Genomic DNA, 143,474 nt, shown 5'->3' with positions numbered 1-143,474 from the left:
TTCTCCAATTTCTCTCTCTCTTTCATTGCAGCACCCAGTCTCACCCTACTTTGGTGTTAATTTGTTTGTCTATATGTTATTCACTAGTTCACTAATTCTTCTTGTTTCCACTTATTTCCGCTTTTATGTTGTACATACACAATAAATGAAAATAAGGAGAAATAGTGAACATGTGAATAACATCTAGACAAAGAAATTAAGACAAAAGGAGGGTGAAAAACACATAGATAGAGACTTTTAATAGTTCATTCTTATAACCACTATAAGACTTACTTTTTAACACTTCATTTTGGTACCCAAGGTGAAAGACACATATAAGAGGCACTGAAATGCGACATCTCTTGTGATAATAAAAGATAATTTTGAAGAAATATTCAAAGAACCCATGACATTGCCTAGAGCAACCATAAATAAACAACAGAGAAAATGGAAATGAACACATACTGTAGCTTCATCCAAAGTAGTCAAAATATGAAGAAGGAGTAATTTTCGATTCAGTAAAAGCCATGGAAGTGTGAACTGTCACAACAAACAGGGTAAAGGAGATTGGTTGACCATATCAACTTGGTCAACAGCAACAGATCCTTATGTGTTGAAGAAGTCTTCATCAAGTTTCTCAAGAAATATTAAGTCAATGAAATGGAAGACATTTGAATTCTGATTCTAAGTCTATGTGGGCAACCTGACTTCCAGGAGCAACTTCGCAGCAGCCAACTGAAGCAACAGCAGCACAGTTTTGCTTTGCAGGGTGTCAACTGGTCAGTGGACTATGGCAATGACTACATAGCGCCTCATCAAGACACTGCTGCACACACACAAGACATCAGCAGTGGTGCAGTTAGCAGTGTAACTCATTAGGTGAGCTGTACAAGCACCCAGAGAATTTTTGTTTTTTGCAGTGATTTGTTCATTAAGTGTTGCACATACATGTCTGACTGACTCTTTGTATGTGTTTCAAAACAAAATCACAGACTAATAAGGCCCTAAGAACAGAGGTTGTTATTGTTATTAGATGCTGCTTACCAGAAGTGACATGGAAAACACTTTGGCCAAAATTTTAGAAAAACTGATATAGTTGGCACAGCTAGATAAGCTGTTGAACAATATTAAAAATTTTAAAAACACAAGGAGAGGAGTTAGGTGCAAAAATAGACTCTTCAAATAGCAAAATTTCCCATATAGACATGACCCTAGGCAAATTACCTATTGAGCTATGAACTGAACCAGACAAAATTCAACTGCGTAAGTAAGGAGGTTTGATAGCGATTTCAAGAGTTAAATGATTAGAGGAAACATATAGACGAACTGTCTGCCCAGGAAATTGAAAGTATTAGTAATCTAATTTCAGATATGAATGATATGCAGAGAAAGTCAAACAAAGTAAAGGGTTTATTTAAGTAGACAGTGAGCCCAATATTTTAACTAGTTTGAATGCATGGAAACCCACATTAGTGGAACAGAAAGTACAGTCTACAGTTGAATCTGTAGTTGCTACACCAAGTTTGCTGAGCAGTGCCATGGAAAACTAAATAGCAGTTATGTATCATAGTGAAATACATAAGTACACAATTATCATAAACTTGCCTATGAACAATATTTATACTGTAGCAACAATATAAATACAGAACTGATAAATCATTTCTCCACTTCCAACAAAATGGGTGTAGTAGTAAAAATATCCATAGGTACAATACACTTAAGCTTCATGTTAATAAGTGTGGGAAGGTGAATGAATCCTCAAAGAAATTTTTAAGCTACAGTGAATTTTCACAGGAAGATTTCAACTTTCAATGTAGCATAGCTAATAAAAGTAGAATATGATAAAGATACTCAATATACTCTAGTTTTAAGTTTTACTGCAGCAAGCATATGACTTGGAAAGATTTCTTTTTGCTTCAGAGTAGCACTCGCCACGTATGCCCTCAATTATTTGCTAGATGTATTCCAATATTTGTCTTCCTCTACAGTTTTTATCCTTTACTACCATGAAAATTACTCCCTTGTGTCTTAACAGACTTCCTATCATCCCATCTCTTCTTCTTGTCAGTGTTTTACATACAGACATCAAAAAAAGTTTTGCATCACCCCGGTTCCCAGAACTCCTGAAGAGAGACGTCGATTGTGGATACTGTATCACAGACACAGTCCCTTTGACTGTTGAGAAATGTCATTAATCCTTCCCAAAGATGTAAACATCCATGCATGAGCAGTGCCTATTAGACATAGGAGGTCCAACAGCTGATCAATTCCAGACGTTGCACCAGAAACGATGTACGCGGCTCAAGTTCTCTGTCGTTCAACCATGCCTAGATGATCAATACCACAGTTCAGTTGGGTCTGCATTGTTACTTTGTGCCAGGAAGGGCTCTCAACAAGGGAAGTGTTCAGGCATCTCATAGTCAACCAAAGCGATGTTATTTGGACGTGGAGGCGAAACAGACAGACAGAAACTGTCGATGACATGCCTCCCTCAGGCCACCAAAGGGCTACTACCGCAGTGGATGACTGCTACATATGGATTATGGCTTGGAGAATCCCTGACAGCAATGCCACCATGTTGAATAATGCCATAGGACATCGTGTTACGACTCAAATTGCGTGCAATACGCTGCATGATGCACAACTTCACTCCCAAAATCCATGGCTAGGTCTGTCTTTGAAACCACAACAACATGCAGTGCAGTACATGTGGGCCCAACAACATGCCAAATGGACTACTCAGGATTGGCATCACGTACTCTTTACCGATGAGTGTCACATGTCTTCAACTGGACAATCATTGGAGACGTGTTTGGAGGCAACCTGGACAGGCTGAACGCCTGAGGCACACTGTCCAGTGAGTGCAGTAAGGTGGAGGATCCCTGCTGTTTTGGTGTGGCATCATGTGTGGCCAACGTACACCACTGGTGGTCATGGAAGGTGCCATAACGACTGTACGATACATGAATGCCATCCTCCGACCGACAGTGCAACCATATTGGATGTTTATGGATGACATGACCCATGAACCACTTTCAGGGATCTACACCAAACTGCATTGAGGAGTGGGAAAATCTGGACCAACAGTTCCTTGATGAACCTGAGAATAGTATGCCATGAAGAATACAGGCATGCATCAATGCAAGAGGACATGCTGTTGGGTATTAGAGGTACCGGTGTTTGCAACAACCTGGACCACCTCCTGTGAAGGTCTCATTGTATGCTAGTACAACATGTAATGTGTGGTTTCAGGAGAAATAAAAAGAGTGAAAATTATGTTTTCTGTACAGGCTCCAGAACTCTTGGAACCGAGGTGATGGAAACCTTTTTTTGATGTGTATGTATTCCTTTCCTCATTGATTCTGGGGAGAACCCCCTCACTCTGCACCTCAGGAATCCACTTAATTTTCAACATTCTTCTGTACCACCACATCTTCAATGTTTTGCCTCTTTCCAGTTCTTGTTTTACCACTGCCCCTGTTCATTATCATATAATGCTGCACTCCAAACATACATAACAGAAATTTCTTCTTCAGGTTAAGACCTATGTTTGATACCAGTAGACTTCTCTTGGCCAGAAATGCCCTTTTTACCAGTGCTAGTCTGCTTTTTATGTCTTTGTTGCTCTGTCCCTCATGGGTTATGTTGCTTCCTAGGCAGCAGAATTCCGTAACTTCATCTACTTCATGATCCCTAGTTCTGATGTTAAATTTCTAGCTCTTCTCATTTCTGCTTCTTCTCATTACTTTTGTTTTACTTTGTCTTACTCTCAATTCATATTCAGCACTCACTGGACTATTTATTTCTTTCAACATATCCTGTAATTCTTCTTCATTTTCACTGAGGATGGCAAAATCATCAATGAATCTTATCATTGATATCCTTTAGCTTCAATTTTAATGCCACTCTTGGACCTTTATTATATTTACATCATTGCTTCTTCGAATATATGGACAGATTATTGACCTATAAATGCATGTTATGTAAATTAACCACATTATTTACAGTTTGTTGGAAGAGCAACGTATATGAATAGTGGATCCTGTATAACAACTTGCATTATAGTTGCTTTAATTAGTTCCCAGAGGAGAAGCTAGCTTTGAAATTTGTTTTATATATATATATATAGTTTCATATATCAAAAGTAATATACCTTCATTTAAAAATGGACCTGTTACAATACACTACCTCCAAAAGCAGTCTTTTTGGTAGACCCCAAAACAGGGCAAGAAAATGGACTTTACAACACTGACACTATAACTAAATTTAAACTTTCTGGAGAATCTGCTACCTTTGCAGATTAAGTGGTTGACAACCACCAGGTGCCGAGCTGGTTGCTTCCCTACTACATACCTAGTTTTCTGCGAAGCAGTTTTGTCCTCCTAAACTATCCTGCTGTCTATAATTTACATCCCTCTCTTACTGCCCTATCTCACAGCATGAAAAAGAGAGGGAAAACCTGTTATCAGAGTATAAGGAATAAACATTATGGCAATTACAGCATGTATTCAGAGGTAATGGTGATAGATGGTAAGGGGTAAAATGCAAAAGACAGATTGTCAGCGACATTTATTTTCTTTGAAGCGTGGATGGATGGGTAGGTCATAGGTATTATGTTGTGTCACATTTATTAATAATGTCAGTTTAATATTGAGAGGAGGAAGTATGCCGACAATACGACAGAGAGCAGGGAGCAACGTATCAACAACAAGGTGAGAATGAAACAGCAGGTAGCACAAACTGTTTTGGTGAGGCCTCAGTATATGGCATTAGCATTATCAGCACCAACAAAATGTGGATTACTTGTTTAACAGGTGAGGAAAAAAATTAATGTAAAAAATCTTACATTTCTTAGAAGTATGTGCCAGTACCCAAATAGTTTGCGTAAGTATAAGAAAACCACAATACTTAGGGATGTATTATGTCTTTTAATGTAAGACAGAAAAACTGAAGAACTATTAAGTAAATGTTAGTTGTTTCCTATGTTGCAATAAGAAAACATTAAATATAAACTGACAGCCAATGAAGAAGATTATGTCTTTTAATGTAAGACAGAAAAACTGAAGAACTATTAAGTAAATGTTAAATTTTACCTATGTTGCAATAACAAAAGATTAAACAGAAACTGACAGCCAATGAAGAAGTGTTCTTACCAGGATCTAGGTATCTATACTTTAACATATGTAGCAAGTATTTGTCCATGTAATTGAAAGTAAAAAAATAATGAAATTGAAAGTACACTTGTCTGAATATCTCATTGTTTTCTTTTTTAAGTGACTGGGATGTAACCATGTGAATGATAAAGAACGAAGAACAATATCATAACCTAGTAAGAAGAAATGAGTTTTTGATTAACAGCCCTTAAAGACAATTGCATGTGAGTGAAGGCTTTTTATAAAATACTCCAATGACATGCTGTTATATGTAAGTTATGGCATTGTGAAAAGCATAAAGAAAAGACATAAGGAAAGGAGGCAGAAAAAATATGTTTTAATTAGACAGGTAAAAGTCACTTGGCTACAGAGGAGCTTGATGTTGGAAGTTGTAGAAGTAAGGGCCATAAGCTGTGTGTACAATTTCAAATTTGAAGATGGATGGACCCAATGGGAGGGAGGAAAGATAGATGGGCATGTTAGAGTGATGGTTTAGTCCTTGGTCAGGCGAACCCACAGAATGAATTACCTGTATCATTTTATGGATGTATTGGATAGTAAAAACCAACAGCGTTAATACAAATGAAAACTGTAAAAGAAGCGATCGACCAGTGCCGCAAAAAATGATACGCAGTGAAAACAAGAGACAGAATGTATTAATTCTTTCTGACAGTTGTGGTCATCACTGTGCAATAATTTACTAAGAAGCACGATGTTATAGCAGATATTTAATTCATTAATTAGTTAATTTAAATGATATCTTTCATCTCATTGGGGGTTCTGTGATGGTACACGTTATTCATCTTGAAAAAAAACATGTTTCACCCCTTCATCACAATCAGATGAAAGCCATCTATGTAAAAACATTGTTTAGGTAGTTAATATCTAGAAACTCTCCACTGTGATCACAAGGAAACTACAAGAAGGTGACCATATGAAAACAGTCAAGGCAAAAGTTCATGAACAATGTAAGATGACAAATCATTAGTGAAGTTGTTGGTTCAGTTATAACACATGCCAGAGCATTTTACCATTTCAGTGGTGCATAGACACACTTTGAACATAAGAAAATCACAGTACCTTTTGAGCTTCTACTCTTACACACTCACACACACACACACACACACACACACAATATGAAATTTGAAAGAGTCTGTCCTGTATACAGAAGGTGTGGATACTGAAGAAGCTATTGCAGTTATTGGTGGAACTTGTTCAGCTGTTGCTGGTGTGAGAAGAAATCTCATAAAAAATCAATTTCTGAATCTACTGGTCAAGATACACATTTGGGGATAATTACTGCGTTCCACTCTGACTGTGACGTCCACAAGTCCAAAGGCCATAAAGAAGGTGCTTTTTTTATAGGAAAACGGTGACAACTGTCAAAAGGAATATTTTATGTTGGTAGTTAGTGCTTTATACATCAACAAGGAATATAATTGACTCATGAGAAAGGTGGAGATCAATAATGAACAATGAGTTGAGAAGTATATAGGTGATGCAGATTTGGAAGCCTTTCGCGGGCAAGTGCTCTACCAACTGAGCTACCCAAGCACGATTCATACCCCAAACTCTCAGCTTTACTTCTGCCAGTATCTCGTCTCCTACCTCCCAAACTTTACAGAAGCTCTCATGCGAACCTAAAGTTCACCTGATGTTGAAAAGGGGCAGTCTCCATCTCTTTGGTCATTTTTCTTGTGTGGTCATTGTTGAGATGATTTCTGTTTTTGCTGCAAGGACTGCTACTGGAGGTGGTGTTGATAGGAGCACTTGTTATCCTAATTTGGTCTTGAGGCTTTTTGGGAATAAAAAATCTTGTAAATGATATGGTTGCCTTACATTTCTTCTCACTGGAATTGCTAAACTTCCTCCTGTTGCTGGGATGGTAGTAGCTGATTGTTGGTGTCCACTGATACATGTAAAATTAGATGTCCTTGGTGATACTTTTGAGACTGGTTCTGCTGATGTCCTTAGTGGGTCTCCTGTGGGTACTGATTCTGGTTTCCAGTGCCCTGTTCTTCTTGTTGTATCTTGAATATCTTCAGGTGTGGAACTTGGTTCAGTTGCTTTTCTTGGGTTAGATGTTCTTGCCAGTGCCACAGCCTGGTTTAGTCAATGATAGTTTTGTTTCGCTGTGCCTTCTTTGAGTGAAGAAGGTGTAGTACAGTTTTTTTTTTTTGCGGCTCCTCATTTATCTTTCATAACTATCGAGTTGGATAAGTCCATTTTTGCTGCTGTAAATGTCTACATAATTTCTCTTTGCTTTCCAGTTACAAATTAAGTCCATGCTTTGTATAATCTCTTCTGCTGAGGAATGTATTGACATCCATTACCATTACATGCTCATAATTTTATGCAGTGCTAATTGAGAATTCGTTTGCAGCATAGATTCTGTTGTTCAGTTTTGGTACATCGTATCTGTACGTAATTGTGCACAAGATAGCTTTTGTGTGGATTATCTTATGAAGAGAATCTGTTAAGGCACATTTGAAATCCTGAAATTTATTTAGGATGTCGTTTGTCCCACCTAGAATGATGACACTGTCATTTTTCATATATTCTTTCATCTTACCATCTATGTTACAAACCACGTCCTTTAACTGTGCATTAGATTTTATAAAAAAAGAGATGTGGTGTTTTTGATTTTGAGTACTGATCATAATTTTTGCACAGTGATGACCATGACTGTCAGAAAGAATTAATACATTCTGTCTCTTGTTTTCACTGTGTATCATTCTTTGGGGCACTGGTCGATTGCTTTTTTCACAGCTTTCATTTGTATTAACGCTGTTGGTTTTACTATCCAATACATCCATGATACAGGTAATTCCTTCTCTGGGTTCACCTGACCAAGGACTAAACCATCACTCTAGCATAACCCATCTATCTTTCTTCCCTCCCATTGGGTCCATCCATCTTCAAATTTGAAATTGTACACACAGCTTATGGCCCTTACTTCTACGACTTCCAACATCAAGTTCCTCTGTAGCCAAGTGACTTTTACCTGTATAATTAAAACATTTTTTTTCTGCCTCCTTTCCTTACATCTTTTCTTTATGCTTTTCACAATGCCATAACTCACATATAACAGTATGTCATTGGAGCATTTTATAAAAAGCCTTCACTCACATGCAATTGTCTTTAAGGACTGTTAACCAAAAACTCATTCCTTCTTACTAGGTAATGATATTGTTCTTTGTTCTGTATTATTCACATGGTTACACCCCAGTCACTTAAAAAAGGAAAAAATGAGATATTCTGACAAGTTATTTATTTTCTTTCAATTATATGGACAAATACTAGCTACACATGTTAAATTATAGATACCTAGATCCTGGTAAGAACACTTCTTCACTTGCTGTCAGTTTCTATTTAATCTTTTTTTTATTGCTACATAGGTAACATTTAACATTTACTTAATAGTTCTTCAGTTTTTCTGTCTTCCATTAAAAGACATAATCTTCTTCATTGGCTGTCAGTTTATATTTAATCTTTTTTTATTGCAACATAGGAAACAACTAACATTTACTTAATAGTTCTTCAGTTTTTCTGTCTTACATTAAAAGACATAATCTTCTTCATTGGCTGTCAGTTTATATTTAATCTTTTTTTATTGCAACATAGGAAACAACTAACATTTACTTAATAGTTCTTCAGTTTTTCTGTCTTACATTAAAAGACATAATACATCCCTAAGTATTGTGGTTTTCTTATACTTACACAAACCATTTGGGCACAGGCACATACTTCTGAGATAATGCAAGATTTTTTGCATTAATTTTTTTCCTCACCTGTTAAACAAGTAATCCACATTTTGTTGGTGCTGATAATGCTAATGCCATATACTGAGGCCTCACCAAAACAGTTTGTGCTACCTGCTGTTTCATTCTCACCTTGTTGTTAATACGTTGCTCCCTGCTCTCTGTCGTATTGTCGGCATACTTCCTCCTCTCAATATTAAACTGACATTATTAATAAATGTGTCACAACGTAATACCCATGACCTTCTCATCCATCCATGTTTCAAAGAAAATAAATGTCGCTGACAATCTGTCTTTTGCATTTTACCCCTTATCACCTATCACCGTTACCTCTGAATACATGCTGTAATTGCCATAATGTTTATTCTTTATACTCTGATAACAGGTTTTCCCTCTCTATTTCATGCTGTGAGATAGGGCAGTAAGAGAGGGATGTAAAGTCCTTTTTCTTGCCCTGTTTCGGGGTCTACCAAAAAGACTGCTTTTGGAGGTACTGTATTGTAAAAGGTCCACGGTGTCTTGGATTAAACTTACTCATTTCTTTCTTTATACTTGAACTCTCATGGTAATCATTAACCAGTACTAATTTACCATTTTTAAATGAAGGTCTATTACTTTTGATATATGAAACAATATATATATATATATATATATATATATATATAACAAATTTCTAAGCTAGCTTCTCCTCTGGGAACTAATTAAAGCAACTATAATGCAAGTTGTTATACAGGATCCACTATTCATATACGTTGCTCTTCCAACAAACTGTAAATAATGTGGTAATTTACATAACATGCATTTATAGGTCAATAATCTGTCCATATATTCGAAGAAGCAATGATGTAAATATAATAAAGGTCCAAGAGTGGCATTAAAATTGAAGCTAAAGGATATCAATGATAAGATTCATTGATGATTTTGCCATCCTCAGTGAAAATGAAGAAGAATTACAGGATATGTTGAAAGAAATAAATAGTCCAGTGAGTGCTGAATATGAATTGAGAGTAAGACAGAGTAAAACAAAAGTAATGAGAAGAAGCAGAAATGAGAAGAGCTAGAAATTTAACATCAGAACTAGGGATCATGAAGTAGATGAAGTTACGGAATTCTGCTGCCTAGGAAGCAACATAACCCATGAGGGACAGAGCAACAAAGACATAAAAAGCAGACTAGCACTGGTAAAAAGGGCATTTCTGGCCAAGAGAAGTCTACTGGTATCAAACATAGGTCTTAACCTGAAGAAGAAATTTCTGTTATGTATGTTTGGAGTGCAGCATTATATGATAATGAACAGGGGCAGTGGTAAAACAAGAACTGGAAAGAGGCAAAACATTGAAGATGTGGTGGTACAGAAGAATGTTGAAAATTAAGTGGATTCCTGAGGTGCAGAGTGAGGGGGTTCTCCCCAGAATCAATGAGGAAAGGAATACATACACATCAAAAAAAGGTTTCCATCACCTCGGTTCCAAGAGTTCTGGAGCCTGTACAGAAAACTGGAATAGAGATCAACATAAACATAATTTTCACTATTTTTATTTCTCCTGGAACCACACATTACATGTTGTACTAGCATACAATGAGACCTTCACAGGAGGTGGTCCAGGTTGTTGCAAACACCGGTACCTCTAATACCCAACAGCATGTCCTCTTGCATTGATGCATGCCTGTATTCTTCATGGCATACTATTCTCAGGTTCATCAAGGAACTGTTGGTCCAGATTTTCCCACTCCTCAATGCAGTTTGGTGTAGATCCCTGAGAGTGGTTCATGGGTCATGTCATCCATAAACATCCAATATGGTTGCACTGTCGGTCGGAGGATGGCATTCAAGTATCGTACAGCCATTACAGCACCATCCATGACCACCAGTGGTGTACGTTGGCCACACATGATGCCACACCATAACAGCAGGGATCCTCCACCTTACTGCACTCACTGGACAGTGTGCCTCAGGCGTTCAGCTTGTCCGGGTTGCCTCCAAACACATCTCCAATGATCGTCCAGTTGAAGACATATGTGACACTCATCGGTAAAGAGTACGTGATGCCAATCCTGAGTAGTCCATTTGGCATGTTGTTGGGCCCACATGTACTGCACTGCATGGTGTTGTGGTTTCAAAGACAGACATAGCCATGGATTTTGGGAGTGAAGTTGTGCATCATGCAGCCTATTGCACGCAATTTGAGTCGTAACACGATGTCCTATGGCATTATTCAACATGGTGGCATTGCTGTCAGGGTTTCTCCAAGCCATAATCCATATGTAGCAGTCATCCACTGCGGTAGTAGCCCTTTGGTGGCCTGAGGGAGGCATGTCATCGACAGTTTCTGTCTGTCTGTTTCGCCTCCACGTCCAAATAACATCGCTTTGGTTGACTCTGAGATGCCTGAACACTTCCCTTGTTGAGAGCCCTTCCTGGCACAAAGTAACAATGCAGATCCAACTGAACTGTGATATTGATCATCTAGGCATGGTTGAACGACAGAGAACTTGAGCCGTGTACATCCTTCCTGGTGGAACGACTGGAATTGATCGGCTGTCGGACCCCCTAAGTCTAATAGGCACTGCTCATGCATGGTTGTTTACATCTTTGGCAGGGATTAGTGACATCTCTCAACAGTCAAAGGGACTGTGTCTGTGATACAGTATCCACAATCGACGTCTCTCTTCAGGAGTTCTGGGAACCGGGGTGATGCAAAACTTTTTTTGGTGTCTGTATGCAAAACACTGACAAGAAGAAGAGATGGGATGATAGGAAGTCTGTTAAGACATGAGGGGGTAATTTTCATAGTGTTAAAGGATAAAAACTGTAGAGGAAGACAAATATTGGAATACATCCAGCAAATAATTGAGGACATAGGTAGCGAGTGCTACTCTGAAGCAAAAAGAAATCTTTCCAAGTCATACGCTTGCTGCAGTAAAACTTAAAACTAGAATATATTGAGTATCTTTATCGTATTCTACTTTTATTAGCTATGCTACATTGAAAGTTGAAATCTTCCTGTGAAAATTCACTGTAGCTTAAAAATTTCTTTGAGGATCCATTCACCTTCCCACACTTATTAACATGAAGCTTAAGTGTATTGTACCTATGGATATTTTTACTACTAAGCCCAATTCGTTGGAAGTGGAGAAATGATTTATCAGTTCTGTATTTATATTGTGGGTACAGTATAAATATTTTTCATGGGCAGGTTTATGATAATTGTATACTTATGTATTTCATTATGATACATAATTGCTATTTAGTTTTCCATGGCACTGCACAACAAGCCTGGTGTAGCAACTACAGATTCAACTGCAGATTGTACTTTCTGTTCCACTAATGTGGGTTTCCATGCATTCAAACTAATTAAAATATTGGGGTCACTGTCTACTTAAATAAATCCTTTACTTTGTTTCACTTTCTCTGCATATCATTCATATCTGAAGTTTGGTTACTAATACTTTCAATTTCCTCGGCAGACAGGAAGGTATTTTAGTTGAATGCTTTCTTCCTCCTTAACTTCAGTGGCTTTGTTTTGACATTGTTACCACAGTTCTGTATCTTCTCATAGAGAAATGCGTCCTCATCTAGATGTTGCGACCAAATCTCGTTTTGTAATAATGGACGTGTTGGGTGTAGTTGTAATACACTGAAATCGCATTCGGGGGGGAGGGGGCTAAATTTACCATTCATACAAGCACATTTAGATTTATGAGGACTACGTATAAAACATTAATGTAAATTCTGGGATGGTTGCCCTAGTAAGACGTCAGCCAGTTTCCACTCTCAACTTTCCCCAGTTGGAGCACGTTCTTGATCTGTAATGGCTCTGTCATCAACAGGACCTTAAACACTGATGTTACTTCCTGTGGTAGCGCTGTATCTACAGCTGTCACGCTTAAGTGTTGTAAACATTTCTTTCATGTTTTTGTAACATGACACATACGTTTAAAACTAACATGCGAAACAGTGCTACATCAGTAGTTTCAGTGGCTAAATAACAGTCATGAAATGCGGATGTCAGGAGTTCAACCCTAGGCCAGTACTAGGAACTTTTTTCTGCGACTTCCCGCTTCTTACATCTCTGGAAATTATTTGCTAATTTGAAAAATGACAAGGTGCACTGCCGTTCGAAGTTCTCGTTGTAGGTACATCCCCTCTCACCCCTCCCCAAACACCACCACCAAGGAGCCGGCCGAAGTGGCCGTGCGGTTAAAGGCGCTGCAGTCTGGAACCGCAAGACCGCTATGGTCGCAGGTTCGAATCCTGCCTCGGGCATGGATGTCTGTGATGTCCTTAGGTTAGTTAGGTTTAACTAGTTCTAAGTTCTAGGGGACTAATGACGTCAGCAGTTGAGTCCCATAGTGCTCAGAGCCATTTGAGCCACCACCAAGGACAACAACACCAATCTCGGATCGAGCCAGTTAAAAGTCAGAGGGAGGCAATGGCGTGCTGCTGTATCCACCGTGTCAGACGATGGCAATGGAATACGGCTAGCACGCTCAGCAGAGCAGCGCTGAATGCTGTGTTCAACGGTGAGAGAGGAACGCTGCAAGCCGCTCCACGCCTCTCGCCGGTGACCAATCACCAGCGACCAGCCGCCTGTATCTGCGCTGCCTCAGCCTTTGGCAGGCGGTTTAGTCGTGCCTGTCCGCCTTCAGCTTCGCCTGCCTTCAACCTCCAGTCTTGAATGTAGCTACACAGTGATTATATGGTTCTGTTTTGGATTGCAGTTTCGACTTGTTTTCCCAGCCATTGACGTCTGTTCTCTATTTTGAATTCTCGACCGTACATTGTCATTTCGTGCACTACCCTGGCGGCACTAGCCGAGTACTTAGTTGTATTGCATCTACTGCGTTCAATGAATTCGGCATGCACCGATATGGTACATACCATTTCTGACAGATCCATGAGCCTAGGAAAGTACCGTGTTGAGTGTACTGCCGACTTTCTTATCTTCCAAGACAACAGCTGTGTTCATAGGGCTGAATGTGTGCGGTACTGCCCTGTTTTGATGAACTCTCAGATACCCCACTACTCCTCAACTGGTCCGCTAAATAACGCGATATCAACACCATTGAAATGTCTGGGACTATTTGGATTAACAGATTAAGCGTACTAATCAACATTCCTGCATTTTGGTACCTGTACGGAATCTGATCAATGAGAGTTTTCAGCAGGACAAGACGTAACTGCGGACACTTGTTGATCCTCTTCCACACTGTTTTGAGGGCATTTCTAAGAGTAGAGGCGGAGTCACACGGTTTTAGCGTGACGTTTCCTGCAGTGACTAGTTATCTACCTGATGTTCTCAAGCTCTGCTGAGCTGCACAGAGCACAAGTGCGTGGCCGTCAGCAGGACGTCACGAAAGGCCTGTGCCAATGCATGGCTTCGTAGGAAGGAACGTTATATCATTACTATATCAAATTGATTCCAATAAAAATGTTTCGATTCATTACTGATTTCAGAGTTTAATGCCCTATATGAAGCTGCTACTGTCACATCGCTGACAGTTCCGTCCACGTCACGATTTTTACAGAGTGAGTGATTTCCTGTAAGTTTTTTCGATACTCCTCCTAATAAGTATTTACAAATATGCAGTTCTGGAATATGTTCAACTTAATTCTATAGGTTTTCTCGTCCTTAATCTTGACTCTCTAAAATGACCATTCATGAATTTCCTAGGCTCAGCACCTCATAAAGGCTGCACTAAAGGCTAACTTCGCTCCCGTGTCTCCTCTATCAATTGATACGACCAGTGCATCGACTTTTGTTCCTGTGATAATTTTACTTGCTGGGGTTCTACATTCTCCAGCAGCTCCGTTGCGACGCACATGGGTAGTAAATACAACTATCAGACAACCACGCCCGCGAAATGCATCTTTCAATAAATGCGTATTCTATTTATAGAAATGTTTAGATGTATTTTTTCTGTAAGTCTGGAATGATTGTAGTACTCTTCCTGCGTAATATTTCATGTAATATTATTTCCTCTTCAAGTTTACTGAAAAGCGTATATTAGGCGTTTCATTCACTTCAGCACATTATATGGCATTACCTCCAGTCAATTCTGTAGTGTCAAGTGTAGGGGTAGGTTAATCTTCTGATCGCTCAACGAATAAAGAAGCGATTCGTATTGATAGTCTATCCTCACTTTTCAGATATCCACGTTACTTCATACTCTTATGTAATATAACAGAGTGGTCTAATGCAATACCTATTCATGATCTACTGAATGTGAGTGACCTGACGCAAGAAAATAGTCAAAAGCTTGGGAAAGCCAAACCACGTTACAGAACAAATGTAGATATATACTGTGTTATATTTAATGTCATAATGAGATCTATTAACTATATCTATAGTACACTTCCATCGTCCACGAGGCATGATTACAGAAATACGAAATAGCTGAACGGAGATACCCAAACGCAGGTGGGAAACATGCGGTTCACGGATACAAATGTCGTGTCTTATCTCTCCAGCATACCTTACAGTGATGGGAGGAAACTGCGTACAATCATCTATTTGAGTCAGAGAACGCGAGCGAGCCTGCTAATTTTTGCAATATTGCACTCCTGAGTCTACGTCCTCATCTGGACCTGACATGACTTCTTGCAAGAGAAGGTGAGAGACTTCCCACGTGTCTGAACAATTTGAGTGCGTTAGAATGAAAATCCGAAACTGTATTAGTGACGCGAGTATAATTTATAATTTTAATAATTTTCGTTTGAACAGTTTCACAGGCTGTCATCCTTTATTTATGACGCTGCAGAAAAGCTAGTAGTGAAAAGGTCGCAACCATTTTGGGTCAGTTTCCGTTATGTTCTTTTGTGCATTCATCAATATAGCCATTTCGTGCTCGAATGGACTACCTAACGAATACCACATCCTATTACATTTATTCATAGCTACTGATTCACAATGTGGTATTAATACGGTACGTAGCGGAGAGATAAGCTTATTATTCAGTGTCAACAATAGCTTCTTTCGAAGAGGTGCAACCGAGGAAACGTCATAGTTGGTACAGAATCGCCGAAATGGAGATTGCCAGCGCGGTCGCGATTGCTCTTTTCGTGATGTATAACGTGATTGGGTGGTAAGTTGCTTCAGCGCTATGCTTGAGACGCCAGTAGCTCAGTTCTTAAACTTAACTTGACAATTTCGGCATCAGCGACAGATGAACAGTAGAAGTAGGCTCCACAAAGCATCTTCCACATTTTGGAGTAGATTTCTTAACGACGGTTGCTGCTATGGATACGTTCCTGGTTTTCTAGACACGTGAAATTAGTAATAAATCGAATATGTAAGAAACTTCAAAGATGATTTGTGTAGTAATAAGTCGGGTGTGTAAGAAACTTCAAAGATGATTTGTGTATGTGCGTCGAAATTAACAAGGATTCGAAACGATTAGAAGTGAAGTCTCGCAGTTTTCTAGCCACACGTTTCCATATTTAGCGCTATTCCTTCTACAATCCGTGTAACGTATTTTCCGCATCTGGTTAGAATGTTTGTTGCATAACAGCTTCACAATGCATCATGCGAAGAGTATATCTGCAGTACTATATTTTCTTCGATGTTTACATTCCAGTTTCGTGCACATCGAGTTTTAAAGATGATTTAGTCGCAGGTAGCCATAGAGTTTTAATGGTCGTTTCGAAAAAATAAAAGTAGATAATTAATTTATTCTGCGAAAGTAGAGGAGAGTGTTGTGTCTGGATGACAGAGCATCTACGAACACACATTGTTTCCTGGTCGGCGTTTTAGTTTACCGAGTGATTTTAGAATCGCATGAAGGAATACGCAATAGAAAGCGCCGTAAGCAACTTCCGCCATTCCATTTTCTGCAGTTTTTGTTGTTAAAGAGACATGAGATTTTCTGTTGTGCGGCGTTAGTATTATGAGTTCAGAATATTTAAACGCCGTGTAACACTTTGAATCAATATGCAGCATATTGTTAATTATTTAGTTACAGAATTTTATTGCAAGTAAAATTCAGTATATTTTTTATACTAGTTGCATAACACGTGGACGATTGAGCCACATTTCGTTGGTCTTGAAATGGCAGGAAGTTTTCTCCCATGACACAAGTGTTATTTTTAATTGTGCCTATTTAATATCTTAACAATTTTCCCTGTCTTCAGAACGGAAATTTGCTTTTATTTCCAGTAGGTTCTGCTTCAAAATGTTTTTCACTTGTAAGTAGTTTTTGAAATCACTTCTCATATCACTTACTGATTCTTGGTATGTAGAAGAGCAACAATCGAACACACAGACTATTACACACAGTACTGACAGGATTTTCTCGAGTGCAAGACTTTTAAATTTGTCTATAATGTTTGTTCCTAGATAGATAACCGTGTTTTATCATGGAACAGTTTTTCGCATTTGGTTTTTCAATTTTGGAAAACCGTTACTTTCCCTGAGCAGTTTTTGTAGCTTCAGAAACAGACTGCAGCAAGCATAAGGTGAATGCGAACGTTTCAAAATGAGTACGAAAATACATTAAACTCCTATTACAGGGCTGCCTACAGGTCTGGTTCACACTGATAGCCACGCGCCGCAGTACCGTGTCACGCCGCTACGTGAGCGAAATCAACATCTACATCTACATCTGTACTCTGCAAACCACCGTGAGGTGGATGGCAGAGGGTACGTCCCACTGTAACTCGTAATTAAGAGTTGTTCCTGTTTCTTTCACGTATGGAGCGCAGAAAGAATGGCTGTTTGAATGCCTCTCAGTATGCAGTAATTATTCTAATCTTATCCTCACCACCCATATGCATACGTAAGGAGTTGCAGTATACCCCAGAGAAATCATTTAAAGCCGGGTCTTGAAACTTTGTTAATAGACTTTCTCGGGATAGTTTGCGTCTGTCTTCAAGAATCTTCCAGGTCTACGACATGCTTTACCCACGACTGAACCTATGTGATAATTCGAGTTCATATCCCTTCCAAGTATTACACTCAGGTATTTGTATGAGTTGGACGATTCCAACGGTGACTCATTGATATTATAGTCATAGGGCAATACTTTTTTCGTTTTGTGAAGTGCAAACTTTTCCATTTCTGAACATTTAGAGCAACTAGTTAATCTGTGCACAACGTTGAAATCTTATCTTACATTTCCGAACATTTAGAGCAAGTTGCCAATTAATATTGCGCAGCCTACTGATAAAAGTGGAAATGGGTGCCATTTTCTTTTGGTTATTCTAGTTAAGTGCTACGGTACTGCAGTTTCTACCAGGATGGCAGACAAGTCGTTGTAAATAATCAAAAAGCTGAGTACGTAACTTTATTTGTTCTAAATGAACTTTTAATTTCATGACTAAACTTCGAATTCAGTGTTGCAGAACTCTTTGTTGTTCCGACTGAAATAGTGCTTATTTTTTCATATAGTATTGAATGCCATCAAAACTTTTTACTTTCTTAAAACTTGCACCATTGCGCTAAAAAATTCCAAGAAACACATGTTATCACCACAAGTACAGTTTTCAAGTTGAAGTAAAAACACGTTGCAATAAACAGATCTTGATAGATTACAGTTGTTTTGGTGAAGAAAATTAACATCAAAACTTTCTCTACTGCTGTTATGCAGGGGGTGCACAAAAATATGGAAACACCAAAAACACAACATTGCCATGACAGCTATGGCGTAGAAAACCGTTGGCATTCAAAACAAATTCGAATAGTCTCGGATTGGACAAATACAGGTCCTGCGTGGTTTGCAAGGAAAAGTTATACCATACTTTCTGGAAAATTGTGCCAATTTCAGGTAATGACGATGGAGGTGGCTAGCGTTCACGCACTGTTCTCTCCAAAACAGACTACAAAGACCCAATAATACTGAGACCTGATGTCTGTTGTGGCCAGAGGAGATACGAAAATTCATCCTCGTGCTCACAAAACTAGTCGTGGACGATGCGGGCTGTGTGAACAGATCCCTATCCTCTTGAAACGCAACATCACCTCTGGGGTACAAACATCGTACTACTGGATGGACCTGATCAGCCACAGTAGTCACACAATCCCTGGCAGTAATACGATCTTGCAGAGTACCAATTGGGCCCTTGGAATACCACCGAACCTCGGGCATGAACTGCCGTTGCGATGTTAACTCGACTAGAAGTTGGAAACAGTGTGAAACAAGACTCAACCGACCAAACGGCACACTTCACTTGCTCTATACACCAGGTATTATGCCTTTAGCACCACATTTACTTGTTACGGACATTTGAATCTCTGGTGAGTGGTTTTGGAATTATATCTCGCCCTGCAATTCCGAACTTTTAGAGTTCCCTTCGTGATGTTTTGTTGCTGACAGGGTTCGCGAATACGACATTCAGTTCTGTAGTGACTTTGGCGTCTGTCGTCCTCTTAATTTTCGTTGAAATCACCTTCAATGACCCTCCTTCACGATCACTCTATACACACACATACTTTTGTCCTTGTTATGGCTTAGCGGCTGATGTTTTACGCTTTCCCTTTATGCGGTATAAATTTTCGATACGGTGCCTCTTGAAACACCAAAAATCTCGGTTACGAATGACCGAACCATTCAAGCACCAACAATTTGCCCATGTTCGAATTCACTTAGCCCTCACGTAACGTACTCACAACTACATCGAACACTGTTCTGGCCACGTCTGACACATTGACGAAAAATGTTGAGGAAATTGCGCTGGCGCCGTTCGTGGCCAAATACAACATGGCAAATCTCCAGGCTTTACTAGCATCTGCGTTTACTTTCAAACAGTTATTTCTCGATCTCTTCAGATATTTTTGTCCAACCCCTGTATATTACACACATCGCACAACAACACAGGCCTGTCAGGTTGTACGACGTACATCCATAGAAGACATGGACGATGATAAGACTTAGTCGTATGACATGCTCAGGGATCAGACATAATACATGCTGAGCATGAGAATGAATACTGATGTAACAGTCTCACGTAGCAATATCTCACAATTGGACTGCACTGAAATGTTACCAAGGACTTGATTCATCAAAAACTATATCTCACACTCGTGGCAATGGTTTTCACCGTCTGTCGAAGAGACGACAGAACGTCGTCTGCTTTTCCATTTTTCACTCATACCATTACGCTGATCTGTAGCATAAGACATGATGATGTAAATATTTTCGATTTTCTAATGCGATACATCCTTGAAAAACACATTAACCGAAATGACAGAGTCGCCTCGTCGAACAATCAAGATAGATAATTCCAAAACAAGACCCTGAAGCGAAGAATTTATGAAATAAAATTTAATTCCAGACTATTTTCGTTGCCATCAAAGTAAATATTTGTCCTAACAAATGTAACGTCCTTGGGTATTAGAAAACGGAAGGGAGAACGTGGAGGAATAATGATAAAACGGTTCGGTAGGCTGCATCCGCTCAGTATTTCCAGCTGTCGTCCTCTAGGTACAAAAAAAAACTTTTACTTAATAACGTTTTCCACACTCATTTCACACCGCGTCAGTGTAAAATACGCTACGGTCGCAGGTTCGAATCCTGCCTCGGGCATGGATGTGTGTGATGTTCTTAGGTTAGTTAGGTTTACGTAGTTCTAAGTTCTAGGGGACTGATGACCTCAGTAGTTAAGTCCCATAGTGCTCAGAGCCATTTTTTGAGTGTAAAATATCACAAGCACAAGACATGGAATTTTTTCGCATCATATCTCAGACGGAACATGGGCAGTCTCTCGATAGATTTCGAAGTGTGAGAAGCATCTATTCTAACACCTGTATCGTACCGCCAAACGATTTGCTAACGCTGCTGAATTCGGAACAGTCGTAGTGGACATTTGGATCGGCAGCGCTGAACGGTAGTAACTCGTTCGTCATTGTTCGCCCGCACTGCCCAGATAATTCAGAACTTTCTGCAGGGAAAATCAGCACTAGAAGTGCATGGGGGACAACAGTAATAACAGAAAAATGTACATAACATGTGTAAGATCTTTACATTTTATGTGTTTTTTTTCTAGTCAGTTCGCCTTAACTTTTGAAAATAAACTCAGATCAACGTACTCGCTTCTAACGATTTCGGGAATCAAATCTTTAATAGTCGAAAAGGAACTAAATATAAAACATCGTGGTCACTGAACATTATGTTAGAATCTACTGCTGGTGCACTGTCACAAAGAGGTCAGTGTGAGAGTACACTCGAGTATAATATGACACAGCTGTCACCGAAAGTGTCATCTGTAGGCAGCAAGAAAAACTGTGTTAATCGTTATTTCGAAATTCGATAAAAATTGTAGCAGAAATCATTTCATGGCAATGGTCTTAACACCATACTCTTTTTCAGGCTTTATAAAACAATAAATAACAGAAAGCTCTCATTTATGTTCTCCGAATATCGCTGTATAGTTGTGGACGACTGCACGATCTTCTCGTTTGTCTCCGGTCTCTCGGGAATTACCCATAAAACGTAACTGAAACTGAGTAGAGGAAAAACTTTGGCGTCGAATGCCACAGGGCTTTCATTCTCCAGTGAGAAGAGTGTAGGTGTTAATTTTAATTTTGTGTCATCTTGTTAATTTACTTACATTGGTACTTGGGAGACACCATTCTCAGCTGTAAAGTATCATTGCGACTGCTCAGACTCTGATCTGACGAGAAATCTAGTTAGTTATCGCTCCAAACACCATGAAAACGAAAACGTTAAAGGTTCCAAATATTTCGTAGTGCCTCCGTTACAGGACAACGGGTAAGACAGGTCTTCCCTCTTTTCGTTTTACAAAGCCTTTCCTCGGTCCCAGTTGGACCTCCGGTACGTGATCTATCGACCAGCAATATTTTATCTAACAGTGTTATAAACACCCCGCTATGAGACATTAGGCGCCTGTAAAACAAGCCAGGCACAGCATTAGCTGCCGAAGCTTGTGAGCCATCACTCTACAACATACGAGAGATCCTGAGGGTGCAGTCAATACTTACTATAAAAACAGATGCACGTATATGTGTACGAACGTATATTCAATATACTCTTCCTATACCACTGGTCGGATTAAAACGAAACTTGTTACACATATCACTTTCTCTCTGGAAAGATTTTCTGTGGAGGTAAGTACCTCCTACGTATAAAAGGGGTGGGGGTGCAAAACCAGAGGAACCCATCTCAACTCAATGCCAGTTACTTTTGTCATCCAGAATTTGAGAATGAGAACACTTACAGACTTGCAACAAACTTTATTTATAATTTCATATCTTTACGAAATATTTTCTTGCTGACGATGAAGTGAAAAACGTTTGTCTCTTACTACATTTTCGCTGTTCGTGCAATAAGACTGCTGCATGAAGCATTACATTTTAATTTATCGCATCTTTATTACTAACTGTATCCACATGTACCACAGGTCGTACCATCAAAATTGTGTCATTTAGTTCAGGAGATATGACGTCGAATACTGAGACGCACGAAAAACTGGCGCGTCATGCGCGACGTTTTATTTTTTTTATTTCTGGCTTCTAACTACATTCAAACTATTCCGATAGTGAAGGGAGACGAAAATTTAATAGTCTTGGGGGACTGAAATTCGATAGTAGGAAAAGGAAGAGAAGGAAAAGTAGTAGGTGAATATGGAATGGGGGTAAGGAATGAAAGAGGAAGCCGCCTGTAGAATTTTGCAGAGAACATAACCTAATCATAGCTAACACTTCTTTCAAGTGTCATGAAAGAAGGTTCTATACGTGCAAGAGGCCTAGAGACACAGAAAGGTTTCAAATAGATTATATAATGGTAAGACAGAGATTTAGGAAACAGATTTTAAATTGCGAGACATTTGCAGGTGCAGACGTGGATTCTGACCACAATTTATTGGTTATGAACTGTAGATTGAAACTGAAGAAACTGCAAAAAGGTAGGAGTTCAAGAAGATGAGAGCTGGATAAACTGAAAGAATCAGAGGTTGGAGAGAGTTTCAGAGATAGCGTTAGGGAACGATTGACAAGAACACTAGGTAAAAGGACGAGAGCTACTCGAATTCCTTGGGTAAAAGAAGAGATACTGAATTTAATTGATGAAAAGAGAAAATAGAAAAATGCAGTAAATGAAGCAGGCGAAAAGAAGTACAAACGTCTCAAAACTGAAATATACAGGAAGTGCAAAATGGCTAAACAGGGATGGCTAGAGGACAAATGTAAAATGTAGAGGCATATATCACTAGGGGTAAGATAGATACTGGCTGCAGGAAAATTAAAAAGACCTTTAAAAAAAAAGAGAACCACCTGTATTAATATCAAGAGTTCAGATGTAAAACCAGTTCCTAGCAAAGAAGGGAAATCAGAAAGATGGAAGGAGTATACAAAGGGTCTATACAAGGGCGATGTACTTGAGGACAATATTATGAAAGTGGAAGAGGACGTAGATGAAGATGAAATGGGAGATATGGTATTGCGTGATGAGTTTGACAGAGCACTGGAACAGCTAAGTCGAAGCAAGGTCCCGGGAGTAGACAACATTCGATTAGAACTACTGAGAGCCTTGGGAGAACCAGCACTGACAAAACTCTACCATCTGGTGAGCAAGATGTATGAAACAGGCGAAATATCCTCAGACTTCAAGTCACGGCTACAAAATACTAACACAAATTCTTTACAGACGAATGGAAGAACTGGTAGAAGCCGACGTCGGGGAATATCAGTTTGGGTTCCGTAGAAACGTTGGAATATTTGAGGCAATACTGACCCTACGACTTATCTTACAAGATAGATTAAGGAAAGGCAAACCTACGTTTCTAGCATTTGTAGACTTAGAGAAAGCTTTTGACGATGTTGACTGGAATTCCCTCTTTAAAATTCTGAAGGTGGCAGGAGTCAAACATGGGGAGCGAAAGGCTACTTACAATTTGTACAGAAACCAGATGGCAGTTGTAACAGTCAAGGGGCATGAAAGGGAAGCAGTGGTTGGGAACGGAATGAGACAGGGTTATAGCCTATCCCCAATGCTATTCAGTCTGTATAGTGAGCAAGTAGTAAAGGAAACAAAAGAAAAATTCGGAGTAGGAATTAAAATCCATGAAGAAGAAATAAAAACCTTAAGGTTTCCTGATGACATTGTAATTCTGTCAGAGACAACAAAGGATCTGGAAGAGCAGTTGAACGGAGCGCACTGTGTCTAACATCAACAAAAGCGAAACGAGGATAATGGAATGTAGTTGAATTAAATCGGGTGCTGCTGAGGAAATTAGATTAGGAAATGAGACACTTAAAGTAGTAAAGGAGTTTTGCTGCTTGGGGATCAGAATAAGTTATGATGGTCGAAGTAGACAGGATATGAAATGTAGACTGGCAATGACAAGGAAACTGTTTCTGAAGAAGAGAAATTGATTAACATCAAGTATAGATCTAAGTGTCAGTAATCCGTTTCTGAAAGTATTTCTGTGGAGTGTAGCCATGTATGGAAGTGAAACGTGGACAATAAATAGTTTGTATAAGACGAGAATAGAAGCTTTCGAAATGTGGTGCTACAGAAGAATGCTGAAGATTAGATGGGTAGATCATGTAACTAATGAGGAGATACTGAATAGAATTGGGGAGAAGCGAAATTTGGGGCACAACTTGACTACAAGAAGGGATCGGTTGGTAGGACACGTCCCGAGGCTTCAAGGGATCACCAATTTAGTATTAGAGGGAAGCGTGGAGGGTAAAAATCGTAGAGGGAGACCAAGAGATGAATACATGAAGTAGATTCAGAAGGATGTAGGTTGCAGTAGGTACTTGGAGATGAAGCCCGCACAGGATAGAGTAGCGTGGAGACTGCATCAAACCAGTCTGTGGACTGAAGACCACAAAAACAGCTCTGTTCACATTACATTTCACAGACTGTAGCCACATACACCGCTGAATGTACCTGCAATATTTTATTACTGTACAGGACCTAGTTCAGGGGATACGACATCGTAAGTATTGAACTGAGTGAAAATGAAACTGCAGAGCGAAATTAGCTAGAGGTAGAGGCGAAAAATGTGTACAAACACGTGTGATATATGTTAAATATCTATCTGTGAAATACTTTTGACATGTGTGTGCGTGGTTAAATCCAATGGTAAAAATTTCATTCTAAAGACCTGAAACTACATCAACTAGTTTGTTACATATGTCAGTTACGATCTACATGCAAAAACTGTGTATGTGTGTGTGTGTGTGTGTGTGTGTGTGTGTGTGTGTGTGGCGGGGGGTTGAGATGGATGACGTGGAGAGAGAATGGAGCAGGAGAAGATGGACAGACAGCATGGTGCAAAGAGATGATGGAAACAGATATGGAGGAGGAGGAGATGGACAGTGATTGGGTGACGGGGGGGGGGGGGGGGTGGACAAAGAGAGGGGTGGAGGTGATGGACAGAGGGAGGGGAAAGGAGGGGATGGACTAAAGGAAGAGAGGGGAAAAAAATACATACCCAGGACACGCTGGGTACTCAGCTTATAATATAAATTCCTTCAGTCATTAGAATTTAATCTAGTTTCCAAACATCATCTTGACATGTCTTCATGGATTATGGAGTGGCAATGAGACATTTTGGGATCCAGCATCACTGGAAACAAGTATCAGTTATTTCTGAGAACCCAGACAGTGCAGTCAGGAATACCTGTGAGGGTAATGTGGTGCTGCAGTGTTTCACTACGTTACATGCTACCATCTCACACCCTTAAAAGAGCTTCTATATGCCAAGGCGTGAATGAGTGCTTGGGGATAGAAATAAAAGAGTTACGACAGGTAAAGCTTTATTACGAGGAAATGGTGGACACCATTCCAATTACTCTGAGGGAAAGGAATGGAACTAACAAGACTGTGAAAAAGGCCTGCTGCATATCGCATGGTCGTCTTCGTTATGGATAGGATTCACTGGTTTGATTGATTCCGTTGTGTATCCAGAAGAAGAGCACAAATTTGTCTCGATAGTATACTACCCTCTGTTCTGGGAAGCAATGAATTTAATGTGCAAAACCTGTTAAATTTTTATGTGTGTCCTGTCCTCCCACCTAAACTGATAAGAAGAACTAGAATTCTGTAACGTTCTTCGGAGTAGCTGATTAATAGGTACACCTCCTTAGCGAACGAACCATATTTCTTAGCTTTTTTGTACACTTCCGATTCTTTTTTACGTTTCTTTTGCAACCCTTTCAATCCCTACCTTCATGTCTACATACCTGTTTGTCAAGATAGCCACCCTAGTGACTAACATATTCCTTCCAACGAGAGACCATGTTGTTAACAGTGTCAGCAAAGCGGGAAAGTTGACACGTAATACCTCAATGGATACTGAGACATAATAAAATATTCGGAGGCATTACTTTTCAACACGCCGTCGCTTTTATCATCTGCATGTCAGATTGTACGTACGCGTCTCCTATCGTATCATGTTATTAAACCATAAGTGTCCGACAGCATCGAACACGGTGGCGTAGTTATTAACGGACTGGATTCGCACCCAGAAGAACGACAACTCAAATACACGTCCCGCCATCCAGGTTTAGGTTTTTCGTGATTTTTCTAAATCTCTACAATCGCTACAGACAAATGCCGGGGCTGTTCCTTTGCAAACGGTACGGCCGATTTCCTTTTCGCACCTAAGCGTGTGCTCCTTTCCCAGCGACCTCATTGTTAGCGGGACGTTAAATTCTAACATTCCTTCCTTTTCTTATGACACCAAAAACATCCATCATCAATGTAACAGATGGTTCCAAGAAACAACACACGGACTTCTTAAAAGAACACTGCAAAAATTCTCGAAGACAGAAAACCGTAGATGCTGCTAAATTTTGCAGACTAGCCTTGAGTATAATGTAGTCGGCAAGTGCCATAGTTACTCTATGGGCTGTCGATCCACTTTCTGACGGTGCCTTGCGCTATCTGGTGACAGAAACGCCCTTGCACTTTTTTTTAAGAATTCTGAAAGCGAAAGTTGTTTCGTTGTGTTTATATATGTTGTAGATGGCTTGTGCATTCTTGGATGCAGTTAGAAACATAAAAGAAAGAACTGGATATGGCCCACTTCAAAATTCTTCTTCCACTTTCTAGATTACATAAATTAAAAACAAGCTATACATAACTAACATTAGTTTGGTTATCAACCAGCAAGAAATTTCAGCTTTACTGGTTACTGAATTTGTATGACGTCCTATTCAATGATGTGGTGTAATAGTTACGGATTTGTACAGTCGATTTGAGGTAATTCAAATGACAGGTCTTGTTACACACTAAGGCAGTTAGACAGTAATGGCGATAATTTATACACCGAAGAAGCAATGACAGTAGTAAGAGAAAGTTTCAAGAGTTGGATTAAAATTCAGGTTGAGAGAATATCAGTGGCGAGATTCGCTTATGGCGTTGTTATACTCAGTGAAAGCGACAAAGAATTAAGGGATCTGTTTAATTTGAGACACAGTCAATTGATTACAGAATGCAGATTGAGTGTGAAACGAAGAAAGACGAACGTAATGTGGAGTGGCAGAAATGAGTTTAGTGACTAATCTAACATCAAAATTGAGACCACGTAGTAAACTAAGTTAAGGATTTCTTCTACCTTGGAAGCAAAACCACACGTAATGGACGAAGCAAACAAAGCATGGAAAGCAGGCCAGCACAGGCGAAGAGGGTAATCCTGTCCAAGAGAAGCCTGTTCGTATCAAACATCAGCGTTATTGTGGGGAAGGCATTTCTGAGACTGTACGAATGATAACTAGGAATTCGGCTGGGAAGATTTGGGATCGGATCACCGTAATGGAAGGATGGGGACCCCATATAACTGCTTCAGCGTTCATCATCTTTAATACATAACTTTATTTTATTAAAGTCAAACAAGTTTAAAAACACAATCAACAACGAAATTGACTGAGGAGGCTTTAGAAAAATGCCACCAATTACGAGCCACCAGTCATTAACTATACGCCAAAAGTACAGAATTTTAAAACAACTAACTACAAAAAAATGGCTCTGAGCACTATGCGACTTCACTTCTACGGTCATCAGTCGCCTAGAACTTAGAACTAATTAAACCTAACTAACCTAAGGACATCACACACATCCATGTCCGAGGCAGGATTCGAACCTGCGACCGTAGCGGTCGCCCGGTTCCAGACTGTAGCGCCCAGAACCGCACGGACACTCCGGCCGGCAAAACTAACTACAGTTATCAAAATTCACTCAGCAGTTTTTTTAAGTACAGCAGCAAATATGTACCCCCTGTCGCTCAGTAGACAGCAAGGATACAGAATTTTATACACAATTAACAGTCAATGAATAGTTACATACAGTTAACTATAATTTTCTGATCAGATTTTAAGCAAATGATTTTTAATCAGCAGTTATTAATTATGAATCCACTATCATTCAGCAGACAGCAAATGCAGAATTTTAAAAATAGTTAAAAAAAATGGTTCAAATGGCTCTGAGCACTATGGGACTCACCTGCTGTGGTCATAATTCCCCTGGAACTTAGAACTACTTAAACCTAACTAACCTAAGGACAGCACACAACACCCAGCCATCACGAGGTAGAGAAAATCCCTGACCCCGCCGGGAATCGAACCCGGGAACCCGGGCGTGGGAAGCGAGAACGCTACCGCACGACCACGAGATGCGGGCTTAAAAATAGTTAACAGTCACTGGATAAACAGCTACAGTTGGCCAAAATTCACTGATCAGATCTTAAGCAAATGACTTATAAACAGCTGTTATTAATTATAACCCACTGTCTTTCTGAACACACACAAGGAACAGGATTTTAAACCAGTTAACAATCACTGAATAGGCAGCTACTGTTAACGAAAATTCACTGATCATATTTTAAGTAAATGATTATTAAACAACTACTATAAATTATGAACTCACTGTCGTTTAATAGACAACAAAACACATAATTTTAAAAAAATTAACGGACGCTCAGTAGGCATCTACGATAAGCCAAAATTCACTGAGCAGTTTTGGACCAAATTACTTTTATACAGCTGTTATTAATTATGAGTGGTGGTAGCATAAAGTCCACAGGACAGGGAAAGTGGGGGGGGGGGGGAAGGGGAGGAGTCAGAGGTAAGGACAAATATGGAAGTTACTTATCTTGAACGAGATGGTTGCCGTCCTTCCACCCCTTTAGCGTCCAAGACACCGGACCGCCTTCACTAGCGTCGAACCGCTCAGAAACCGCTTCGCAGGGCAGTTGATAAACGACAGTCAAAATAAGACTCGGTGCTTTCACAGGAGCCGATACGTTCTCTCGTGCTCCATCCAGAACTCCAAACCTCTCGCGATCCCGGCCAACTCGCTCCACACACCACACATACACACTGCCCAAAACCTTCCTGCTTCGCAGCTTCTGTCCCCACCGATGGCGCAAGCCGCGTATCTCCAAAGTTATCCAGACAAAGATAATCGACGAGGGGCTAATCGACTGAAGATCGTGCCCATACGGCTCATTATATAACGGTGTTGAAAATTAAATGAACTGACTAGATACGGAATGAACTGATTTTCTCCAGAATCAGTGAAGAAAACAACACATGGAAAACACTGACACCATCAAGGGACCAAATGACAGGACATGTGTTGAGGCATCAGGGAGTAACTTCCCTGTTACCAGGGCGAGGTGTAGAGGGTAAAACGTAGAGGAAGACAGAGAGTGTAATAAATCCAGCAAATAATTGAGGAGATATGGTGCAAGTGCTATTCTGAGATGAAGAGGCTGGAAGAGAAGAGGAATTCATGGGGGGACGCCACAAGAAACCATGACTTTCGTTTGACGAAAAAAAAAAATAACAAAGAAAAAAATAGGAAATTGGAATAGTGTATAGCTGTGACGAAAAACAAAATTATTTGATGGTTATATTTTTTAGACTAGCTTTCAAACCGAGGTTTCAATTGTATTGATAACAGCATAACGGAAACTCCTGATTAACGAAGATCAGACAGTATCTTTCCCAGGATAGCTACTGTGGCACAGTGTGAAGTTCGTCTACATTCTCTGCAGAAATGCAAGTCATGCCTCTCTGGCAAGAGGAGTAGCTGGCACTGAGGGGCTAGTCAGCCATCAGTTATATAATCTTCTAGTGCGGCTGTTTGCATACACTCAGACAAAACCACGTCATTGTCTGTCACCTCTGTATAGGGCACTCACTATCCTCTGCGAGTGGGATCCTTTTTCGGTGCCAAGGCACACCAGCACGCGGAGCTTGTGATGTACGACCCTCAGTAGTCCACGCTTGGGAAGAGAGAACCCGATTTGCTCAAGAGCGAGGGTCATAATTTGACATCAGGCAAGCCATCTACATTAGCTAAGTACATAGCTTGTATCAACGTTTTCGTTCATCATCCCGTCTTGTTTCCAGAATTGGGAGGGAACACTTAACTTCAATATTAAGCTCTTTTTTCGAAACACACATTCTTATTTTAGAAGTTGTCAAACGTTTCTAAGTGGTTACAATTTTTCATTCCCTTCTATTCATGATTAATTTTCTACGCGTAATTTAATTTAACCATACACAGATTCAGATAAGCAACTAATGATGCCAGTTCACATACACAGTCTCAGTTTTCCATAAAATAGAGAAGAATCGATTACACTACCTGTCGTTCGTGTTTAGGGAGACGAGCATTGGAAACCGTGTCTCGCTATGCAGACTTGAGTTTCATTAACCGAAAAATCCTCGAGCTTGACGAAATTTTACTGAAGCTCGGAATTTATCGCGGACTTGGAGACGATATTAATAGTTTTCACAGCGAAACTCTGCTTCAAAATATGGCAAAAAATCCAAAGAGATTCTGGTCATACGTTAAGCACACCAGCTTAAAGACACAATCAATACTTCCACTTCGCCATAGCGATTGTAATGTTACCGGCGACAGCGCCACTAAAGCGGAGTTACTATACATGGTTCCCCGATATTCCTTCCCCAAAGAAGACAAAGTAAAAATTCCAGAATTTCACTCAAGACCTGCTGCCAACATGAGTAGCGAACAAGTGGCGTAGCTACTGAATTCATTTAATAAAGGCAAGCCTTCCGGTCCAGATTATGTACTATTTAGATTACCTCCAGGATATGCTGATACACTACTGGCCATTAAAATAGCTACACCACGAAGATGACGTGCTACAGACGCGAAATTTAACCGACACGAAGAAGATGCTGTGATATGCAAATGATTAGCTTCTCAGAGCATTCACACAAGGTTTGCGCCGGTGGCGACACCTACAACGTGCTGACATGAGGAAAGTTTCAAACCGATTTCTCATACACAAACAGCAGCTGACCGGCGTTGCCTGGTGAAACGTTGCTGTGATGCCTCGTGTAAGGAGGAGAAATGCGTACCATCACGTTTCCGACTTTGATAAAGGTCGGATAGTAGCCTATCGCGATTGCGGTTTATCGTACCGCGACATTGCTGCTTGCGTTGCTCGAGATCCAATGACTATTAGCAGAATATGGAATCGGTGGGTTCAGCAGGGTAATACGGAACGCCGTGCTGGATCCCAACGGCCTCGTATCACTAGATCACTAGCAGCCGAGATGACAGGCATCTTATACGAATGGCTGTAACGGATCGTGCAGCCACGTCTCGATCCCTGAGTCAACAGATGGGGACGTTTGCAAGACAACAACCATCTGCAACAAACAGTTCGACGACTTTTGCAGCAGCAAGGACTATCAGCTCGGAGACCATGACTGCGGTTACCCTTGACGCTGCATCACAGACAGGAGCGTCTGCGATGGTGTACTCAACTACGAACCTGGGAGCACGAATGGCAAAACGTCATTTTTTCGGATGAATCTAAGTTCTGTTTACAACCTCATGATGGTGGCATCCGCGTTTGGCGACATCGCGGTGAACGCACATTGGAAGCTTGTATTTGTCATCGCCATACTGGCGTATCACCCAGCGTGATGGTATGGGGTGCTATTGGTTACACGTCTCGGTCACCTCTTGTTCGCATTTACGGCACTTTCAACAGTGGACGTTACATTTCAGATGTGCTACGACCCTTGGCTCTACTCTTCATTCGATCCCTGAGAAACCCAACATTTCAGCAGGATAATGCACGACCGCATGTTGCAGGTCCTGTACGGGCCTTTCTGGATACAGGAAATGTTCGACTGCTGCCCTCGCCAGCACATTCTGCAGATCTCTCACCATTTGAAAACGGCTGGTCAATGGTGGCCGAGCAAATGGCTCGCCACAATACGCCAGTCACTACTCTTGATGAACTGTGGTATCGTGTTGAAGCTGCATGGGCAGCTGTACCTGTACACGCCATCCAAGCTCTGATTGACTCAATCCCCAGACGTATCAAGGCCGTTATTACTGCCAGAGGTGGTTGTTCTGGGTACTGATTTCTCAGGATCTATGCACCCAAATTGCGTGAAAATGTAATCACATGTCAGTTCTAGTATAATATATGTGTCCAATGAATACCCGTTTATCATCTGCATTTCTTCTTGGTGTAGCAATTTTAATGGCCAGTAGTGTATAAAAGCTCCGTACTTCACTATCATATACATCCGCTCGCTGCACGAAAGATCCGTGCCTAAAAGATGGAAAGTTGCTCAGGTCACAGGAAAGAAGTAGGAGTAATCCGACGAACTACAGATCTGTATCACTGACGTTGATTTGAAGTAGGATTTTATAACATGTACTGCATTCGAAAATCCGCCTCGGTAGCTGAGTGGACGCCGGTATGGTAGCTCAGCATGTTCGGTCAGAGCGTTTACCTACCCTCTGTAATAAAAAAACTGAGTGAACGGATCAACGAACAAGCTGAACGAGTGTCATCGTACGTCCGCCACGAACAAATTCAACGAACAATACAGAACAAAATAAGATAACGAAAAAAAATAGTGGCCAGCGCGGCCGAATGCTGTGCAAAGGGGCCCGGGCTCGATTCCCTGCTGGGTACGAGATTTTCTCCACTCAGGGCCTGGGTGTTGTGTTGTCTTCATCATCACATCATCCCTATCGACGCACAAGTCGCTGAAGTGGCGTCAAATCAAAATACTTGCACCAGGCGACCAGTCTTCCCGACAGGAGGCCCTAGCCACACGATATTTCACTTAATTTTCGTTCCAACATTATGAATTACCTCGAGTAAAACGATCTGTCAGAACAGATGCAGGAAATACCATTCTTGACAAGCACAACTAGATCTTTATTCTCGCGAAATAGTGAGTGCTATTGACAGGGAGCCTCAAGTTGTTTCTACACTCCTGGAAATGGAAAAAAGAACACATTGACACCGGTGTGTCAGACCCACCATACTTGCTCGGGACACTGCGAGAGGGCTGTACAAGCAATGATCACACGCACGGCACAGCGGACACACCAGGAACCGCGGTGTTGGCCGTCGAATGGCGCTAGCTGCGCAGCATTTGTGCACCGCCGCCGTCAGTGTCAGCCAGTTTGCCGTGGCATACGGAGCTCCATCGCAGTCTTTAACACTGGTAGCATGCCGCGACAGCGTGGACGTGAACCGTATGTGCAGTTGACGGACTTTGAGCGAGGGCGTATAGTGGGCATGCGGGAGGCCGGGTGGACGTACCGCCGAATTGCTCAACACGTGGGGCGTGAGGTCTCCACAGTACATCGATGTTGTCGCCAGTGGTCGGCGGAAGGTGCACGTGCCCGTCGACCCGGGACCGGACCGCAGCGACGCACGGATGCACGCCAAGACCGTAGGATCCTACGCAGTGCCGTAGGGGACCGCACCGCCACTTCGCAGCAAATTAGGGACACTGTTGCTCCTGGGGTATCGGCGAGGACCATTCGCAACCGTCTCCATGAAGCTGGGCTACGGTCCCGCACTCCGTTAGGCCGTCTTCCGCTCACGCCCCAACATCGTGCAGCCCGCCTCCAGTGGTGTTGCGACAGGCGTGAATGGAGGGACGAATGGAGACGTGTCGTCTTCAGCGATGAGAGTCGCTTCTGCCTTGGTGTCAATGATGGTCGTATGCGTGTTTGGCGCCGTGCAGGTGAGCGCCACAATCAGGACTGCATACGACCGAGGCACACAGGGCCAACACCCGGCATCGTGGTGTGGGGAGCGATCTCCTACACTGGCCGTACACCACTGGTGATCGTCGAGGGGACACTGAATAGTGCACGGTACATCCAAACCGTCATCGAACCCATCGTTCTACCATTCCTAGACCGGCAAGGGAACTTGCTGTTCCAACAGGACAATGCACGTCCGCATGTATCCCGTGCCACCCAACGTGCTCTAGAAGGTGTACGTCAACTACCCTGGCCAGCAAGATCTCCGGATCTGTCCCCCATTGAGCATGTTTGGGACTGGATGAAGCGTCGTCTCACGCTGTCTGCACGTCCAGCACGAACGCTGGTCCAAGTGAGGCGCCAGGTGGAAATGGCATGGCAAGCCGTTCCACAGGACTACATCCAGCATCTCTACGATCGTCTCCATGGGAGAATAGCAGCCTGCATTGCTGCGAAAGGTGGATATACACTGTACTAGTGCCGACGTTGTGCATGCTCTGTTGCCTGTGTCTATGTGCCTGTGGTTCTGTCGGTGTGATCATGTGATGTATCTGACCCCAGGAATGTGTCAATAAAGTTTCCCCTTCCTGGGACAATGAATTCACGGTGTTCTTATTTCAATTTCCAGGAGTGTATATTCCTAGATTCCCAAATGGCTTTTGACACAGTTCCTCACAAGCTGTTTTTAAACAAATTGCGTGCCTGTAGAGTATCGTATCTGTTCTGTGACTGGATTCATCATTTACTATCACAAATATCACAATTCGTAGTAATTGATGGAAAGTGATCGAGTAAAACAGAAGTGATATCTGGGATCACCCAAGGAGGTCTTACAGGCCATCTGCTGTTCCCTATCTATATAAAAGGATTAAGAGACGATCTCAGCAGCCCTCTTAGATTGTTTGCAGATTGTGCTTCATTTAACGTCAAGTAAAGTAATCAAAGGAACAAAACTATTTGCAAAGTGATTTATACAAGATATCTGTATGCTGAAAAAAGTGGCAATTGATCCTAAATAAAGAAAAGTGTGAGGTCATCCACATGACTACCAAAATGAATCTGTTAAATTTTGGATGCACGATGTTACTGTGAATTCAACTACGGGTCTAGGAAATGCAATTATGAAAAACTTAAATTGGAATGATCATATAGACAATGTAGTGGGGAAGGCAAACCAAAAACTGTGTTTTCTGGGCAGAACACTTAGAAGACGAAACAGGTCTAGTAAAGAGGCTGCATACACTCCACCTGTCCACCCCTGTACGAATATTGCTTTGCAGTATTGGATTCGTACTAGATAGCACTGATGGAGGATATTGGAAAAGTCAAAACAAGGGAACCTCATTTCGTACTATCGCAAAGTAGGGGAGAGAGTGTCATGGATATGATATTCGAGAATAGTAGGAGAAGGGTGGCGTCAGTGCATTTGGTTAATGCGGTTTGTCTAAATCAGGGGCAAGGATGCACTCAGGGGCAAACTGATTGTTCTCCTATGACTAACAGGTCACTAACCTACTGTTCTGCTAACAGGATCCTTCCTTTTGATTCACAGGCCCTTAACCTATTGTTTCCCGGCACCTCCACCGAGTCCTCCCCAAAAACCCTCAGGAAACCCCCAACCCATCCCCTCCCCCTCGGCCGGCCAGAGTGGCCGTGCAGTTCTAGGCGCTACAGTCTTGAGCCGAGCGACCGCTACGGTCGCAGGTTCGAATCCTGCCTCGGGCATGGATTGTGTGCTGTCCTTAGGTTAGTTAGGTTTAATTCGTTCTAAGTTCTAGGCGACTGATGACCTCAGAAGTTAAGTCGCATAGTGCTCAGAGCCATTTGAACCTCGCTGATGCAGGTACACTTTTAGCTCCCAGTTATTCGAATAGCCTCCTCTCATTCTTATCAATTGACTGACTACTTAATTAAATTGATCAATTAATTAACCTCTCCCCCTCTGGTAAACCCCCACATCCCTCCTTCCCCCTCTCCCTGCTCCACCCACAGCTGGAAATTGATGGCTCTGCGGCAGAGAGAAACGATCTCATAACAGGAAATTCAAGGGTATATTCTTTATTTATAAGAAATTCTGTTTGCGGGGTTGGATTTCTCTTGCTCATTGTTCTCTGCTGTTTGGGAACATGCAGGTCTTGTAGGAAGTATTTCATCAAATGCTTTCCTCATTTTTTTTCCAATCATGCAAGGAATACTGTCATGAAACACTTACGACATGTAATTACACTGGTAAAAATTTTTCAATCGCGAAGCATGAAGCATCCACTGGACCACGCAGAATGCCACCGCACGCACTGCCAGCAGTCAGGGTTCACTGGCAGCCCCTGCAAACGCGGCCATCAGCTGCCGAGCCACGTGCAGGAGTCCATTCATGATCCGTAAGCGTGAGGCTGTGGCATCCCTTTCACACTTGACACCTGAGAAATTCCTGTCGAAACAAGTGTTTTCCTAGCCACCAAAGCTGATGCATGGCTTTCATAGCTGCAGGTCCAGTACCGATCGAGATGTTTGCATAGAGGCTCACCCTCACAGATGCAGCTAACAGGTTGTCAGTGTTACACTGACGTCACACGCCTATGTAAATAACACCCAAGTCTCCCTCTGGATATACTCTAGAAATCTGATGCAATGTATTCAGAAAACTTTTACGAAAATATCCCAGAACAACACAGGTTGCATTGTTCCTAGAGATCCTTACAGGATAGCCCATTCGTCACGTGTTACGATGTACTGCCTTCAACAAATATCTCAGAAATGGTAAACATTCTCACCGCTGAAAGCCTTCATCATGTCTGTGCATGGTTGCGAAAAAATCATTTATCATAAAAGCATTCTTGTTATTTGGGAAGAGAGCACTGTCAAAGAACAGATGGGAAATTCAGATGTGGATTTAACTTAATAATTAAAAATCAAATTGGACACCATTAAAACTACATCTAATAAAAATAAGGAAAGAGTTGTTTTCTGTATCTAAAAGTGTATGCTAAAGTGAATGAAGATTTGGTACAAGAATATCTGCTTCTCTTGTTCGCTAATCTACCAAAAATCCAAAGATATCTCCTAAATACAATAATCCATGGGCATGTATTTCAGATGTGGAAAGTGGGTAGCTGATGACCTTGAAAAGTAGTTGAAACTAGGTAGCTGAAAGTATAGTGAGCCCCTTTTCGTACCTATATGAAGAATTTAGCTGTCAATGCAATATGGCGCCCTGTACAAAACAGGTTTGCCACTGAAAGTCTCGTCTCCAGAAGAGAATGGCAAACAGTGCTGCCACACCGGCAGTAATTTGGCGGTTGAATTCAGGAAGAGCTAACCAGAATGCTCCATTCATTCACAAGAATTCCTTTGTGCTGGGACACACTAGCCTCTACAGACTGGTTCAAACGAGATGGGGGCAAGGTATCTACTTAAAGTTCTGAGAGTAATGTGATGTCTTGTTTGTTCAAGTGTTCAAAGACAGGATGAAGCATACCATCCATCCCTGGCAGGATTGTGGCGTTAGGACAACTCCACTGTAGGTCAGAGCTTCGAATTCTGTTTGTGAAATTGTTCTGAATTTCCCATCTTTGCTTAGACAGTGCTCTCTTCCCAAACAACAAGAATGCGTTTATAATAAACGGAGTTTTCGCAACTACGCACAGCCGTAATGAAGGCTTTTAGTGGTGAGAACGTTTACCATGTCTGAGACGTATTTTGAAGGCAGGGCAGCGTAACACATGATGAACAGGCTGTCCCATTAGGATCGGTAGAAAGAATGCAACTTGTGTTATTCTGGGATATTTTCATAAACAGAGGGAGACTTGGCTGTTATTTACATAGACATGTGACGTCAGTATAACACTGTCAGCCTTTTAGCTGCACCTGCAAGGGTGAGCCGCACCTATGAGAGCTATGCGTCAGCCGTGGTGGGTAGGAAAGCAATTGCTTCGACAGGGATTTCTCATGTGTCAAGTATAAAAGGGCTGCCACCATCTCATGCTTGTGGGACCTAAACAGACACCTGCACATGGCCCGGCAGCTGATAGCCACATCGTTGCTTTGTGGGGCTGCCAGTACACCCTGACTCTTGGCAGTGTGTGTGGTGGCGTTGTGTGCAGTCCAGTAGACAGCACATGGTTCGTGTTTGAAAGATTTTTACCAGTATAATTACGTGTCATAAGTGTTTGATGATGACATTCCTCGCACAATCGGAATAAAAAAAGTAAATCAATCAATGTGATTACTCCAGAATGAGATTTTCACTCTGCAGTGAAGTGTGCGCTGATACAAAACTTCCTGGTAGATTAAAACTGTGTGCCGGACCGAGACTCGAACTCGGGAGTTCGAGTCTCGGTCCGGCACATAGTTTTAATCTGCCAGGAAGTTTCAATGTGATTACTTCTTGCACGGCCTGCATCTTTCCTAACAGCAGAGAACAACGAACGAGAGAAATCCAACCGCACAAACTGATTTTTTTATAAATAAACAATATACCCTTGAATTTCCTGTTATGAGGTCCTTCCTCTCCATCGCAGAGCCACCAATTTCCGGTAGGGGAAGGGTGGGGAGGGGGGGGGGGGGCTGGAGGGATGGGGATGTTTACCAGAGAGGTAGGACTAATTGATCAGTTTAACTAAGTAGTCAATGATATTGAGAAGAATGAGAGGGGACTATTCAAATAACTCAGAGCTGCAAGTGTACCTGTCTCAGTGAGGGGAGGGGGTGTGTTGGAGGTTTCCTGAGGGCTCAGAGGGGAGGAGAGGGAGAGGTGGGGAACAATCTGTTAAGGAACTGTCAATCAATAGGAAGGATCATGTTAGTAAAACACTAGGCTAATGACCTGTCAGTACAACAGGTTGATCCTGAGTGCCTACTAGCCTCTGATGCAGGCAATCCACACTAACAAAATGCACAGACACGGCTCTTGGCCTACTATTTTTGAGTTGGGGTGACAACCAGTAAAACAATAGCATTTTTCATTGCAGTGAAAATTTCCCATGACATTTCAATATACTGTGTTCTGCTACAAGTGCGAGAATATTTTGTGAACACCCACATTCATAGGCAGAAATGATCATTGTAATAAAATAAGGACGTCAGAGCTTGCACAGAAAGATTGAAATGTTCGTTTTTACCATGTGCTCTTAGTGAGTGGAACGGTAGAGAAATAGTGTGAAGGAGGTTCGATGAACCATCTGTCAAGCACTTCAGTGTGAATTGGAGAGCAGTTATATAGATATATATGTCGGATGTCATTTGAGGTGAATAGAGGGTTAAGGTTCTAGTAAACAATGATAGTTTACTTCTTCTTTTCTGTTTAGTGAAGAAAGTGTTCCGACTCTAAATATCGTTCAGTCGACCAAACTTCAGTCTATAGTCTTCCTTCCTTGAAGCAACAATGGAAGGATCGTTGATATTGCGCATCCCTGAAAGTGCTGTCCAAATAATCAATCTCCCTTATTTATTTCCACGCATCGGAAAAAGAGATACTGACTGGGATTCATTTCACATGTGGCGAAGTATCAGATGCTAAGGGGAACTGTTCCTACAAAAACTGTTGAATAAAGAAATAAAGACACTTAACCTAAGTCCCACTGACTGCTGTGGCTTGAATTGTTACCTTGAATAAAATAAATATCTGTCTCCAAGATCAAATCTTTTCCCAAACTGGTTCCTACGAGGTTACTGACAAAAACTTATTTAAAATAACGTTTGTCTGGGAGAGATGAACAAGTCACATAAGACACAACCCTGGGGAAACGAGATCTACATAAATGTTAATTATTTTGCCATAGGTATCTTAGGATGTAGGTAGGTGCTTAAATATACAAATATACAGTATGCTGAACTGTTTTAGATTTTTCTCATGCGTAGTATTAACGTGTCTCACATATAGGCCAACTTCTACAGCTTTTACAATTAAATTTTACTTTCATTTTCAAATCTTCTGTTAATTACTAAAAGCCCTTAAAATATGTAAACGTTTATAAATCGGAAGGGACGATGGTTAAGGTACAGCTGGAAGAGTGGTTTGAGTTTTGGACTTGACAAAACAGTTGGAGGTGTGGAAGTCCTTCCCAGTGTATGAACAGGCGCTGACAAGAGAGGTGGCAGCCTCTTTGCTGCAGGAGCTCCTCATAACACAGACGGCAGACAGCAGAAGCAGATAGCAGGGCCGTACCAGAACAAGGCTGGCCACACAGCCTGCTCATACAGACAGTGACACGGAAACACTTGTCGCACGCACTGTAACACACTCTGACTGTCTTGCGTTTACTGCAGTATACAGTCTAATATTTAAACTTCTCATGTTTCAGGTTCCTCTGGTGGACCTGTATCGTCCTGGATCGGTAAGACCCATTTTAGCTTTTTACTTTTACTTTACATTATCCATAGATATTTCTAAGTACTTTGCCTGGTCACAGGTAAAGTACATTCCTTTTGATTACATTCCTTTCATCATCAAAATTAAACGAGTATGTGGATTTACTCTGGGGCCCCAAATCCCTGACTGTACCAGATGTCAAAGAAATGATGATATGTCCCAGGATGATGTAGGCTTCAGGACTCCAGAATGTGGTTTAGGCCACTACTGGGAAGGGATATCTTCTTCACATACATTTGCAGCAATCCTTGTGTATATACAAGTGCTGTATCATATGAATTTGTCTAGTGCAGAGGGTTGTAATGAAGCTGTGTAGAGTGTAGAGGTGACTTTGTGTCCTTGATGGTGAAAGAGGAAGTGACAGCAGATATCACAGCTAACTCCTTCTTCTCCAGTATCAAACCAGAGGGCAATAAACATGATGTCACAATATGACCAACGAACCACAACTGACACTTTTGTACCCAGTAATTCAACATGTCTCTGCAGAATGCCTGGGCATTGAAACCAGGGCGCAGACATATAGTCTGGTGACCAGAGAGTATGCAAGACTATGTCTGAACATCAGTCTGATGGAAACCTATGGAAACATCTCGTATCACTAGGAATTATACGGAAAAGTCATAGACTGAACGCCTACACATCCTGTTCATAGCTACAGCCGCAGAGGCTGGTTCCAAAGGCGTGTCCAAATTCTCTGAATCTTCATGTACGTAACGTCTATATAGGCAACATTTATAAAATTATTAACAACTTTTTGTCTTTTTGGCCTCGGTTTATTTTCCACAGAAACACAAATACGTCATACAGTTTTATTTGGAATGAAAAGCTCCTACGTGGAAATGAGCTATACAGATCTCTACCTGCCCTGTGGTCCTCCCGCCCACTGCTGGATGGAGTGTCATTGTATCTTTAAAAACAATGCTTCGTCTAACAGAGAGAAGATTCTGCGAAGTCGAACTGCTACCACAACTGGAGTAGATCAGCTGGAGTTATCTCCAAGACATAGACATCTCGCTCGATGCTCTCCCAGGTGTACTTAATAGGACCAGTGTCATATGATATGAAAACTTACACAAGTGGCCTCATGTGTGGGGAGTGTTCCTCAAAGCATTCACACTTAACTGACAAAAGTAATGAATTGGACTCCTGAAACTACAAGTGAACACTGGGCGCTAAAGGTGGTGAAACAGATTTACGCACTTATAATCAAACAGTAGGTTAAGGTACTGATGGGCGGGAGAAGATGATAGTAGTGCATCAAACACCTCTTTTCATCCTGCGTACTGAACATGTGGCTTGAACGAATTTGATCACTGCCATTGGCGTGCACCAACTTATATCGTGACACATTACTCCTGATGTGTATTTTCCAAGCTTATAGGGCAAATATTCTTCCGATCTCCAACACTTCGACCACTGTCGGCAATTCAGAGTACACTTCACACCTCTTGATAAGATAGTTGGGACTGAGCGAGGTGGTGCTGTGGTCAGACACTGGACTTGCGTTTGACAATACAGAAGTTCCAGCTCCATCCCTCACAAACCTGTCTTGGGGTTTCTGTGATGTCCCTAAATAGCTTACGGTAAATTTCTAGATGATTCCCTCAGAAAGAAAGCAACCAGTTTCCTTACCTGTCCATCCCCATCCTTTCCCAATCCAGCCTTGTGCCCAACCTGCAGCACTCTTAGCATCAAGGGGACATAGAACCATAACATTTTTCTTGTGCCCACAGCAATTTCGGTGCTTGTTTTGTGCAGCGAGTGTAGGTACACATGTGGAGCGATGAATTGTCTGCCACAGGGATATGGCGATATGGCTGTTGGCAGGATGCTGTCGTCCAGCATTAAAATGGCTAATAGTCGCTGCATTATTATCCATCAATCCAAAGTCACAAGCCACGACAGTTGACAATAACAAATTACAGTATAAATACAGTGTTCACATGTCGACGAAAGGCTGTAGAGGTAGTGATTTTTCTTGAATCGGTGCTGTGTCCTCACAACATTGGCTAAATGGTGACATATGTACTGATATCACAGATCCTATGCCATGTATGCTCTTCTGTTCAGTGTATCCCAACCATGGGTGCCAAGACGAGTGGTATGATTTATTTTGCTGTGTCCAGAGAATAAGTTTGAATGGAGTGTCATTCTGTGGACCCAAGATGGCAGACAGCCCAGATATGTGACTGCTGTGAGTGCCACTGTGGTCGAGCTAGTATCGAGCATGTATGGTGGTACAATGAGTCAGCTGCAACTAGAGGAACCAGCAATGTCTTCCAGCACAATCACCAATTTTTATGAGGCGAATAAGCCTACAGCGAAGAACCGGCGGCCAAAATGTCATGGTGGGCAATGTGTCCATACCGTGGGGTGGACCTGAAGATGTTGGAGTTACTGAGCAGCTACATGGAGACGAATGTGCAGGTTCTGGGCAGAATTGTTCCTGAGGAACTCAAGAATTTGATGCACTACACTTCTGTCACCTGAATGTCACTACAGTCTGTGAGGGGCATGGTCGCTGTGTGGACACAACAACTTGGTGGAGTGGTTGGTGCCTGTTCACAGCCAGATGGACAGTGATCCCAGTTGAGGCAGAGAACCTGGCTTCGGCATATCAAGAGGAGCACTAACTGAGAACTTTTGCAGCTGACAGTTGCATGCTGGTGACTTTATGGTTGGTACAGTGTATCATGTGGTATACTAGCTGTACATTGGGTACATCTGGTAGCAAAAGCGTTCCACTTGCAAGTCTGTGGTTGTTGTGTGACAAGGTGTGGTTGGTTATTGATTGCACATAGAAGTGTGTGTGTGTGTGTGTGCAGTGAGTGAGAGCACTTTAGTTTGTTAACTACATGATGTGAGTGTGATTAATTGTTTTGATCCTAAAATGTCAGCTTAAATTATGCTGTGAACATAACTCTCTTGTTGAGAGAGCTGCTGTGCAAATGAACTTTTACAGAGCATAATGTGTAGTTCGTTGTGGTATTATATGGTGACAGTGTTGGTAGTAAACAAATACGCAGTTTTATGTTATGATCCTAGTTAGGTAATAGTGTGTTTTTATATTCTGTCTTTTGCTACTGAAGTTGTCTCACATATTATTACTCGTTATGTTCCAAGCATTGTAAATTTTTGTCATTGTTAGCTGTGTACGATTGTCCTAAGGTAAGGTTATTTGATGGAAGATACTTTTTATTGGTTGTTTGGAGCCCAGTGTTGGGATCTTTATAGGCTACAGAAATATCTTACTTAAGGAAACTGTATTTCTAGTCTGTTGATGTTAAACAAAATAAATTGAGTCCCACACGTACACAGCTCTCAGTCCAACGCCACTTCATCTAAATCCTAGGCCACACATGTGACTCACTTTTTTCTTCAATAGCATGTGTCAACACGAGTAATCTGGAAGGCAAGCGTTAAAAATTCCAACCACTGTTAAGGAATGGTTCGTCAAGATATAACGCTAGCAAACAGTCCTAGAACTAGAGTGGAAGAACCTTAGGGAAACTAGTCTGAGAACAAGCTAGGCCAAAGACATTCTTCAAAATTAGGCAGAGCACTAAGAGCTTTCGTTAGCTGTGCTAATCTAATGAGCATGACTCTCTTTTTTATTACCAGGGTGTCCATAGTAGTGGAAGTTGTAGAAACGTTAGTCAATGTGCAGTCTGGTCATATACTGAAGCATGTTTCTCGTCCTTGCAGCAAGTCTGATGAACGGGTAGCGAAGAACGAAGATTGGTCTGGGCCACCTGCTGCACCACCACCACCACCACCACCAGCAGCAGCAGCAGCAGCAGCCGAGGAGGGTGCTGCAAGAGAGATGTCCGTGGACAGCCTGAGCCTTGTCGCTGGTAAGTGGGGCAACTTCTTGTATGCAATTTAGTAGGCGCCGCTACTTCCTGCGCACCTGTACCACACCCTGGAAAAGTCACAAACGTTCATGTGAGGCAAGCACTGTACTGTTTAGACCCAATCCTGTGACCTAGCCTTTGCTTCAGTCTGCAGAATTTTGCCAGCGAATGCAAAAATTATGGAAACCGTTTTGAGGAACTTCAGAAGTTTCATCCAAAGTCTATGATCGTATATAGCTATAGGTCTCAGAACTCTAGTTGGCTTCATGGAGCTGTGAAGGTTAGATAGATTCTTACACTTTTCTGTGCCGAATAAGTTTAAATGTGGATGAAACATGTCATTTGACTGTAGCAAACGCTTCTGATGAGGTTTCCTCGATACCTCTGTCTGAGTAAAGAACTTATTCGGCAGATGATAAAATTTTCGCAGGTTCTTATTTTGTGCTTCGGTTTTGACCCAAGCACATAGTGAATTAAATCAGAAATGAGCTTTGGTTAATGCGATAGCAAAAGTATAGTCAACCACCCCACATTAAGTAGCATATGATTTTTGTGCCAATCTTAATGAAGTTCTGCCACTTCAATCATTAGCAAAACGGTATTCACCATTTTCGCAAAACTACTGTTTTAAGTTCACTTTTTTTTTCTCCAGGGAGTAGTGATTGATCCATGGCTATCCTACAGAAATTCATCTTTGCTGAGAGACCTGTGAACTGACTTTGAGCTTTTTAAATGCACTTTTGAAGTTTCTCCTTAGGGCATTTCGCTTCTACATTCGCAACATTGAACACCCATTTCGAAACTGGTTCTTAAGATAAAAATTCATTTCCTGCGAGATGTCTACCTTTTTTTCTTTCTTTATTTATTTCTTCCTTTATTGTATTTTGATTCCCCCCCTCCCCCCAGAAGGGGGGGCAGGCTGGCAGCAGCATAATACGCCGCTCTGCAGCCTACAGATAAATTTAAAAAACATAATTAGATGATATAACAGTATAAAGAGGTGATAAAATGGTGACTGTTTAAAACTTGTACATGGCAAAAAAGTTGTGAAGAAAAATAAAAAGCAAAGAGGTCAGTGAGGCTGATTAAAAACGCTTAGGAAACAGACAGGCACAATTAAAAAACATGGTGACAGTCTGGTTTCTGTTCGCAACACTTTAAAAAGGGGACGTACAACACTGAACACTCACGGAAAATACTGCACTATAGAGTACAATGGCATATGGGTAGGGAGTGGTGGGGGTCGGGGGGGGGGGGGCAAATAAGGGGGAGGGGGAAGCCAATAGAGGAAGAGGGCACAGAAAAAGGGAGGGGGGGGGCGGAGCAGGGTGGGCGCGACAAAGGAGTTGGGAAGACAGTGATGTCTACCATTCCATCAAACTGTAGAATCTTAATGCAGTACTCTTCCACTGCGATATCAACAGTTAGGTCGACAGATAGTTGACAAAGCACATATTTAACAAAATCACTTCCAAACTGACTACAAATTATATTGCCTGAAAATAAATAAATTAATTAATGAAGCACCCAGAAGACTTGGCTGGATGTCAAGTGTGACTTTGTATACCTGTACACCATCGATGGTAAGTAAACGATTAGAGTGGCAGTTCTCTGTGACTGGTAGAATGGCCCACCAGAGTGCCCTAGTGTTAGAAATCTTACAGACATAGCTACATACAGGCATTGTATTAAATCCAATGGCGACATGTGAAAATTTGTGTTGGACCAGAACTCGAATCCGGATGCTCCACTTCTCTATAGCAGTTCCTTTAATCACTTAAGGCACCTGAGCGCAGCTCCTGCCCTGCCCAAATTCCTACATGCCACACACTACAGATGTATTGTCCTCTGTCCATTATCTCCCATCACATGAGTCGCACAAGTATTCAGACAAGTAAGTGCATCCCCACAGAAGATATTATTTTGAGGTGTCTGTTCTTTTGGATATGTTAGAAAGAACAGACACCGTACATACATACTTGCATTACTGTTGTTCATATTTAGTGTTGTTACTAGGCCTGGTAAAATTATAAGAGGCAAAACAGTGTCAACATTAAGTGATGACTGTGAAGGGCACAGAGACTCTGTGAACTGATGTGAAACGGAGTTATAGCGCCTGACAGAGATTCAAAGAGTCCTCATGGCAGGTGTAAGTTTTTGAAACATTCAGATGTGACAGTGGCCCGGTGGTGGACTGCAAGGATATATATGAATGTGAATAAAATGTGTGTGAAATCTTATGGGACTTAACTGCTAAGGTCATCTGTCCCTAAGCTTACACACTACTTAACCTAACTTATCCTAAGGAGAAACACACACACCCATGCCCGAGGGAGGACTCCCACCTCCACCAGGACCAGCCACACAGTCCATGACTGCAGCGCCTTAGACCGCTCGGCTAATCCTGCATGGCAGGGAATATGAGGGCAGGCATACTCATCATCATGATTCCAATGAAACACTTATGATTACACCACAAGGGAGATTCTCCTTATTGTGCACGAAACATATTGTAACCCTTAGATATCCTTGTCTGCTATCTGAGAACAGTTAATGGACTCCCTCTACATTCTGTGTCATCCTGCAACATTGGTCAGAGACAACCAGCAGCCAGACTAGGGGATTACTATGCCATGTGTGGGCTGGCATTAACACTACAACACAAAAGGCTGCATTTGGAGTATTACTGTATGATTCTTCCAGTGTAGGGAAAAATCGGGTATCACTTCCGGTCATGGCTGGTATTTACCAAGGGAACTCTGACAGCACAATAGTATGTCACTTACATCCTGCATTTTCATATGGTGCCTTCTATGAGACAGTATCATGGCGCCATTTTTCAAGAGGACAACGATCGTCCACATGCAACATGCGTCCCCATCAGCTCTCTGTGTTATGTTTAGTTATTAGCTCTGTACCCACTAGAATATATGAGACATCAGCTCGTACGCCGTCTCAATCCCAGTGAAACTATCCAGGATATCAAGGACCAGTTACATCAGCTGTGGACTAGCTAGCTTGTGTCAGGACTGGGTCAACAGTTTTATGACACAATTCTGTACTGAACCAATACATGCACCCAGTCCAGTAATCTGGCAACCCCTTAAAATTAACCCACAAGAGGTGCACTCCTTTGTCTAGAGTTGAGATATTTACGGCGAAGTCTTAGGATGCTCTTGCTCGCACTGTTTCATGGTTTACTCTCATCGCAGGCAGCTGGGGTACACTGATTCCATCCCGGAGGGGGGAGAGGGGGTTATGGGGTGGTGGCAGGAAAGTAATCCAGCCATCCCATAAAATTAACCATGACAGTTCTGTACTAAACACTGCCAACCCTGTGCATGATGCAGAACAAAGGCAGTCTCAAAAGAAGAAGAAGTAATTAATGAATAAAAGTGAAAAATTCATATTCATGAAAAGTCAGTTGTCAAAATGAAAAGATGTAAGGATAGAAACGTCTTCTGAAATGTTACTTTCACTGTCAATTGATGCTGCAAGAAGCCAATTGCATTTACACATGCAAATACTTTCATTTCCAAATAAGTTCTTGTTAGTTCCCTTTCTATAAATATTCATCACAGAGGAACTAACACCATTGATAAAATTTACTGTTTTAGATACACTTCCTCCAATGGCCCGAAACAATATTTTTGTCCCTTTTTGCAGGTAGGATAAATAGTCATCCTAATTGGACTAACATGGTTGAGAGGTTAGCGAAATAAGAGATTATCAGGAGCAGTCAAGAGTAGGATGAGATCCAGAACATGTCATCTGTAATCGAAATAAAATGAAGCATTAAGTCACAAGCGGATAACATCTTCCTCTATCAGTGTAGTGGAGTCCAAGTTGCACTGTTTGACTAAAATAGAGAAATGCCCAGAAAAGGCGGAGGAGACAAAATGAAATTTCATGAGTTGAGAGGATACATGATGCTATTTCAGTCAAAATTACTTCATTTATCAGCAAGATGCTGAAATCCCTCCTGCCTGGATGCATGATCTAAATTGGTTAGTAAGGGTTTCTCCTGAGGTATCCCAACCCACAACAATTGTAATCGAACTTGATATTCTGGATACAGGAATGACGACGTCGTTGACGTTCGAACTGGTCTAAATCATGCACCATCAGAGATAGATCTAGGGATCTTGCAGGCCATAGGGGCATCTCAGTTACGCAGACAGGATATATGTCCATGTGTAGATAGGCATTGTGCTGTTAAAAAAATGCAACATGATACTGTCACATGAGAGATAATGCATGATAGTGCAGCATGTCCATGTCAAACCAGTGTGCTATCACAGTTCAGTTAATCTCTACCAGCCATGACCTGAAATGATATCTGATAGCTCCTCTCAATATGAGACCAGGTGCAAACAAATTGTGTCTATCCAAACCAGTGGATGAATGGGACCACTCCCCATGCCGCCACCACACTCGTTGACCATAGTCGTCAGGGTAACGTAGAACAACGATTTATTGCTGAACTCAGTGCAAAGCCATTCGTGAGCAGTCTGTACTTCCCAGTCATGGCATCACTCCAGATGGATCCATTTGTGTTGTAGTGTAAACAGTAGCCTACGCATGTGTGTGTGTGTGTGTGTGTGTGTGTGTGTGTGTGTGTGTGTGTGTGTGTTCAATTTTAAACCAATGTGACATCTTGACACTGCATTATTTGACCATCCAACCCAATGGACGCCCATTGTGAGGTTACCTTCAGTCCAGTCAGGAGCTGGTAATGCTGTCTCTCATGTGTACGCAGCATATCAATGTCATTTACAGTGACCACTCAACATTTGAAGCTGTTCACGTTCCTTATATATCCTACCAGTTCTGGTACAACACCAAACATGAACACCACTAACACAGTTTGGTGGCCATTCTGTCTTAGAGAATTGCTACACAAATTTTTTAGAAATACGTGTATTCCGAATGAGATTTTCACTCTGCAGAGGAGTGTGCGCTAATATGAAACTTCAAGACTTCGAGTCTTCGTCCGGCACACAGTTTTAATCTGTCAGGAAGTTTTAAATGCATGGATTGTGTGAACATAGACACAGTTACATTGTTATCTGACCATGGTTTCTGGGAGTTTCACTCTTTTTTTATAAGGCAGTGGATATACGACAACTCCACATGTATACTAGGTGAACTATAGTGCAAGGTGCTTATGAAGAGTTGGCACTTCTAAAATTCAAGCAATAACAATTTAAACCACATGTTTACATAACTAGGAGAGTGGGCTCACTATATCGCAATACAGAGTGTGAGATGACGTTAACCACATCGTATTTGCCTACCAGCGACGGAAATACGGAACATGCATACTACTTCATCAGATTCTGTGTGTGGGATACAAGAGACCTTCCACCATCTCACCGCTTCTGCCTGATACCAATGTCATTGCCTTGAACCTATTATCGAGCATCCTCATTGCAGACAATATGGAAATAAGACAGTTATTCCTCAAAAAAAAAAATAAACCCACTGTGATGACCTATGCAGTCAGCAACTCTGAAATTAATGTGTGTTTGTGTGTGTGTGTGTGTGTGTGTGTGTGTGTGTGTGTGTGTGTGTGTGAGATAGTGTAGTCGAGGGATGAAAATTTTCTGAACTTATGCTGCAAAGATAAAACACTACAAAATTGCTCCACCAATGCTCAGCATGTAACACAAGAACTAAGCTATTTGCTGTAGATACTCACGCGACATTTGTGTTTTGATCATAATAACATTTTACCTGATGTTTTCTACACTGTAAACTTACAGCTCTCTTGGTGTAAACAGTTGAGATTAAATTTACTGCACAGCTAACTAATCAGTTTTGTAAATTTTATTGTGTTCTTACACCAGTTTATATTTCTTACCTTTGTAAACAAGGGTGCATTTTCATGAAAGTTAATCTTTTTCTTTACAGTGCACTCAGGCATGTCAGATATACAGGAATTTGTTTTGCCCGATGCGGAGCCAGCATTCTGCTCGCTGGAGGTTGAGCATGAGAAGTAGACTGGTTAGTATACAATCAACACTGCTGTGATATTGCGTTCATAAACTTGTTTATATTGTTTTAGCTCTGTCAATTTGGGTACATTTTGATAAACTTTATCCCTTTTGTTCGCAGTCTTCTCAAGCATGTTAGCCGGGAGTGTGCCAATTTTGGCCCCAATGAACACCTGTTCTGCACACTCCACAATACGGCCCGCAGGGCCTGCACTACTCAGAACTGTAGGCCGGGAAGAAGCTGGATTTAGTCCAGAGCAGCAAGCATTCCACTCACCACACGAAACGCCATTCAGACTAGAGCACATTAAGTAGGATGGTGAGTATATTATCCAGTCTGCTTGATATTTTGTACACACACTTGTTTATATTTTTTACCCCTATCGATATGGGTACATCTTGATAACATGTAATCTTTTTGTTCACAGTCTTTGCATTCCTGCTGGACAGAAGAGTGACTATACTGGCCCAGAGCAGCAAGTGTTGTGCTGTCTACACAAAACACCCTTCAGGACCAAGCACTGGTCTGGGCTGTTGGCCTGAAAGGATCTGACTATAGCGTGGAGCAGCAAGTCTTCTCAAGCATGTTAGCCGGGAGTGTGCCAATTTTGGCCCCAAGGAACACCTGTTCTGCACACTCCACAATACGGCCCACAGGGCCAGCACTACTCAGACCTGTAGGCCGGGAAGAAGCTGGATATAGTCCAGAGCAGCAAGCATTCCGCTCACCACACGAAACGCCATTCAGACTAGAGCACATTAAGTAGGATGGTGAGTATATGATCCAGTCTGCTTGATATTTTGTACACACACTTGTTTATATTTTTTACCCCTATCGATATGGGACCATCTTGATAACATGTAACCTTTTTGTTCACAGTCTACGCATTCCTGCTGGACAGAAGAGTGACTATACCGGCCCAGAGCAGCAAGTGTTGTACTGTCTAAACAAAACACCCTTCAGGACCAAGCACTGGTCTGGGCTGTTGGCCTGAAAGGATCTGACTATAGCGTGGAGCAGCAAGTCTTCTCAAGCATGTTAGCCAGTAGTGTGCCAATTTTGGCCCCAAGGAACACCTGTTCTGCACACTCCACAATACGGCCCACAGGGCCAGCACTACTCAGACCTGTAGGCCGGGATGAAGCTGGATTTAGCCCAGAGCAGCAAGCATTCCGCTCACCACACGAAACGCCATTCAGACTAGAGCACAATAAGTAGGATGGTGAGTATATGATCCAGTCTTCTTGATATTTTGTACACACAGTTGTTTATATTTTTTACCCCTATCGATACGGGTACATCTTGATAACATGTAACCTTTTTGTTCACAGTCTATGCATTCCTGCTGGACAGAAGAGTGACTATACTGGCCCAGAGCAGCAAGTGTTGTGCTGTCTAAACAAAACACCCTTCAGGACCAAGCACTGGTCTGGGCTGTTGGCCTGAAGGGATCTGACTATAGCATGGAGCAGCAAGTCTTCTCAAGCATGTTAGCCAGGAGTGTGCCAATTTTGTCCCCAAGGAACACCTGTTCTGCACACTCCACAAGACGGCCCGCAGGGCCAGCACTACTGAGACCTGTAGGCCGGGAAGAAGCTGGATTTAGTCCAGAGCAGCAAGCATTCCGCTCACCACACGAAACGCCATTCAGACTAGAGCACAATAAGTAGGATGGTGAGTATATGATCCAGTCTGCTTGATATTTTGTACACACACTTGTTTATATTTTTTACCCCTATCGATACGGGTACATCTTGATAACATGTAACCTTTTTGTTCACAGTCTACGCGTCCCTGCTGGACAGAAGAGTGTCTATACTGGCCCAGAGCAGCAAGTGTTGTGCTGTCTAAACAAAACACCCTTCAGGACCAAGCACTGGTCTGGGCTGTTGGCCTGAAAGGATCTGACTATAGCGTGGAGCAGCAAGTCTTCTCAAGCATGTTGGCCGGGAGTGTGCCAATTTTGGCCCCAAGGAACACCTGTTCTGCACACTCCACAATACGGCCCGCAGGGCCAGCACTACTCAGACCTGTAGGCTGGCAAGAGGCTGGATTTAGTCCAGAGCAGCAAGCATTCCGCTCACCACACGAAACGACATTCAGACTAGAGCACATTAAGTAGGATGGTGAGTATATGATCCAGTCTGCTTGATATTTTGTACATACACTTGTTTATATTTTTTACCCCTATCGATATGGGTACATCTTGATAACATGTAACCTTTTTGTTCACAGTCTACGCATTCCTGCTGGACAGAAGAGTGACTATACTGGCCCAGAGCAGCAAGTGTTGTGCTGTCTAAACAAAACACCCTTCAGGACCAAGCACTGGTCTGGGCTGTTGGCCTGAAAGGATCTGACTATAGCGTGGAGCAGCAAGTCTTCTCAAGCATGTTAGCCGGAAGTGTGCCAATTTTGGCCCCAAGGAACACCTGTTCTGCACACTCCACAATACGGCCCGCAGGGCCAGCACTACTCAGACCTGTAGGCCGGGAAGAAGCTGGATTTAGTCCAGAGCAGCAAGCATTCCGCTCACCACACGAAATGCCATTCAGACTAGAGCACAATAAGTAGGATGGTGAGTATATGATCCAGTCTGCTTGATATTTTGTACACACACTTGTTTATATTTATTACTTCTATCGATACGGGTACATCTTGATAACATGTAACCTTTTTGTTCACAGTCTACGCATTCCTGCTGGACAGAAGAGTGACTATACTGGCCCAGAGCAGCAAGTGTTGTGCTGTCTAAACAAAACACCCTTCAGGACCAAGCACTGGTCTGGGCTGTTGGCCTGAAAGGATCTGACTATAGCGTGGAGCAGCAAGTCTTCTCAAGCATGTTAGCCGGGAGTGTGCCAATTTTGGCCCCAAGGAACACCTGTTCTGCACACTCCACAATACGGCCCGCAGGGCCAGCACTACTGAGACCTGTAGGCCGGGAAGAAGCTGGATTTAGTCCAGAGCAGCAAGCATTCCGCTCACCACACGAAACGCCATTCAGACTATAGCACAATAAGTAGGATGGTGAGTATATGATCCAGTCTGCTTGATATTTTGTACACACACTTGTTTATATTTTTTGCCCCTATCGATATGGGTACATCTTGATAACATGTAACCTTTTGTTCACAGTCTACGCATTCCTGCTGGACAGAAGAGTGACTATACTGGCCCAGAGCAGCAAGTGTTGTGCTGTCTAAACAAAACACCCTTCAGGACCAAGCACTGGTCTGGGCTGTTGGCCTGAAAGGATCTGACTATAGCGTGGAGCAGCAATAATTCTGCTCGCCATGCAAAACGGCCTTCGAAATTGACCAAAGGAGCTAAAATGGTGATTATACAATCCAGTGTCCTGTGATAATGTGTTCTTACACTGGTTTATATTTTTCACATTGATCAACTGGGTTTTTTTTTTATTGAAACATAGTTTTGTTGTTCACAGTTACTCAGGCCTGTTTGCTGGCAGTGTGCTGATTTTGGCCCAAAGCAGAAACTGTTCTGAACACTTGACAAAACGGCATTCAGAGCCAACCACTACTCAGATCTATTGTCCGTGAAGAAGCTGATTTCAGCCCACAGCAGGAAGCATTCTGGTCACCAGGCAAGATTGTGATTGTGTTCAGACTCGACAACAGGAAGTAGGATGGTGAGTACATGATCCAGTCTGCTTGATATTTTGTTCACACACTTGTTTATATTTTTTACCTCTAACTACGTGGGTACATTTTGATAAAAAGTAACCGTTTTTGTTCACAGTCTACTCAAGCCTGCTGGCTGGAGGGCGACTATATTGGTCCAGGGCAGCAGGTATTCTGCTCGCTAACAAAACAGCCTTCATGGCCAAGTACTACTCAGGCCTGGTGACTAGAAAGGAGCTGAATTTGGCGCAGAGTAGCAACCATTCTGCTCACTAGATAAAACAGTCTTCAAACTCGAGCGCAAGAGATGGGACTGTGAGTACATGTTTCAGTCCGTTGTGATACTGTGTTCTTATATTCTTCTGCAATTTTACCATGATCTATAAATATACACTTTTATGGAATGTAACCAGTTTCTTCACTGTCTAATCAGGCCTACTTGGCGGCGAGGAGCATTTTGGTCCAGAACAGCAACTACCCTTCTAGCTAGACAAATTGGCCTTCGGTGTCTACTACTACTCAGAAATGTTGGCCGGGAAGGAGCTAATTTTACCTTGCAGAAATCAGCATTCCGCACACCATGCAGAACGTCCTTCAGCCTCGAGAACAAGGAGAATGGTGAGTATATGTTCCAATCTACTACGATTTTGCGATCTTACACTTGGTGATTTATTTACCTTCATCGACAACAGTGCAGTTTGATGAAACTTAATGCTTTCATTCACAGTGTACTTAGACGTGTTGGGTGGGAAAGACTTTTTGTTGACTCCAGAGCACACACAGATTAGTGTCAACGTCTTCCCAACTACGTTGGACTATTCTTATTTCCTCCCATATCACCATTCTACATTTCTAACACTAACATGCGATCACACATCTTAGTAAGCACCTGTAGACCATTCCGTTTTTTGTTTCTCATTGCTTAACTTTTCAGTTCGGGCTAAACCTACAGAGTTGCTCATTCACAAATTTGGTCCGTTTTTCACCACAGTTAGCGATGTTACAGATAGAAATATTTCATTACAACCTTTTCTCTCTCAGATTGTCACTTTGTGAAAGCCGCACTAATAGACACAAACCGTTATTTACCGGTAACTTCTGACTGTTGTTTGTGTTAGCTACCTGTGTTCTACTGATCAACATTCATTGAAATTTCAACTTAAACTGTAACAAAGTTGACCTTCTCTCGGTTATTTTGTGAACATAGTTTATCAATTTGATGTTAATACAAATAAATACATTGGACTGCACTGAGAGAAAGAACCAAGGCAATACACAGCACGGTAACGTATTTCGGAACAACTTGCATGTGACGGTAACCGACGATCTAACAGGAGTGCAGGATTTCATTGTCGTAGAACTACGTTGAGTGACTGCGAGCCTTAAGTTGGGAGAGAAACTTATGTGGATACAAAACAATCCCATTGTGTCATATTTATTTACTCGTAGATAACCTTAAAATCCCTTTGATGTTGTGCCATGTAGCTCTTAGGAAAGTTTTGGACTCTGCCTTCACACGATTTCTTCAGAACAAAAATCACACCAACAACCTAGGCTCAACCACACGGCCATCTTCGACATCTTGTTACAACAATGAGCCAGTATACCAATGAAGCCCTCAACCCACTGACCGACAGTTGGTTGAGTCATGATGTATGACCTCCCATATGCTTTGTTCACTTAAACTACCTCCATCTAAGTCTGTATATATTGCCACCAGGAAAAATAAATATTGAAACGGCAACTAAAAAGATTGCCTATGTGATTGAATCTATTTAGTCTTATTTAATATGAAATGGGCAAATAGAAAGCATATGATGTAACCATGGCGGATTATAGTCCGAAGTAGGTCCGACATCAGCCAGGTCCCAAGGCGTTTTCTTCCATTCAATGGCCTGTCTGTCTTACTTAGTACTTTTGAGGCTGCTGTGACATCAGGCAAGCCACTTTATCAATTATTTGTCTATCAAAACTGCAGTGTCCCATATTGGTTTCCCCAGTGGATACTCTTTAGCAGCACTCTCTGAAAAATTTTCACTTCATTTTTATTGTCTTAAAATGCGTTTTTCGGAAGTAGTATTTTTTTTCCTTTGTCGTCCATTCCTTGGACTCGTCCGTTCGCTGATTTCCAAGGGATATCTGCCCTCAAAAATTCAGTCTTACGAATTGTTTGTGCCTTAGCGAAACCTTGTGTCAGCTCTCCGAAACTTTCTGCAACTATGCTCTCCTGCCTGCCCTAATGACATGGTGCCCTTGTCCCCCCTTCTCCCTCCCTTTCCTCCCTATGCAACAATGGTACCTTCTTCCTTTCAGGTGGTCCTACAAATTCTAATTTCAGTGCTTAGTTGAAACTGATATATCTTGAGATCTAACGCTCAAATCACAAAGCATGTTTTCACAAGGCCCTCTCTAATCAAATTGTATGTACATCATCCTGTGATTGCATATACTAATCACTCTCCTTCATTATTTTAATTTATCTACAGATTAGCTATGAGTGTGCTGAGCATGCAAGAATCTACCTCTGCCATGTCTCAACCTTCTCATATTGTTTTTGAAACATTCATGAGCACTGAATATCGGTACATGATAAACTTCACTTTCCTTTATTTCTACGACATGTAGGTATATTTCATTTTCTCACATTTTCTCCTGCCCCCAACTGGTCACAGCATTCAATTCTGGCCTTTACATGTCCTTTGCAAGTCTTACCAGTTTTTAGAACTCCCCCCACCCCCACCCCCAACTTTTAACACTATATATTTTAAAGAAACATGCACTGATAGTTACATCATTTTATTTGTCATGAGGATACATATATAAAATTTTTAAGTTAATTCTAATACAACAAATTTCAGTAAGAGTATCTCTTTATGCTATGTATGTAGTGTTATCACAGTTACTTTGTCGTACCACTTAACACTTCACATCTAACTTCACCACACAGTTTCACATGCTAGTGCTGGTGTGTTAACCTATAAGATATGGGGTAAGTGATTATGATCCTCCACCTTGAAATCTAACCTTAGGCATGGGACAAAAGAGAGTATTGCTGTCCACCATGTCTCCCATGACACCTTCTTCCTCATCAACACCATGGTCCACTCCAATCCCTACTCCAGAGTCATCTTTCTCTAATGTGAGATAGGTTCATAAATCTCAGAATATAAGCCTCACAATGACACCTGAAGGCCACCATTTTCCACACCATGTAACAAAGTTTGTAATCTAACTACACACAGATTAATTTGTTACACTACTTTTTCCAAATATTTTCAGAATAATTTTAGTCATGACTTCAGTGATGGAAGCTTACCATTATTACTCATTATGATTTACTCTGTCCAAGGAATACCACTCATGACTCCATAGACTTTTCCCTGTCCATTATTGTACTTTTTTGGTTTTCGTACACTGAAAATCATACTTTCTTGATTGCATTTGCTACATTTACTAAATCATTGTACCTTTTTATATTTATACTTCTAAGTCCACCTTTTCTGGTGCTCCACACTGCCCAGTCTCTTATTTCCTTAGCCAATTACATAAAATATACAGATCACACACCTGTTTGTGACACAAATCACTAATCTTCTTAACATCAGATTCTTGCCCTCGTGTATATTACACATTCCGCACTGTTACCTTAGTTCCAAGTTACAGTTCTATTATATTTATTCCTCTTGTAACCTATTTAACTTAAAACATAAAGACACTTTTCATACTTGTATATCACAGAGCGTTACTTCCAATATCATGGTTTACCCAGAATTTTGTCTTGTTTTCACTTCATGTCCCCCTTGTTATTTTCTCTGTATTTCAAAACTCTATTCACACTGTTCTAGTTTCAGGATTTTACGTTTATCATGATATCTTCATGACATCCTGTATCCAACCATTGACTTACTTCACATATTCTCTTGCATTTCAGTAACTTCCTCACTTCTCAGTTGTCTATATGTACATACTGAAGACTACCTGCAATAGATTAAACAAAAGGGGAAGAGAATGGAACAAGGAAAGAATGCATTGTTCTACCCAGCTCAAGTACGCACAGTCGCCTCGCTGTGAAGTTTCCCATAGAGCATCAACCCTCATACCCTTTTTAATGTGCCTCATCTACCATCCCTTCGTCAACTTTCCACGCATCTGTTTCTGGTCCTCCTTCCAGAGGATAACTCTTACATCCTTTTTCTGCTTCCCTTTGAACTCTAAAACGATATAAACTTATATTTCATACTTCTTTTCCGTTAGAACCTTTGGTCTTACTTGGAAGTCCAAAATTTCCCAGAAATGGCTCCTTTTGCTACAAAAATTGTGTTACTACTGCCTTTTCCTAACTAGACTCTGCGTGAACAGGCACCATGAAGTTCTAGCGGTACCGACTGGGCGCCATGTCATCCTCAGCCCACAGGCGTCACTGAATGCGGATGTGGAGGGGCATGTGGTCAGCACATCACACCACTGACCGTTAGTCAGTTTACATGACTGGAGCTGCCACTTCTCCATCAAGTAGCTCCTCAGTTTACCTCACAAGGGCTGAGTACACCCCACTTACCAACAGTGCTCGGCAGACCGAATGGTCCCCCATTCAAGTCATAGCCCTGTCTGACAGCGTTTAACTTCGCTGATCTGATGACTGCCTTTTACTGCATGCTGAGGTTTTGTTAGAAAACGAATATTTGCATACTTGGAAATACACATGGTTTATTAGGTACTGGTTCAACACAAAGCACATACAACAACAACAACAACATACAGAGAAACCACACACAGGTGCGTATTACAAACCACTGAACATGAAATACTGACTTTAGTTATTTAGCTATTAAAGAACACCAAAGATGTGAAACACATTAACGCTCTTCCTTATTTAATAACTTGCGAAGTCTACTCTTATTACATAAATACTGATATCTAATGTAAAACAGTGGCTTTTTTAGTATATCAGCAAGTTGTTATACAGTGTCTACTTTTGCAACTGTGATTTCATAAGCGTCGACTAGTTCACGGACAAAGAAATGCCTTATATGAATATGCTTCATTCTTCAGTGAAACTCAGGATTCTGGGCAAGCCAGATAGCAGTTTTGTTGTCAGCCTGCAGAACTGGTGTTGCCTCCAATTGGTCCATTTCTGTCAGAAGCTTCTTGATCCAGACAATTTCCCAACCAGCTTCACTGGCAGTCACAAACTCAGCTTCAGTTGTGGCTATGGCAACAGAAGATTGCCTTTGACTAATCCAGGAAATAGGCGCCCCAAAGTACAGACAAAGGACACCATATGTTGAGAGCCCAGAGCCAAGATCACCTCCAATGTGGTCAGCATCACTAGAACACTCTAAAACCTGCTTCTTAGAATTGTTTTTATATAAAAGTCCATAATTTGTTGTGTCTCTCAAGTATCGTAAGATTCGTTTAGCTTTCACTACATCACAATCTGTTGATTTCATGATACAACACTGGCAGCATACGCAATGTCAGGACGTCTCCCACACATCAGAAACATCAGTGCTCCAACAGCTTGGCTGTATGGAAATTCAGAGTTACGAGGATTTTCTTCTGTATCACTGTCAATTATAATGGGTGTAGTTACAGCCTTGCAGTTCTTCATGTTGAAACACTCTGGTATTTTCCTGTGTAATGAGTCTGACTTACACATACAGTTCCACATTCTTGTTGGTCAATTTCCAGACCTAAGAAAAATGATGCAGGCACTGAAGTAATTTTAAACTCTTCTCTTAAATCACTGACAATGTCTTCAAATTCCTGTTCACTGTGAGCTGCAATCAGACCGTCATCAACATAAAGCCCAAGGAATATTTTCTTACAGCCTTACTGTCTCACGAAAAGACAAGGATCAGCTTCACTCCTCAGAAAGCCCAATTTAGTGAGATGATTACTGAACTTCTCATTCCAGCAATGCGGAGCCTGTTTCAGTCCATATAGACTTTTCTTCAAGTGACATGCTCTCCCAGACCCATCATCACATCCTTGAGGTTGTTGCATATAAATGGTTTCTTTTAAATCATCATAAAGAAAAGCAGTTGAAACATCAATTTGTAAAAGTTTCATGCTCTCACTTGCAGCAACACTTAATAGTGCTCGAATGGTAGACACTCTAGCCACAGGACTGAAAGTCTGGCCATAGTCAGCTCCTTTCTGCTGCGAATTACCCTTAATCACCAATCTTGCCTTGAATTTATTGACTGAGCCATCAGCATTTGTTTTGACTTTATACACCCATCTATTAGGAATGGACCTCTTTGCATATGGTAGGTCAACCACAACCCACGTTCTATTTTCTTGAAGAGCTTTTATTTCAGAATCCATAGCTTCCTTCTAGAAATCGTGATGAACAGACTTCATGGCATCGCTGTCTGTTTCTGGTTCTTGGAAAGATAGTGAGAGGTACATTACATAATCATTAAATTTTTGTGGAGGTCTGAGGGTTAACCAATCACGCAGACATGGTAAAGCTTCTCCACTTGTGGCTTCCTGATCTTCCTCCTGAGGGTCTTCATCCACATCCGAGGAACTGCCATCCTCTTCACTTTCACTATCAATACCATTGGTCTTCAGTCTGAGGTGCTGGATCCTGATGATTGAAAACATTCACTGGAAGAGTTGAACTTTTCTCATTCTTCAGTGGCCTCTCCTCAAAGATGACATCTCGTGACCTAATGAGTTTGCACACCTCTCCACAATAAATTATGTAACCCTCATTGTGATCATATCCAATGAAGACACCTTTCAGTGCTTTTCGGTCCATGTTCCTCCTCTGTTGTTTTGGAATATGAGCATAGCAAGTGGAGCCTATCACCTGCGGATGTTTCAGTCTTGGCTTCTTTCCATACCACAATTCATATGGAGCTGTTCCTGGAATACTGGAAGGCCCTGTTCAGATAGAATGTAGGTTGTGGTGTTCACCATCTCTGCCCAAAGTTCCTGTGGAATGTTTGAATGTGCATGCATTATGGCTCTGGCAGTTTCCACAACTGTGCAGTTCTCTCTTTCACTGCACCCATTTTGTTCTGGAGTGTAAGGCATTGTGAGGCGTTGAATTACACCCTCTTTGTGAAGAATCTCTTTTGCTTGTTTGTTGTCAAATTCTTTCCCATGACCACTCAGAAGTTCCTTGGTGGTATGCCCAGGAGCTTTTGCTTCAGCTATGAACTGCCTTAACTTTTCTGCAACTCCAGACTTTTCTTGTATGAAATGTGTTGCCCTAAACTTTGTATAATCATCTTCGAAAAGAATAAAGTACCGGTGCCCTGACACAGAAGGTACTTGAAACGGAACACATACATCAGCGTGAATAAGCTCATCTGGTTCTGCTGTCCTCTTTCTGTTGCCAAATGGTAAACGATGAGCCTTGCCATAAATACAGCCTTCACAAAGTTCACTGTCCATTTCCACCTCAATATTTAATTCGCTACAAAGTGCAGACTTCACATCGCGCTTGTATAGTTTCCGAATCTTTCGTGATAAAGCTGCAGCGTATTGTCTCTGCTAGTGGTGTTAACTTCGCTGAGGGAGCTAGGTTTCACATTTCTTACAGCAAGTTTAAAAAGGCCTACAAAGCGATCACTGTCACCTACCAATCTATACCCGGGCCGCTGAAACATTGCACTTGACGTTTGCGCATGAAGTTGGCAGCGTAACAGAGTAACAAGTGAAGAATGATAGGCGCTAGGCGTTCAACGTGGGGCGCCAGCCAATCACAGCGCAGTGAGCACAGCTGTTACTCACGTGCTGTGACGTCAAAGTTCCCGCGTTGCCGGCTTTGTTTAGTGAATGTGTATACAACGTGAATTGTATGTTGTTTACCGCGTGTTTTCTTTGTACTGTGTGCTATATCGTTGTGACTTTTGTTACGTTGTGAGTGTACATACTTGGAAAATGCCACCGAAAAGACTTCGTTCACTTAGTGACAATCCTTTGCGTCGAGGGGTGCCGCTAAACAGCCAGGCACTGGAGTTATTACGCAGAACTCGTGAGTTTTACGAGCAGGAGAAGAACTACGTAAGCATTCATGGACAGCCATCAATTCCTGCCGACAAAGTGGTGGAACGTACGTCGAAAACTCTTGGTATTAGTGCAAGAACCGTAGTAAGTAAGGGAGTATTACTACAAAACTTGGAAGATACTGAAGTGAGCCGTAATGATTCCGAGCTGTCTGGATCAAATAATACATTTTTATCAACCCGGGAAAGAAGAAAAAGCGGCCTAGTCCTATCACAGATTCAGATTCTTTCCAGACTGATGCAATTCGTAGGCATGTTTATGCTTACTACAGCAGAAAAGAGTATCCGACTGTAGCTAAGTTATTAATCTCTTTAAAAGAAAGTGAACTCTTCAGGGGTGGTAAAACATCACTAAAAATAGTGCTAAAAAATATGGGTTTCCGTTACAAAACGCTAGACGGACGCAAAGTACTGTTAGAGAGGGCACATATTGTTACCGCTCGTAGTATTTTCTTGCACAAACTTGTGGGCAGAGACATTCATTCCATAATTTGGCTAGACGAAACGTGGGTTAATGCCAGGGAAGCTGTCAGTAAATGTTGGACGGATAACACACCCAGCAGTAGCGGCCATCAGCCGACGGGAAGAGGAGCTAGATTAATTGTGGTTCATGCAGACTCCTCCAGTGGTTTTGTCCCTGACGCACTTTTAGTTTTTAGATCGAAAAAGACTGGTGATTACCATGAAGATATGGATCACACACGATTTGTTGAGTGGTTCAGGAACCTTTTAAAACAATTTCCTGTCCCTACAACAATTGTAATGGACAATGCTCTATATCATTCGGTGATACAGAACAAAGCCCCAACCACAAATGATCGGAAAGAAGTTATGGTGCAGTGGTTACAGGCTCGAAATATTGCAGCGGATATGAGTATGACAAAGGTTCTGTTGTATTCTCTTGTTAAAGAAAATAAGCCTACGACACCTACATATGTAGTAGACGAAATTGCCAAGGAGCAGGGTCATACTGTAATAAGGCTGCCACCATATCACTGCCATTTCAACCCTATTGAGTTAATATGGAGTGATGTAAAAATGTATGTAAGGAACAACAACAAGTCCTTTACATAACAGAGGTGGAAAAGCTGTTGCGTGAAGCTCTTGTGACTGTGGATGCAGCCTCATGGAGAAAAAAAGTAGAGCACGTCGAGACGCTTATACGAGCAGCACAGACAATAGAAGGAATTATCAGTGGCCATGAACAATTAATGATTTGTCTTGCTGATGACGACGATGAAGACGGTTTTGGCGATGAGTCGGACAACAGTGACGATGGCGAGCTGGATGGAATTGCGCCATTATCGCTGTAAATTGGTGAGTGATAAATTACTAATATTGGTTATTTATTGCAATCTCTGTTATTTATTTTGTAAACTACGTACATTATTGATTTGAAAGTACCAGTCGTCAGATGCTTGTTTTTTTGTATTTCTTTGCTCCGTTATCGAAAGGGTGCGCAGTTATGCTTTTACATGTATTGTTATACGGTTGTTTACTTCCTGTCGTAGTACAACTAAAAACGAGTTTTTATATGCACTGTAATTGCTCAATCGCTTGCATTTACGAGACGGGACGGAAAACTGTATCGTCTGCTGTGTGTATGGAGGCTGCTGTTGCAACATCGCTATTACAGTGTAGCCAACCTAAATAGACAAAAAGCGAACTGTCAAGTGCAATGTTTCGCCGGCGGGGGTATAGTGACATTATCAATCTTAAGATGACAAATTTCTGCGCTTGATGTGAATACACTTTCTGGACGTTTATCCTGTGCTGCAAGAACAGAGAATAAATTCTTGTGAATCTGAGGTACATACCATACATCTGTTAAGGTAATTCTGTTCCAGTTTCCTCCAACTGCTGCTTCATTGTCTATTGAACCTTTTCCAATAGCTTCAATAATGTCACCATTAGCTATAGTAACTGAGAGTTTTGTTAGAAAAGGCTGAAATGTTTTGAAACAATTCCTATCATATGTAATATGACTTGTTGCACCATTGTCTATATACCAGTCCTCATTTCTACATTCAGAGTTCATCACAGAAGATGTCACAGAAAGAAGTAGCATATTTGTATCTGTGGTAGCTGGTTTTGGAGATTTGCCATCCACTGCCAGCTTTCAGCACACTTTAATTATATGGTTGGGCTTGTTGCAGTAATTACATATTAATTTCTTTTTCTCCATTGGATTTACTTGCTGAAATGACAGACTTAATGAGTCTGTAGTGAGGGCTTCTTGTTTACTAAAATCATCTTCCTTTGTCCTCAGAGCTTTCTCATATGCACACAATTGATTTGTTAAATTATCAATTGTTATGTCATCTCTAGACGTTCCGGTTAGCGTCCAACTAGATTTAAACGATAAATAGTCTCCTGGTAGAGTGCCTAATATTTTACAAATAAAAAACAAATCAGGCTTTTTTGAATTATTTACGATATCTTTAGTAATTTCCTGTTTCATTTCACTTCACAAATTTTTCAGTTTGGAAGTATGTGTCGGCAATATCGTCTTCAGGAGCCTTTTTGTAACTAAAGAACTGCAGACAAAGGTTGTAAACTTTGTCTTCAGAGACACCATCAAATATTTTGTGTAATTCTGTCCACACTTCACTCGCAGTATTTAGGCGCATTATTTTCTGCAAAGTTTTTTCCGACATATTTGCAGTCAAAACAGGAATTCCTCGTAGACAAATACTTATTATGTATTTGCAAGTGTTGCAATTTGTTTTGCCTTCCGCAACTCCGATGTTGATAATTCTTGTTGAATCCTTCGATGGTTGCGTGGAATTAACAACTTCAAAAACGTCTTCTTGTAGATAACTTTAAAAACATTTTGCACAGAGCTACGTCATTATTTTCGTACAAGTGTCCTTTTAACACGCACCTGGGCCCATAACCCGCTGGGATTTTGTTAGAAAACGAATATTTGCGTATTTGGAAATACAGATGGTTTATTAGGTACCGGTTCAACACAAAGCATGTACAACATAAACAACAACTATACATATACAGAAAAACCACACGCAGGTGCGTATTACTACTGCTACTGAACATAAAATACCGTCTTTCGTTATTTAGTTGTTAAAGAGCGCCAAATACGTTAACACTGTACGTACATTATTATAAAACACCACTCGACAATTGCATCACAACAACTCATATTAAAAAAATCGATACTTGTGATCATGTTGACACTGAGTTTCTGAATTCTCTAACTTGTGTAATTCTGTGACCACAACTTTGAAATGCAAGAGTAGTTTGATTTCATGTTGGACTGTTTTTGGACACCATTCCTGTAGCAACAAAAATTTGACGTTGCAGAACAGCAGTAGTACCACAGTCTAATATAACAGTCGCGACACTTCGCCTCGATTTTGTTGCCTACAGCGCCAGCAGCGCCCCAAGCGGCTGGTAGGTTACACTGTGAGTTCGGCGCGATCGTGAAGGAGAATAGTGGTTGTTTATTTTGATTTTTACAATGGCTTTTACTGGCGGGAGCGTTTGTAGCGCAATAAATTGCACCAACAACAGAAAGAAGACACCAAAGCTGTCTTTTTTTAGGTTTCCTAAGGATCCTGAGAGGTATAACCATCATGTTACTAAACTGTATCGTCAGGATTCACTTGCAAACTATATGTGTATAAATGATGAATGTTTCGTTTTAGGAGCAGAAAATGGCTTGTTAATAGCAGGCGAGAAGACCTCATGAAGAAAGACCCAGTGTACCTGTATAGTAATATTAGGTTTTGTTCGCTACATTTCGAACAAAACCAGTTCATGAACGCAGACAACAACAAACTCGTGTGGAATGCAGTACCCACCCTGTTTGACATTCCAAATAAGCCACCTCAGCTGACGATGAAGAGGAAACTGCCACAAAGATTCGACAGTCAATCTAAAGCAGTAAAACAGTCCTATGACACAGAAGCAGCTGGTTCAGCTCACCATGTATCAGTGCCAGATTCGTGTGAATCGTCAACATAGACCTGCTTTGACGATGAAGTGGTTAGATTAAGTGCAGCTGTTCGTGTCTTGCAAAAGCGTGTGAAGTGTCAGAATGTGCAAATCGCTAGACTTCGAGCGAAACTATTACGGGACAAGGAAAGTGCCTACAGACAGCGACAGAAATTGTATCAGAAGGAGCAAGTGAACAAGGACAAACGAATGTTAAAGACTATAGGATCCCGATATTTAAAAAAAGATGCCCTTGACTTGTTGTTAAGCCAGATTAGCATGCCATTGAAAGAGAAACGTGTGATGACATTATTTTGTCAGCACCTTCTTCACTGACAGATTGTTTGAAAATTATACAAATATTTGGTTTTTCGTGAAATGTAGTGTAATCAGCTCATTATACTGTTTTCAGCATATTCTTCCCACTATTTGGCAGTTGCTTGTCCCACTTAGAATAATAAAAAGATGAAGGTCGTACTTGTGGCAACAGGCGAAAATGACAAACAAACGCAGTAGGCCTACAGAACGATAAACGAGCTGTCGATCGTTTTTGCAAGTAGAGGTACATGTCTGTGCTTCTGACATGTGAATCTGTGTGTTTATATTCTTTTGATATGAACGTGGTAAGCTGCAATTCTGTCCAATGTCACAAGTGTTTCTTCACGAATGTGTTGTAGCTTGCCACTCTATTCATGATTTTTGTCCGTGCTGGCGCTTATTTTAGAATCATTTTTAGAAACATATATGCCTTCTGATACCACACAAACCCTTGGAGGCAAGAAAATAACTCAAATAATGCGGAAATTACTTAGGAAATGGATGTAAACAAACATCATGCTTACGACGCGTCTGACGTTCACCTTACCTACCGCTTGGAGCGCTAGTGTCGCTCCATCTGTCAAACGGCAACAACTTTTACAGCAGTGAGTGTCGCGACTGTTATATTAGACTGTGGTAGTACTGTGTCCATTTTGCTGGGTGAAGACACTGAAATGTGTGAACAGCAGTCAACCAATACCTCACTTTCTAAGCCACCTACTGCTCCTTTTGCAATCGGATTGACATCAGCTGAAACGGGCATCAGCTCTCTTCCACAAAACAACTCCTTTATTTTGGCTTTTTTTTTTTTTTTTACCAAACTCGGTCACATGCATCCAATTTCTGTTTTTGCTCTTCCTATGCACCAATCTGCCTGGGAGTCTAAAACACACTGCATGAGTGCTGTCCAACCTTGATGGCAGTTCATATTTGGAATCTCCATCAAATACGAATTTATAAATCATATTAGTTTCGTCCAGAGGCACTCCTGCGTTTTATAATGAACAAGCTTGTTTGAATTCTCTCGCTTGCAGTCCAGAAGTGCTTGCTTCTTTGCAGTCTTCTATATACTGTTCTGGAGCAAGAAGTCCCCACACTTCCTACATCAACGAATTTTTATTTCTTATTGTTCCTGTTCCAGTCAGTTGCTTTTTATCAAACTGTCACACTATCCCAATAGTACCAACAGCGTTTAATTCGTCAGATATGTCATAATAATAACTGTTGTTGCGTCAGGTGACTCTTCACACACACTCAGTGGTGCAGGAATGTCTCCCCCACTCATTAGTGTCTCCATTCTTACAAAGTTCAATAGAACTTCCCATCAGCTGCCCAACCAAGCTATTCAGCAATATTGTTCCCCCACTGAGTGCACCTCCTCGCCACCAAGGTCACTTGTGGCAGCTGCTATGCACACTTTATTTATGTTCCTCACTATTACTTGCCAGTTTTCTACTTAAAACTGGTCATCAGAATGATTGCTATTCTGTTGCCTGTTGTGCACATCATCATAAGTGGCACCAGTCTTCCACCTTCCCGCAGCTGCTGTGTTATATTTTGCACTATAATGTAACGGCCATGAGAATATTAGACTCTTTCGAGAGAACGTTCATAATTCTCGTAATTGTCGTGGAGTGGTGCTACAAGTTCTCACCAAACACAGAATGGTAACAAAAGTCTTATACCCACAGCAACAACTGCACAGCCACCTCCCCATCAGTACTTACAGAATGCCTCCATTGTTCCCTGACCAGATTGGTACTAGTCTTCGGTCCAGAAATCTATGAGCAGTTCTTGCTGAATTGCTGTAGACCAATATTCTTTCAAAAATTGGACCTTGAGAACTTGTAAATGATTACAGTACTTAGTTACATCATTCACCTGTCTAAAGACATCATCTTTGAATTGCTCTGCTGTAAAAGAAACAGACAGCAAATGAGTTGTAGAAAAGGTAGTAAGAGCAACTTGACTCTCCGCGAGTTGTATCCAAGGCTATATCCTCAAAGTCCTATGTGGATGGGCTTAACAGCAGCTGGTTCCATGGCTAAATAAAAATGAGGACAGCAACCAGGCAACAGTCGGTTACTGCTTCACAGTGGGCTAATAGCAACTTGTCCAGAAACACATGGAAGTATGACTTCTTGATGTGGCTGGAAGTACGAGAAGATTGTACTGAAAGATGTTGGGCGATTAGCCAGTTTCATCCATAGCTAGTTTCACATCCTTGGATGTCATGGTGCAACTTAATGGTATAAACAGTAACAAACTTTATGAGCACATTGAAACAAACAAAAATTAACAAAATATAGGCACTAGTAACTTCACTAGGCAAAAATTTGTCAAAGTATCATTGACCACAAAGCCACATGACAAGATTAAAATGTGAGGATGTCCCTAATATAACTATAAAACCTAGAAACTGTAGCTTATACGTTTGAAATCCGTGGTAACAGCTAAAGAGGCGAAACTTCTGGAATATAATAATTGTTTCCAGTTTAATATTTGTTTCAAGATTGGAAACTGACTCCTTTTGATGAACTGTTCCTTGTGATATGCACTTCCCTCTACTCTTTATGTGTAAGGTCTATGTGTTTTGGCATACAACTTGAAATATGACATTTCTCTCGTGTGGCATAGACACCAGCACTTAAATCAGCGTCATTGTTGTCCACAGGTGTGCTCGGTTGTCTTGGACAGGCCTAATGTCCCCTGTGACAGGTCAGCCAGCAGCGCCAAGTCATTATTATCGGGGTGCACACCCACCTTCCAGGCAACGGGGACAGCTCAACACCGACGATGTTTTCTTTTTCTATTGTGGTGGGCATCTGACTACTGTAAGCGAAGCCAACACACTAGCAGCACCATGTGCCGTCGTCATGGACGCTGACAAGACACCACCTATTGGCTGGAGACGCTGTGGTACTGCTGCTATCACAACAGAAGTGTTATGACATTGTGAGGCTAACATCAGTACAGTCAGAAATGTTTGCCTGGCGTTTAAAACTGATTTTTGTTTGCAATAAACAAATTATTTGAGCAACATGAGAATACTCATTGAGTGTAACTATTGTTACCTTTATACTAGAGCGTTAGTTACACAACGGTACATGCATTGGCCTATTCACTTTCATTCAGCATCTTGTTCCATCAGAAATGTAACAGCATTGTTGAATGCATTCACTGTCAACCACTTAGCCTATCTGTAGCAATTGTATGTTATGCATCACCAACCTTGCAATTTCTTCATGGCACAACTCTCAATACAGATCACGTTTCCAGAGCTTCATGTTTCCAAAGCCATCTTCAGAGTATAAGAGACCCAGATCAAAAGATAATGCCTGAGAAAAGAAACTTATAATAGAGAAGGGTTTATCTGCGGTTGTCACAGACACAGCTACACACTAATAATCCTGACTTTTTTCCCATGGAAATCTTAACTCTTAAACATCCCTCATGACATACTCTGCCTGAGAAATGGGCACGCCAATTTAGTTACTGCACTGTGTTCATTCGTTTCGTCACATATATTTCACGTGGTAAGTCATAATAAAAAGGAAATAATTTCATGCTTGGCAGAGCGAGTGCACCAGCATACATCATTGGTTCAGTAAATGACGTGTTGCAGTCACCTGAGTGGACATTGGTCCCTATCAGCCGACTTCCATGATTGGTGGCCGGAGTCTGGTGTGACAAACTAAACTCTAGAGCACAATGATTTGAGCTGGACCACAGCCAACAGCTCTTTCACACAACATTTTTGGATCTTTTTCTATTACTGAAAGTCAGAAAGTGAAATACATTATTTTTACTCTTCCATTGCAGCAAACTGATACTTTTAGCTTACAGGGGAATGTAAATACATGTCAAGTATTGCGCATCACATAGTAAATATCGACTCCTGTACCAAAACACTATTTCTGGGAAGCTGGATCTTCCCCCATGTGGCGAGAGGTAGCCTAGTAATTGTTAATACATTCAGGAACACTGTCGAACATGATTGTTTTCGTGGTGTAGGTGTTAATGGTAGGCAAAGGCATAATGTTACTTGATCGAACTGACCTCCGCACCCACCTGTCATCGTTATTGCGACACTGTACTTGTTTCCCTCGTTTGTCTTTCCGGAGGTGCATTCGGCACTGGCTTCAGTTTCATTCGTATGTATTATTTCACAACTCAACATCCCTCTTCAAGACATTCTAATCGCACAGAGATGAACGAGGCATCGTTAGAAAATGTTTAATTGTTTCTCATACTGCATACCGAGTTTGCGCTAAAACTTACTGTTTGTCGAAGATTTTGAACTATCATAGGCAAAAGGGCATCATGGATGCCCGGCATCATACCTGTATTTTGTGAAGCTAACCTCTTACTCACGAACAAGAGACTCACTTTTCATATTATCTTATTACAAATAACTCCTTATTAACTAGATAATTTGTATACAGCAGTGTCACTGATAATAACGGTGACCACTGCAGTAGTCATTATCTCTGCCCGTCGTACAGGTTGACTTTTCTCAACGAATATACGTTTCGAAACGACATAGAGTAAATATCATGGTGGTAGAATAAGGGGAGATGGCGCTACAGACTTGCGCTGTACGTTGTTTTGAAGGCAGTGGGCGGGGCCTGCCGCCATCTTGGATCCCCCAAAACATTAGCAGACGAGTGTTTACAATTGCTTCTTGTTCGTTATTTATGTCGTGTGCACGTGATATTTGTTTTATATAGTAAATGTTACTCGGTTTTAGTGAACCACACAGCATAAGGAACGCAACTTCAAACGTTTTTCTGGTCTTAAATGCGTATTCGATACAGTAATACGTAAAAATATTACGCTTCTTGCCTCAGTACTGTAATTCATTTTTGTTTATACACTTAGAATGACCGAGAAGAGACGTATGTGCTATGAAAAGCGTGCTTTTGTAATCCATTTCTATTCACTTTCATTGTGTTTGTGTCGATAATTGATAAACCCAGAACTCCAAAAACAATGATTGATAGTTTAGAGGCACCGATTTGTACTCGTTGCATTTTCAAGTCAAATGCAAATTTTAAATGTTCACATTTGCAAGAAACTTACCTTATTTCCTTTGGTGTCCCATAGATGTATGCAGGGATGATATAAACAAGCCAGCTGTCATGTCAACAAAGTGAAAAATACGTTAAATTACGAAGGAACAGAACTGAATTTAAGATTGTCAGGCCTATTGCAATTTCCACATCTGCTTTCTTTTTAAATTATACCTACCAAATGACATTCAGCGTGGCAAAGAACAGAAATTTACAGGGTAATACGACAACACAGTGATTAATGTAATGATCTAAGCCTGGACTTCGATAGGAAAGTGGCTTCACTAAGGAGTACTTTAATCGGTCAGGAAACCGACCACTCCTAAAGGAAAAGTTACAGATATGGCTAAGTACTGAGCTAACATATGTGGAACAATACTTCAGTAGTCTGCTAGATACCCCGTCATATCCATGAGAGTACTTGGTCTTTAGTGATTTAATTGTTAACTCAATCTCCCTCTTGTCAGTATCATGGAGGAGCATTTCAGGTAACAGTCTCGGAACACTTTTTTCTAACAAGGGAACCTCCCCATCGCACCCCCCACAGATTTAGTTATAAGTTGGCACAGTGGATAGGCCTTGGAAAACTGTACACAGATCAATCGAGGAAACAGGAAGAAGTTGTGTGGAACCGTGAAAAAAATTAGTAAAAATACAAACTGAGTAGTCCATGTGAAAGGTAAACAATATCAAGGAGGCCTTAAGCTAAGGAGCGCCGTGGTCCCGTGGTTAGCGTGAGTAGCTGCGGAACGAGAGGTCTTGGGTTCAAGTTTTCCCTCGACTGAAAATTTTATTTCCTTTATTTTCGCAAAGTTACGATCTGTCCGTTCGTTCATTGACGTCTCTGTTCACTGCAATAAGTTTAGTGTCTGTGTTTTGAGGCCGCACCGCAAAATCGTGCGATTAGTAGACGAAAGGACGTGCCTCTCCAATGGGAACCAAAAACATTTGATCGCAAGGTCATAGGTCAACCGATTCCTCCACGGGAAAACACGTCTGATATATTCTATACGACACTGGTGACGGCATGTGCATCACATGACAGGAATATGTTGTCGACCCACCTAATTGTACACTTGGCGAATGGGTAAAAAGATTCTTCTACCTTGCACGATTTAGGTTTTCTTGTGGATGTGATAATCACTCCCAAAAAAGTGATGAAAACGTAAGAGTTTGTCACATAAACTGAAAATAAAAAATTAAATTTTTCACTCGAGGGAAGACTTGAACCTAACACCTCTCGTTTCGTAGCTGCTCTCGCTAACCACGGGACCACGGCGCTGCTTGACTTTCAGCCTCCTTGATGTTGCTTATCTTCGCAAGGACTACTCAGTTTGTATATTTTACTAATTTTTTTCATAGTTCCACACAACTTCTTCCTGTTTTCTCGCTTGATCTGTGTTCAGTTTTTCAAGGCCTATCTACTGTGCCAACGTATAATTAAATCTGAGGGGGGTGCGATGGGGAGGTTCCCTTGTAAGAGCGCTATATGATTCCCTGTTGGGACTAGGTTTCTATTTAGTTCACCTGCTATATTCAGAAAGTGATTATTAAGTACTGTACATATATGCAACTTATCAGTAACACGGACATCCCCACTATGCACTGATTCTATATTCTCGACCTGTCTCTGCAGACCAGCCACTTCCTTTACGACTGACCATATGGTTTTAATTTTATCCTGAGACTTAGCTATTCTATCTGCATACCACATACTTTTTGCCTTCCTAATAACTTTTTTAAGCACCTTACAATACTGTTTGTAATGGACTGCTGCATTTAGATTTTGACTGTTTCTAACGTTTTGATATAATTGCCACTTCGTTCTACAAGATATTCTTATCCCTTTAGTCAGCCACCCAGGCTGCCTGTTTGTGCTAGTACCCTGTTTTGAACGTTCTAACGGAAAGCAACTTTCAAAGAGCACGAGAAAAGTCTTGAGGAAAGCATTATATTTATCGTCTACTGTATCAGCACTATAAACATCTTGCCACTCTTGTTCCTTGATAAGGTTTACAAAAGTCTGTACAGCAACTGGATCAGCTTTCCTAAAAAGTTGGTAACTATATTTAACATGTGTTGCAGCACAAAAATCTTTTAGACTTAAAATTTGTGCATCATGATCTGAAAGGCCATTCACCTTTTTGGTAACAGAATGCCCTTCTAATAATGACGAATGAACAAAAATATTGTCTATGGTTGTTCTACTGTTCCCTTGCACTCTCGTTGGAAAGAATACGGTTTGCATAAGATTATATGAATTAAGGAGGTCTACCAGCATCCTTTTCCTTGCACAATCACTATAACTAACTTTTTGTATTTCCTATAAAGTGAACCAAGAATCTCCTCTAGCTTTAGCAAAAATGTTGTGTAATCGGAGTCTGGGGATCTATAAATAACAACAGTAAGAAGTTTAGCTCCACTAAATTTAACCACACCTGCACAACATTCAAACACCTTTTCAGTGCAGTACTTTGAAACATCAATTGACTCAAATGGGATAACGTTTTTCACATACATGGCTACTCCCCCACACCGCAATGAATATTCACAACATGTTGTGGCATCTGTCTGCTTGGTTAGGAATGGTGCAAGTTTGATTTGTGGTGCTTTTTTGTAGGCAAGAAGAGAGGGGCAACTACCTTCCCCTGCCCCTTAATGGCTACATCTTTGATACAAAGTATTGCATACACCTGATATTTAGCCTTTCTTAATCTAATATGTTTAGCTTGAATCTAGCCTTCAAGACATTCTTTTGTAACCATAATTTTCAGCCCTTTAAGTGCTCTTATGACCAGATTACATTGTCACTGCCAGAAACTGAATACAGTCAGGCGAGTTTACATTAACCACAGTTATTTACTTTCCTCCACTTGCGAAATGAACTGAGCTGCTGGGAAATGGCCTTCTGTTATTAGTTATTCAGTTTTATTGGTTTATCTTCAATGCAATTTATTTTCAAAAAAGTATTACCCATCGACCATATGGTATGAACATTTATGCATTCAGGGCATAAATTTGCTATACATGCTCATTTGAGGCATGAAAAACATATTTATAATAATAAATCGCTTTTTAAATTCAGTGAACTTAGGCTTTTAACCACTGTAATCAAACCTAAATGTCTTATGGATCAGAAACTTTAATTTTAAATGGAAAGAGGGATACTGAAGTAATTCAAAAGAAAGAAATTTCATGAGAAGATCCTGACACAGTAAACAATGCCCTTCTTTTAATGATAACCAACCCAGTTGACATATGTCAATAGCACTCTCTCCTCTATTTTGCAATAATACAAACTCAGCTGCCCTTCTTGAATTTTTTTGATGTCTTCCACCAGTCCCAGCTGATGTAGATCCCACACCACACATCAGTACTCCAGAAGTGGACAGGCAAGCATGTGTAACCAGTCTCGTACACCTGTTGCACTTCCTAAGTGTTCTGCCAATAAACTGCTGCAGTTCTTGGTTTGCTCTCTTCTCAACATTGTCTATGTGATTGTTCCAATTTAAGTTATTTGTAATTGTGATCTCTAAGTATTTAGTTGAATTTATGGTCTTTAGATTTCTGTTGCTTATCGTGTAATGAACCATGGACCTTGCCGTTGGTGGGGAGGCTTGCGTGCCTCAGCGATACAGATAGCCGTACCGTAGGTGCAACCACAACGGAGGGGTATCTGTTGAGAGGCCAGACAAACATATGGTTCCTGAAGACGGGCAGCAGCCTTTTCAGTAGTTGCAAGGGCAACAGTCTGGATGATTGACTGATCTGGCCTTGTAACAATAACCAAAACGGCCTTGCTGTGCTGGTACTGCGAACGGCTGAAAGCAAGGGGAAACTACAGCCGTAATTTTTCCCGAGGGCATGCAGCTTTACTGTATGATTAAATGATGATGGCGTCCTCTTGGGTAAAATATTCCGGAGGTAAAATAGTCGCCCATTCGGATCTCCGGGTAGAGACTACTCAAGAGGATGTCGTTATCAGGAGAAAGAAAACTGGCGTTCTACGGATCGGAGCGTGGAATGTCAGGTCCCTTAATCGGGCAGGTAGGTTAGAAAATTTAAAAAGGGAAATGGAGAGGTTAAAGTTAGATATAGTGGGAATTAGTGAAGTTCGGTGGCAGGAGGAACAAGACTTCTGGTCAGGTGACTACAGGGTTATAAACACCAAATCAAATAGGGGTAATGCAGGAGTATGTTTAATAATGAATTGGAAAATAGGAATGCGGGTAAGCTACCACAAACAGCATAGTGAACGCATTATAGTGGCCAAGATAGATACGAAGCCCACACCTACTACAGTAGTACAAGTTTATATGCCAACTAGCTCTGCAGATGACGAAGAAATTGAAGAAATGTATGATGAAATAAAAGAAATTATTCAGATAGTGAAGGGAGACGAAAATTTAATAGTCATGGCTGACTGGAATTCGAGTGTAGGAAAAGGGAGAGAAGGAAACGTAGTAGGTGAATATGGATTGGGGCTAAGAAATGAAAGAGGAAGCCGCCTGGTAGAATTTTGCACAGAGCACAACATAATCATAGCTAACACTTGGTTTAAGAATCATGAAAGAAGGTTGTATACATGGAAGAACCCTGGAGATACTAAAAGGTATCAGATAGATTATATAATGGTAAGACAGAGATTTAGGAACCAGGTTTTAAATTGTAAGACATTTCCAGGGGCAGATGTGGACTCTGACCACAATCTATTGGTTATGACCTTTAGATTAAAACTGAAGAAACTGCAAAAAGGTGGGAATTTAAGGAGATGGGACCTGGATAAACTGAAAGAACCAGAGGTTGTACAGAGTTTCAGGGAGAGCATAAGGGAACAATTGACAGGAATGGGGGAAAGAAATACAGTAGAAGAAGAATGGGTAGCTTTGAGGGATGAAGTAGTGAAGGCAGCAGAGGATCAAGTAGGTAAAAGGACGAGGGCTAGTAGAAATCCTTGGGTAACAGAAGAAATATTGAATTTAATTGATGAAAGGAGAAAATATAAAAATGCAGTAAATGAAGCAGGCAAAAAGGAATACAAACGTCTCAAAAATGATATCGACAGGAAGTGCAAAATGGCTAAGCAGGGATGGCTAGAGGACAAATGTAAGGATGTAGAGGCTTATCTCTCTAGGGGTAAGATAGATACTGCCTACAGGAAAATTAAAGAGACCTTTGGAGATAAGAGAACCACTTGTATGAATATCAAGAGCTCAGATGGAAACCCAGTTCTAAGCAAAGAAGGGAAAGCAGAAAGGTGGAAGGAGTATATAGAGGGTCTATACAAGGGCGATGTACTTGAGGACAATATTATGGAAATGGAAGAGGATGTAGATGAAGATGAAATGGGAGATACGATACTGCGTGAAGAGTTTGACAGAGCACTGAAAGACCTGAGTCGAAACAAGGCCCCGGGAGTAGACAACATTCCATTGGAACTACTGACGGCCTTGGGAGAGCCAGTCCTGACAAAACTCTACCATCTGGTGTGCAAGATGTATGAAACAGGCAAAATACCCTCAGACTTCAAGAAGAATATAATAATTCCAATCCCAAAGAAAGCAGGTGTTGACAAATGTGAAAATTACCGAACTATCAGTTTAATAAGTCACAGCTGCAAATTACTAACATGAATTCTTTACAGACGAATGGAAAAACTAGTAGAAGCCGACCTCGGGGAAGATCAGTTTGGATTCCGTAGAAACACTGGAACACGTGAGGCAATACTGACCTTACGACTTATCTGAGAAGAAAGATTAAGGAAAGGCAAACCTACGTTTCTAGCATTTGTAGACTTAGAGAAAGCGTTTGACAATGTTGACTGGAATACTCTCTTTCAAATTCTAAAGGTGGCAGGGGTAAAATACAGGGAGCGAAAGGCTATTTACAATTTGTACAGAAACAAGATGGCAGTTATAAGAGTCGAGGGACATGCAAGGGAAGCAGTGGTTGGGAAGGGAGTAAGACAGGGTTGTAGCATCTCCCTGATGTTATTCAATCTGTATATTGAGCAAGCAGTAAAGGAAACAAAAGAAAAATTCGGAGTAGGTATTAAAATCCATGGAGAAGAAATAAAAACTTTGAGGTTCGCCGATGACATTGTCAGAGACAGCAAAGGACTTGGGAGAGCAGTTGAATGGAATGGACAGTGTCTTGAAAGGAGGATATAAGATGAACATCAACAAAAGCAAAACGAGGATAATGGAATGTAGTTGAATTAAATCGGGTGATGCTGAGGGAATTAGATTAGGAAATGAGACACTTAAAGTAGTAAAGGAGTTTTGCTATTTGGGGAACAAAATAACTGATGATGGTCGAAGTAGAGAGGAATTAAAATGTAGACTGGCAGTGGCAAGGAAAGCGTTTCTGAAGAAGAGAAATTTGTTAACATCGAGTATAGATTTAAGTGTCAGGAAGTCATTTTGTAAAGTATTTGTATGGAGTGTAGCCATGTATGGAAGTGAAACATGGACAATAAATAGTTTGGACAAGAAGAGAATAGAAGCTTTCGAAATGTGGTGCTACAGAAGAATGCTGAAGATTAGATGGGTAGATCACATAAATAATGAGGAAGTATTGAATAGGATTTGGGGAGAAGTTTGTGGCACAACTTGACCAGAAGAAGGGATCGGTTGGTAGGACATGTTCTGAGGCATCAAGGGATCACCAATTTAGTATTGGAGGGCAGCGTGGAGGGTAAAAATCATAGAGGGAGACCAAGAGATGAATACACTAAGCAGATTCAGAAGGATGTAGTTTGCAGTAGGTACTGGAAGATGAAGAGGCTTGCACAGGATAGAGTAGCATGGAGAGCTGCATCAAACCAGTCTCAGGACTGAAGACCACAACAACAACAACAACAATTGTGTAATCAAAATTTAGCAGATGTCTTTTAGTACCCACGTGGGTGACTTCATACTTTTTTATTATTATGAGTCAGTTACCACTTTTTACATGATATAGATGTCTTGTATAAATCATTACACATTTGGTTTTCATCAGCTGATGACCTTACTGATGGTAAATGACAGCATCATCTGCAAACAATCTAAGAGGGCTGCTCAGATTGTCTCGTACGTCATTTATGTAGATCAGGAACAGCAGAAGATCTATCACATTTCCTTGGGAAATGCCAGTTATTACTTCTGATTTACTCGATGACTTTCTGTCAGTTACTATGAACTGTTATCTTTCTGACTGGAACTCATGTACCGAGTTCACACAATGAAAGCAATACTCATTAGGCATAGAATTTGTTTAGAAGACAATTGTGAGGAATGGTGTCAAAAGCCTTCTAGAAATCTAAAATATATGTCATAAGTCTGACATCTGCTATTGATAGCACTCATTACCTCATGAGAATAAAGAGCTAATTATATTTTACAAGAACAGTATTTTCTGAATATATTGTAGCTATTTGTTAATAAGTCATGTTATTTGAGGTAATTCATAATGTTCAAACGTAGTATATGTTCCAAAATACCACTGCAGATGACTATTTTATATGCCATGCTGGATCACTCCTCTGCTAGATAGGCTATGGAACAGCTGACAATTCTTGTTACCCTTGCTTGTACTGCTCTCACTATAACACATGCTATACAGTTGCATATCATGGGCCTGCGATGCAAATTTTTGTTAGTGACACTGGGCGTTTTCAACCTCTATTATCATCATCTTGTGAAGTTATGATCTGAGATGTTCGTGAAGAACAACCAAAACTAGTCACTGTCCTTTAACTATGTATTGAAAATTGTGGTCTATGCGTTAAAAGATTTTACATTAAAATTTTTTGTTCAGTAAATTATATTAAGACTGCCACCTCCTCCCTGACATCTAGCTTCACTAATAATTAGGTTTATTTCCAGAGTGTTTTGTTATTAGTACCTCTGAATTTCTAAAGACTTGTAACAGAGTACTTTGCTATTCAGCGTACTACTTGAGAGATCTTTTTCTCCATATTGTAATAAGAATACTTTCCAGATCACTGCAAATGGATATAATACACAATGTGTTTCACAGTACACACTGTTGACATTTTAGTTAAATAAACTCTCAGAATCCCAGGTATTAAACCAGGTGCCATCATCCAAATGGTCCAATATTTCAGGATGCTAACTGTCCATTTTCAGGTAGCCATGGCCATCCGCACCACATACTATCATCTGCCAGGAAAGCCTAAAAACACAAATGAATTCTTGCTTCTTCAGTGCCATGGTTGAACTTTAAAAAATTTAGGACGCTGTCATTTGTTCAGCAACAGGTAGAATTAACTTACTGAACAATGGTAATTGTAGTAAAAATCCAAACAATTTTATCTCTCTCTCTCTCTCTCTCTCTCTCTCTCTCTCTCTCTCTTTCTCTCTTTTTCTCTCTCTCTTCCCCACCCCAACCACAGCCACCTGACCACCTCTCTCTTGATACTTCCAGTTTTCCCCAGATATGATTCAGTAACCCCCATGAAACATGGAACTTGCCGTTGGTGGGGAGGCTTGCATGCCTCAGTGATGCAGATAGCCATACCGTACGTGCAACCACAATGGAACAGTATCTGTTAAGAGGCCAGACAAATGCGTGGTTCCTGAAGAGGGGCAGCAGCCTTTTCAGTAGTAGCAAGGGCAGCAGTGTGGATGATTGACTGATCTGGCCTTGTAACATCAACCAAAACAGCCTTGCTGTGCTGGTACTGTAAACAGCTGAAAGCAAGGAGAAAGTACAGTCCTAATTTTTCCAGAGAGCATGCAGCTTTACTGTGTGGTTAAATGATGACGGCATCCTATTGGGTAAAATATTCTAGAGTAAAAAAGTCTCCCATTCAGATCTCCAGGCAGGGACTACTCAAGAGGATGTCGTTATCAGGAGAAACAAAACTGGCATTCTATGGATTGGAGCATGGAATGTAAGATCCCTTAATTGGGAAGGTAGGTAAGAAAATGTAAAAAGGGAAATGGATAGGTTAAAGTTAGATATAATAGGAATTAGTGAAGTTTGGTGGCTGGAGAAAAAAGACTTCAGGTTAGGTGAATACATGGTTATAAATCAAATATGGGTAATCCAGTTATATGCCAACTACCTCCACAGATGATGAAGAAATTGAAGAAATGTATGATGAGATAAAAGACATTATTCAAGTAGTTAAGGGAGATAAAAATTTAATAGTCATGGATGACTGGAATTTGACAGTAGGACAAGTTGTAGGTGAATATGGACTGAGGGTAAGGAATGAAAGAAGAAGCTGTCTAGTAGAATTTTGCACAGAGTGTAACTTAATCATTGCTAACACTTTGTTTAAGAGTCACAAAAGAAGGTTGTATATGTGGAAGAGACCTGGAGGCACTAGAAAGTGTCAGATAGATTATATAATGGTAAGATAGAGATTTAGGAACCAGGTTTTAAATTGTGAGACATTTCCAGGGGCAGATGTCAACTCTGACCACAGTTTATTGGTTATAACTAAAGGTTAAAACTGAAGAGACTGCAGAAAGGTAGGAACTAGAGGTTGTATGAAGTTTCAGAGGGAGCATTAGGGAACAATTGACAAGAACAGAGGAAAGGAATACCATGAAAGAAGAATGGCTACTTTTGACAGATAAAATAGTGATGGCAGCAGAGGATGAAGTAGGTAAGAGGATGAGGGCTAGAGGTACTGAATTAAATTGATGAAAGGAGAAACTATAAAATGTAGTAAATGAAACAGGCCAAAAGGAATACAAATGTCTCTAAAATGAGATCAACAGGAAATGCTAAATGGCTAAGTGGGAATGGCTAGAGGACAAATGTAATTATGTAGAAGCATATATCACTAGGGGTAACATTGATGCTACCTATGGAGAAATTAGAGAGACCTTTAGGGAAAAGGGAACCACCTGTATGAATATCAAGAGCTCAGATGGTAAACAAGTCCTAAGCAAAAAAGGGAAAGCTGAAAAGTGGAAGAAGTACATAGAGGGTCTATACAAGGATGATGTACTTGAGGACACTATTAAGGACACAGAAGAGGACATAGATGAAGATGAGAGGGGAGATATGATACTGCGTGAAGAATTTGACAGAGTACTGAAAGACCTAAGGAGAAACAAGGACCCAGGAGTGGACAGCATTCTGTTAGAACTACTGATAGCCTTGGGAGAGCCAGCCATGACCAAGCTTTTCTATCTGGTGGGCAAGATGTATGAGACAGGCGAAATACCCTCACACTTCAGGAAGAATAAAATAATTCCAATCCCAAGGAAAGCAAGTGTTGACAGGTGTGAAAATTACTGAATATCAGTTTAATAAGTCATGATTGCAAAATACTAACACAAATTCTTCACAGATGAATGGAAAAACAGTTAGAAGCCAACATAAGGGAAGATCAGTTTAGATTCCATAGAAATGTTGGAACACACAAGGCAATACTGACCCTATGACATACTTTAGAACATAAGCTAAGGAAAGCAAACTTACATTTCTAGCATTTGCTAACTTGGAGAAAGCTTTTGACAATGTTGATGAAATATACTCCCTTTCAAATTCTGAAGGTGGCAGGGGTGAAATACAGAGATCAAATGGCTATTTACAATTTGTTCAGAAATCAGATGGCAGTTATAAGAGTTGAGGAGCATGAAAACAAAATAGTGGTAGAGAAGGAGTGAGAGAGGGTTGTAGCCTATCCCTCATGTTATTCAGTCTGTATATTGAGAAAGCAGTGAAGGAAACTAAAGAAAAATTCAGAGTAGGAATTAAAATCCACGGAGAAGAAATAAAATCTTTGACGTTTACCAATGACACTGTAATTCTGTCACAGACAGAAAAGGATCTGGAAGAGCATTTGAACAAAATGGACAGTGTCTTGAAAGGAGAATGTAAGATGAACATCAGCAATAACAAAATGAGGATAATGGAATGTAGTTGAATTAAATCAGGTGATGCTGAGGGAATTGAATAAGGAAATGAGCCACTTAAAGTATTAGATGAGTTTTGCTATTTGTGAAGCAAAATAACTGAGGACGATCAAAGTAGAGAGGATATAAAATGTAGACTGGACATGGCAAGGAAAGCGTTCTGAAGAAGAGAAATTTGGTATAGATATAAGAGTGAGGAAGTCCTTTCTGAAAGTATTTGTATGGGGTATAGCCGTGTATGGAAGTGAAACATGGGCAATAAATAGTTTATACAAGATGAGAATAGAAGCTTTCAAAATGTAGTACTACAGAAAAATGCTGAAGGTTAGATGGGTAGATCGTGTAACTAATGAAGAGGTACTGAATAGAATTGAGGATAAGAGGAATTTGTGGCACAACTTGACTAGGAGAATGGATCAGTTGGTAGGACTTGTTCTAAGGCATCAAGGTCTCCTCAATGTAGTATTGAAGGGAAGTGTGGAGGGTAAAAATCATATAGGGAGACCAAAAGATGAATATACTAAGCAGATTCAGAAGGATAGAAGGATGTAGGTTGCAGCAGTTACTTAGAGATCAAGATACTTGCACAGGATAGAGTAGCATGGGGAGCCTTTAATCTCCCCCCCCCCCCCCCCCCCCCCTGCCTCCTTCCTGATTCCAATTTATTTTCAACATTAAACAATGTCCATCAAAGTCTTTTATGATGGTTTGAGAGGAGCAAAGCTTACAATAAACTTTCTAGTTTACTTAGCTTGTCATGTTGAGTTGGCTCCAGTTGTTCTTTTCTAGGGTTCTGATTGTTGAAACTGAAAAAATCACATCAGGTCCTCAAGGTTTGTTTGAATTAAATAAATCTGAAGATTGTTGTTGCTGCTTTTTTATGTAAATATATTTTCTCATATTTTAGTATACCATACAGTATTTTTATTTTTCATGTTAACAGAGCTGGAATTACATTGTTCGCGCAAAAATACATCTGATTGCACCTCAGAGACATGTTTAGGACTCTCACACTGAGTGGAAATAAAAATATTCCAAAGGGCTTACAGTTTTTCTTATCAAATGAATTTCTATTAGTTTCTGTTACATTATTAATTTCAATTATTATATCATAAATGAATCCAGAAATAAACATACTAAACAGTACAGGATTGTGTAATTAATAATACAAATTTTAAGTGTGCCAATAATTCGTAATTTCGCATGTTTCAAAGAAAATAATTTCAACTGTACTTACAGGTTATAACATCAAAACTAAAATATTTTGTTAAGTAATTCCTTTTCTTAAATTTTATCTTGAACTATAACATATGGTATGCTACTGTGTATAAAATTATATGGAAGTTTTCAGAAAAGCAGCTGAGATATTATTGACCTGTCCAAAATTCAAAAAATAATACTTATATCAACAACTACTGTTGAGGAAAAGTATATCTACAGCAGTAGTTGCCATTACAACATCCCCCTGATATAATATGGAAATAATGTGTTTACAATATTTTGTGACCTACTGTAAGGTTTGCCAAATGGTGCGCAAAATAATGCCAAAAGGTAGAATACAGATTCTCAAAGTTAAATTCTGAAATTACAAGAAAATGTAAGGTTGAATGATCATCACTTCCCTATGAACACAAGTATAGGTTAGCTTACAAAAAACTGCAAAAGGCATCTGACAAATTTCTGCTTACAATAAACAGAGTTCTTGTTGCATACAATTTGTCTATAGTCCAAATAAGTGTGAAACCTGAGTAGTGAAATGGTAAAATTAACATATGGCGACAATTTCCAAAATTGTGTCCAAAATTCACATGAAGTTGCGCAAAACATAACAAAAATATCTACTATGCACGTCACAATCTATACTTATGTAAGGACATAGCATTCAGATTTTCAGATCTATGGAACATTCTGTCCCATAACAAATTAAACAAAGACAAAACTACAACATTGCAACACTAAACTATAGAAATAAGTGCAGAGACAACTTGATGTACTAGAATTAAAAATTGCAAGTTTACATCTATGAAGTTACACCTTCAAAATCATCAAAAGAGAAGAAAAAATTTCAGAGTCTAAGTGTATGATGAGTGAGCCAGCTCAAAAACTCTCAATGATGGGTACTGCCCAGAAGAATATACTTGATCACAAGTAGGACTATAGCACAAAATTAATCAGCTACATAAACCAGAGTATGTAAGGATATGTTGGCTCATGAGAAGAGAAAATAATGAAAAATATTAGGGCTTATGCCTACAATGTGTGGACTGACCCATGTATCCAAACCAAACCGGGTACACACCGGCAGGAATGTTACAACACTATAAAATTAATAAAGTTCATAATCATATATCAATAAGTTCAATAATATGTAAAGAATAATTAGAGGAGGCAGCTAGCCTCAATCAACAGTTGCACTGTGTGATACCACTTCTAGGCTTGATAATGTCCCCAATTCAGCACGGAAAAGAGTCAACAACTTTTCTCACTTACGGCGTGTCCAGGTGAAAGCTAAATAACTCAATCTTAGTACCACTGAAAATGCCTGGGGCTGGCTGGATAAAAAAGGTAAAACGAAGGGATCAATATCCCTGCATACCCTTGGCTCTATGGAACCTAATCCGTCAGGGGTTTCACCTGGACATGGCGTAACTGAGAAAACTTGTTGACTCTCTTCTGTGCTGAATTGAGGACATTATCAAGGCAGTATCACACAGTGTTAACATAATGTCTCCTGGGACTAGTTATCTGCCTGGTGCTCTGAAGTTCAGTTGAGCTGCACTCCACATATGTGTGTGGCTATCTCCCTTATATCATGATTGGCCTGTGACACTACACAGCTACGTTGGAAGCAATGTGCCTAGTGATTTTTGTTCTGACAATCCTGATGCCATGGTGCAATTTGTATCACAAATCTCTTCACCTTTTGTCACTTACTATATCAACACTATAGACAATACAAGGAGGGAAGAGAGTTGTAGCTGAAGGATAGTGCACCCGACTGGTCGGTGACTGTGACTGATTTTAGAATCATGTGAAGGTATACACAGTAGGAAGCACTATCAGCAGTTTCCATCATTTTCTACAGTTTTTGTTGGAGTGAGACATGAGGCTATGTTTGAGCAGCATTTGCCAGTATTACAAGATCTGCACATTAAGGGCTGTGAAATACATTTAAGCTATTTGGAGTGTATTTTAATTAATCAGTTACATACTTTCATTGCTCGTAAAATTCAGTGTAATTTTGAAACTAGTTACGTAATGTGTAGGCAGTGAAGCCATACTTGGTCAGTCATACACTATATAGTAAACTGAAACAGAAGAAGTTTTTCAACAATGAAACACAAAATATTTGTAAACTAGCTGATTCCCTCTGATTTCATAACAATTTTCCCTGTCTTGAAAATGGAAATACGTTTTAACTGCCAATAGGCTCTATTTAAAATAGTTTTTGACTTGAAAATGGTTTCCGATAATACTTCTTAATTTGGTATCACTTAGTGGTTATTGGTGTACACTATAATAATAATGTAATACAAGCTATTTGTGGTGACCTTAGAAGAGTTTAATAAATTATATTACATGTCAGATCATAACAAGAGAAGTGAGCTGGATACCGTATGCAAGACAGCCTGCGTGCATCATAGAGGAGAGCTGAATGGTATATCGAGAGCAAATAATACTCCACAAAGGAGCTGCACACTATTTGCTTTTTTGAGGCTGGTCAAACACGTGAACAAGCAGAATACTTGACATCTTACCAACGGTGCAGAGGGTCATTGTCAATGGAATCGTACAGAACTTTCCACAACACGTAATGGAAGAACCTCGCGTACGATATAGAGAGACAGTCAAGAACTAAGGAGATCACATGTCATGGGAAGGTTTCAAAGGAATGATCCAGAAAGAAATTAAAGAGAGCTGTGTGCAATCAGAGTCAGTTAATAACGTTATAAAAGAGTCATGCAGCAGTGAGTAGGGAGGTTCTCAGTGTCAGTACAGAGCATTCAGGGGGCAGGGATGCTCTGTACCAGCACCGGTAAACACTTCATCTAGTGTAAGAGAAGATAGTGACAGACTCTGGTGAACACACAGCAAATATAAGTTAAGTAGCGCTGTACAACATTCATTGGAATAGTGCTGAACAGAGACACTCTCTCTCTCTCTCTGTCCCAAAAAGTTAGACTAGTGGAATTTCATCAAATACCAGGACCAAGTTATTGCTTGGTACCTGTCACTTGTACAGTGGGTGAAATGGCCTGTAAGTACTAGTGATGCAGTTCCCAGTGTTGATTAGTTAGACCGAGTGGCCAGCAGTTAGCAGACTGAGTGACAACCAAACACTTGTCTCTGAGAGAGATCCTTTCTAATAATTATTGAAAGCATCTGACATTCTGATAAGTGGTTTTGGTCCAACACCTCAGTGAGCAAATGTGTTCGTTATAACAACAAATTGGTTAAAAAAGAGTAATATCTTGCCTCTGCAGCAAAAATTCCTACCAAATCCACGAGAATTATCAATCTTCTGTAACCTAGCCCCCTACAACCCAGGAGATTTTCTCCCTCTCATCTCTGCTCTAAAGGTTCATAATACAGCAAACTAACACACAATGATATTAACATTCTGATTGCACCAAGAAAGGTAAGGAACCTGTGCCAGGTTGCGATGTATTAAATTAGTACAGACAAGATTTTCTTGACTGAAAGACTATTAAATTTGAGTAGATTATTTATTCCTAGGTACATGACCATGTAGTACCTGGGAACAGATTTTCACAACTGGAGTGACCTTATTCTATGGAGTGATTTTTGTAATTTCAGAAAAAAGACTGCAACAGGCACAGGGTGAATGCCAACATACCAAAATGAAATAAGGAAATACACTGAACTTCTATTACAGTGCTGGATAGATGGGAAAATCTATAAATTGTGCCAAGGTACAACACTGTCTCCTGGATGTCTCCAGATCTGTTCCATACTGATAGCCACATGCCACACTACCTTATCATTCAGTTAGGTGAGCCAAGCCAACATGGTGCAGCCCAGTGATAAAAGTGGAGATGGGTACTATTTTCTTTTGGTTGCACTACAGTATTGCCATGATACTGCATCACGGAGATGCTGACAAGTCCTTGCAAACAATCAAAAACTTAATTGCTTAATTTTATTTGTTTTAGCTGATAATTTTCAATTTGCAACTACTGTTTGTATTAAGGGTGGCCGAATTTTTTGTGGTTCTGATTGAAACTGTATTTCATTTGTCATTTACAACTGCAGGTGACCACCTTCTAATACAAGGTTTCTTACTGTTAGCTATCTCAAAATTATCCCAAGATAGAACATTTAACTCAGTTGTGGAAGGAGCCAGATGCATTCACCAAGAAATAACATGTACAATATTTTACAAAATTTTATTTCATCAAATAGCTCTAATTAAAGTGGTCAACTTAAAAAAATAATGAGGGATAACAATTATTTCATGTTCATGATAAGCAATTCATCCATACCTGTAAAATATTTTTATTGATCAATGTCTTGCATGACAGAAGACACTATACACTGCCATGGATTCGGGGTGTTAGCCCTACCATCAGATGTATCAGAAAATCTATCAGTAGAACAACATCATGCCCATGCCCAAAGAACTAGTAGGTGGACCATCAAATAACATCCCAAATTGTGCCTACGAAGAACTGCAGCCTGAGAAAATTCCTCTTGTCACAAAATTGTCACCAGGAATGCATGAAGCCAAATGTTGACAACAGCGCACCTGTGTGACCCATGGGGCTATGGGAAGAGTATTTCAATCTATGTTATAAATTAGTCAAATGTACGGAAACAAAGTTTAAAAAAAAAAAAATTTGGAATTTGAGGTCATCCCCAAGTATGTAGATGCGATGTTCAGACATTCGAAGAAACAGCAACCAGTGTATGCTAAGAGTCTGAAGGTTTGACGTTTATGTAAGGAAATCAATTAATTATACAAAAAGAAACCTTATGTCAATGTACTCTGCTTCCAGTACGCGAATGGGTCATACAAACTCTGTGTACCTGAATTTGATTGCCTGCATTCCTGGTCACAATTTTCCTGCAAGAGGCATTTTCCAAGGCCATGATTAAAAGTTGGGGCACTTTGCAGCCACACTTTGGGATATTATTTGGTGGTCCTCCTATAGTAGATATTTATCTACTTGTTGTATGGACATGGACATGTCCTGCTACTGCTGTATTTCAGATACGGCTGCTGATGAAGCTAAGAGCCCAACACCATGGTAGTGTACAGTGACTTCCATCATGCAAGACTTCGATCAATAAAAATATTTTACAACTTTGACAGATTTGTTTGTCATGAACATGTTGCAGAACACTTGTGGATGTCCCAAAAATAAAAATTTATAACAGTAATTGCCCTTTAATATGTGCACAATGTAAACATTAAATTAAATACAATTCCTTTGTAAAATCTAACTGCTCATAATAGCTTCCAAATAACCTCAGATTCCAGCCTCACAAAATCACAGTGGGCTGTCTCAAACAGGTTAATTATGATACACACAGAATCTCATTCTTCAGTAATCTAAAACACATGTAAGAACCAGTTGCAATATATGTCTTAAAATGAAAGAAGTCAGTATGTGCTTTACACTACAAGGTGCATTCAAGTTCTAAGGCCTCCGATTTTTTTTCTAATTAACTACTCACCCGAAATCGATGAAACTGGCGTTACTTCTCAACGTAATCGCCCTGCAGACGTACACATTTTTCACAACGCTGACGCCATGATTCCATGGCAGCGGCGAAGGCCTTTAGGAGTCTGTTTTGACCACTGGAAAATCGCTGAGGCAATAGCAGCAAGGCTGGTGAATGTGCGGCCACGGAGAGTGTCTTTCATTGTTGGAAAAAGCCAAAAGTCACTAGGAGCCAGGTCAGGTGAGTAGGGAGCATGAGGAATCACTTCAAAGTTGTTATCACGAAGAAACTGTTGCGTAACGTTAGCTCGATGTGCGGGTGCATTGTCTTGGTGAAACAGCACACGCGCAGCCCTTCCCGGACGTTTTTGTTGCAGTGCAGGAAGGAATTTGTTCTTCAAAACATTTTCGTAGGATGCACCTGTTACCGTAGTGTCCTTTGGAACACAATGGGTAAGGATTACGCCCTCGCTGTCCCAGAACATGGACACCATCATTTTTTCAGCACTGGCGGTTACCCGAAATTTTTTTGGTGCCGGTGAATCTGTGTGCTTCCATTGAGCTGACTGGCGCTTTGTTTCTGGATTGAAAAATGGCATCCACGTCTCATCCATTGTCACAACCGACGAAAAGAAAGTCCCATTCATGCTGTCGCTGCGCATCAACATTGCTTGGCAACATGCCACACGGGCAGCCATGTGGTCGTCCGTCAGCATTCGTGGCACCGACATGGATGACACTTTTCGCATTTTCAGGTCGTCATGCAGGATTGTGTGCACAGAACCCATAGAAATGCCAACTCTGGAGGCGATCTGTTCAACAGTCATTCGGCGATCCCCCAAAACAAATCTCTCCACTTTCTCGATCATGTCGTCAGACCGGCTTGTGCGAGCCCGAGGTTGTTTCGGTTTGTTGTCACACGATGTTCTGCCTTCATTAAACTGTCGCACCCACGAACACACTTTTGACACATCCATAACTCCATCACCACGTCTCCTTCAACTGTCGATGAATTTCAATTGGTTTCACACCATGCAAATTCAGAAAACGAATGATTGCATGCTGTTCAAGTAAGGAAAACATCGCCATTTTAAGTATTTAAACAGTTCTCATTCTCGCCGCTGGTGGTAAAATTCCATCTGCTGTACGGTGCTGCCATCTCTAGGATGTATTGACAATGAATGCGGCCTCATTTTAAAACAATGCGCATGTTTCTATCTCTTTCCAGTCCGGAGAAAAAAAATCGGAGGCCTTAGAACTTGAATGCACCTCGTATAAGAAAAGGAGAACACTTTCTTAGTAATGTGATCTGAAAACCAAGTATCAGAACCAAAACATCTCTTAAATCAGATGCCCCACTGAATAAAATGCAAATCTTAACTATGACTTAAACAACAAGATTTTACCAGGCATTAAAAGATTAAAACAACTTTGTCACATCATTTCAGAAACACCTTGCTAGACTTGAATCACAGGTTAGCCAAAATCTCTTTCTTTCTGTCCCTCTCTCTAAAGGCAACAAATCACTGATCTTAACAAAGAGCAGAACTGTAAACTATATCGTCTTTCAAAACAGTTTAAAGGAGAAATGCTTAGCAAGGCAAAGAGCCTCTTCATATATGTATATTTTGTTACAAAGAGTGGACCAATGAACATCAACATTCATACACCAAACTTAACACCACCCAGCCAAAACCAAAATGCAAAAAACAGGGATTTATCTGGATATAGAACATACCACTCACAATATACAACCAAACTGAATGCTCACAAATACTTTGAGACACCTAAGGGCTAGATCAGGGTGACACACTATTTTGGAACCTATAATCATGATTTTTTAAAAATAAAATAACAAACAGATTATATAACTTTCTTTGGACCTTTATTGTACAGCCTTAAAATTGTGTAATGCATTTTTAAAGAAAACAAACTTGCACTCAGAGGACGCAGCACAACATTAGTAAAAGGTGCCCTGAATGCCACAAATTTCAACCTAGAACAAATTTTCAACAGCTACTTTGAAACTGACGTAGTATGTAATACATAGGGATATTTTTAAAAATTTTTTTTAAACTAAATGACAGCACCTTGAAATAAAAGTCAATTCTTTAAAAAAAAAAGTCATTAAATGTGAACCAAAAATCAAAATTAAAAATATCTCAAATATCGTATGCACTACAGTAGAAAAAACTACTGACAAGTTACAAAAAGGTATAGTGTAATTGCATGTATATTCCATTAGTTATAGCTCCAACCAACTTGAAAAATGTTGTTTTAAAAAAAACAAGTGTTTAAAGTTTCAACATATCTTTTTTAATAATGAAACTGAACAAAACATTGTACAAGTTGGCTTTTTTTCTGCTGATGTCGAAACAATCTCATTTTGCCAAATTATATCGATTAACTGCCATCCACTTACAAAAATCATAACCTTTTTTTTTTTTGCACTATTAGTATTACTTTTAGAACCTTTGTTATCTGTATAATTAACTTTGTTGTCATTTACGGGCACTCACATTTTACATTGTATACAAAAACAAGCAAAATGACAAGTTAAGCAGATAATAGACAAGTACGTGCTCTCAGACTTTTTACCAAAACGAACCATTTTACAAAGAAAAATCACATTGAGAACAGTATTTTAGTCGATACTAATGCCATATGTGGCACTATCTACAACTACCATGACCCCTGTTCCATCAGTAACTATTGCTGTGTTACATCAGTTGCTAAGTACTCGGATGGGCGAGACGGCCATGCAATAAATCACTGTTTTAACGTATGTTAACATTTATGATACATTTTATATGAATGAATCTTAAAAACAGACTCTCTGGGGAACATTTTAAGCAAATTGAAATTAGGCTAAAAAGAAAATTTCTACTCTTGTGTACCCCCTTAAATGAACTGAATCAGTTGCGTACTTTCATATCAAGGCTGACAAATATTTCCATATCAAACTGTAATGCTCACTGATTATTCATCTGCATGATCCTTCCATCTTCTCACTGTGAAATCCCACAGGCAATATGATGACATTCTGCCAATTTATCAGATGATATTAGCTGCACTCATTGTGCCCATTGTCCTGTAACTGAAGCAGGCAGCTCATTCAAGCGTGCGCGCACACACCTGCTCATTATCTCGATGGTGAATTAGTTGAGCCGGCAAGCATAACACCTTCCAGACAATGCTCAGTTTAAACTCGAAAGTACTGCTTGAACTCCACGTCGCATGCAGATGACCTTGTGAACATCTACCATGAATGCTGCTGCCGAGCTTTAGAGGTATCACCGTGTGTCAGCTTCACATGTGAACAGTTCCCTCGCTGTCCCACAAGACTCAAAGATTCACTCACCTTTGCATTCTGTGGAGGTGCCAAGACCACGAGCCAATGCACATACAGGACTTTAAAGCCTCATCACATGCCTTGCCACCCCGCCTAGAAGGCCGCTGGGGTAAACATTACCAAGCGACGCAGTCCTGATATCTTTGAATATCAGTAGTGGACAGGCTCAGTCACCACCTTTTAATACAAAACCTTTTATTTCTTTTTGTAAAGCATTCTCCACTGCACTAATCTATTCCTAGAAATACATGTTACCGCCAGAAGTTGCTTGCAGTGAACAATGCATTTTTGTCGACTACTTTCTGCAGGAAGTACCATTTTCAAGTCAACGTATGAATACATTGTAATAAAAACATCGTGGTAATTAACATTTATTTTGGTCAAGAAAATTTACATCAAGACTTTCTGTATTGTACAGAGGTGAACAAAAATATGAAAATACTGAAAATACAACACATTACCACACCAGTGTCAGAAAACTGGTGGCATTCGAAAGAAATTTCCATTCATCTTGGAATGGACAAACACAGGTCCTGTATGGGTATCAAGGAAATATTATAACATCCTTCCTGCAAAATTGTGGCAAATTCAGGAAATCGTTATAGCTGTGGATAGCAATCAAACTTCCTTCTCTCAAAAATCGACCCCGAAGTCTCAATAATACTGAGATCTGGTGGCTTTGGTGGCAAGAGAAGTTTCATTCTCATGCTCATAAAACCAGTCCTGGACTAGACAAACAGTGAGAACAGGGGCGCTGTTGTCTTGCAACACAGCATCACTCATTTTGCCATGTGATGGACCTGATCAGCTGAACGGGATTAGTTGTGCGGTCTAAGGCGCAACAGTCATGGACCTGGCGGCTGGTTCCGGCAGAGGTTCGAGTCCTCCCTCGGGCATGGGTGTGTGTGTTTGTCTGTAGGATAATTTAGGTTAAGTAGTGTGTAAGCTTAGGGACTGATGACCTTAGCAGCTAAGTCCCATAAGATTTCACACACATTTGAACATTTTTTGGACCTGATCAGCCAAACTGGTCACATAATCCATGGCAGTAACGAGACCTTGCAAAGTAATTATAGGGCTCTCGAAATACCATAATATGGCTGCTCATATCATCACCATATGCCCATCATGTTCATTCTTGGGAAGTAAACTCAGCCAAGTTGGAAAGAATGTGAAATCTGAGTCACCAGACAAAATGACATTTATCCGTTGCTCCATAATCCAGGTATTATGTCTTTGACACCAAATGTTCATGCTACGGGCATTTGCATCACTTATGAGTGGTTTTGAAATTCTAGCTTGCCCTCCAATTCCCTGCTTATGTAACTTCCATCATGTTGTTTTTATGCTGTCAGAGTTCGTGAGGGTGACATTCAGTTTTGCATTGACTTTGCAGCTGTCATCCTCTTATTTTTCTTCAAAATCCCCTTCAAAGACCACACATCATGATCACTCGCCACACACTTTTGTCCACGTTGTGACTTAGCAGAAGGCGTTTTTTCACTTTCCCTGTATTCGGTACAAAATATCTTTGATACGGTGCCTCTCGAAACACCAAACACTTCACCTCCTTTGGTTATGGAAGTACCCAACATAACAGCACCAACAATGTTACCACATTTGAATTTAGTTAGCTCTGACATAATGCACCAGACTGTGAATCTTGTAATGAATGGAGGATATTGCACAGGTGCAGTTCGTGATCAAATACAGTATTGCAGTCTGCAGGCTTTACTACAATCTGCATTTGTGTTCAAATATGCATACCTTGAAGTGTTTCCATATTAAGCTCTGTACATTCTACACGCCACATAGCATCAAAGGTCTGTCACAGTTGTATGATGTACATCAGTAGGAAATGTGGATGATTAGAAGACTTACAACAGTCCCAGTGATCAGACATAATACATGCTGGGCATGAGAGTGAATACCAACGTAAGATCATCACATAACAGTCTGTCAAACTGTTGTACTATTTCACTTAAGCCATACTGAAATCTTACCAAGGACTTGATTCGTCAGAAACTGTTTCTTACACAAGTGGAATAATTTTCACAGACTGTCAAAAAGGTGAAAGAATGATATGTGTGTTTGCAGTTTTTCCCAATGATACCAACATGCTAAGCGCTTGCAGACCTGTACCATAAGTCATGATGTGGATGCCTTCACTTTTGTAATGTGTTACAACAGTGAAACTAAACACTTTAACAGAAATCACAGACATGAAAGATTATTTCAAAAAGATGCAGAAGCAAAGAAGTTACAAAATATAATTTAATCCAGACTCTAGTCCAGACAATTTTCATTGCCTTCACAGTAAATCCTGGTTACTCAGAAATGTAGCATCCTGTGGGATTAAAACTGGGAGGGGAGAAAGTACAGCAGTAAACATAAAAAGTTTCTGTATGGTGCATCCACTTGGTATTCGTAGTTGTCATCCGCTTAAGTACAAAAAACTCTCACTTAATGAGGTTTTCGACCCTTCATTCATGACGATACGGTGTAAAATTATATAAGAAACAAAACAGGGAGAATTGTCTCTGCATCATAGCTGTGATGAAACATAGGTACAGGCACAGTGAATCTTATAGACTGAAGAAGAATTCTATTATACTATCTGCATCATACTGCTGAACATTTTCCTAATGTGATTGAACCAGTCAGAACAGACGGTGTGCACATCCCGATCTGTGGCAGTGCTAAATGATGGCAGCACATGTTCCTCATTATCCACTCACACTGCCCCCACGATTCAGAACTTTCCATGGGAAAACCAGCTGTCAGTTCACTTTAATTACATGGGGAACAAGAGTAATGTTGTTGTTGTGATCTTCAATCGAGAGACTGGTTTGATGCAGCTCTCCATGCTTCTCTATCTTGTGCAAGCTTCTTCATCTCCCAGTATGTACTGCAACCTACATCCTTCTGAATCTGTTTAGTGTATTCATCTCTTGGTCTCCCTCTATGATTTTTACCCTCCACACTGCCCTCCAATACTAAATTGGTGATCCCTTGATGCCTCAGAATACGTCCTACCAACTGATCCATTCTTCTACTCAAGTTCTTGCCACAAATTTCTCTTCTCCCCCAATACCTCCTCATTAGTTATGTGATCTACCCATCTAATCTTCAGCATTCTTCTGTAGCACCACCTTTTTAAAGCTTCTATTCTCTTCTTGTCTAAACTATTTATCATCCACATTTCACTTCCATGCATGGCTACACTCCATACAAATACGTTCAGAAACGATTTCCTGACACTTAAATCTATACTCAATGTTAACAAATTTCTCTTCTTCAGAAACACTTTCCTTTCCATTGCCAGTCTACATTTTATATCCTCCCCACCTTGACTATCATCAGTTATTTTTCTCCCCAAATAGTAAAACTAATTTACTACTTTAAGTGTCTCATTTCCTAATATAATTCCCTCAGCATCACCCGATTTAATTCGATTACATTCCATTATCCTCGTTTTGCCTTTGTTGATGTTCATTTTATGTCCTCCTTTCAAGGCACTGTCCATTCTGTTCAGCTGCTCTTCCAGATCCTTTGCTGTCTCTGACAGAATTACAGTATCATCGGTGAAACTCAGAGTTTTTATTTCTTCTCCATAGATTTTAATTCCTACTCCAAATTTTTCATTTGTTTCCTTTACTGCTTGCTCAGTATACAGATTGAATAACATCAGGGATATGCTACAACCCTGTCTCATTTCCCTTCCCAACCACTGCTTCCATTTCATGCCCCTCGACTCTTATAACTGCCATCAAGTTTCTGTAAAAATTGTAAATAGCCTTTTGCTCCCTGTGTTTTACCCCTGCCACCTTCATAATTTGAAAGAGACTATTCCAGTCAACATTGTCAAAAGCTTTCCCTCAGCCTACAAATGTCAGAAATGTAGGTTTGTCTTTCCTTAATCTATTTTCTGAGATAAGTTGTAGGGTCAGTATTGCCCCACGTGTTCCAACAGTATGGCTTATACCAGTTTCTCCATTCATCTGTAAAGAATTCATGTTAGTATTTTGCAGCCATGGCTTATTAAACGGATAGTTCAGTAATTTTCACATCTGTCAATAACTGCTTTCTTTGAGGTTGGAATTATTATATTCTTCTTGAAGTCTGAAGGTATTTCGCCTGTCTCATACATGTTGCTTACCAGATGGTAGAGGTTTGTCAGGGGTGGCTCTCTCAAGGCTATCAGTAGTTCTAATGGAATGTTGTCTACTCCCAGGGCCTTGTTTTGATTTAGGTCTTTCGGTGCTCTGTCAAATTCTTCACACAGTATCATATCTCCCATTTCATCTTCATCTACATCCTCTTCCATTTCCATAATATTGTCCTCAAGAACATCACCCTTGTATTGACCTTCTATGTACTCCTTCCACCTTTCTGCTTTCCGTTCTTTGCTTAGATCTGGGTTTCCATCCGGGTTCTTGATATTCATGCAAGAGTAATAACAAAACATAAAATGTATGTGAGAGAATCTCATATTAAATCTTTATTCTGGATTTTTTGTGATATTTTCTAGACAATTGGCTCTCAAGTTTGAGACTAGACTCAAACCAACATAGCCACTTCTAACGATAACAAAAATAAAATTTTTCACTGATCATATGAAATGGATCTATAGTTTAAAATATCATGGCAACTGATCACTTAGAATTTGCTATTGAGGTAGCATCACAAAGTCGTCAATGTGAGATTACACTTGAGATTAAAATAACATAGCATCGCAGATTTCATCAGTAAGAAAAATTGCGTTCATCAGTGTTTCAAAATTCAATAAAAGACTGCAGCAGAAACCATTAGATGGTGATGGCTTTAACACCATGATTTTTTCCGGATTTTATAAAACAATATGTAATAGAAAACTCTGATTTCTGTTTTGCAGATATTGCCTATAGTTGTGGAAAACTGAACAATCCTCCCCCCTGGCTCCTCTCTTTCAGGCGCTACCTATCAAATATAATTCAAGCTGAGGAGACAAAAGACTTTGGTGATGGAAGCTACAGGGTTTTAGTTCTCCACTAAGAATAGGTGTGTATGAATTTTAACTATATGCGTCGTCTTTATAATGTACAGGATATGAGTCTGGGAGACACCGTTCTCAGTTTCAGAGTATAAGAGCTATTCCTCAGTTCCACATTTTATGAGAAACCAAGCTAGTTAATAAACTTAAAATTCTTAAAAAAGTTAAGGTTCTGAGTGTTTTGAATTCCTCTGTGGCAAGACAAGGGGTACAGTCATGTTTTCCCTTTTATTGCTTTGTACAGCCTTTCTTCACCCCCAGGTGCACCACCACTGTGTGACTCTGGATCAACATAGACCATATCTAACAACGTTACATAGAATCTATGATGGGGCATTTGGTGAGATACACGTGCTTGAAGAACTAGCCATACATTTAGCATTAAGTACCAGAGCTGGCGAGCCATCACTCTCTGCTCTTTGAAAGTTCCAACACGCTTATAATATGATGTTCCATCAGTTATTTGTATTTAATCTAGTTCCTTGAATATCAGCTGGACATGCCTTCATAGATTATGGAGCAGGAACTAGACCCTTTCAAATTCAGTCAAACAGACACCACACAAACTTAGGCATGATGGAGATGAACGTCCAAATCCAGAGATGGCATGAATAACCCCCATGGCTATTCTCTCATGGCTTTTAAAATAATTAACATTGTATTTGAATTTGACAGAGTACAACAAATATGATGTTCCACATCATGTATTTCAGTTATTTTTCAGCAACCAGACAGATTACATGCTGCCATATCGTACCTCAGAAGAACACTTTTATGCTAGCACAAGAACGAATGATAGGGCATACAAACCAGCAAGATGTTCCAGGGGAAGACTTGTTACTAGGCAATAGTGGACATCTTTCCAATCTGTCTAAGAGAATGGAATGGAACTAACATTATGCAGCGTCCCATAGCACATGACCCTTTCCAGCATGAATGAGATACGCCGGTTTGTGGTGTCTGTGACATACCTGTTTCTGTGAGCAACATTTTGACAGATTCCATTCTGTATTCAGAACAAGAACACAAATTTGTCTCAATGTTATCCTACCATCTGTTTTGGGAAGCAATGAACTGAGTGTCCAATAACTCTTTTCAAGTTTTGCATCTTATCTAGTGTCCCACGTAAATAGTTAAATACAACTGATAGCTGCAATGTTTTATGGAGTAGGTGATTATTGAAACTTCTGGTTAACACAGCTTAGACACTAGCTTTCCCAGGATAGCTACTATGGCACGGTGTGAAGTCCCACATGTGCACTGATCTCTCTACAGAAACATAGAGTCCTCTCTGGCAAGAGGAGTAGTTGGCACTGGGGACTACATCGAGCCATTAGTGACATCATCTTCCCAGTACGGCTGCTCCCAGGCACTGGCAAAACCACAGCCTTGCCTGTCACTTCTGTATAGTGCACTCACTTGCCAATGTGCGTGGGATCCTTTTTTGATGAGAGGGCCTGACGCCTTTGTGAGCGAACTACATGTCTTAGCTTTTTTTACAGTCCCTATTCTTGTTTTACGTTTCTTTTGTAAATCCTTTAATCAAAATACTTCATACACTATTTAGCATGTGCAGGTAATACTGTATACATGTATCTCATATCATATCATATATTAAACTATAAATGCTGGCATTGCCAAATGAGATTGTGCCGTGATCAGCACATTGGACTTGCATTCTGGAGGATGACGGTCCAAATTTCCTTCGGCCATCCAGGTTTAGGCTCTCTCTCATTTCCCTAAATTGCTCCAGGAAATGCCGGGATGGTTCCTTTGAAAAGGACTTGGCTAATTTCCTTGCCATCATTTCGTGGTCCAAGCTTGTGCTCCTTCTCCAATGACCTCACTGTTGACAGGCCATTAAATTCTGATCTGCCTTCCTTTCCATTGGATTAAAACAAAAACATTTGGATGGGAATGATACACTCTGATGCATCCTAAATTAAAATCCGTCATCTGCCCTTGCATGTGGCAGCTGGTTTCAAGAAACAACATACAGACTTCTTACAAGAACCTTACAAATATTTTCGCACATAGAAAACTGTAAATGCTGCTAAATTTCACAGACTTATCTTCAGAGTAGTCTAGCATGCTAGTGTTGTAGAAACTCTATGGACTACACGTAAAACTTCGGCAGTTAATGCCTGCTCCTCTATGTTTTGTAAGATCATTGGATTGTTGCACCTTTTTGCCATTACTGTGTTGATAAGTCTTTGAAATTGCTTGGATCTTCTCTATCTCTTCTATCAACCCTATCTGGTATGGATCCCATACTGCTGAGCAGTATTCAAGCAGTGGGCGAACAAGCGAACTGTAACCTACTTCCTTTGTTTTCGGATTGCATTTCCTTAGGATTCTTCCAATGAATCTCAGTCTGCCATCTGCTTTACCGACGATCAATTTTATATGATCATTCCATTTTAAATCACTCCTAATGCGTACTCCCAGATAATTTATGGAATTAACTGCTTCCAGTTGCTGACCTGCTATTTTATAGCTAAATGATAAGGGATCTATCTTTCTATGTATTCGCAGTACATTACACTTGTCTACATTGAGAGATTCAATTGCCATTCCCTGCACCATGCGTCAATCCGCTGCAGATCCTCCTGTATTTCAGTACAATTTTCCTTTGTTACAACCTCTCGATACACCACAGCATCATCTGCAAAAAGCCTCAGTGAACTTCCGATGCCATCCATAAGGTCATTTTTGTATATTGTGAATAGCAACGGTCCTATGACACTCCCCTGCGGCACACCTGAATTCACTCTTACTTCGGAAGACTTCTCTCCATTGAGAATGACATGCTGCGTTCTGTTATCTAGGAACTCTTCAATCCAATCACACAATTGGTCTGATAGTCCATATGCTCTTACTTTGTTCATTAAATGACTGGGGGGAACTGTATCGAATGCCTTGTGGAAGTCAAGAAACACAGCATCTACCTGTGAACCCATGCCTATGGCCCTCTGAGTCTCGTGGGCGAATAGCGTGAGCTGGGTTTCACACGACCGTTTTTTTTGAAACCCATGCTGATTCCTACAGAGTAGATTTCTAGTCTCCAGAAAAGTCATTACACTCGAACATAGGATGTGTTCCAAAATTCCACAACTGATCGATGTTAGAGATATAGGTCTATAGTTCTGCACATCTGTTCGACGTCCCTTCTTGAAAACGGGGATGACTTGCGCCCTTTTCCAATCCTTTGGAATGCTACGCTCTTCTAGAGACCTACGGTACACCGCTGCAAGAAGGGGGGCAAGTTCCTTCACGTCCTCTGTGTAAAATCGAACTGGTATCCCATCAGGTCCAGCGGCCTTTCCTCTTTTGAGCGATTTTAATTGTTTCTCTATCCCTCTGTCGTCTATTTCTATATCTACCATTTTGTCATCTGTACGACAATCTAGAGAAGGAACTACAGTGCAGTCTTCCTCTGTGAAACACCTTTGGAAAAAGACATTTAGTATTTCGGCCTTTAGTCTGTCATCCTCTGTTTCAGTACCATTTTGGTCACAGAGTGTCTGGACATTTTGTTTTGATCCACCTACTGCTTTGACACAAGACCAAAATTTCTTAGGATTTTCTGCCAAGTCAGTACATAGAACTTTACTTTTGAATTCATTGAACGCCTCTCGCCATAGCCCTCATCACACTACATTTCGCTTCGCGTAATTTTTGTTTGTCTGCAAGGCTTTGGCTATGTTTATGTTTGCTGTGAAGTTCCCTTTGCTTCCGCAGCAGTTTTCTAACTTGGTTGTTGTACCACTGTGGCTCTTTTCCATCTCTTACGATCTTGCTGGGCACATACTCATCTAACGCATATTGTACGATGGTTTTGAACTTTGTCCGCTGATCCTCAACACTATCTGTACTTGAGACAAAACTTTTGTGTTGAGCCATCAGGTACAATGTAATCTGCTTTTTGTCACTTTTGCTAAACAGAAAAATCTTCCTACCTTTTTTAATATTTCCATTTACGGCTGAAATCATCGATGCTGTAACCGCTTTATGATCGCTGATCCCCTGTTCTGCGTTAACTGTTTCAAATAGTTCGGGTCTGTTTGTCACCAGAAGGTCTAATATGTTATCACCACGAGTCGGTTCTCTGTTTAACTGCTCAAGGTAGTTTTCAGATATAGCACTTAAAGAAATTTCACTGGATTCTTTGTCTCTGCCACCCGTTATGAACGTTTGAGCTTCCCAGTCTATATCCCACAAATTAAAATCTCCACCCAGAACTATAACATGGTGGGGAAATCTACTCAAAATATTTTCCAAATTATCCTTCAGGTGCTCAGCCACAACAACTGTTGAGCCAGGGGGCCTATAGAGGCATCCAATTACCATGTCTGAGCCTGCTCTAACTGTGACCTTCACCCAAATCATTTCACATTTCGGATCTCCGTCAATTTCCTTCGATACTATTGCACTTCTAATCACTATAAACACGCCTCCCCCTTCACTGTCCAGCCTGTCTCTGCGGTATACATTCCAATCTGAGTTTAGGATTTCATTACTGTTTAACTATTGTGGCCCTGCAGAGACACAGAGTCCTGCCTCTCTGGCAACAGGAGGGGATTCCAGTGGGGGACTGCAATCAGCCATCAGTGCAGCTGCTCCCACGCACTGGTAAACCATGTATGGGCACTCAACTGTGTTTGAGCATGGGACCATTTTTGGGCAAGAAGGCCCATCAGTATGAGGTGCTTGTGGTTTATGGCCCTCAGTAGGCCACACTTTGGAAGAGAAAATCTGATTTGATAATGACAGGGATGTTCATAACTCAGCTTTGGGTATGCCCTTTTTATTAGCTGAGCACGCTGGTTGTGTCAACCCCTTAACATTTTCGTTCATCGATTTGACTTATTTCCAGTGTTGGGTAGGGTCATTTAACTTCAATATACAGCTATTTTCTCCAAAATACACATTCTCATTTTAGAAGTTGTCAAATATTTCTACATGGTTGCATTTTTTCATTTCCTTCATTTGCCGGTTAATTTTCTACTCGTATGTCATGAGATCTATAATTAATTGTAATCATATAGTCTGCTGAATCAGATAAGCAACTAATGATGCTGATTCATGTCTAAAGTCTCAGTTTTCCACAAAGACAGAGGTCAACCGATGTAACTTCATGTCATTCATATAAGGAGCACGGGCTGTTGGAACCCATGTCTTGCTATGTAGACATCAGTTTCCTTAATCATAAAACCCACAAGTTTGGCCAACTTTTACAAACTCTTTGAATTTCATCCAGACTTCAGCAGCAGATGCTTTTAATAGTTCCCACAACAAAACTCAGTTTTAAAATCTGGTAGAAAATCCAAAGAGATTCTAGTCGCATTTTAAGTTCACCAGTGACAATATACAATCAATACTTTCACTTTGTGATAACAATGGTAATGTTACCGATGAAAGCACCACTAAAGCTAAGTTACTAAATACAGTTTTCCAAAATTTCTTTGCCAAAGAAGATGAGGTAAATATTCTAGAATTCGAATTAAGAACTGCTGCCAACATGAGTGTCTTAGAAGTAGATATCCTCGGTGTAATGAAGCAACTTAAATCATTTAATAAGTTTTCTGGTCCAGACTGTATCTCAATAAGATTTCTGCCAGAGTATGCTGATATAATAGCTCCTTACTTAACAACCATGTAAAATAGCTCACAATGCGAAAGATACATTCCTAAAAACTGGAAAGTTGTGTAGGTCACACTATTACTGAAGAAAGGAAGGAGTAATCCAATGGCTTACAGGTCCGTATCACAGACATAGATTTACAGTAGGACTCTGTAACATATACTGCATTTGAAGGTTACTGTGAGGAAAACAATCTGCTGACACACAGTGAGCACAGATTCAGAAAATACCGTTCTTGATAAACACAACTATGTCTTTATTCTCACAAAGTAATGAATGCTACCAACAGGGAATCTCAAGTGTTGTTTCCATATATCTAGATTTCCAATAGACTTTTGATACTGTTCCTCACAGGTGGCGTCTAAACAAATTGTGTCCCTATGGAGTATCGTCTCTGTTGTGTGACTGGATTTGTGAATTCCTGTCAGAAAGATTGTAGTTCAATTTAACTGATGGCAGGTCATAGTGTGAAACAGTGGTGATTTCTGGTGTTCTCCAAGGAAGTCTCATAGGCCCTCTGCTGTTCCTAATTCTTACAGGCAGTTTAGGAGACAATCCGAGCAGCACTCTTGGGCTGTTTGCAGGTGATAGTGTCATTTAGTGTCTAGTAAAGCCGTCAGAAGATCAAAATCAAGTGCAGAATGGTTGAGACAAAATATCTCTACAGTGCAAAAACTAGCAATTGGCCCTAAGTAATAAAAAGTATTGACATGATTACTAAAAGAAATCAGTTAAATTTCGGTTACACTATAAAAGAGACAAAATTGAAGGCTGTCAATTTAACTAAGTACTTACAAATGACTTAAATTGTAATAATCACATAGATAATGTTGTGAGGAACAAACCAAAGACTGCATTTTATCTGCAGAGCACTTAGAGGATGCAACAGCTCTGCTAAGGAGACTGCCTAACTATGCTTGTTCATCCTCTGCTAAGAGTACTGCTGTGCAGTATAGGATCCTTACCAGATGGTATTGATGGAGGACATCAAGGAGTTCAAAGAAGAGTGGCTCCTTTTGTATTATTGCAAAATAGGGGAAAGAGTGTCATGGGTATAATATGCGAGTTGGCTTGGCAATCGTTAAAACAAAGGCATTTTTCACTGATTTGAGATCTTTTGACAAAATTTCAATCTACAACATTCTCTCCAATGTGTGAAAATATTTAGATGACACCCACCAACAGAGGGAGAAATGATCATTGTACCAAAATAAGAAAAATAGAGCTCGCATGAAAAGATTTAAGTGTTCGATTTTCCCATGCACTGTTATATAGTGAAACATTAGAGATGGCGTGTGAAAGTTGTAAACTGAACGCTTTGAGCAAGTACTGAAGTGTGAATTCCAGAGTAGTCATGCATATGCAGAATATCATTTGGGGTGAATGGAGGGTTGGGTTTTTAGCAGACACCCTGGTCAGTTACTTCCTTTTTTAAGTCTTTCTTGATGCAATAGTGGAATGATGGTTGATATTTTGCATCACTGAAACAGTAGGAGCATTGTATTCCAAATCTCAGCCTCCCCATCAGTTTCTATTCAGCTCAAAAGGAGATATTGAATGGCATTCATTTTACCTGTGGGCAAGTATCAGACTCTGAAACTGAATAAATAAATATATTTAGATTTACAGCAGGTTGACTGCTGCGACTAGCATTGTTACTTTTTTAAAGAATCTGTCTGCCACATCAAACCTTTCCTCAAACTATTTCCTCAGAGGTTCTTGACAAAAATTCATTTAAAATAACTTAGCTCTGGAGAAGATGAATAAGGCTCATCCATATGGACTCGAGACTATTTTTTACACTGGATATGAAAAAAAAAAAAAAAAAAATGATATGGTGCTATCATGAAAAACTTTTAAAACAAGCAAACACAAGCAAATGTTTCTACATACATAAGCACTGCATATGAAAACTTAGCACAGTTTCTTGCTCATTTATATGGTGCTCTTGGTTTTCTCACAGCACACCGCATGTGAATCATAGCTGATTTAATTAGAGGCCTAACCTAATCAAACAATATAAACTTAATTTGGCACAGAAATATGTTGCATATCTGATTGCAAATACACTTACATGAACGGTTAGGGCACAGAGTAACACATGTTGACATTATAAGATTCTGTTCAATTTAAGTGGTTTTAATCAAATCATTGATACTCTAGACCCAGATAAGTTTCAGACAAACAATGTCAATACATGTTCAATTTGCAGTTCAGCCCTTATATGACATATTGTTTATAATAGTAGTATTTTTGGTTTACCAGTAGTATAATTTAAAAAGTTTTGTAATCATTACCTATAAAGATCTAAGTCCATTAAAAATTAAAGTTTTTGCCATATCATGCAGTACTCCACTGAACTCAAGTCATCAAGATGCACAGTTTGATTTCCTCATGTACTTTATTTTTACCACTTCTGTATGTAATTTTCATAAATAATATATTGTCACTGGAAAGTGACATTTCACCAGTCAGCCACATATCTATAGCTGGCTCAAACACCACAATCCTTTCAGGAATTTCAGTCCACTTCCTGTAGTAGCCTAGCTTCGTACTCAGCATCCTATAGTGATCAAGTGTATGGAACTCCACCTTGTTCCTGTGTTGGTCTTCCACACCAAGCCAGGAGGCAGTCAGGCTTCTAAACTCAAACATACTCCTTCATAACAACAAAAACCCAATTCTGTATTGTTTTAGGATTCGTGATAGTAACTCATATGATGCAGATGCTAACTTTGAGCCTCCTTTTCAAGTCAATTGGAGACAAGATTGAACCACCACTACAAGGACTTTATCTAGGACTTATAGCATACCATCTACTAATCAAGCATGAATCTTTACACTCTAAATATGGCCAGCAATGAACTTTCAAACAAGTATTTGTTGCTATGAGTAATTTAGTAGAATGGAATACTCATCCCATGTTTGGCAACCCTCCATGTAGAATGCAGGGTGTAAATCTCTCTTTGCAGCCTGAATAATCATAATTTTTGTAATCCAGGCTTTCTAAAAATTAACACCATTTTACATCTCCTTGGTATTTATTGTGAATTTCCTCCACTCCACAACAGTAAATAACAAAACTCTCAACAACTAATATCTCTCTCCTCCTGCCTCTGCAGCTGACAGATATAAACATATTCTTAATAATCAAGTAAACAAAATAGTAATTATTGAAACAGTCAAATACAATACTTAAAGCTAAAATAATTAATTACAATAGTTCTTGCTGCAACAGTTATACATCAAACAAATTGCCAGATAGATATTCTGTGGCTGAAATTGTGAATTATTTTAATCTTTTATTTCTGACCCAATAATGCAAAATATAAAATATTGATCTTATTCTTAATTACAAATTGGCTTTTGTTAATAATGTTTTCATGAACTCCAATGTGTTGCTTGATATCCGTAAATAGTAATGATTGTTTTGGATTTTGTGATTTTCTGTACAAAATAGTGTTTTATGTTGGATACGATAACTGAAAATATATAATGATGATTTACTTTTTAATTAAAATTCAGATGTTGTAGTTAACATTTCCTTAAGATTCAAATACATTACTTGGTATTAACGTTAAGTTGTTTCTTTATTAAATAAATAGGTTGTATCAAAATATGAAACTATGTTGTTTGTTTAAAATTTGTTCAAGAAATTACTTTCGAAGTACCACTCTGTTACTTAATTAGCTAATCAAAGCTTTACAGGTGTCATTATTGTTGCAATGATGGATATAATTTGTTGTAATACACTTACGTAAAGTATACAGTGATGTGAGACATTTGGTATCAGGTCGTATGCTAATGTGTGGTGCTGTAATATTCAGTTGATGTAACTTGGTTTTTCCCAACACAGACTGAATGTGAGATTTCTATTTTGCGTCCTAATTTTAGCATGGAACTGACATTGGCACTGTTGAAATATAAATATGTTGTTGATTAACATTATTAAAAGTGCATCTTTGGTTTCGGGATTGATATACATTCTACCTGTATTCTTCCCCACTCCTCCCAAAGTGGTATTCCACCATCCACCACAGCTAGAAAATATCTTGCTCCATCATTATTCTACTTTAAATACAACCCATCTCCAAATGGATTCTGTTTCTTCAAAAAACCCAGGTGCAAGATCAGTTCTAAGTTCTTACCTAGCACATAACTTCCCATTATCTTCCCAGGCATACCTTATCCTACCTGAGGCAGAGCCACTAGTGTGGCAGTCATACACCAGCTATACTGTAACTTTTGCACTGCCTTTGAAAAAAATTATACTCACAAAACTGCTGAGAGCTACTGATAAATAATTCATTATTTACTATCAGTTTTGACTTTCTGGTTATCTTCACATATCACATAATTAACATTTGGTAATTTTGTGGGGTGCAAATCACTGAGTGAGTCATTGCCACTGTGTAGATTAAAAACTTCTGTTCAGAACAATACTGTCATATAAAAGAAGGTGAACTTAGATGAATGATGAACTCTAACTTCTCTTAATGAAGGTTTATTCAGCACTTCCACATATAAGAGTGGGGAGAGGACTGCCTCCAGCTAGAACACATACAGTATATGTACAACTACAGAACATTCCAGTACAGTGATACTTGACATTTGTGGATACTTCTAGAATGTACTCTAACCGAATATAGAAATTAAAATGGTACAATCCAGATGAGTTATGAACTCAGCACCCTCCTTTCAGCAGTTTAGTATCATAACCACTACACCACAGTACTACTCAGCTTGTTCTGTGATATTGCTCCCTCCTTAAGAGAATTGCATCTTTGTGTTACGTTGTCCTAGTCCGGGAACGAGTCATCGATACTGCACACCCCGACCTTCGATGACTGATGCTTACCCTGGCGGTGATCTTCTTAGAACTTCTTTTGCCACTCTGCTGTTCATCATGTTTCTGCTTGTTGCCTGTCACCAGAACTTTGAATTTACCCTGGGTAGCATGATCCTTGTAGGGCTTCATTTGAAGGGCCTGGACCGTACCTCTGATATTTCTTAATCTTGTGTCGGGGTCAAAATCTTCAACTTCATAAGTAACATCAGACAACTGTCTTACAACATTATAAGGTCCAAATTAGGGCCTGAGGAGCTTCTCAGAGAGACCAATCTTCTGAACCGGAGTGAAGATCCAAACGAGGTCACTAGGCTGGTAGACAACAGGGCGGTAGCTCACATCATACCTTCAGCGATCATTTTCTTGAGCCTGCAATATGCAGAGTTGAGCTAACTGCCAAGCTTCCTCAGTTCTGGTTAACACGTGGCTGATGTGGTCATCGTCCACACCATAAGATGTAATGGAAACACAGTGTCCATTGTCATAGTCGCCTCACGCCCATGCACCAGGAAAAATGGCGTAAATCCTGTGGTGTCTTGTTTTGCGGTGTTGTAGGCAAACATCATGAAAGGTAGCACCCCCTCCCAGTTGCTCTGCTCAACATTAACAAACATTGATAGCATGTTGTCCAAGGTCTTATTAAGGCATTCAGTAAGCCCATTAGTTTGCGGATGTGATGATTAATGTTACTGACAGCTTATCTCTGTCACAAGATTCGATTGAAAAACTTTCCCTCGATCTGTAATTAACGACCTTGGGTCACCATGTTTTAATACAGTGTCTTCCACAATGAATTTGGCTACCTCGGATGCTTCAGCTGTTTTCACAGCTTTTGTAATGTTATAGTGTGTCAGATAATCAGTGCAAACAATAATCCATCTACTTCCACTAGCAGACGTTGGAAATCATCCAAGGAGGTCAATCCCAACATGCTGGTAAGGTGTTTCGGCTGGTGGAATTGGTATGAGTTGGCCAGATGGTTTCTGAGGAACTTCCTTTCTCCTCTGGCACTCTCTGCAATACGATACATAGTGACGGACACTCCTAAATAAATCTGGCCAGAAAAATCTCTTGCGGATTCTATCATATGTCTTAACAAATCCTAAATGTCCAGCCTCAGGTGTGTCATGGAATTTCTGTAGAACATCTGAGCACATGTGTTCAGGAACCACTGGTAGCCACCTCTTTCCAAACGGATCAAAGTTTTTCTTGCAAAGTAATCCATTAACTACCTTAAATTGTCCTTTCACATCCTCTGACTGATTTAGGGCAAGCATAATTTGAGATATATTGGCGTCCTCCTTCTACTAAGCAGAGAGATCCTGAAGTGTAGTGAGACAGTCACTATCTTCACCAAGCCTTGATGGTCTTGCACAGGGTTTCTTGAGAGGCAGTCTGCATCTTGGTGTTTTCTTCCACTTTTGTACACTACGGTAATGTCATACTCTTGAAAACATGGTGCCCACCTGGCGAGTCGTCCTGTTCGATTCTGTCAACCAACAAAATGAATGATGGTGTGTAACAACTGTGAATGGCCTTCCATAGGGATACTGTCAAAATTTGCACATGGCCCAGATCACAGCAAGTCATTCTCTTTCTGTAGTTGAGTAGTTTCTCTCAGCTTTTGTAAGTGCCCTAGAAGTATAGGCTATAACCTTCTCTTTTCCATCCGAAATTTGCACCAGAACAACACCAAGCCCATAACCGCTGGCATCTGTGTGTAGTTCTGTAGGTGCTCTCTCATCATACAGAACAATTACAGGGTCAGTCTTCAGAGCTTTTCACAGCACATTGAAAGAATCTTGTTGAGCACCACCCCAGATAAATTTAGCATCAGCTTTTAACAACTCATGGAGTGGCCTGGCTTTGATACAAAAGTCTTTGATAAAACAATGGTAATAAGAATATAATATGAGGAAGCTTCCCACATTTCTAATACTTTTAGGAATAGGAAATTCCATTATAGATTTCACCTTTTCTGGGTCTGGCCACACACCGTAGTTTGACACTAGGTGTCCAAGTATTTTGATTTATTTTGCTCCAAAGACAGACTTTCAGTCTGCCTTGTTGGAGACACTCACGAACAGCCCTCAGTCTTTTGATATGTTCATCACATGTCTCTGAGTATACTATAATGTCATCTAAATAACAAAGACAAATCGTCCACTTCAGGTGACGTAGAAGATTATCCATCATCCATTCAAAAGTTGCTGATGCATTACACAAACCAAATGGCATTACCTTAAACCCATACAGGCCCTCAGGGGTGATGAATGCAGTTTTCTGATGATCAGCCTCATCTACTTCAATATGCCAGTATCCCAGGTACATGTCCATGGTTGAGAAAAACTTAGCCTCCTTCAGACCATCTAGTGTATCATCAATTTGTGGAAGAGGGTAAAGGTTCTTTTTAGTTATCTTATTAAGCTTCCTGTAATCAACACTAAAGCACCAACTGCCATCCTTCTTCCTGACAAGGGCCATTGGTGATGACCATGGGCTCTGCGAAGGTTGAATGAAGTCATTTTTCGTCATTTTCTCTATCTCATCGCAAATTATTTGACATTCAGTTGCTGACACATGGTATGCTCTCTGGCTTATTGGTTGATAGTCTACAGTGCTAATCTGGCCGTTCAAACTTCTTGCATGTAATTCTTTTTTGATGCATTGTCTCAATATACTGGCACCATTTTATAAAGTTGTCTGCTGTCGAAACCTCCTTCAGGAGTAGGGCTTGATACATGTCCTCAGCAACACCCTTCATGATATGTGCAACCTTATCTTCCTCCTTCATTCTAGGATCCACTATTTTACACAGCTCGAAGCTGTCTTGAATGTAGGATACAGTAGTTTCTTGTGGATGCTGTGCCCTGCACTTTAATTTATCATCAGCCTTGCCTTTCTGTCACTGTGTGTCACTGAAATACTTGCGCAGTTCCACCTGGAATACTTCGCAGCTTGTTAACTTCTCCTCGTTGTTCTCATACCACTGCTTGGCAGTACCCTCCAAGTAGAAAAATACGTTAGCCAAACACACGGTGTTATCCCATTTGTTAAATTTGGCCAAACGCTCATATACCTTCAGCCACTCGTTTGGATCTTGGCCATCATCACCAGAGAACCCAGAAGGATGTCTCATGTTGTGGCACACAGTCACTGTCATTGTAATATCCTCTTCTTCTTCTGTCTCCGGTAGATTGCAATCTGTTGAATATGGCCCAAACTCAGGTTTCTCGCCACGTTAACGGTGGCTCTGTTGTGGCCTGATGGGAGCAACTGTGTCGTCACAATACCCAGCATCTCCACCAGAATAATGTCATGTAGAAGAAGGTGTACTTAGATGAATGATGGACACTTACTTCACTTAAAGAAGATTTATTCAGCACTTGCACGTACAAGAGCACAGAGCCTTTGGCCAAAACACATACGATGTAACTTACCAAATGAAGGCATTGGTATGTTGATAGAGACACTAACAAACACAAACACACACACAAAATTCAAGCTTTCACAACCCACTGTTGCTTCATCAGGAAAGAGGGAAGGAGAGGGAAAGACAAAAGGATGTGGGTTTTTAGGAAGAGGGTAAGGAGTCATTCCAATCCCGGGAGTGGAAAGACTTACCTTAGGGGGAAAAAGGGACAGGTATACACTCGCACACACACACACACACACACACACACACATATATATATATATATAACATTCCAGTACGATGATTCTTGACATTTGTGGATACTTCTAGAATGTACTCAAACTGAATATAGAAATTAAAATGGTATACTGCAGGTGAGTTTTGAACTCAGCACCCCCCATTCAATAGTTTAGTATAATAACCACTACACCACAGTGCAAGTCAGCTTCTTCTGCGAAAAAGTGATTAAAAGTGTTACTTGAAAGCAGACTTGTTCTGTGTAATTATAACTAGAATTCTGTAAATTCAAAGCAAGAAGCAGTAATAAGAGAACTATGGTATTAACAGTGGTTTCTTCCCATAAAGTAGAAGCTTTCCAGCTAATCTTTAATGTTCATCTTAACCTGTGCAAGCACAAATAGAACTTAATAGTTTGATAGGTAATTTTCAATAAGTGTGCAGTGTCAATTTCTCATGTACTTTTGTTGTTTATGAGCACCTCAAGTTGTTTCACAACTGTGAAAGTTTTATTTCAGTACAGAATGTATAAACACAATGAAAAGAATGAATGGCCTAGTAAGCAATGACACATTCACTTCATCTGTCAACCTCAAGTAAAAGCATTTGCCTTTGTTTCAAGGTATCTTTCTTCAGCATCTAGTGTATTCTACATTGTTTTTCCATGATCTCTCTCAGCTCTGTATGTTGCATTAAGTGTTGAAAATTCCAGCACTTGCAAGTGAAATGCTACTAAGTAAACAAAATGAGTAGCAGACCAGAATCCCAAATTCCATACCCCTGATCAAAATGACACTAATAGGTTATCAACTTTATGTGACTTCACACATGAATGCATTGCTGTTACTGGGATGCATGCTGTTAGCATCGGTGTAGGGCATTAACTCTGAATGCATAACCATGTAAGAAATTTCAAAAGTCATTCAGTGCAAGACAAGCACATCTGTCTCTCAGAGAAGTGAAAGCCTTAACTAATTTCATTGTATACCACATCCAATATGACCTCTGTCTATGGCAGACACTGGATTTCTGCAAAGCCTCAGAGAAGCAGCAGTGGTGTGCATTAATAAATATCAAACAATCAATGTTTGTAAAATTGTTGATGATGCTAATTTCTGTCTCATTAAAAAAATAGTGAGCAATGAGGCTCTGAAATAATAAAAACCCATTTTGCAGAGAATAGATTCTTAATTATTATCATGGCCTCTGTGACCAGCTCTCCAATGAAACACAATTAGGTGGTTTGAATACTGTCTAAGCTGACAAGTTTCCAAAGATCAATGAGTTTTATCCAGTGAGTGTTTTGATATAAGCAATCATTGGTATCCAGTGACTCATTACAGAGTATTTTCTTTTGCATGCTGTTCCAGTTGCCTTTGTCAAATGTTCTACAATAAATACATTCACAGCAAAGCTAATGCATCTACTGTGGAAAATCTTAAAGGCTTGTAAAGAAACTGCCAAAGTTATCCTGTAGTATTTGCTGATGTCAACATGCATACATGCATTCTTGCTGTATCACCCATATGCTTTTATTGTATACTGCTCAGGTTTGTCTCATGTTTTGTTCCCAGCAACCTTAATTGTGTAAATGTAGTGACACAGTGAGATTACATTTAAAACATACAGTTGTATAATATATACCTAATATATTGGGACATGGAGTACTATTGATGAGGGGCACAATGACACAATGAAGAGCTGATCCTGCACCAATTTCTTCTTTACGTCAGCACCTATTGGTAACTATTATTTGAGGGATAGAGGTTATAGGCCTTATGACACATGTGAGAAAGGCCTGCCTTGGAGAGGACATAATGAATTCTCACTGTGCAGGAGAGCAAGAACTGATCTGAGAGTTCCTGTGGAGTAAGGCTGTGTGCCAGACCAGTACGTGAACCTGGAACTTTTGTCATTTGTGGGCAAGTGCTCTACTGACTCAGCTATGCAAGCACAACTCATGATGGCCCCTCATAGGTCCATTTCCAACAGTACCTCATCTCCTACTTTCCTACATGCTATATGGATCTTGGGTGTATAGAGGCAAGAAGGCATATATGGTCAAGTTTAAAGCAGTTGGCTGCTGACAACTAGCATGCTGCACTGGTATCGCCTCCAGCGCACCATTTGGAGCTTGGCATTGTCATATCCCACTGTTATCATTTCCGCTGCCCAAAGCTTTATGACTGCTAGTTTTCAAGAAGTTAACTTTTACAATCAGGAAAATTTCACCAGTTCCAACAAGTTTAATGTAACACTGGGTGTGTTTAAAAATAAGAACAGATTTTTACTTATTTACAGACATAAGAGAATTTACACAGTATGTGAATTAAACAAATTTTTGTTTCATGCTTGTTAAGAACTTAAAACTGACCTTCTCTCGGTTATTTTGTGAACATATTTTATCAATTTGATGTTAATACAAATAAGTACACTGGACTGCACAGAGAGAAACAACCAAGGCAATACACAGTACGGTAACATAATATGGAACAACTTGCATGTGATGGTAATTGACAATCTAACAGGAGTGCAGAATTTCATTTTATCATAGACCTACGTTAAGAGACTGCATGCCTTAAGTCCAGCTACACAATCCCTACTTATGAGGCAGTTCTTTTTATGCTGCACTCCAGTCTGCACACATCACTGAATCTTGCATGACTACAATAACACTCGGAAAAGGGTCAGTGTACCAACACAGAAAGAACAGACTATCTGATAAAATTAACTTTTTTGTTGAGGCCCCTTACTTGCCAATGAGGTTGACATTAAGAATGCACAACATTTATCCAAAATTGAGAACAGTACTTATCTGAATTCAGGGAGTTTGGGAGACAAACTAATGTGGATACAAAACAATCCCATTGTGTCGTATTTAGTTACTCATAGATAATCCCTTTGATGTTGTGCCATGTGGCTCTTAGGAACATTTTGGACTCTGCCTTTAATAAATCACATGATTTCTTCAGAACAAAAATCACACTAACAACCTGGACTCAACCACACGGCCATCATCAACATCCTGTTACAACAATGCGCCAGTATACCAATGAAGGTCTCTACCCACTGACCGACAGTTGGTTGAGTCATGATGTATGACCTCCCATATGCTTTGTTCACTTAAACTACCTCCATCTAAGTCTGTAGATATTGCCACCAGGAAAAATAAATATTGAAATGGCGACTAAAAAGACTGCCTATGTGGATGATGTAACCAAGGCAGATTACAGTCTGAAGTAGGTCCGACATCAGCCAAGCCCCAAGACATTTTCTTCCATTCAATGGCCTGTCTGTCTTACTTAGAACATATGAGGCTGCTGTGACAGCAGACAAGCTAATTTATCAATTATTTGTCTATCAAAACTGCAGTGTCTTATATTGTTTTCTCCAGTGGATACTCTTTAGCAAAACTCTCTGAAAAATTTTCGTTTCATTTTTACTGTCTTAAAATGCATTTTTCGGATGTACTATTTTTCTTTCCTTGGTTGTCCTTTCCCTGGACTCATCTGTTCACTAATTTCCAAGGGATATCTGTCCTCAGAAATTCAGTCTTACTAATTGTTTGTGCCTTAGCGAAACCTTATGTCAGCTCTCCAGAAACTTTCAGCAACTATGCTCTCCTGCCAGCCCTAATGACGTGGTGCCCTTGTCCCCCCTTCCACCTCCCTTTCCACCCTATGCAACAATGGTAGCTTCTTGCCTTCAGGTGGTCCTACAAATTCTAATGTCAGTGCTTAGTTGAAACTGATATATCTTGAGATCTAACTCTCAAATCACAAAGCATGTTTTCACAAAACTTACTGTAATCAAATTGTATGTCCATCATCCTGTGACTGCATATACTTATCACTCTCCTTCATTATTTTAATTTATCGAGAGATTAGCTATGAGTTTGCTGAGCATGCAAAGTGGAAGAATCTACCACTGCCATGTCTCAATCTTCTCACATTGTTTTTGAAACTTCCATGAGCTCTGAATATCGGTACATGAATAACTTCTCTTTCCTTTATTTCTACATCGTGTAGGTATATTTTACTTTCTCACATTTTCTCCTGGCCCCAACTGTTCACAGCCTTCAATTCTGGCATTTTCATTTCCTTTACCAAGTCTTACCAGTCTTTAGAACACCCCCCAACATTTAACACTATATATTTTAAGAAAACATGCACTGATAGTAACACCAGTTAATTCTAATACAACAAATTTCAGTAAGAGTATCTCTTTATGCTATGTATGTAGAGTTATCACAGTTACTTTGTCGTACCACTTAACACTTCACATCTAACTTCACCACACAGTTTCACATGCTAGTGCTGGTGTGTTAACCTATAAGATATGAGGTAAGTGATTATGGTCCTCCACCTTGAGATCTAACCCTAGGCATGGGACAAAAGAGAGTATTGCTGTCCACCATGTCTGCCATGACACCTTCTTTCTCATCAACACCATGGTCCACTTCAATTGCTACTCCAGAGCCCTCTTTCTCAAGATGTGAGCTAGGTTCATATATCTTAGAATATAAGCCTCACAATGACACCTGAATGGTACCATTTTCCACACCATGTAACAAAGGTTGTTTTCTAACTACACACAGTTTAATTTGTTATGCTGCTTTTTCCAAATATTTTCAGAATAATTTTAGTCATGACGTTAGTGATGGAAGCTTACCATTATTGCTCATTATGATTTACTCTGTCCAAGGAATACCACTCATGACTCCATAGACTTTTTTCCCTGTCCATTAATGTACTTTTTTGTTTTTCATAGACTGAAAATGATACTTTCTTGATTGCATTTGCTAGACTTACTCAATCACTAGATCTTTTTATATTTACACTCCTGAGTCCACCTATTCTGGTGCTCCACACTGCTCAGTCTCTTATTTCCTTAGCCAATCACATAAAATATACAGGTCACACACCTGTCTGTGACACAAATCACTCATCTTCTTAACATCACATCCTTGCAATCGTATATACTACACATTCCGCACTGTTACTTTACTTCCAAGTAACATTTGTATTATATTTATTCCTCTTGTAACCTATTTTACTTAAACCATAAAAACACTGTTCATACTTGTATATCAGAGTGTTACTTCCAATGTTGTTATTTACCCAGAATTCTGTCTTGTTTTCACTTCATGTCCCCCTTGTTATTTTCTCTGTATTTCAAAACTCTATTCACACTGTTCTACTTTTGGGATTTTACGTTTATCATGATATCTTCATGACATCCTGTATCCAACCATTGACTTACTTCACATATTCTCTTGCCATTTTAATGACTTCCCCACTTCAATTGTCTATATGCACATACTGAAGATTATCAACAATATATTAAACAAAAGAGGAAGAGAATAGAAGAAGGAAAGAATGCATTGTTCTACCCAGCTCAAGTACGCACAGTCGCCTCACTGTGAAGTTTCCCATAGAGCAGGAAACCTCATACCCTTTTTAATGTGCCTCATCCACCATCCCTTCATCAACTTTCCACGGATCTGTTTCTGGTCCTCCTTCCAGAGGATAACTCTTACATCCTTTTTCTGCTTCCCTTTGAACTCCAAAACAATATAAACTTATATAACTTATATTTCATACTTCTTTTTTGGTACAACCTTTGGTCCTACTTGGAAGTTCAAAATTTCCCAGAAATGGCTCCTTTTACTAAAAAAATTGTGTTACTACTACCTTTTCCTAAGTAAACTCAGCATGAACAGGTGCTATGAAGTTCTAGTGGTACCAAAATGGGCGCCTTGTCATCCTCAGCCCACAGGCATCAATGAATATGGATGTGGAGGAGCATGTGGTCATCACATCGCACTCCTGACCGTTAGTCAGTTTACATGACCGGAGCTGCTACTTCTCCAACAAGTAGCTCCTCAGTTTGCCTCACAAGGGCTGAATACACCCCACTTACCAACAGCGCTCAACAGACCGTCCAAGTTCTAGCTCACTCTGACAGTGTTTAACTACGCTGATCTGATGACTGCCTTTTCCTGCATGCTGATATTTTGTTAGAAAACGAATATTTGCATACTTGGAAATACACATGGTTTATTAGGTACTGGTTCAACACAAAGCATGTACAACAACAACAACATACAGAGAAACCACACACAGGTGCATATTACTAACCACTGAACATGAAATACTGACTTTAGTTATTAAAGAACACCAAAGATGTAAAATACATTAACACTCTCCCTTATTTAATAACTTGCAAAGTCTAATCTTATTACATAAATACTGATATCTAATCGAAAACAGAGGCTTTTTTAGTATATCAGCATGTTGTTCTACAGTATCTACTTTTGCAACTATGATTTCATAAGCACTAAATAGTTCACAAACAAAGAAATGCCTTATATGAATATGCTTCATTCTTCAGTGAAACTTGGGATTCTGGGCAAGCCAGATAGCAGCTTCATTGTCAACCTCCAGAACTGGTGTTGCCTCCAATTGGTCCAATTCTGTCAGAAACTTCTTGATCCAGACAATTTCCCAAGCAGCTTCACTGGCAGCCACAACCTCAGCTTCAGTTGTGGATATGGCAGCAGAAGATTGCCTTTGACTAATCCAGGAAATAGATGCCCCAAAGTACAAACAAAGGACACCATATGTTGAGAGCCCAGAGCCAAGATCACCTCCAATGTGGTCAGCATCACTAGAACACTCTAAAACCTGCTTCTTAGAATTGTTTTTATATAAAAGTCCATAATTTGTTGTGCCTCTCAGGTATTGTAAGATTCTTTTAACTTTCACTACATCACAATCTGTTGATTTCATGATACAACACTGACAGCATATGCAATGTCAGGACGTCTCCCACACATCAGAAACATCAGTACTCCAACAGCTTGGCTGTATGGAAATTCAGAGTTGCAAGGACTTTCTTTTGTATCATTGTCATTTATAATGGGTGTAGTTACAGCCTTGCAGTTCTTCATGTTGAAACGCTCTGGTGTTTTCCTGTGTAATGAGTCTGACTTGCACATACAGTTCCACGTTCTTGTTGGTCAATTTCCAGACCTAAGAAAAATGATGCAGGCACTGAAGTAATTTTAAACTCTTCTCTTAAATCACTGACAATCTCTTCAAATTCCTGTTCACTGTGAGCTGCAATCAGACCATCATCAACGTAAAGCACAAGGAATATTTTCTTACAGCCTTACTGTCTCACAAAAAGACAAGGATCAGCTTCACTCCTCAGAAAGCCCAGTTTAGTGAGATGATTACTGTACTTCTAATTCCAGCAACACAGAGCCTGTTTCAGTCTGTATGGACTTTTCTTCAAGCAACATACTCTCCCAGACCCATCATCACATCCTTGAGGTTGTTGCATATAAATGGTTTCTTTTAAATCAATATAAAGAAAAGCCGTTGAAACATCAATTTGTAAAAGTTTCATGCTCTCCCTTGCAGCAACACTTAGCAGTGCTCTGAACATGCTCTGAATGTCTGCTCATAGTCAACTCCTCTCTGCTGCGAATAACCCTTAATCACCAATCTTGCCTTGGATTTATTGACTGAGCCATCAGCATTTGTTTGACTTTATACACCGATCTATTAGGAATGGACATCTTTGCCTATGGTAGGTCAACCACATCCCTCGTTTTATTTTCTTGAAGAGCTTTAATTTCAGAATCCATAACTTCCTTCCAGAAATCGTTTTGAACAAACTTCATGGCATCGCTGTATGTTTCTGGTTCTTGGAAAGATATTGAGAGGTTCATTACATAATCATTAAACTTTTGTGGAGGTCTGAGGGTTAACCGATCACACAGACATGGTAAAGCTTCTGCACTTGTGTCTTCCTGATCTTCCTCCTGAGGGTCTTCATCTACATCCAAGGAACTGCCACCCTCTTCACTCTCACTATCAATACCATTGGTCTTCAGTCTGAGGTACTGGATCCTGATGACTGAAAACATTCACTGGAAGAGTTGAACTTTTCTCACTCTTCAGTGGCCTCTCCTCGATGATGACATCTCATGACCTAATGAGTTTGCACACCTCTCCACAATAAATTATGTAACCCTCATTGTGATCATATCCAATAAGGACACATTTCAGTGCTTTTCGGTCCATGTTCCTCCTCTGTTGTTTTGGAATATGAGCATAGCAAGTGGATCCTATCACCTGCGGATGTTTCAGGCTTGGCTTCCTTCCATACCACAATTCATATGGATATGTTCCTGGAATACTGGAAGGCCCTTTTCGGTTTGGAATGTAGGTTGTGGTGTTCACCATCTCTGCCCAAAGTTTCTGTGGAATGTTTGCATGTGCATGCATTATGGCCCTGGTAGTTTCCACAACTGTGCAGTTATCTCTTTCACTGCACCCATTTTGTTCTGGAGTGTAAGGCATTGTGAGGCGTTGAATTACACCCTCTTTGTGAAGAATCTCTTTTGCTTGTTTGTTGTCAAATTCTTTTCCATTATCATTCAGAAGTTCCTTGATGGTATGTCCAGCAGCTTTTGCTTCAGCTATTAACTGCCTTAACTTTTCTGCAACTCCAGACTTTTCTTGCATGAAATATGTTGCCCTAAACTTTGTATAATCATCTTTGAAAAGAACAAAATACCAGTGCCCTGACACAGAAGGTACTTGAAATGGACCACATACATCAGCGAGAATAAGCTCACCTTGTTCTGCTGTCCTCTTTCTGTTGCCAAATGGTAAACAAAGAGCCTTGACATGAATACAGCCTTCACAAAGTTCACTGTCCATTTCCACCTCATTATTTAACTCGCTACAAAGTACAGACTTCACATGGCGGCTTGTTCTGGTTTCCAAATGTTTCATGATAAAGCTGCAACGTATTGTCTCTGCTAGTGGTATTAACTGCGCTGAGGGAGCTAGGTTTCACATTTCTTACAGCAAGTTTAAAAAGGCCTACAAAGCAATCAAAGACAACTGCCAATCTAGTAACATTATCAATCTTAAGATGACAAATTTCTGCAGTTGATGTGAATTTACTTTCTGGATGTTTATCCTTTACTGCAAGAACAGAGAATAGATTGTTGTGAATCTGAGGTACATACCATACATTTGTCAAGGTAATTCTGTTCCATTTTTCTCCAACTGCTGCTTCAATGTCTATTGAACCTTTTTCCAATTGCTTCAATTATGTCACCATTAGCTGTAGTAACTGACTGTTTTGTTAGAAAACGCTGAAATGTTTTGAAACAATTCCTGTCATTTGTAATATGACTTGTTGCACCTTTGTCTATATACCAGTCATCATTTCTACATTCAGAGTTCATCACAGAAGATGTCATAGCAAGAAGTAGCATATTTGTATCTGTGGTAGCTGGTTTTGGAGGTTTGCCATCCGCTGCCCACTTTCTGCACACTTTAATTGTATGGTTAGATTTCATGCAGTAATTACATATTAATTTCTTTTTCTCTGTTGGATTTACTTGCTGAAATGACAGCCTTGATGAGTCTGTAGTGAGGGCTTCTTGTTTACTAAAATCACCCTCCTTTGTACTCAGAGCTTTTTCGTATGCACACAATTGATTTGTTAAATTATCAATTGTTCTGTCATCTCTAGATGTTAGCATCCAACTAGATTTAAACAAAAAATAGTCTTCTGGTAGTGTACCTTATATTTTACAAATCAAAAACAAATCAGGCATTTCTGAATTATTTACGATATCTTTGGTCATTTCTTCTTCAATTCACTCCACAAATATTTCTGTTTGGAAATATGTGTCACAATATCATCTTCAGGGGCCTTTTTGTAACTAAAGAACTCCAAACAAAGGTTGTACACTTTGTCTTCAGAGACACCATCAAATATTTTGTGCGATTCTGTCCACACTTAATACGCTGTATTTAGATGCATTATTTTCTGCTAAGTTTTTTCCAACATATTTGTAGTCAAAACAAGTAGAGCGTTGCTGTCTGCTTTGTTAAAAGCTTCTAAAGCACTTTTATAGATCGCCCTTTGTTCAACGGTAGCACTTTCTGAAATAATACTAGGTTTCACTGTCCTGCCTTCCACAACATCAAGTGCACCAGGAATTCCTCATAGACAAATATTTATTTTGTATTTCCAAATGTCCCAATTTGTTTTGCCTTCCACAACTCCGATGTTGATAATTCTCATTGAATCCATCATGGTTGCATGGAATTAACAACTTCAAAAACGGCTTCTTGGAGATAACTTTAAAAACCTTTTGCACAGAGCTACGTTATTATTTTTGTACAAGTGTCCTTTTAACACACACCTGGGTCCATAACCTGCTGAGATTTTCTTAGAAAAATAAATATTTGCATATTTGGAAATACGTGTGGTTCATGGTGTGGGTTCCTGTAGTCATGTCCTAGTTCATGAACCACGGGGAACGTATGAGTGGCCAAGTAAGTGGTCCCGACAGTCGGGATACCAGTTACTTTGGAATAAGGCTGGGCATCTCGGACATATTCTGAGTCGTGGTCACCTTTGTGCTCATACAGCAAAGACTACTAAATCCACCAGTTAGTCCCTCAGCCGTTAGGGGTAAAACCCAATGGGACTCGGGACAAGTAAGGCTAGCAACCTGCTTCCCTGGTACTTTAAATATGATGCTGGCAACAATCAGAGCAAAATGCCTCGGACCTTTGGAGGTGACGGAGTCCCACCTCTAACTGACAAACCAGGGACTCCAAAGATACAACTTGGCAAACAAATGGTAATGAGATGGGGGCTACTCTGGGAAGAAGGTAGAGCTGGCAGAGGCTGCAAGTAAGATGGGGCTGGACGTTTTAGCTGTTAGTGACATTCGGGTAAGGGGTGAGAAAGAAGAGGAAGTGGGAGAATACAAGGTCTACCTGTCAGGAGTCAAAGCAGGAATAGCACAATGGGGTGTAGGGCTTTACATCAGGAAAGAAATGGAACCCAGCGTAGTTGCAATAAGGTATGTAAACGAACGACTGATGTGGATAGATTTGACAGTGTCTAGCAAGAAATTAGGATTGTGTCAGTATATTCGCATTGTGAAGGGACAGATCAAGATAAGATGGATAGTTTTTATGAGGCAGTCAGTGATGTAGTTGTTAGAGTAAAGGACAAGGACAGTGTTCTGCTCATGGGTGATTTTAACGCCAGGATTGGAAATCGAACAGAAGGGTATGAAAAGGTTATGGGTAAATTTGGAGAGGATATGGAGGCCAACAGGAACGGGAAACAACTCTTGGATTTCTGTGCCAGTATGGGCTTAGTAATCACAAACTCCTTTTTTAAACATAAGAACATTCACCGGTATACTTGGGAAGGCAGGGGAACCAGATCTGTCATTGACTATATAATAACAGATCAGGAATTCAGGAAGGCTGTGAGGGACACACGTGTATTCAGGGGATTCTTTGATGACACTGATCATTATTTAATCTGCAGTGAAATTGGGATTGTGAGGCTGAAAGTGCAGGAGGTCAGGTCCATATGTAGGAGGATAAGAGTGGAGAAACTTCAGGATAAGGAAATCAGGCACAAGTACATAGCAGCGGTCTCAGAAAGGTACCAGTTAGTTGAATGTAGTCAATTACAGTCATTGGAAAAGGAATGGACAAGGTACAGGGACACAGTACTAGAAGTGGCTAAAGAATGTCTTGGAACAGTAGTGTGTAAAAGTAGGATGAAGCAAACAGCTTGGTGGAATGATACAGTCAAGGCAGCCAGTAAAAGGAAAAAGAAGGCGTATCAAAAATGGCTACAAACGAGAACCCAGGTAGACAGAGAAAATTATGTTGAAGAAAGAAACAAAGCCAAACAGATAATTGCAGCATCCAAGAAGAAATCATGGGAAGACTTTGGAAACAGGTTGGACGCTATGGGTCAAGCTGCTGGAAAACCATTCTGGAGTGTAATTAGCAGTCTTCAAAAGGGAGGTAAGAAGAAAATGACAAGTACTTTGGACAGGTCAGGAAAACTGCTGGTGAATCCTGTGGATGCCTTGGGCAGATGGAGGGAATATTTTGAAGAGTTGCTCAATGTAGGTGAAAATGCGATCAGTAATGTTTCAGATTTCAAGGTAGAATGGGATAGGAATGATGATGGAAATAGGATCACATTTGAGGAAGTGGAAAAAATGGTCAATAGATTGCAGTGCAATAAAGCAGCTGGGGTGGATGAAATTAAGTCGGAACTCATCAAATACAGTGGAATGTCAGGTCTTAAATGGCTACACAGGATAATTGAAATGGCCTGGGAGTCGGGACAGGTTCCATCAGAGTGGACAAAAGCAGTAATCACACCAATCTTTAAACATGGAAACAGAAAAGATTGTAACAACTATAGAGGTATCTCTTTAATCAGCGTTGTGGGTAAAATCTTCTCAGGTATTGTTGAAAGGAAAGTGCGAGTATTAGTTGAGGACCAATTGGATGAAAATCAGTGTGGGTTTAGGCCTCTTAGAGGTTGTCAGGACCAGATCTTTAGCTTACGGCAAATAATGGAGAAGTGTTATGAGTGGAACAGGGAATTGTATCTATGCTTTATAGATCTAGAAAAGGCATATGACCGGGTTCCTAGGAGGAAGTTATTGTCTGTTCTACAAGATTATGGAATAGGAGGCAAACTTTTGTAAGCAATTAAAGGTCTTTACATGGATAGTCAGGCAGCAGTTAGAGTTGATGGTAAATTGAGTTCATGGTTCAGAGTAGTTTCAGGGGTAAGACAAGGCTGCAACCTGTCTCCACTGTTGTTCATATTATTTATGGATCATATGTTGAAAACAATAGACTGGCTGGGTGAGATTAAGATATGTGAACACAAAATAAGCAGTCTTGCATATGCGGATGACTTAGTTGTGATGGCAGATTCGATTGAAAGTTTGCAAAGTAATATTTCAGAGCTAGATCAGAAATGTAAGGACTATGGTATGAAGATTATCATCTCCAAAATGAAAGTAATGTCAGTGGGAAAGAAATATAAACGGATTGAGTGCCAAATAGGAGGAACAAAGAACAGGTGGACGGTTTCAAGTACTTAGGATGCATATTCTCACAGGATGGCAACATAGTGACAGAACTGGAAGCGAGGTGTAGCAAAGCTAATGCAGTGAGCGCTCAGCTACGATCTACTCTCTTCTACAAGAAGGAAGTCAGTACCAAGACTAAGTTATCTGTGCACCGTTCAATCTTTCGACCAACTTTGTTGTACGGGAGCGAAAGCTGGGTGGATTCAGGTTACCTTATCAACAAGGTTGAGGTTACGGATATGAAAGTAGCTAGGATGATTGCAGGTACTAGTAGATGGGAACAATGGCAGGAGGGTGTCCACAATGAGGAAATCAAAGAAAAACTGGGAATGAACTCTATAGATGTAGCAGTCAGGGCGAACAGGCTTAGATGGTGGGGTCATGTTACATGCATGGGAGAAGCAAGGTTACCCAAGAGACTCATGGATTCAGCAGTAGAGTGTAGGAGCAGTCGGGGCAGACCGAGGAGAAGGTACCTGGATTCGGTTAAGAATGATTTTGAAGTAATAGGTTTAACATCAGAAGAGGCACCAATGTTAGCACTGAATAGGGGATCATGGAGGAATTTTATAAGGGGGGCTATGCTCCAGACTGAACGCTGAAAAGCATAATCAGTCTTAAATGATGATGATGATGATGATGTTGATTGGAAATACATATGGTTTATTAGGTACCGGTTCAACACAAAGTACGTACAACAAGATCAACTATATACAGAAAAACCACACACAGGTGCGTATTACCAACATTAGCACTGCATGTACATTATTATACAACACCGCTCGACATTTACATCACAACAATTTATATTAAAGAATTGATACCTATGATCATGTTAACACAGTTTCTGAATTCTCTAACGTGTGCAATTCTGTGACCACAACTTTGAACTGCAAGAGTAGTTTGACTTCATGTTGGATTGTTTTTGGACACCATCCCTGTAGCACCAAAAATTTTAACGTTACAGGTCAGCAGTAGTACTGTGTTCATTTTGCTAGGTGAAGTCACTGAAATCTGTGAACAGCTGTCAACCAGTACATCACTTTCTAAGCCACCTACTGCTACTTTTACAATCGGATTGACATCAGCTGAAATGGGCACCAGCTCTCCCCCCACAAAACAACTCTTTTATTTTGGCCTTTTTTTTTACCCAACTCAGTCACAGGCATCGAATTTCTATCTTTGCTCTTCCTATTCACCATTGAGTGTGGGAGTCTAAAAGCACACTGCATGAGTGCTGTCCAACCTTGATGGCAGTCATATTTGGCATCTCCATCAAATACGAATTTATAAATCATATTAGTGCTGTCCAGAGGCACTCTTGTGTTTCGTAATGAACATTCTTGTTTGAATTCTCTCCCTTGCAGTTCAGAAGTGCTTGCTTCCTTGCAGTATTTCATATACTGTTCTGGAGCCTGAAGTCCTCACACTTGCCATATCAACGAATTTTTACTTCTTATTGTTCCTGTTCCAGTCAGTTGCTTTTTGTCAAACTGTCACACTATCCCAATAGTACCAGCAGCATTTAATCCGTCAGTTATGTCATAATAATAACTGGGGTGCAAGTCAGGTGACTCTTCACACACACTCAGTGGTGCAGGAATGTCTCCCCCACTCATTAGTGTCTCCATTCTTACAAAGTTCAATAGAACTTCCCATCAGCTGCCCAACCAAGCTATTCAGCAATCTTGTTCCCCCACTGAGTGCACCTCCTCCCCACCAAGGCCACCTGTGGCAGCTGCTATATACACTTTATTTATGTTCCTCACTATTACTTGCCAGTTTTCTACTTAAAACTGGTCATCAGAATGATTGAAATTCTGTTGCTTGCCGTGCACATCATCATAAGTGGCACGAGTCTTCCACCTTCCCGCAGCTCCTGTGTTATATTTTGCACTGTACTGTAAGGGCCATGAGAATATTAGACTCTTTCAAGAAAACGTTCATAATTCTCGTAATTGTCATGGAGTGGTGCTACAAGTTCTCACCAAACACAGAATGGTAACAAAAGTTTTATACCCACAACAACAACTGTACAGCCACCCCACATCAGTACTTACAGATTGCCTTCATTGTGCCCTGGACAGGTTGAACTAGTCTTCGATCCAGAAATGTATGAGCAGTTCTCACTGAATTGCTGTAGACCAATATTCTTTCAAAGATTGGACCTTGATAATTTGTAAATTGCTGTAAAAGAAACAGACAGCGAATGAGTTGTAGAAAAGGTAGTAAGAGCAACTTGACTTTCTGCGAGTTGTATCCAAGGCTATATCCTCAAAGTCTTATGTGGATGGCCTTAGCTGCAGCTGGTTCCATGGCTAAGTAAAGATGAGGACAGCAACCAGGCAACAGTCGGTTACTGCTTCACAGTGGGCTAATAGCAACTTGTCCAGAAACACATGGAAGTATGACTTCTTGACATGGCTGGAAGTACGAGAAGATTGTACTGAAAGATGTTAGGCGATTAGCCAGTTTCATCCATAGTTAGTTTCACACTCTTATATATTATGGTCCAGCTTAATGGTATAAACAGTAACAAACATTATGAGCACAATGAAACAAACAAAAATTAACAAAATATAGGCACTAGCAACTTCACTAGGCAAAAATTAATTTATATCATTACCTTTGTCAAAGTATCATTAACCATAAAGCCACATGACAAGATTAAAATGTGAGGATGCTCCTAATATAACTATAAAATGTAGAAACTGTAGCTTATACATTTGAAATCCGTGGTAACAGCTAAAGAGGCGAAACTTCTAAAATGTAATAATTGTTTCCAGTTTAAAATTTGTTTCATACTTGGAAACTGACTCCTTTTGATGAACTGTTCCTTGTGATATGCACCTCCCTCTACTCTTTATGTGTAAGGTCTATGTGTTTTGGCATAAAACTTGAAATTTGACATTTCTCTTATGTGGCATAGGCACCAGCACTTAAATCAGTGTCTTTGTTGTCCACAGGTGTGCTCGGCTGTCTTGGACACTCCTAATGTCCCCTGTGACAGGTCAGCCAGCAGCGACAAACTCATTAGTATCGGGGTGGACACCCACCTTCCAGGCAACGAGAACAGCAGCTCATCATCGACGATGTTTTCTTTTTCTATTGTGGTGGGCATCCGCATACTATAAGCGCAGCCAACACACTAGCAGCACCACGTGCCGACGTCACGGGCACAGAGAAGACATCACCTATTGGCTGTAGACGCTGTGGCTCTGCTGTTACCACAACAGAAACATTACATCATTGTGAGGCTACATCAGTACAGTCAGAAATGTTTACCTGGCATTTAAAACTGATTTTTGTTTACAATAAACAAATTATTTGAGCAACATGAGAATACTCATTGAGAGTAACGTATCATTGTTTAATAGTTCGCGTAACAACCTTCACTGAGATCAGTGTAGGGCATCTGTTTTAGCTTTGTACTAGAGCATTAGTTACACGACGATACATGCATTGGCCTATTCACTTTCATTCAGCATCTTGTTCCATCAGAAATTTAACAGCATTCTTGAAGGAGTTCACTGCGAACCACTTAGCCTATCTGTAGCAATGTATATTATGCGTCATCAACCTCACAATTTCTTCATGGCAGAACTCTCAATACAGACAAAGTTTCCAGAGCTTCATGTTTTCGAAGCCATCTTCAGAGTATAACAGTCCTAGATCGAGAGATAATGCCTGAGAAAAGAAACTTATAATAGAGAAGAATTTATCTGTGGTCGTCACAGACACAGCTACAAACTAATAATCCTGACTTTTTTCCCATGGATATCTTAACACTTAAACATCCCTCTTGACATATTCTGCCTGAGAAAGGCCACACCAGTTAAGTTACCACACTGTATTCATTCGCTTCATCACAGATATTTCACATGAAAAGTCAAGATAAAAAGGAAATAATTTCATGCTTGGTAGAGCGAGTGCACCAGCATAAATCATTGGTTCAGTAAATGACGTGTCACAGTCACATGACTGGCCATCGGTCCCTATCAGCCAACTTCCACAATTGGTGGCCAGAGTCTGGTGTGACATAGGAAAACTCTAGAGCACAGTGTTTTGAGCTGGACCACAGCCAACAGCTCTTTCACACAACGTTTTTTGATCTTTTTCTATTACTGAAAGTCAGAAAGTGAAACACATTATTTTTACTCTTCCATTGTAGCAAAATGATACCTTTAGCTTTTAGGGGAATGTAAATACATGTCAGGTATTGCACATCACATAGTAGATATCCACTGCTGTACCAAAACACTATTTCTGGGAAGTTGAATCTTCCCCCAAGTGGTGAGAGGTGGTAATAGCTAATGCATCCTGGAACATTGTCTAACATGATTGTTTTCATAGTGCAGGTGTTAATGGTGGGCAAAGGCATAATGTTATGGCAACATTATACTTGTTCCCCATGTTTGTCTTTCCAAAGGTGCATTCGGCACTGGCTTCAGTTTTATTCATATATATTACTTCTCAAGTCAACATCCCTTTTCTTCAAGACATGCTAATCGTACAGAGATGAATGAGGCATCATTAGAAAATTTTTAATCGTTTCTCATACTGCATACCGGTTTTGTGCTAAGACTTACTATTTGTCGAAAATTTTGAACTATCGTAGGCAAAAGGGCATCATAGATGTCCGGCATCATACCTGTAGTTTGTGAAGCTAACCTCTTACTCACGAACAAGAAACTCACTTTTCATTTTATCTTATTACAAATTACTTCTTATTAACTGGATAATTTATATACATCAGTGTCATAGACTATAACGGAGACCACTGCAGTAGTCCATTATCTCTGCCTGTTGTACAGGTTGACATTCCTATACGAATATGCCTGTCGAAATGACAAAAATATTAGCCACTGCCAACATAAATTATGATTTACGTATTGCTGCTATGGCCTAACGTGCTTACATGAAGTACGAAATGCAATCAGAATCCTGAAATACAGTTAGAATTTATTGAGGTCTTAGTGAATACCAGGTAAGAAGCGAATTAAAATTGCATTTGCTGTCACTATAAGCAAGTTACGGGGACAAAGTTTCAAATCGTATTTACCATATCCATTCTTTACTTACAGGCAGTCGCATGTAGCCATTTCAGGACAAACTAAATCAACCAACATTTTCGTATCCCTTAAGGAAAATGAAAAATAAAAAGTTCATGAAGCTCAAATTCTTATACGATATATCATTTACAATTAGATATACTAAAGCTCTGGAAACAATTTCGTTCAAATTTTCTGTGTGGAAATATATATAAAAGTGTGTGTCATAAATTTATGATTATTATTTCACTTTTTTGGTTTATTTTTAAAGAATTTTTATCAGTTCACAAACCATCTGTATCCCAACTACATTCTTATCCCAAATACTGTCATTATTTAAAACTATGAAAGCACTTAAGTTTCGTACAAGGCTCCTGATGAGTAATAATGTCCAGCCGCATCGAACAGCTCTGTTGGAGGTGCTCTTGGAGTAGGAGGATATTTGGCAAATGGGCTGGCCTGTCCCGTGACGTAAATTTCATCGAGCACGTGAGAGATCCAGTAGAAAAACATATTTCAGCATATCGACATTCACCAATGACCATCCAACAGCTGTCAGTCCTGCTGGTAGATGAATCAAACGCACTGCCACAAGAACTTATTACCAAACATATGGTCAGCATAGGAGGATGCAACAGAGCATGCACTGTCATCAGTGGTGATAACACATTCCATTAAGACCCATGTCCCGCCATTTGTAATACCAGGAGACCATCATGAAACGCGGACACTTTAGTGTAATTCGACTTTGAATGAAGTTATTTCTGTTCTCATTGCGCACTTCTTTCAGCAACCTTCTCTAATACACTGTAGCAATTCTTTCTATGAATGGCCCACATTTCATTGAACCATATTACTTGGCAGAGACACATCTTGTGAAAGTCATGAACTTTTTGTCCATAAGGTTTGCACAACAGTTGTATTGCCATGACTTGACACAAAAATAGCCAAGATATTGACGATAGTGCAAAACACCATTCACAGTAAGATTCTACACTGCTATTATGTTTCCATACTCAATCACAATCACAAGGCCACCTGCAATTATCTACCACAACATCAGAATAGCCCATACGCAGTCAGATAGTGATGATAGCTCTATGTACCGGTCCTGTAGTGAGAGATGACACGGGAGTATGACAAAATTTTCGTTCATCTCATCACATCTCCTACACGATAGTACATCATTTTATTTAGCAACATCAGTTGAAGTAACAATAAATCTCATCGCACCTCTGAGGTAGTGTCACCTTGAGCTACACCTGCATGAATACTCTGTAAGTCACCTTTAAGTGCCTGGCAGAGGGTTCATCAAAACACTTTTACTATTCCTCTACCGTTCCACTCTGTAACAGTGAATGGGAAAAACGGACTTTGCTGAAAAGATATCACTGCTCTGAAAAACGGTATTGTTTTAATAGCTGGCATCATTAGTCATGTAACATGTCCATCTCTCTCTCCCCTATTTTTTGATAATACCAAATGAGCTGCCCCTCTCTGAGCTTTTTCAGTGTCTTCTGTCAATCCCATCTGGTAAGGGTACCATACTGCACAGTCATACCCAAGCACAGGATGGACAATTATAATGTAGGCAATCTCCTTAGTAGACCTGTTGCATCTTCTAAGTTCTCTGCCAGTAAAATGAAGTCTTTGTTTTGCCTCCCTCAAAATATTATCTATGTGATCATTCCAATTTCAGGAACATTGCATCATAATTATGAACAACACACGCACTGCAATACTATAACTATCCACCAACAATTAGCAAGTGTCTTTCAATTAAAAATGTCACTCTTGTATGGCAATATACATAATTAACATATGAATGCTGGTTACAGACGCATGATTGACAACATACGGAAATTTGGGTCTGGCTCAGATAGCCTAATGGTAAGGTGACCACTCGCGATAAGTGGGAAATCCGCATTTGAGTCCTGGTCCAGCACAAATTTTCATTATTGTCATTCAGTTATACAATTGACGGTTGTCCAATGTGTGCCTGTTCCTTTCCACATGGATGCACATCTAAAGGAACATTGCATTGCACTTCAGAACAACAAAGCCACTGCAGTATTTTATTTATCCACCAATACTGGGCTAGTGACTTTCAATTAAAATATCTCTCCTGTACGGGAATATACATAACAGATGTACAAGTGCAGGTTGGCGACATACATGGAGAATACACAGGTAGCTAATGGTAAACTGACAGCTATCAATAAGCCAGAAATCTGCCACAATTCTAGGTCCAGCACAAAAAAATTTTTGTTGTCACTCCATTATACAGCTAATGTTTTTCCATATTTGCAACTACAACTACATTGCATGCACTTGTCTGACTCAGTTCTGTCCTATGGTATAATCTGCAACTTGTTGAAGTTTAAATGAAAAAAAAAAATATGATTGCTACAGAAGTTGAAATAAGAACATTTTGTCAAGTTGACAAGTAAATATCTTGAAGAAGTCTCTTCAGGGAGCTAAGATTTCATTTACTTACATGTCAGTCATATGCTCCATACTGGTATTTCTGGTTGATGATAAAAGTGAATTTAGGGTGAATTCATAAATTCACTAACACAATATTAGAATTAAATATAATTTTGATATAGATTAAATATAAATCTCTAGTTTTCAGAATGGAGCTTATTTATTCTGGTGCAAAACGTTATAATTGGTTATATATTGGCTTATGACAAGAAACTGAAAATATCCAAATATTTAAAGTTGAAATAAAAGAATGTAGTAGCCATTCTATGTGCAGTGTACTCAAGAATATATATTGTGTTTATGTTTGCAAGTATGTAGGCAGCTGGTTGTGGTCTGTATAAAGTTGCTGAAACGCTCTGTTTGAAGAGTTAAATTAAAATACTAGCTAATTAATGTATGGAAGAAGCCGTTCCCATTTCCTCTTTTTCTTTTTTCGAAGTAGTCATTTTCCTCCTCATTATTATACAAATTTTCATTCTCCTTCGATTTGGTCATGGGTATGTTGTCGCTGTAAAGGTTATCAACTTCCCTTGAAAGTTTTTTGAGCTCAGTGAGCAGCCAAACTTCAGGATTATCCCTGACATAACATTTGTAGCAGTTAAGACTGGAATCATATGACGATACAGTTTGATACACTGCCAAATATGGTACGTGTTTTTCTGTAAATGTGACGTGTGAGGCTGTAGGGTTACCTCCACAGTGCGTCACAGGAGCGAGGAGGCATTCAAAGTTGACATACACTACAAACAGGCATTGCTCCTGGCGGTGAGCATTCTTAAACTTTTTGAATTTGTTTTCCTCAGTAGGCGTGATAGCACCTACCGGGCCATTGGAAATGCAGTCTGCTAGGTACGCCACTAATAACTTGTCTGAGGAGAAATAATTCAGACACCTTAAGAAAATACACTTTTTATGTTACTTTTTCGACAACTGGCTGTAAAGGGGTCGAGACATGTCTTTGATCCAAACGTAGTGATAATTATCACATTCAGAGAAGATCAGCATGTTCACAAGCAGCTCACACTCACCTGCAAATTTTGAGAAATGGAAGGGCCTGGCAACAATGTGCTTGTCTCGCTCATCTGACTTGCTTTTCTTCTCCAGGCCATAAACATGAACCAATATTCCAGTATTTTGTGCCTCAAATTTATGTATGTCCTGCATCTTGATGGGGAAATCGATACCATCAAAGTTATAACACCCACGAATATTATCACCTACATGGTGTGTACTGGGATACTGAGGATGATCTATGTAATTGTAATTTCTCTCACAAGCCAGGACTGATCATGCGAAACAAACCTGGTTGATTTTATTTTCAACATTATTGCATGCTCTCTTGTTAGCTATATCTTTAGGGAGCTTGATATAGCTTGACCCTCCATTTACCAGATCATAGACATCTATATGGATGTCCAGGTGTAGTATTCAGCTGAGTGCTTTAGCTGACCCTCCGACCTCCATCTCGGAAAACCGGGCCAGTATAGCACTCAAGGTGGATTTACGAAACCACCCGGCAATTGACATGCCCCGCATTTTCATTCTGAGTCCACCCTGTTGATGATGGTGTTGGGGAGGGGCCAGTCGGTCTTCACCAATCCATTTGCCTTTACGCCGATTCTGACAAGGCTCATATGATGATGATGATGATGATGATGATGATGGAGGAGGATGCTGCAGTGTTACCAGGTCAGACTGATGGGAACAGCCAGGCTGCGGTGATGGTTCTCAATGCTGTTGTTGCTGCTGCTGCTGCAGAACTGACCCAATAACTTGAGGGGTGGTGGCTCGTTGCTTGGCTCATGGACGCCAGAGCGGTGGTGTTTTGGGCAGCGGTGGCTGCAGTTCCCTCGCGGCAACTAGCGGCATCCTTATAGGTGATGCGTGCCTTACGGGGCGCCGCTTTGGGGATGAAGAAGATTTAGCCACCATTGGTATGTGTGCCACACTGTGTTGTGGCTGTGAAGATGGGACTGCTGTAAAAGAAGAAATAAAAAAACAATAGTTAAGTACATTGCTTACCGCTGCTGGCACAGTGAAAGAAAGAATACTGACGATCTCAAGGTTATAAGCAGAGTGAGTGATTACATTTTTCACTCTTGCTGCAAGGCATTAACACTTCATCGGAAATCTCCACCACACCCTCAAAGAAGTCATCATCATCATCATCATCATCATCATCATCATTTAGCAGGGCCAGATTACATCCTCCTCTGGTTCAATGACCCTTTGTCTGTCCCATTCAGGCATATCACTGTCCTTGTCAGAATCGGCATCAGGCAATTGGTTTGTCTTGCTCACAACAACAAAAAGCAAGATGCATAAATTGAAAAAAAAGTATGAAATAAGGAGATTTTGAATCACTACTATACAAGAACAAATTACAAGGAAAATTATACTCATATGGCAATGCTAGCTGTGAACCCACCATGGATGGCTGGACGTTGAGAGTCTGCCAAGGTCCAGCCCCCTCTGGTCTCTCCTCACACTCCAAGATAAATTCCTGGAGCTGTACTATAACAAGGAGACGGAATTAATAAAGCAAATTTAACATACACACAAAAATTTACACTCAAAATACCACTTATTTACTCAGTTGGTAATCCTGTCTCTAGAACTCTACGCCTCTTGCCGCTACACTCTTCATCTTGGAGAATAAAACACACGCACACACAGAGGTGTGTGGTTGGTTGTGGATTTATATATAGACTGAGGTGACCAGTGAGAGAGCTTCATTTGGATGGGTAGATAATGAGAAGCTTTTATGGAATGTCACTATTTCCTGGAAGGGATTGATGCGACCATTGTCTCTCTTTCCAAATAACAAGAATGCTTTTATGATTAACAATGTTTTCAAAAGCATGCACAGGCATGATGAATGCTTTTAACAGTGAGAATGTTTACTGTCTCTGAGACATGTTGAAATCAGGACGTCACGATTTCCAGGAAGGGAACACGTGATGTGCCATTAGGACCATCAGTGAGAATGCAGTTGGTATTATTCCGAGCTATTTTCGTAACCAGGTCCTGTTAGAACAAGAATTTCCATGCAGGCAAGCTCAGACATCACGAAAGCTCTTACAACAATAGCGACTGTTAACTGTTTCTGTGACACTTTACGATTTACGTGCAGGGACTGATATGTAATGGATCAGCTGCCCTGTTAGAATTGCTAGGAAGAATGTATCCTATGTTATTCTGGGAAGCACTTCAAAAGGTTTCTATAGCACGTCAAGAGGGAGAGTTGGCTGTTATTTACATAGACATTAGATGTCAGTATGACACAGACAATCTTTTAGCTGCGCCTGCACGGGTGAACTGCTAGAGAAACATCTCACAGTGATGCCTCAGTCACGGTGGCTGGGTAAACACGTATGTAGCCGGAGGTGTCTTGTATGTGGGACAGATGTCCCGTTAGGATCACTAGGAAGAATGCACCCTGTGCTATTGTGGGATATTTTCATAAACAGTTACTGAAAGCACTGCAACAGATTTCTATAGTGCATCCAGAGGGAGATTTGGCTGTTATTTACATAGACTCCTGATGTCAGTGTAACCCTGACAATCTTCTAGCTGCACCTGCGAATGTGAACTGCTATGCAAACATCTCTTGCTCGGCACTGGACCTGCAGCTATGCATCAGCCACAGTGGCCAGGTAAATATGTGTTTTGACAGGAATTTCGCAAGTGTCATTTATGAAAGGGATGCCAGAACCTAATGCTTGCAGGACCCGAATGGACACCAATTGGCCCATCAGCTGATGGTTACATCGTCACTTTGCAGGTCAGGCCATACTGGTGCACAAGCGCATTGGACCTCTGTAGGGAACAATTTACTGATATACTGCAGTCGAATTTCTTAACAATAGTTTGAAAGTGATTTCACGTGCAGTGAGTGGTTGCGCACTGCATTATTTTCAGCTGTTTAAGTGTTGTGAGCATGTGGGCTGAGTTCTATATACGCATTGACAATTTTATGTGTAGTGAATGTGTCTGTTGCATTATTTTGTGAACAGGTCTGTAGGCTGGGCAATGCATTATTTCAACTGTTTGTAATTAGTGAGCATGTCTGCAGAGCGTTTTACATGCATTACTTTGACAATCTATGAGTTGTGTGTCTGTACATCAATATACTGCATTATTTCCATGATTTATATGTAGTTTGCAGCTCTGTATGCTGTGTATTGTGACCCCAAACACATCAGTGTAATAAATAAACTCCGTGAAATCCATCCCTAAATAAATTGTTCCAACTTCCCACTGAAAATAAATAAAGTACAGTCTTTCCTCTCCAGCAGCCCAGTGCAGGATGAGTCCTTTTCTCGGCAATTCCAAGGAAGAGGTGGTGGTCCAATGACTTAGGTTAGTGGAGGTAGCCCAAGTGGCCTATTTTCCTGCCAAACTTTTCCAGCAATTTTCTTAGGTACAGCATTTTATGGGGGAGAAGGGGAAAAAGGTTAGGTTAACGGAGGTAGCTCAATTGACGTACTTTTCCCACAAAAATTTGAACTTCCCACCATGATGTCATTACAATGTTGCCATATCTATCGCCGCCATTTTGAATAAATTTGGCAACAATGCAGAGGGGGGTGACGCCACCCTTGTTCCACTACTGGTGAAGTGGTAGCAAACTATTATTGCATTTGGGGGGGGGGGGGGGGGGGGGGGGGGAAGGTGGCTAAATTTCCCGTCACATAACCACATTTAAACTTTTAAGACACTTTCTGGTGTTGTTGCTCTAGTAAGACCTCTGCTAGTTTCCAACCTCAACTTTCCTCAGCTGGAACTGGTTCTTCATCTCTCATCAAAGGGACATTAAACACCAATATTTCTTCCTGTAGTAGCGGTGTGTTTACAGCTATCATGCTTAAGTGTTGTACACTTTTCTTTCATATTAGTGTAGCATCCCACATATGTTCAAAAGTAATATGCAGGACTGTTATATTTGTAGTTTCAGTAGCTAAATAGCACACTACAGGTGCAGACGTCATGGTATCGACTCTTGGGCAGAACTAAGAACTTTTTTCAGTGACTTTGTTGTAACGGCAACTGGAACAGTCACAGGGTTGAAGTGACGGAAACACAGTGGGACCCGCGGAGCAGCCCGCGAATAACAACACAACGAGAGAGAACAGACGTGACCAATGAAGGACCTCACGACAACAACAAGAATGGACAACAGAGTCAAGAAAACCAAAAAAGACAACCACGTCCACTCGTAAAGAAAACATGAAAGTAAATACGCTGTCTAATGCGAGGCGGTATATCCTGAGACGTATGCATTGTTAGACTGGCAGGCTGAGCTTATTTTTTTTTTTTTCTTTATTGAAATTTTACACCTTATACAAGGTGGGCTGGCAGCAAAACAGTGTGCCGCTCTTCAGCCACAGGCAGTACAAGAGAAAACAATGGAGACACAGAATGAACATAACGTTGTTGTTGTTGTGGTCTTCAGTCCTGAGACTGGTTTGATGCAGCTCTCCATGCTACTCTATCCTGTGCAAGCTTCTTCATCTCTCAGTACTTACTGCAACCTACATCCCTCTGAATCTGCTTAGTGTATTCATCTCTTGGTCTCTCTCTACGATTTTACCCTCCACGCTGCCCTCCAATGCTAAATTTGTGATCCCTTGATGCCTCATAACATGTCCTACCAATCGGTCCCTTCTTCTTGTCAAGTTGTGCCATAAACTCCTCTTCTCTCCAATTATATGCAATGTCTCCTCGTTAGTTATGTGATCTACCCATCTAATCTTCAGCATTCTTCTGTAGCACCACATTTCGAAAGCTTCTATTCTCTTCCTGTCCAAACTATTTATCGTCCATGTTTCACTTCCATACAAGGTCACACTCCATACAAATACTTTCAGAAACAACTTCCTGACACTTAAATCTATACTCGATATTAACAAATTTCTCTTCTTCAGAAACGATTTCCTTGCCATTGCCAGTCTACATTTTATATCCTCTCTACTTTGACCATCATCAGTTATTTTGCTCCTCACATAGCAAAACTCCTTTACGTCTTTAAGTGTCTCATTTCCTAATCTAATTCCCTCAGTATCACCCGACTTAATTAGACTACATTCCATTATCCTCGTTTTGCTTTTGTTGATGTTCATCTTATATCCTCTTTTCAAGACACTGTCCACTCCGTTCAACTGCTCTTCCAAGTCCTTTGTTGTCTCTGACAGAATTACAATGTCATCGGCGAACCTCAAAGTTTTTAATTCTTCTCCATGGATTTTAATACCAACTCCGAATTTTTCTTTTGTTTCCTTTACTGCTTGCTCAATATACAGATTGAATAACATCAGGGAGAGGCTACAACCCTGTCTCACTCCCTTCCCTACCACTGCTTCCCTTTCGTGTCCCTGGTCTCTTATAACTGCCATCTGGTTTCTGTACAAATTGTAAATAGCCTTTCGCTCCCTGTATTTTACCCCTGCCACCTTATTCCAGTCAACTTTGTCAAAAGCTTTCTCTAAGTCTACAAATGCTAGAAACATAGGTTTGCCTTTCCTTAATCTTTCTTCTAAGATAAGTCGTAAGGTCAGTATTGCCTCACATGTTCCAATATTTCTACGAAATGCAAACTGATCTTCCTCAAGGTCGGCTTCTACCAGTTTTTCCATTCGTCTGTAAAGAATTCGCATTAGTATTTTGCAGCTGTGACTTATTAAACTGATAGTTCGGTAATTTTCACATCTGTCAACACCTGCTCTCTTTGGGATTGGAATTATTATAATCTTCTTGAAGTCTGAGGGTATTTCGCCTGTCTCATACATCTTGCTCACCAGATGGTAGAGTTTTGTCAGGACTGGCTCTCCCAAGGCCATCAGTAGTTCTAATGGAATGTTGTCTACTCCCGGGGCTTTGTTTCAACTCAGGTCTTTCAGTGCTCTGTCAAACTCTTCATGCAGTATTTGTCTTCATCTAAATTCTCTTCCATTTCCAGAATATTGTCCTCAAGTACGTCGCCCTTGTATAGACCCTCTATATACTCCTTCCACCTTTCTGTTTTCCCTTCTTTGCTTAGAACTGGGTTTCCACCTGAGCTACTGATATTCATACAAGTGGTTCTCTTTTCTTCAAAGGTCTCTTTAATTTTCCTGTAAACAGTATCTATCTTACCCCTAGTGAGATAAGCCTCTACATCCTTACATTTGTTCTCTAGCCATCCATCCCTGCTTAGCCATTTTGCACTTCCTGTCGATCTCATTTTTGAGACGTTTGTATTCCTTTTTGCCTGCTTCATTTATTGCATTTTTATATTTTCTCCTTTCATCAATTAAATTCAATATTTCTTCTGTTATCCAAGGATTTCTACTAGCCCTCATCTTTTTACCTACTTGATCCTCTGCTGCCTTCACTACTTCATCCCTCAGAGCCACCCATTCTTCTTCTACTGTATTTCTTTCCACCATTTGTGACAATTGTTCCCTTATGCTCTCCCTGAAACTCTGTACAACCTCTGGTTTAATCAGTCTGTCCAGGTCCCATCTCCTTAAATTCCCACCTTTCTGCAGTTTCTTCAGTTTTAATCTACAGTTCATAACCAATAGACTGTGGTCAGAGTCCACATCTGCCCCTGGAAATGTCTTACAATTTAATACCTGGTTCCTAAATCTCTGTCTTACCATTCTTTAATCTATCTGATACCTTCTAGTATTTCCAGGATTCTTCCATGTGTGCAGCCTTCTTTTATGATTCCTGAACCAAGTGTTAGCTATGATTAAGTTATGCTCTGTGCAAAATTCTACCAGACGGCTTCCTCTTTCATTTATTTCCCCCAATCCATATTCACCTACTATGTTTCCTTCTCTCCCTTTTCCTACTATCGAATTCCAGTCACCCATGACTATTAAATTTTCGTCTCCCTTCACTACCTGAATAATTTCTTTTTTCTCATCATACATTTCATCAATTTCTTCATCATCTGCAGAGCTAGTTGGCATATAAACTTGTACTAGTGTAGTAGGTGTGGGCTTCATGTCTATCTTGGCCACAATAATGCATTCACTATGCTGTTTGTAGTAGCTTACCCACACTCCTATTTTTTTATTCATTATTAAACCTACTCCTGCATTACCCTATTTGATTTTGTATTTATAACCCTGTATTCACCTGACCAAAAATCTTGTTCCTCCTGCCACTGAACTTCACTAATTCCCACTGTATCTAACTTTAACCTATCCATTTCCCTTTTTAAATTTTCTAACCTACCTGCCCGATTAAGGGAACTGACATTTCACGCTCCGATCCGTAGAATGCCAGTTTTCTTTCTCCTGATAATGACGTCCTCCAGAGTAGTCCCCGCCCGGAGGTCCGAATGGGGGACTATTTTACCTCCGGAATATTTTACCCAAGAGGACGCCATCATCATTTAACCATACAGTAAAGCTGCATGCCCTCGGGAAAAATTACGGCTGTAGTTTCCCCTTGCTTTCAGCCGTTTACAGTACAGCAAAGCAAGGCCATTTTGGTTAGTGTTACAAGGCCAGATCAGTCAATCATCCAGACTGTTGCACTTGCAACTACTGAAAAGGCTGCTGCCCCTCTTCAGGAACCACGCGTTTGTCTGGCCTCTCAACAGGTACCCCTCCATTGTGGTTGCACCTACGGTACAGCTATCTGTATCGCTGAGGCACGCAAGACTCCCCACCAACGGCGAGGTCCATGGTTCACATAACGTAACGGTGGACAAATAACAGTAGATGCAGTAACGAAAAAACACGAAGCCGTTCACACGCAAAGAAAAACAAAGAAACTGTTAGCACTGTACACAAACACTGATGATTAAGACAACATACGTGAATGATGGAGCGTAGGTGGCGAAAAACACTGAAGCACAAACACGACGGTACACACACACAAATGATGGAGATGACCTTCAAGCGCACTAATGTTGACGTGACATCTGCGAGTTCGGTGACCTGCCAAAAGGCGACAAAGGGAGGGGAGGGGGGAGAGTGGAGATACCAGTGGCAGAGGAGATGGGGGGGAGGAAAGAAGGTATAGGGGGTAGGGGAAGCCTGGGGGAGGAAGGGAGGAGGGAGAGAAGAGAGAGAGGGTGTCCTAAGGAAAAAAACACAGGAAGTGGAAGGGGAGGATCAAAGTTGATAGGAGGGATAGATGGAGGGGATGAAGGCATCATCAGGGACGGGGAGCTGGTGGAAGCCACCTAGGGAGAGGATAAGGAGACTGGAGAGATGGAGAGCAGGTGGGATGTGGGAATACAGGCGCGGCAGCGGAGGGGGTGGGAGAGGATGGGAGAGAAAAGCGGGTGAGGGGGATCAAGTTTACGGGAGGCGTAGAGGATCCGCATCCATTTGAGGAAAAGGAGGAGGTGTGGGACAGAATAAGGCCGTACAGGATCTGCGTGGGGGAGGGGAGACGGATGCGATAAGTGAGGCAGAGAGCAGGACGTTCAAGGATTTGAAGGGAATTGTAAAAGGTAGGAAAGGCGGAGATCCAGGCAGGGTGGGCATACATCTACATCTACATCTACGTTTATACTCCGCAAGCCACTCAACGGTGTGTGGCAGAGGGCACTTTACGTGCCACTGTCATTACCTCCCTTTCCTGTTCCAGTCGCATATTGTTTGCAGGAAGAACGACTGCCGGAAAGCCTCCGTGTGTGCTCAAATCTCTCTAATTTTACATTTGTGATCTCCTCGGGAGGTATAAGTAGGGGGGAGCAATATATTCGATACCTCATCCAGAAATGCACCCTCTCGAAACCTGGACAGCAAGCTACACTGTGATGCAGAGCGCCTCTCTTGCAGAGTCTGCCGCTTCAGTTTGCTAATCATCTCCGTAACGCTATCCGGCTTAGAAAATAACTCTGTGACGAAACGCGCCGCTCTTCTTTGGATCTTCTCTCTCTTCTGTCAACCCGACCTGGTACGGATCCCACACTGATGAGCAATACTCAAGTATAGGTCGCACGAGTGTCTTTTAAGCCACCTCCTTTGTTGATGGACTACATTTTCTAAGGACTCTCCCAATGAATCTCAACCTGGCAGCCGCCTTACTAACAATTAATTTTATTTGATCATTCCACTTCAAATCGTTCCGCACGCATACTCCCAGATATTTTACAGAAGTAGCTGCTATCATACAATAAAGGATCCTTCTTTCTATGAATTCACAGTACATTACATTTGTCTATGTTAAGGGTCAGTTGCCACTCCCTGCACCAAGTGACTATCCGCTACAGATCTTCCTGCATTTCACTGCAATTTTCTAATGTTGCAACTTCTCTGTATACTACAGCATCATCTGCGAAAAGCCGTATGGAACTTCCAACACTATCTACTACGTCATTTATATATATTGTGAAAAGCAATGGTCCCATAACACTCCCCGGTGGCACGCCAGATGTTACTTTAACGTCTGTAGACGTCTCTCCATTGAGAACAACATGTTGAGTTCTGTTTGCTAAAAACTCTTCAGTCCAGCCACACAGCTGGTCTGATATTCTGTAGGCTCTTACTTTGTTTAGCAGGCAACAGTGCAGAACTGTATCGAACGCCTTCCGGAAGTCAAGGAAAATGGCATCTACCTGGGAGTCTGTATCTGATATTTTCTGGGTCTCATGAACAAATAAAGCAAGTTGGGTCTCACACGATCGCTGTTTCGGGAATCCATGTTGATTCCTACAGAGTAGATTCTGGGTTTCCAGAAATGACTTGATACGCGAGCAAAAAACATTGTTCTAATATTCTACAACAGATCGATGTCAGAGATATAGGTCTATAGTTTTGCGCATCTGCTCGATGACCCTTCTTGAAGACTGGGACTACCTATGCTCTTTTCCAATCATTTGGAACCTTCAGTTCCTCTAGAGACTTGTGGTACACGGCTGTTAGAAGGGGGGCAAGTTCTTTCACGTACTCGGTGTAGAATCAAATTGGTATCCCATGAGGTCCAGTAGACTTTCCTCTGTTGAGTGATTTTAGTTGATTTTCTGTTCCTTCGACACTTATTTCGATGTCAACCATTTTTTCGTTTGTACGAGGATTTAGAGAGGGAACTGAAATGCGGTCTTCCTCTGTGAAACAGCTTTGGAGAAAGGTGTTTAGTATTTCAGCTTTACGCATGTCATCCTCTGTTTCAATGCCATCATCATCCCAGAGTGTCTGGATATGCTGTTTCGAGCCACTTACTGATTCAACGCAAGACCAGAACTTCCTAGGATTTTCTGTCAAGTCAGTACATAGAATTTTACTTTCAAATCCACTGAATGCTTCACTCATAGCCCTCCTTACACTAACTTTGACATCGTTTAGCTTCTGTTTGTCTGAGAGGTTTTGGCTGTGTTTAAACTTGCAGTGAAGCTCTCTTTGCTTTCGCAGTAGTTTCCTGTTGAACCACAATGGATTTTTCCCATCCCTCACAGTTTTACTCGGCACATACCTGTCTAAAACGCATTTTATAATTGCCTTGAACTTTTTCCATAAACACTCAACATTGTCAGTGTCGGAAGAGAAATTTTCATTTTGATTTGTTAGGTAGTCTGAAATCTGCCTTCTATTACTCTTGCTAAACAGATAAACCTTCCTCCCTTTGTTTATATTCCTACTTACTTCCATATTCAGGAATGCTGCAACGGCCTTATGATCACTGATTCCCTGTTCTGTGTTTACAGAGTCGAAAAGATCAGGTCTGTTTGTTATCAGTAAGTCCAAGATGTTATCTACACGAGTCGGTTCTCTGTTTAATTGCTCGAGGTAATTTTCGGATAGTGCACTCAGTATAATGT

The 143,474-nt window shown here is 40.5% G+C and overlaps 1 protein-coding gene and 1 long non-coding RNA gene across 2 annotated transcripts; both read left to right on the top strand.

The window, feature by feature from the left end:
* The first annotated feature begins 37,259 nt into the window (after positions 1–37,259).
* Positions 37,260–50,256, top strand: LOC124712383. Its single transcript, XM_047242679.1, has 4 exons — positions 37,260–37,270; positions 43,860–44,092; positions 50,006–50,098; positions 50,210–50,256. Exons 1-3 carry the CDS (start codon positions 37,260–37,262, stop codon positions 50,092–50,094), a joined length of 333 nt encoding a protein of 110 aa, XP_047098635.1. The 3' UTR covers positions 50,095–50,098; positions 50,210–50,256.
* A 2,997-nt stretch (positions 50,257–53,253) lies between these two features.
* LOC124711963 lies at positions 53,254–127,364 on the top strand. Its single transcript, XR_007005549.1, has 5 exons — positions 53,254–53,426; positions 53,538–53,741; positions 53,862–54,048; positions 54,167–54,351; positions 127,136–127,364. It is a non-coding gene; the product is annotated as an uncharacterized LOC124711963 (long non-coding RNA).
* The last annotated feature ends 16,110 nt before the right edge of the window (positions 127,365–143,474 follow it).

Source organism: Schistocerca piceifrons, chromosome 8 (genome assembly GCF_021461385.2).
Source record: "Schistocerca piceifrons isolate TAMUIC-IGC-003096 chromosome 8, iqSchPice1.1, whole genome shotgun sequence".
Lineage (NCBI taxonomy): Eukaryota > Metazoa > Arthropoda > Insecta > Orthoptera > Acrididae > Schistocerca > Schistocerca piceifrons.
Note: the sequence above shows the minus strand (reverse complement) of the source record. Positions and strands in the feature narration are given on the sequence as shown.

Excerpts from the sequence above, each read along its gene's own strand:
- LOC124712383 (XM_047242679.1), top strand. Across the intron at positions 44,093-50,005 it reads CAGCCTGAGCCTTGTCGCTG|TGCACTCAGGCATGTCAGAT; the intron begins GTAAGTGGGGCA and ends TTTTCTTTACAG.